Source organism: Juglans regia, chromosome 11 (genome assembly GCF_001411555.2).
Source record: "Juglans regia cultivar Chandler chromosome 11, Walnut 2.0, whole genome shotgun sequence".
NCBI lineage: Eukaryota > Viridiplantae > Streptophyta > Magnoliopsida > Fagales > Juglandaceae > Juglans > Juglans regia.
Window position 1 is genome coordinate 10,527,053 of NC_049911.1, and position 102,809 is coordinate 10,629,861.

General features: G+C 37.2%; 5 protein-coding genes, 1 long non-coding RNA gene and 1 pseudogene across 6 annotated transcripts; 6 read left to right on the top strand and 1 right to left on the bottom strand.

The window, feature by feature from the left end:
* The first annotated feature begins 3,061 nt into the window (after positions 1-3,061).
* On the top strand, positions 3,062-8,073 carry LOC109005497 (disease resistance protein RPV1-like). Its single transcript, XM_035695825.1, has 5 exons — positions 3,062-3,582; positions 5,017-6,112; positions 6,219-6,554; positions 6,649-7,368; positions 7,480-8,073. Exons 1-5 carry the CDS (start codon positions 3,062-3,064, stop codon positions 8,071-8,073), a joined length of 3,267 nt encoding a protein of 1,088 aa, XP_035551718.1.
* A 16,235-nt stretch (positions 8,074-24,308) lies between these two features.
* On the top strand, positions 24,309-25,139 carry LOC109005485. The gene is made up of 2 exons (XM_018984450.1): positions 24,309-24,473; positions 24,549-25,139. The coding sequence occupies exons 1-2, from the start codon at positions 24,309-24,311 to the stop codon at positions 25,137-25,139; spliced, it is 756 nt and encodes a 251-aa protein (XP_018839995.1).
* Positions 25,140-36,797: 11,658 nt separating this feature from the next.
* On the top strand, positions 36,798-38,852 carry LOC118349889 (disease resistance protein RPV1-like). The gene is made up of 4 exons (XM_035695826.1): positions 36,798-37,730; positions 38,256-38,378; positions 38,429-38,553; positions 38,678-38,852. The coding sequence occupies exons 1-4, from the start codon at positions 36,798-36,800 to the stop codon at positions 38,850-38,852; spliced, it is 1,356 nt and encodes a 451-aa protein (XP_035551719.1).
* A 10,906-nt stretch (positions 38,853-49,758) lies between these two features.
* LOC109005486 (ribonuclease H-like) lies at positions 49,759-50,334 on the top strand. Its single transcript, XM_018984451.2, has one exon. It carries the CDS (start codon positions 49,759-49,761, stop codon positions 50,332-50,334), a length of 576 nt encoding a protein of 191 aa, XP_018839996.2.
* Positions 50,335-52,496: 2,162 nt separating this feature from the next.
* Positions 52,497-75,050, bottom strand: LOC109005498 (ER membrane protein complex subunit 2). Its single transcript, XM_018984464.2, has 9 exons — positions 74,695-75,050; positions 71,096-71,160; positions 68,841-68,889; positions 62,394-62,488; positions 62,065-62,150; positions 61,703-61,762; positions 61,541-61,622; positions 53,298-53,411; positions 52,497-53,087 (listed from the first exon to the last, which is right to left on the bottom strand). Exons 1-9 carry the CDS (start codon positions 74,879-74,881, stop codon positions 52,917-52,919), a joined length of 909 nt encoding a protein of 302 aa, XP_018840009.1. The 5' UTR covers positions 74,882-75,050; the 3' UTR covers positions 52,497-52,916.
* Positions 75,051-89,233: 14,183 nt separating this feature from the next.
* LOC109005492 lies at positions 89,234-96,677 on the top strand. The gene is made up of 3 exons (XR_001998477.2): positions 89,234-90,021; positions 94,808-94,868; positions 96,414-96,677. It is a non-coding gene; the product is annotated as an uncharacterized LOC109005492 (long non-coding RNA).
* A 117-nt stretch (positions 96,678-96,794) lies between these two features.
* On the top strand, positions 96,795-97,350 carry LOC109005488 (annotated as a pseudogene).
* Positions 97,351-102,809: the final 5,459 nt, after the last annotated feature.

A 102,809-nucleotide genomic window follows, 5' to 3' on the forward strand; every position in this document is an offset into this window, starting at 1 on the left:
TCTTCTTCAGCTTTTTGCCTTTTTAACTATTGTCATGGGTTCGCATTTGCATCGTTCCTCATGAAACCCATTGTCACGATCATTCCTGCTTTTCATGGTGACGGCAGGATACGACATTTAATGTGGCCATCAATAACAGGCATCGAGCCTAATTTAATGAGGAGAGGGGACGAACGCTGACCGATTCCCCTTCTTGTGGTGGATGCTGTTTGGGTCCAATTTCTTTAGATTCCTCTGGTTTACTCTTTTCACAAATCGTGGGTAGGATAATATGGGCTTGGCCCAAAGCGTTAAGATCTCTCTTCCAAATTTCAATAGCAATACACAATATTTACAACAAATGGTCATTGTTAGGGGTGTAAAAATTAACTGGAAAATTGAAAAATAGGCTCGGATCGTCCCAAACCGGTGGAACTGGTCTAGTTTTGGACCTGTTCGGTCCAGGACCCGCTCCCTTAGTTCCAAAACTGGCCGGTACTGGTTCTATGCCTTTTAGGACCGGACCGGTTCACTATATTATATATTAATTTTTTTAATATTATATATAATTTTTATATTATATATAATTTTTTTTATATAATATATATAATAATATAAATTAGAATTATATATAAGATAATGTTATTATAATTTATAACATAAAATTTTAATCTTAAATATGAAAATTTATTTGATCATATGCTTTAAATATAAAATATATATATTAATAACATTTTATGGCCTAATAAATTCTCAATGTATTCTTTTTTTATAAATATATAATACATTAGTAATATTAATATACATTAGTAATACTAATATATATTAGTATATTAATTACATTTGGTTTTAATTAATTAGTATAATGTATATTAGTATACTAATTACATTTTATGCTCTAATACTAATTTATTAAAACCGAAAAATTGGATCGAACCGGTCCAGAATTGATAAAATCAAAAGTATCGGTTTAGGAGGGTAACCGATACGTAATCGATTTTTAAAAATGTAAAATTGATATATACCGATTCGATCCTAAATTTTATCTAAATTCAAACTGAACATAATTGAACTGATTACACCCCTTATGACTACAAATTATAGCATTTGATTTTTCGAGCCCAAGCGATTATTTTCTTATACATTTAGTTTAATTGCAACCTTTTAACAAGGTGATATGACCATGATTATCTTGATGTGCACGTGGCACCATCATCATAATTGAGTACCATCTACTTTAAAAACGGACGAAGTTGACCGTACACGTGGAAATGTGAGTAACAACTTTCCTATAATATCTACTTAATTAATTATGCAGTTTTAGCCGGCTCATGTAAACCTTTCTTTCTAAGCTTCTCGTTAGAAAGCTAGCTAGGGCTCACGTTTTAGAAAAACAAAATTTTATAAAGGAATGATATAGACAACTAATTTCTTTTATAATTATGTTTTAAAATTAAAATATTTATATAAAATAATATTAATTTTATAAAAATATCTTTTATTTAAAATATAATTGTACAATTTATTTCTAAAAAATTGTAGGTCTATAATTTTTTTAATTAAATGAAATAGTTAATATAGCTGCTATATTTGAAGGGTGTGTTAATGAATAATGATACGCTAAACTTGATTTCTTTGGAGTTTGGAGCGTGTAAGAGAGCTTTTCATGCCACATTCACAATACTCTAAAAATAGGAAACATAAATAATGGATGTTTGCGGTGAACAAAAGATAAGATAGGCCGGCTCTCTCATGGGTAGCATGTAGTCTTCATTTGCTGATCATCTTATAAATATTTATATGGTCGTGTACTTTGGATGTTAGACCGATGAATCAATAGAGAGACGTTATACGTGTGATGATTTGGAGAAAAGATGGAGAGTTTTTCTATTTATTTAAAAAAAAAAAGAGAGAGAAAAACTAAAATAAGGAGATTTATAAACATAATTGGGACATCTAGGGGAGCAAATAGAGGAGGCTTGGACAATCTAAGAAAAGGATGGAAGATGAGAGAATGGAGGTGAGGGCTTGGGATTAGTTAGTGGGGCCCGGGAGCTACTAGAAATTAGGTTTATCTTGGCTCAATGAAAGAATATTATTTATAATCGACAGTGGAAATAAACTTATAACAGCTACTAGAAATTAGGGAAAAAAATCACAAAATAATTTGTAGGTTCATATGAAATAAATAATTTTCTTGACATAATGATCAACTGGAAGACATGACTGGCACTTAAAGTAAAAACCCGTCCATTCACCAAGACCAAGGTTTATCGATTCTTAGAGTTTCTTTCAAATTTTCTTGGGTTTCTTTTTCTTCTAATTAATTCGTTGAAATTAATATCACCACGCAACATAAAGATCCCGTTCATATACATATATACATATACATATATATATATATATATATATCAAACTTCAAATTGGTTGACATGTTACCCTCTTACTGTATCAAAACTAATCACATAATATGCCTCGTTAAAATAGATGGTTTGCATTTTAAGAGAAACTAAAATGCCAAATCAACGTGCCATGTTAAAAAATCTAAAAAAATTCAATTAACATAAAATAAAATAAAGTAATTGAAATCAAGAAAATCAAGCTAAAGTTAAAAAGAAAGCCTAAAATTATAAAATGTTTTTGACTCAAAATTATTACATTGAAAGGAAAAAAAAAAAGCACAAAAATAAAATCTTTTAATGACGGGGTTTGCCAAACAATAGATCAACTGGAAGTTTGGACTTGTGATCATGCCGTGGAAGACGTGATTCGCAGTGGAAGACCCGCGGCCAAGTCCATTAATGTTCATCAATTGTCCAAGTCAACTGATCTCAAATTTTCTTCCGTCTTGTTTACGTCTTCTAGGCTGAAATTAACATCAATCCATGATCAAGCTGGCCTGATTCCCACTAATGGTGATGTTTGTTAAATTGTTTGATAGTTTGGAAAGCAAGGGAGCCTCTTTCCTATTTATATATATCTAGCTAGCCTGTTAGTGCTAACTCTTCTCATAATTCTCGAAGTGATCTCTAAATTTCTAGCAAACATTTCTTTAAACAAGTTTTCTTTTTTCAAGTGTCCAATGGTTCCCCCAAGCACTCAAAGAGCCTCATCATCAGTAGCACCGTCTTCTTCCACTTCTCCAAGACCTCGATGGATACATGATGTTTTCCTCAATTTCCATGGCAAAGACACCCGCAAGAGTTTTACAGACCATTTATACACTGCTTTAGAAACGAAAGGCATTATCGCCTTTAAAGATGACGAGAAACTTGAGCGAGGAAAGTATATTTCTCAAGAGCTCTTGAAAGCAATACGTGAATCCATGTACGCCATCCCCATTATCTCAAAAAACTATGCTTCCTCAAGATGGTGCTTGACTGAACTTGCCCAGATTGTCGAATGCATGAGAGAGACGGGTTTGACAGTTTTGCCTGTTTTCTACCATGTTGATCCCTCTGAGGTACGAAACCAAACTGGGGCTTTTGCAGAAGCTTTTGCTAGGCATGAAGAAGACCCTAATATTGATATGGAGAAGATGCAAACGTGGAGAGTTGCTTTGAAAGAAGTGGGCAACATATCCGGATGGCATTTTCATCTTAGGTAACATTTTTTCTTTTATTCTTATAGCGAGAGCATGCATGGATATGTTGGATTCTCAAATTTGTACCCCCATAAAATTAGATTCCAGCTGGATGTACCAATCAAATTTAATTGGATCCATAAAAATACACATGTTAGACTCATGTTGATCAGTTAGTGATCTAGCTCATGTGACCAAAATTATAAATTCTTGGTGTGAAATCTAATCCCTTTAATTAAATAAATTCAAGATTTGATCCATATGATCTATTACTTTTTTGTTAGAGAAGTGCTACTACCATGATTAGGTTTGGATACAAAAAATATTTCATCTCAATATAATCTTATGTCATCTAGATCATTACAAATTTATCAAATTTTCAAATAAAATATAATAAACAATTTAACTTTTTCAAATCTCAAAAGAATAATAATATTAAAAAATATTATTTAATATTTATTCAACTTTCAATTTTCATATTAACTCACTATCCAAACCTCCTGTAAGAGTTTTAACAAAAATAAATTTATTAACTGATATGGTTTTACGTGGTACGCTAGATTCAGATTGAATATTTGATGATCTATTTAATGTTTTTGAATCAACAGTTGTTGGGTTGCTTTTGGTTGTGGATGACCACGAATTTAGGGAAACGATGAGGGAGATCTGCCTGCCCATGCAACTGGTGCTTGCCCCCTAATATTAATCGTTTCATCTTCGACCATTGGCCATTTAGCTATTGCCATCACCCAATTTTCCCTCTTGGTTGGATTTTTTTAAAATATTTATATTTGTTTGACAATTAATTGTATCATCACTCATGGTTCCTCCTCTCTAGGGACTTGACTACTTCTTAATTTGCATCCATATCTATTCCTCTAAAAGTTAGCATTTCTATGGCTTCCCTTCATCCTTAGAGCTACAACTTCCTTCCTCTGGCCGCTTTACTATATGCATCAGTTACTTTTGACTACATATAATTACATTGCTCCCTAGGCCGATTCCCTTATACTTTACTATCAATTATATGAAACTACATCATGATGCCAAATCCAAAGTCCCTTTGGATTTGGCATCAACAGCAACTCCCAGATCATCAACGTACCAAGAGACCATGATTCCTTAACAAAGCCTACAATTCTCCTATGGATTCTAATTTAGAAACAATACCCAAACTCTCCTACTTCTCACCAAGAAACAATGGAAATGTAAGGGTCAAAAGTGAAACACTATATTTAGGGTGCTCTAATTTTATTGATAGCCCTTATTTATGGTAGAGTAATACCTTATTCAAAGGAAGCATGGAGGTTACAACCAAAATCCCAAAACCATGCTCCTTATAACGTGCTATATTGCACATTAATATTATATAGCAGATTAATATTGTCATACATTTGGCTCTTGAAACGCTATCACTATCTCATAATAATTAATTATCTTATCATTTTTTCCAGGTATGAATCTTCAATTGTCCAAGAAATCACTAAAAGGATACTTCAAGGATTTAGTCATAACTTTTCAACTCTTTTCAAGGACCTTGTTGGAATAGAATCCCGTGTGGAGGAAATGATGAACATACTTGGTATTGGATTGGAAGATGTTCGCTTTATAGGAATTCATGGTATGGCTGGAGTGGGTAAGACAACTTTGGCAGAAGTCATTTATGATAGAATATCTTACCAATTTGAAGCTAGCTGCTTTATTGCCTGTATTAGGGAAGAAACTAGAAATCGTGGTTTAGTTTCTTTACAAAAACAACTTCTTTCTAAGATCTTCATGGAAAGGGATTTGAATATATGGGACGATCGCCAGGGATTAAATATGATACGAAATAGACTATGTTATAAAAAAGTCTTTTTAGTCCTTGATGATGTGGACAAAGAAGAACATCTTACAACATTGGCAGGGAGCCATGATTGGTTTGGTCCTGGGAGTAGAATCATTTTAACGAGTAGAGATATCCATTTATTGAAAAGACATGGAGTGAATGATATCTATAAGGTTAATGAGTTGAATAATGATGAAGCATTGCAGCTCTTTAGTTTGGCAGCTTTCAAGAAACCCCATCCTGAAGAAAATTATGTGGATTTATGCAAAGGCTTTGTGAAATATGCTCAAGGGCTTCCTTTAGCTCTCAAAGTTTTCGGGTCCTCCTTGTTTGGTAGAGGAACAAATGCATGGAAAGGTGCTTGGGATCAACTGAAAGCAAATCCTAATAAAGGAATTTTAGATATACTTCAAGTAGGTTTTGATGGATTGGAGGATTTGCAAAAGAAACTGTTTTTAGATATTGCTTGTTTTTTCAATGGAGAGGTCTTAGATAACATTTTAATGGACATATTAGAAAGTTTTGGTTACTACCCATACCTCAATATTGATATTCTCGTGGAGAAATGTCTTATAACCATCTCATCTAAAAGGTTGAGGATGCATGATTTGCTACAAAAAATGGGTCAAGAAATCATTTATGATGAATCCCCCGAAGAGCCTGGCCGGCGTAGTAGATTGTGGCATTATAAGGATGTCCTTCATGTGTTGAAGAATAATACTGTAAGTGGATTAATCCAGATATAAATCATGTATATTATATTTTCATTCTAATTCTTTAGTTTGTTGCAAATATTTCTCACACAATTTTATTGTTCTTGGTTTTTAGGGAACTGACGTGATTGAAGGCATAGTGCTAAATTTACCTAATCAAAATGAGGAACAATTCAGTGCTAGAGCCTTCTCAAAGATGAAGAAATTGAGAATTCTTAAAATTCGCAACACAAGTTTTGTCAACATGAGTTTTTCTAATCTCTGTGATAAGTTATTGAATCAGCATTGGCACAACGACGACCCTTTAAGATTCATTCCAACACATGGGTTACGGGTGCTAGAATGGTTTGAATATCCTTCAAAATCCTTGTCAAATAGCTTTGAAGCAGACAAGCTTATTGAACTTAGATTTCCATGCAGTCACATCAAGCAACTGTGGAAGGGAATTAGTGTAAGGTGTTTTCTTCTTTTTCTTCTTTGTACTAATTGTATTAAGCTCGCTAATGCTCTTTTTTTTTTGTTCAATATTTATTGTTTTATAACAGAGTTTTGGGAGTTTGAAACGCTTTGATCTTAGCGGCTCTCAAAACTTGCTGGAGATACCAGACTTCACTGGAGTCCCAAGTCTTGAGACACTAGACCTTGAAGGTTGTACAAGTTTATCTAAGGTCCACAAATCTATTGGTGTTCTCAAACGGCTTAGACGATTGAATCTACATGCTTGCAAACGCCTTAAAAGCTTTCCTAATGAGATTAGCTTGGAGTCTCTTGAACATTTTTATCTTTCTGATTGTTCAAGATTTGAGAAGTTCCCAAACATTGTGGGAAACATGACTTCATTGCGGTTACTTTATTTGGATGGTACTGCCATAAAGGAACTACCCCCATCATTTAAGAGTTTATGCAACCTTTCCATATTGTCTTTGCATAACTGTAGAAAGCTCTCAATTTTTCCGAGTGTTATTTGTAGTTTGTCATCACTTAAAATTCTGGATGTATCTGATTGCGTAGCACTTGGTGGAATTCAAGACATGAATGGTGAGGGGTTTCTGGAACAATTGTATAAAGGTGGAACTGCTATCAAATTCACTAAGTTTTTCGCAGTGCCAGAGTTTGGCTCAAATGACGCTTTCTCTACGCAAGAAATGTTTGTGACCAATGATGACTCTATTGGGGCCTTGTATGTTGGTTTTGATGACAAAGTCTATTACATTAGAAGCTTGAATCATGAAGAATGTAATTTGCAGACAAAAGGCTATGACGTTGTGAGTCTCTTTGATTTCTTCATATGATGTTTTGCTTAAGTGGTTATTTAATATATATATATATATATGTATACTCCAATTAACATCTTTTTGTTTTTACTTCACATGCAGGAAAATAATTGTTTTAATCCCAAGGTAACGTATAGCTCTTACTTGGGAGCTGAAATTCCAGAGTGGTTCAACATGAGAAGTTTTGGTTCTCATGTAACACTTCAAATCCATCAAAACTTAGATAATAATAGTAAGTGGGAGGGATATGTTCATTTTACTATTTATGAAGTTGATGAGGTAGAGAATTCAGATCCAAGGATTTTCAAGGGCAGTCATCCTGATCAAGGCCAGTTTGTTGAGTTTGTTTATCATTTTGAGACTAGCGAAGGTCCTCTAAAAGAACCCTTAGTCCTTCGTGGCCCCAAAGATCACCCTTCTGCAGGTCCATTTGGGTTTGGGGTGTATATACCGGCCAAGTGGTTTTTGGAGCAGTCAAATAATTTGGATAGATGGTGCTACATTGGAGCATCAGTTAAAACAAGTAGCTCAAATGTGAAGGTGAAAGAGTGTGGTGTGCGCCTTCTATCACAACATCCTCATTTTGAATTACATAATACCGATATTCCTTATATTGGTTTAAAATTAGAAATTAGGAATCATCTTTGTTGTTGTTTGGAAATGTGTAGTCATAATGTTGTACCTATTCGTATCTAAGGCTTGGTAAGGAATTAAAATATGTGAGGTGGATCAGTCCTCCAATCCAAGTTGTTTAAATGGATGCAATTATGTATATATTGAGGCTTCTATCAATTATTAATGCTTATTGGACTAGACAATTGAGAATGCATTAATTATGAGATGGAACTCTTCATTCAGGCTGTACAAAAGAGATCAGCTAAGCAATTCTAGATCTAATTCAGGTAAAATTTCCCGTTAACATCGACCAATCTTAGCAGTGTTCCTTTACATTTTTTCCACAAATTTCTAATATAACAATATCGACCGCCCTCCTAAATATGTGTGTGTGTAAAAGAGTCTTTAATATATTTCTAATATTACTTACAGAAGCAAAGTTTTAAAATTTTATAAAAGTCTACCCTATATCATTTACAATTCATTAGGGTTTCATTTTTTAATTTTTTCAATGCCTCTGATCTCAATCTTTTATCTGTAAAAATGGTTTTTATGCTCTCCATTCACACATCACCACGTCGTGATTTCATTAATTACTTTACAATAAACTAAATCATCAAATCCTAAACTATGAGCCCTAAAGTTTTATAAATTCTAATTTTTTTAATAATTCTTTATGTCATTTCATACACCACGCACCATATCTCTTTTATTTTATTTTCTTACTTTTTCATAAAATTATGTGATGTATGAATGATGAACAGAACAACTTAATTAGTTTAGTAAAAATAAAATAAAATAAAATCTAAAATATATAAAATGTACTGTGTGAGATGATTTTTAGCATCCCTCTTAATTTTAATTTTAAGAGGCTTTGTAGTCACTATCTGAATTGCCACTTGGAGAGATCGTCCATTAATCTCACGGCCATTCAAGCGTATTAAAAGAAGAGCGGTGCTACTCTGCCACTTAGAGTAGCCTGCTGCAACTTACCACTAGGCCAAAATCACATTTTTAGTTTTTTCAATTTTTTTTTCATATTTTTTTGTCATTTTAAAATTTTTTTTAAAAATATACAAAAAAATATGAATACACTAATAGTTACTTTCTTAACTATTAAGTAAAAATAATTAAAAATAAAATGAAATACATGAGGTGTCAAAATAAGGTGGCAAATTGAGTGGGCAAAGTAGCATTTTTATTAAAAGAATGTGCCAACTTTTTACACCTTTAATATTTAGAAAGTTAGCAATCAGTTTATCGGTCCCATCTAGATCAGAGTAGACTGGCCAATCCTATTAAGATATTGTTATTTTATTTTAGGATAATGTTAGACGGCACCAAATGTGCTTCTCAAATATGCACACTAATGTAAACTAATTTTTTAAACAATTGTTTAAACACCCTTAATTGTTAAGAAAAAATACAAATTCACTAATAATCACTTTCGTAATCACATCTCAAGAGCATACTTAGATAGAAATAAAACTACATCTGGGAGTTGTGGGTGACTTGAATGCCTAAAAAATAGTGTTTGAGAACCAGATCTTCCATTAAAAACTATTGACTAAGAGTAGTAGTGAAGGCATTAAGATGTGAGAGGTTTGAACGATTGAGAAGAATATCATCTACATATAAGAGTAAAAAAATAGTGCCTAGATATGAGTGATATATGAAAAGTGAAGGGTTAGCAGAGCTATACTGGAAACCATAGGCAATAAGGAAAGTTCTAGATTTATCAAACCAGACTCGAGGGATTTGTTTTAAGCCATATAAGGCCTTGTTTAACTTGCAAACATAAGAAGAAAAAGTATGATGGATAAAACCTGGAGATTGGTAAATAAACACGTCCTCCTGGAGATCACCATTAAGGGTATAACCGGTTCGGTTTGGTCCACTTTTGGAAAAAATTTAGAACCGAACCGGTATGCACCGATCTTGTATTTTCACATTGATTCTGCACCAGTTACCCCCCTAAACTGGTACTTCTGGTTTTACCTGCTCCAGTCCGATTAGGTCTGATTTTCCAGTTTTAACATACTATATTATATATTATATAACATATATAATACTATATAATACTATAGTGATAATATATTGTAGTATATTATAATATATATTATAATTGTATTATAGACTATAGTGATATACTATAACATATTATAATTTATAGTGATATACTATTAGTATAACTATTTATACAATAGACTACAGTGATATAAAATTTTAAAATTTAATATTATATTAATTAGTAATTTATCATATAATACAAAAGTATTTTATATATAATTATATATAAAAATCATATACAATATAAAAAATTATAATATATATATATATATGAACAAGTCTGGTTTGGTCCGATCCGATTTTAGAAAAGGAAAAAGGGGAACCGGACCGATTTTGACCAGTTTTAAGAAAAATAAAACCGGTACCGAATTGAACCAAACTTGGTACCGGACCTAACCCACCAGTTTGGTCCGGTTTAGTCCGGTTCGGTTTACCGGTTTTCTTTTACACCCCTAATCACCATGGAGAAAGGCATTCTTGACATCGAGTTGGCGAATATCCCAAAGGCAAACAAGGGCAATGCTGACAATGATTTGGATGGTGCCGAGCTTGACTACAGGAGATAACGTCTATGTACAATTGACACCATCAATTTGATGGAAGCCCTTGACAATAAGACGAGCTTTCAACCAATCAAGAGTACCGTCGGCATTGATTTTGGTCTTGAAGACCCACTTGCAACCAATAACATCCATGTGAGGGGAACGAGGTACGAGTGTCCAAGTGTTGCTATCTTAGAGAGCTTGGATCTCATCTTGCAGTGCTTTGGTCCAGCCAACAAGGTTAAGGGCAGAGCGTATTGTCTTTGATTCCTTGGGAAGGTCAACAACAGTGTGATAGTGGGCGTACTTCAGGTTGGGTTTGCGGATCCCAGCCTAAGAGCGGGTTACCATGTTGTGTCAAGGAGGATCCAAAATGAGTTGATCAATGGGCTGGAAGGGGGCTTAGTAAAGGGGGGAAGGTCATCATGTTGGGCACTAGGAGGCTCGACTCGGGGGTGAAGCCGGAGGAGACAGCTCCACGGGAGTCAAAGATGGTATAGGGGTGGCGCCAATCACGGGTGAAGTGGAATCAACTGGTGGAAGAGGTACCTGCATAGAAGAGACACTAGAGACACTTGTTGGGTTAGAAAGTGTAGAGCTTGGTGAACGCCAGTCCATAAATGTTGATAAACTTTGGTCAGAAGCAGGAGGGAGGTGGAGATTCCTAGGCTATTTGTAAGGGAAGGTGGATTCATAAACATGTTAGGAGATGAAGGTTCGACGATAGGTGGGGTGGTGGCATTTACACTCTTGGTGTTTGTCACTATAGCCCATAAAAATACATTGGAGAGTTTTTGGGTCAAATTTGTTGTGCTTATTGTCCCAAGTATATGGGTAGCATTTAGACCCCAAAAACCGGAAGAGATGTATAGTCAGGATAATGACCATGAAGAAGGGAAAATGGTGAGTTAAGATCTAATGTAGTGGAAGGAAGACAATTTTTAAGAAGACATTAGTTGAAAAAATTTCGACCCAAAAACATTTTGGACCACCACTTTGAAAAAGTAAGTTCATACCTAATTCACAAATTGTTCGATGCCGTCGTTCCATTTTGAAAAAGTAAGGTCATACCTAATTCACAAATTTACTCGGATACAATAATACTTTTTAAATTAATACAGTATTACAAATAATATTTTTTTAAATATATGCGATTTCCTAAGCAATGATAGTTTTTAATATATTTTTGTCCGCATATATAACGATAATATTTTATTTGTATTGTGTAATGGTAACAATTTTTGTCCTTTATCCAATGTGTCATTCCTTTCAGCCTTCCGTCAATGGTAGCATTTGTTGTACTTTCTCCAACGGTAACATTTTGTTGGTCATTTCCCCAACGGTAACATTTTGTTGGTCCTTTCCCCAAAGGTAACATTTTTTGTCTTCTCTTTAGCGGTAAGTAAAGTAAGGCATGAATTTAATATTCATGTTAAATTGCATGAATTTAAGTAAGGCATAACTAAAGTAAGTGATATCCATTCGCATTCAGTGCCACAAAGGTCTTTTTCTCTTATAATTTTGAGAAAAGTTTAGGGTTTTCACCCCAAGCCATCAATTGCAATGCACAACACAGAGTAATGGAACATCACAAAACATTGGAACAACACAAAACAATGGAACAATACAAAGCAATGAAACTGCACAAAGTAATGAAATAATATGGTCGCAGTGGAACATCACAGGGCAACGAAAGAGCACAAAGTAATGAACCAGCAAGTTCGCAATGAAACAAGCAATGGAACAACATAGACCAATGAAACTGCACAGAACAATGAAACATCATGGTCGCAATGGAACAAAACAGACCAATGAAACAACACTGAGCAATGAAACAACATTGAGCAATTAAACATCACAACGCAATGAAACTACACAGAGCAATGACAATGTGCAGAGCAATGAAACAACACAGAGTAATGAAACAACATAGAGCAATGAAACATCACAAAGCAATGAAACACAATTGAGTAATGAAGCTGCACAGAGCAATGAAACAGAACAGATCAATAAAACTGCACAAAGCAATGAAACAACATGGTCGCAATCCAACAGCACATAGCAAGGAAACAACACAGAGCAATGAAACAACACATACCAATCCAACATCACATCGCAATTGAACAACACATATCAATCCAACAATAGGCGAAAATATCTAGGTTTTTTTTTTTTCCATAATTTGCAATATATAGCTCTGTGGAAAATAGCCCAAAATCTAAGCATAAAAAATGGAAATCTCAGCACATGGAGGAAAAAATTGCTCAGAAAAATCTAGGATTTTTTTTTTCCCTAAATTGCAATTCACAAAAGAGTGGAAAATAGCCCCAAATCTAAGCATAGAAAATTATTATCACAACAACGGAGGAAATACATTGCAACAAAAATCCAAGAAAAGTAAGGAGATATGAAAACCCGAAAGAAATCAAGAGTTTTTTTTGTCAAAACGTTGGATCTGAAAATCCAGCCATGGAGGAACCGTATTCTTAGTGAAATGGGATTGAGAAGTTCGGTGCAAACATCAATGATGGATCGTGAATGGATGAAATTCCAAAACCGCATGAAGTTGAATCGTCAGTGTGTGCGAATGAGAATGGGGGAACCCAACAAGGGAGGAAAGCAAGAGGGGATAGGGATACTTACAATGATGAACCGATAGAAAGGCTGCCACCGATGGTGGCTGCGGTGCGAAGGAGGGGCGAAAACAACGAAGGCACCCAACAGTCGAAGGGAAAGAGACACGAGAACAACGAACAACAGCAAACGAAAAGAGCAATTCAGGATGTGGGGATCCACTGTAACATCCGAATTCTACCACCCTATTTTAGGGATTAGGATGTAGGAGAGTTTGGGATGAAAATCCTAAACTTTCCTCCAAATTATAAGAGAAAATGACGTTTAGGGCACCGAATGCAAATGTTCTTAATAATAGAGTCTCCACTACGAATAAAGGTGTCACCAATGACTGTGATTTCGTGAAGACTACCATCACCAATTAGAAAATAATCATTCCCAATATTGAAAAGCATAACTGAATAAAGGTTTGTGTAAGTTTTTGTATGGAGGATGTTTTGTGTTAACTTTTGCTTGAATGTTTGAGTATGTTTTTTGTGCCCGTCAACTGTTTGATGGAATTATTGAGACTAAAAGGGCATTGTGTGTGCCCATCAACTGTGTTTTTGTTCCTTATGGTTCCTTTGCATTGCTGAATTGGTAGCCCCAAGAGGGTGTTGCACTTGGTGAAGTTCCTAACTCTCTTCATGAATTGAACGTTAGTGATGATATATTAAAGCTTTCTAGCTACATATCTGGCTCCTGCGATGGTTTTGAAATTTAGGTAGAAGATTTCTAGTTGATTATAGGATTGATTAATTGCAAGTTTTATCTTTTTATTTATTGTCCCTGCTTTTGATTATACATTGCCATCTTTTTCCAGGCCTTTCAATATGTCTGTATCCACGATTACAAACATAGGCATTAGATGACATGAATCAAGATGCTTAACAGGTTAAGCAGGCATTGCTTCTGCACTGCTACTCCTTGCCCATGGCTCTTTGTAGGCTTGGATTGTATCAATTGTAATAGTTTCTTCCTGGATTGGATAAACTATAGGCCACATGTAAATATGTGGATATTTTCTTTATTTTCTTGTATGGATCAAGTGTAATGGGTAATGGTACTCCCCCTTGAGGCTATGAAAAATTTGCTGTTTTTTGTCACTTTTCTAAATCTACTGGGCAATATACATTTTGACTCTATTTTTAAAGTCCCTTTCTAGCTTATCTAAGACATTCTTCCTAACATTTTGGATCAATATATTATACACACAAGATGATAATTGGAACAAAAATCTATATATCTTATATATAGATTTGTTTTCCAATCTATTATAACACAAGACAATACGTGAACAAAAATTGCACAAACTATGTAGATTTTTTTCCAAACTCATGCACGCACAGACAGTACTCCATGGTAAGCTTTACAACAAGTACTCCATGTTTCTAATTTGGAATCATAATTGACATTGAGCTATGATTGATTTCATATACAAATACACATGTTAAGCTTTACAACAAGTACTCCATGTTCCTGATTTGGAATCAAAATCTATACATCTCCATTGTTAAAGGTCTCCACAACCCAAAATACACAAAACTCGTACACAACGGGACTCAAAACCATCTACACACATACACTCGAACACAATCCACAACATTTAAATACGTGGATGGTATACACAACTTGCCACAAACAACATATACACAATCTAGACAGGTTTATCTCCACAAGTTGCAAATATTATGTCCACAAAAAATTTTGTACGAGTCTAATCACACGATGCTGACAAAAAAATCAGCTATCGCTTGTCTAGTCACATGATGCTGCCAAGAAACATGGGCAAGTCCAGTCAATAACATCGCACACAAATAGTTAACCATCATAGTAATAATTAATATTTTCATACTTTGTCTGAAATAAGCACTTATTTCCATGGACTTACATTGCATCGATATGGTCACACACCTGAAATAGCACAAATAATATTCAATACCACGTGCATAATAACTTTTGAAAATGAAGGTAGAAACAATTAAACAAATAAGCAAAACCTCACACCTCCTCATTGCCCGATGGCATCGGTTGTGTGATAGTGTTAATTTGAGATTCCAGAAGGTCGCACAATTGTGATTCCTCATCAAATATTTTTCTGCAAGTCTAAAATCACACAGAAAAAGAGATATATTAGAAAGGAATATAAACAATAAAAACCAAAACATGAAAGTTACATGTTTCTTCTTCCTTTTCGTTGCTCCTTTCTCCAAGGCTGGCACCTTTCTTTTTGTTGGGGGTCTACCTTTCCCTGAACAACGTGGGGGCTTAATAGTTTTTTACCCTTGTCCTCGACGACATTTGCTTTAACCTTGGTTGAACCAGATTTTGATTCAAGTGTTAAACTTTCAAATTGTTTCTCAAAGTCATCTAAAATGCCTAGGAATACATCGACATGGCAATCACTTGGAGATACACAAGTCGCTAATTTCAAACATCTCTTCACCACAACCTCATACCTCCGTGCTTCTGCATTGCTCCGCAAGTCATCATAACAACTTTTTAACAATGAATATCTCCTCTTCATGTCTTTCCTCCATCGATCCAATACATATTTTTCTAGCATCACCGTAATTTTCTTAATATTACATACTCTAAATGCATGCCTACAGAGAATGTCCCTCATCTCAAACAACTGACCTGTGCATTTAATGTTGCACTCCTCTTCATTATAGAAACGAAGTATTTAAATGTTTTGACATGGTTATCGATGGAAACTTGATCTAAAGCATCAAATGTGGATATACATCCCTGCATACCGGCATGGGTGCAATTACCCATAATCATCCCCAACAACTCTTTTTGGACCTCCTTAAACTTAGCACTTGTATACACTGTTTGAAATCAATTTTGGATGGGGATACACAAGGGTTGTTTGGTTAAGAGAATTGAAATCAGTTGTTGCCTCAACCTCCACCTTCTTTCTGAGAGCATAGTCAAATTGATAGACGAATTCCTTTAAAGTTGTACCAGAATGCACAAACCCATCGAAAAAAGCATTCATGCTTTCAGAACGTTGTGTCGTGCTCATACTAGCCCAAAATACAATCTTCAAATAAATCAGTACCCAGAAAGGTCTTTCCTCGTATAACCCTTGCATCCATGCATTGTTATGAAGATTGTACTTATGAAGTAGTTGCCCCCACTTGTCCTCAGATTGAATGCATGTCTATGGATCGTATAATGCACTCTGAATGTTAGACTTCAACCCTGAGTTGAATTGGGAGTAGGATCCCAATTTCTCTTGCAATTTTCGCTTGATATGCTAGAGATAATATCTATGATGAGCATCTGGAAATACAGTAATGTAATACCCGAGTCCTACTGCGTAGACCTTTACGTCATTTCTATTAATTCTTTTAAGGGAAATATTCTTTTATGCATTTTAAAATAAAGATATTTAATTATTTTATTTTAAGATAAGTATGTTTTATTTTAAAATGTGATTTATTAAAATAAATCAAGGGTATGATTTTAAGACTTTACAATATTTTCCTTAAGCTCTCTAATTTTACTTATTTAAGAAATGACCTAATTATTCTCTAACATTAGATTGGTAGGTGAAAATTATCTTTGAGGTGGATAGATCTCCACCATCCATTTGCTTCCTTGTGATGGAAGAAGGGAACAAAGACAAAAGTCATTGCCTCTCCTCCAGGTCTACGACTAAGGCAACAAAAAGGGGAAAAACAAAGTAAATCCCTTAAGTGTTTCCCCTTACCCATTGGTCTACACCCAAGAAAGAAAGAAACTTCATCTTTCTCTCCAAGAAAGCCATAGCCGACGCCACCTTTCTCTCTTCTTCTCCTCTTTTCTCATCTTCAAGAAAGCAAGCTCCTCTCATCTTCTTCAAGCTTTGTGACTCCATAGCAAGGGAAGAAGAAAAACATTTTTGTCTCATCCTCTCCAAGCTGTGCGAGAACACTCCCTCCATACCCATTTTCGGTTTTGACTCAAAGCTTGGAACCAAAGCTTGATTTCATCTTCCAAAGGGTGAAATCTAGAAGGTAATAGACTTTTGGTTTATTCCCTAGTATGATTTACATGTGGGTTTCGAGTTTCACCATTTTTCTTACCTATGATGTTTCGGTTTTGGGGTTTAACACAGTGCCATCATTTCAATCGTCATCTACACAACTATACCACTATTTGGGTCTCCACTTGTGTTTTGAAAGCGGCTTAGAGCTTTAAGGTAAAAATCCTAACTTGACCCATTTGATTTTAATGTGATTTTGGAAGCCAACAAAGTTGTTTTAGGTTGTGTTTTGCTGTGTTTAATTTCCTATGTTGCAAACAAATGTGGATGCTCTGTTTTTTAGCCCAAACCGAAAGTGTTGAAGTTGTTTTGCTATGTATTTTCCTATATTTTGAAAATGGTGTGTTGCTATTAAACTTGATTTAATCATAGGTGATGATTAGTATATTTTATTATTTTCAGTGTATATATGTTGGTACCATGTGTATTGTGTTGAGGTTCGGTTTAGAGGTTTTGCTTGTTCCTTATAATTTTTCTAACTTGCTTTTAAAATGTGTTAAGCGGGTTAAGCATAATCTTGGGTGTTTAATGGTTTTAAAGTTTATTAAATGGGTAACCTTGTTATATTTTATGCTATGTTTAATTTTAATGGGATATGCTAGTTAAACTATTTAATATTGCTTGTGTGATTAGATTATAGCATAGTTGGTTTAGGTATAGGAGATTAATTTTGCATGATATATTACGATATGTAAAGTTTTCCAAGTACCCCTAAGCCCATGTCATGCTACATCTTCATGTAAAAATAGCCAATGTATGTTGTCCCTCGTTTGGTTAAATTCTACCTAGCCCAAGAGTCCAAAATATTGATAAGCTAACCTTTTATAATGAGGGACCATAAGTTGATTTAAAGGGCATGTTTCCTAAGCTTGTTTAGCCTACTTGAGATGCCTAAATCTATTTTGAAACCCATTGTTGAGAATTTCCAAATTTTATCTCCAAATGTCCATAACCCAAAGTGAGATTGAAGCAAAGAGACATTGCATGAAGCCTATGAATTCTTAATTACTTTTCATGTAAGCTTTTAAAATAGCCTTTCCATAGACAACTAGCATATCTTAATATTTAATTTATTGTTCTTGTAAATGAGGTGAGGAGTAATCATCGAGTTAATGCTAAGCATAAAAGGGATGCTAGATTGTAATATCGTGGCTTTCTCTTTTAAAGCGAGGGCAAAAAATATTGTATGAGTATTAATACGCTTATGCTATTTATTGGAATAGGACCTATACTGATGTTGGAAATATCAAGGAGCATAGAGGTAAGTAGCTATGACCATGCTTCTTACACCAAATTCTCTTTTTGAAAGAATGTCTCTTTATTTCTCTCTTATTACAAATGTTCTTCTAAAGAAAAGAGTAAATAAATATAGTATGTACAAGCCTTTTGTTGATAGCCCTTTTTTATGTGTATGCATGTGAATGAATGACTATATGCAGTATGTATTGTATTATTTTTACAAAATGAGACGTGAGACTCATGTCTTATGCTTAAGCGATGCTTTAAATGATGTGAAGAAAGTGTTTTAAAATGCCCCTATGAATTGATGCTTTATGGATACCATGAAAGATGATGTTTAAGCTTATGCTTTTAAATGACGTTTTTTCCATGAATGAACTGTTAAATGAAAATGACTGAAAAGGAAATGACTGAATGAAAGAAAGAAAGGACTGAAAGGAAATGAATGTCTTAATGTATGAAAATACATAACGACCATGACTGATAAATGAATGATGGTACTAAAGGATTGGCCACATTGCAATGCTGGGTAAGTAGTACTGGCGGTGCACCCAGTGTTGCCTCCTGACTGAGGGATTCCCAACCCGCGGCCACGGGCAGAATCAGGTCCAAAGGAAGACCGCTAACCCTAAACACGGGACGTAATAGTGTGTACTGGCCAAAAGGAAAGTGAAACATAAAAGCATAGTTATTTCTCAAAGATGTTTATGCATGAAAGTATTGCATATTCCTTAAAATGTTTATGCATGAAAGCATTTTCAAATTCTCAAAATGTTTATTTATGCATGTTTTCAAAAGGAAAATAATAGATGATTAGTACATTAATGACATGGTGTACTACTTATTGAGTATTAGACTCACTTTGTGTTTATGTTTTAAATGTCCAAGTAATGAAGAAGAGACTGGGGAGCGAGGCATTACTGCAGAGGGAGAGGCAGATGCTTAGTGTCTTCCCTGTTGCTTCGACCTTGCATGGATGATGGGTTATGTTTATGGATGTTGTTTTTATGTTGGGATGGGTCCCTTGTTGGGATGTTTTGTCGGGTTTGACTTTAAAACAATGTATCTTTTGGTATGGTGTAACCATTATGGTGGGGTGATGGCAACCCCTTATACATTAACTTAGTTCCTTTTTGTATGTATGGTAGGGATGAAGTCTCTTCCTAACTAGAACAATTATGTTTTTATGAACGTATGATGGACTTTGAGAGTCTCTTATGGATGAATGTTTGAATAGAATGTCTATTAGGTAGTAGTTGATGTGGTGGAATGCTGACGTGTCTTGAAGGGCTTTGCTAGGGTTTTTTTTTTGTCTTTGTGTTTTTCGCTGCATGGATGCCGCCGGGGTTGCCGTTGGTGCCTCGGCTCATCCCTGTTCATATGCTGACTTGGTGCCTCGGCTCATCCCTGTACGTCTGTTGAAGGTTTTTGAAGGAGTGCCTTATGTCGAAGGAGGAGTTTGAGCGTTCTGCTCAACCTTTCAAGTATTCATTGGTATTGAAGTTTCTGCACAGGCGGCCATCACTGGATCATATTAGAGCCTTCTGTCGGCCGCGTTGGGGGTTGGCTGTTCAACCGGTGATTTCGGAGATGGCTAATCCCAGATCAGTCTTTGTAAGGTTGTCCAATGAAGAGGATTTTATTAAAGGTTTTTCACGTGAGGCTTCTAAAATTGATGGTGTTCCATATTGTGTGTTTCAATGGTCTCCTAACTATGTCGAGGATCAAGAACCATCCTTGGTTTCGGTATGGATTTTTTTACCTAGTCTTCCTCCGAATTATTATTATGAATCTTTCTTGTGGAATATTACATTACCACAGAGGCAGTGCTTTCGACGGGATAATTGTACTCGTTGTGCTACGAAAACTAATGGTGCCTGGGTTTGTATAAAGATGGATATTTCTAAGCCTCCTATGGAAGAGTTATGGATTGGTGTTCCTAACCAGTCTACAAGTTGGTTACAATCTGTGGTGTTTGAAATGCTTCTAGTGTTTTGTTCTCATTGTTGCATGCAAGGGCACAAATTGAAAACTTGTACTCGAGACAGAAGGAAAAATCAGGGCGGGGATGGCAAAGTGCGACTTAATAAAGAGACGATTACAACGACAAATGGTGAGGATGGACTTAAAGAGACGGGTCTGAATGCTTAGAAGCCGAGCCAAGAGTCTCTGAAGGAGATTGCCATCAGCCAGGAAGATGTTGATAAGAAAGATTTGAAGGACTCATTAGTGGAAGAACAACAATTGGTGGTCTGTTGCGGTGAGGGATCTGTAGTAGCGGTGCAAATGGAGATGTCTTCATCTGTCTTGGAGTTTGGTAATGAGAACCCTGGAGTTTCCTCGATGGTGGGGGTGTTGGTGTGAATACAGGATTGGAGGTTGGTAGTGCAGTTTCAATGAGGAGGATGATGGGCAGTTGCAATTTGAGGAGGGTAGGGATGTTGGTGAAGTGGAGGTGGTGCGGGTTTGTGATGTTAGGGAGACAGGGGAAAACGTGGAGGTGGAGGATATTAGACTGGAGACAACAGGTGAGATAGTGAGGGATGACGGGGTGGAGGATGGTTGTTTGTAGATTTTTTTGCGAGCTCAGTCGGACTCTGAAATGAATATGGGACTGGAAAATCTGGGCAAAGGGAAAGTATGTAGTTCGGACTCGGAACATATGAGTCCGAGTTCTATGAAACTAAAGGTGTGGAGATTGACAAGGGCGGTAAACAAGCCCCTTAAAATTAATTTGTGATGCAACACATAAATGTGTTTTGGAATCTGAGGGGTGTTAATATGTCCCAAAAGAGATTAAGGGTTTTAGTTAGGAAGCCCCTTTTTTAGTGCCGTTTCGTATGAGTGTTTTGCAGGTTAGATTAAACATGGTCAGTAGTGCATCTAATGAAGAGGTGGGTGGAAAGATCTGGGTTATGTGGGCGTCAGGGATTCAGGTCTTTGTGTTAGATATTTCAAAGCAACATATTACGGTTCTCATGTTTGAAGGTGATAAAAGTGTGTGTATTTATCTGGTTTATCGAAGTGTTTGCCCATTGAGAGGAGGGAGCTGTGACATTCTCATGTAGTGACTGCAGCTGATGCTGTGCCTTGGATTATTGTTGGTGATTTCAATGTTATTCAATATGATTCTGAGAGGAGGGGAGGACATCCTAGACCGGTTGCTGCTACGGAGGAGTTTAATGAGTTTATTGAGTTCGTAGGGCTAACGGAGCTGAGGTATGAAGGTAATCAATTCTCTTGGTGTAATGGTCAGGAGGGTTTGGCTCGTCGATGGTCTCAACTGGATCAGTCTTTTGTGAATGCCAATTTTCTGGATGTATTTCTGAATGCATACATGCAGTATCTTTCTCGTAGTACTTCGGATCATGCCTCGACTCTGATTCGATTGGATGTGGTTAGTAGTTCTTATGGGTTTTCGGCGTTCAAGTTTCAACTAATGTGGGTGACGCAAGAGTCTTTCTTGGGCTGTATTGCTGAGGCATGGGAGGATGAGATTGAGGATCATGGCATGGTGCAGCTAGCCAGGAAACTAAAACGTTTGAATTCTATAGTCCGGGTTTGGAATTGTGAAGTGTTCGATAATATCAAGAATCAAATTGTTTATCTGGAGGAGAGGTTGCCAGGTTAGAGGTCAAGTTGCAGGAGGAGTTTAATGATGAGGATGAACAAGATTATCTTGTTACCAAGGTCGAAATAGATGTGTGGTCTCATCAAGAAGACGTACGACTTTGACAACAAGTGAAGCAGAGTTGGTTCTCTAACGGGGAAGCTTCGGCTCAGTTTTTCCAGACACTGAGTACTCAACATAAAAAGGTGGTGCATGAAATGAAACTTCTAGATGGCAGTTGGCTTGAGAGGCCAGAAGAAGTGCATGAGGGGGCGGTGGAATATTTTAAGTTTCTGGAGTATAATCAAGTGGAGGAAGAGCCGAATTTATTTGAGATAATTCAACCGATTATTTTAAAGGAGGATAATAATATTTTGGGTCAGCTTCCTTCAATCCAGAATGTAAAAGATGCAATGTTCGACATTCCAGTGGATAGTAGCCTGGGTCCCGATGGATTTGGTTCTAGTTTCTATCAAGCTTGTTGGCATATTGTCAGTAAGGATCTTGTCGAGGCGGTGCAAGAAATTTTTTTCTGGTGCTGCTCTTCCAAGGAACTTCTCGGCCTCATTCTTGGTGTTCAGGTGGTTGGGCCTACAGGTTTGGATAAATTTCAACCTATCAGTTTGTGCTCAGTGTTTTATAAAATTTGCCCTAAAATTTTGGTTAGTCGTCTTTCACCTCTTCTTCCAAGTCTGGTGTCGATGGAACAATGGGCTTTTATTCCTGGCAGGATTATCTTTGATAATATCAATCTTACTCTAGAGCTTGTCAGAGTCTGGACAAACCAGCTCGGGGAGGGAACATTATACTTAAGCTGGATATGGAGAAAGCATATGATAGTGTGGCTTGGAGTTTTTGCTGCACATCCTTGCTTCCTTTGGGTTTTCCACGAGGTTCTATGGATTGATCAATAGATGTATTTCTCAAAATTGGTTTTCAGCTGTGATGAATGGTGTTCCTAAAGGGTATTTTCCAAGGGGTTGGGGGTTGAGACAAGGTGACCCATTGTCACCGTATCTATTCATTATTATGGAAGAAGTTCTGTCTCATTTGATAAAACAACAATTCCTGAAGAAGAAGATTGGTGCGTTCTCTCTTCCTCGACAAGCCCCAGTTATTTCTCATTTATTATGTGGATGACATTGTTATCTTTGCAAATGGGAGTACCTCTTCCGTTCTAGAGATTTCAAAGACTCTTAACACTTAAGAACGGTGGTTAGGACAAAAGGCAAGCCCCTCTAAGTCCTTTATTACTTTTTCAAAACATATTGTGTCTACTAGAAGACGAAGGTTATTGAGGCTATTGGTTTGTGGAATGCCATTTGCCATTTAATATTTAGGTGTGCCCATTTTATCTGGTCAATTGAAAGCTGTGCATCTTGAGGATATAGTCGGTAGAATAAAAGATAGAATATAGGGATGGAAAAACAAAATCTTGTCATTTGGATCGTGGGTGTTGCTTCTGCACCAGGTTCTTATGAGTCATCGCTTTCACTTGCTTTCTACAGTTCATGTGCCCCTATCGGTGTTGAATAAAATCAGCAGAAGTCTGAGTAATTTTTTTTGGGTTGTGAAGGATGGCAAACCAAGAAAACATTGGAAGTCTTGGGAACAATTGTGTCTTCTGATGGCTGAAGGGGGTATGGGCTTCCGTAATTCGCAGGATGTGCAAAAATCTTTATTTATGAAATTTGCATGGAAGTTATTAACAGAGGACTTGCTTTAGGCTCGTTTTTTCAAAGCTAAGTATATCAAGGATTGGCATATTTCCTTGTTGTCTTAGGGGAAGGGAACGAGATTCTGGAAGAAAGTACACTCGTGCATACCAAAGGTTCTTAGCATATCTAAGTGGAAACTACGACAAGGAAATGTCTCGTTTTGGTGGGATAGGTGGTTGGAGGATGGCCCCATTGGTGCGCGACATGAGAATGTGGAGTGTCCAGATATGAAAGTGAAAGAATGCTGGGTTGAAAATGAGTGGGATGTGGACAAGCCGATTTGGTTAATTGGGGAGGAGAAAGCAAATGAGGTGTTAAGAGTTGTACGTAAGCGTATAGATGGGGAAGATGTTTTAGTATGGACTGAAAATATGATTGGGCAGTTCACGACCAAGAGTGCATGGAGTTGTATTCGAGTTTGAGCTCCGGCAGTGAGGTGGGCTGACTGGATGTGGCATTCTTGTCTTCCAAAAAATATGTCAATAACCATGTGGAAGGACTTCACGAATTCTCTGAGTGTTGATGTAAAGCTACATTCAGTTGGAATTCCGATTGTCTGTAAATGTGATTGTTGCTCAATGGGTGGGTATGAGGACTTGAATCATGTTCTTGCGATTGGTAACTTTGCAAAAGAATTGTTGAACCGATATGTGGTTTGAGATATGTGGGGCTTGGTTGGTTATCGGTCTCATCCTGGGGGCAAATAATCGATATGTGGCTTTTGAAAGGTACCAAAAGTTCGCATATGGGGGCAGTTGTTGGGGCTCTTACCTGTTGTCATCACGTGGCTTCCTTGGCTGAGGAGATACCGTGCTCGAGTAGAAGGAATAAGTGAGTCTATCAATCACGTTTGGATGCAATTGAAGTACTGGAGTGCTGGAATTGGAGATAAACTAAAATCTACCAAGCAACAGTCGGTGAGGGATATAAAAATTTTAAAGGATCTTCAAGTGCACGTAAGGGGCCCGAAGCAGAGGAGTCCTTGTCTGGTTCACTGGTCTCAACTGATTGCAAGAAGAATGAAGTTGAACGTAGATGGCGGTTCGAGAGGGAATCCGGGTCCAGCAGGAGTAGAGGGTGTCTTGAGGGATTTAGATGGTAATGTGAAGATGGCGTTTTCTGTTAGTTTGGGAAACGGTACTAATAACTTTGCAAAACTATTGGGGCTTTTACATGGTATTCAGATTGATCAAGAGCAGGGCTTTGTTGATCTGGATGTCGAGCTTGATTTTTGGGTGGTTGTTCACTGGATAAAAGAAAAGAGATGTAACACATGGTATTTTGAGGATTTTTGGGAGGAGGTAATGGAGGTCTTATAGGGACTTAATGTTCATATTTATCATATATTCTGAGAAGGGAATAAATCTATAGATTTTCTAGCAAGGATGGGGGCGGAAGGAATGAATGGGGAGTGGTGGTTGGCTCAGGAGTTGCCTCTTCTTCTCAAAGGAATTTTACGGCTTGATAAAATTGGTTTTCCATCTATTTGGCTAGTCTAGCCATTAGTGTGGGTGGAGGTTTTGTGCAGGGTCTTTTGGTTGTTATTGCTAGGTTTTGTCTGGTTTTTCTATTGTTGCTGTTTTTTTATTTGGTTTTGTTGATCTGTATTTCCATTGTGTTTTTTCAAGGTTTTCCTCCGCCATATATGAGGGTTAGTACACGTGGGAGGGGATCACTCTTGGACATATGATTTCCTCTCTTTATTAGAAAAAAAAAAGAGAAAAAAAAGAAGGTCTATCAGTGTTCCCTTTATTAAATTAGAAATTTAGAGTACACGTGTGTCATATTCATGTTGATCGCATATTACTAGAAAAAAAAAAGGACAGGTATGTACGTAGTGATTCTACCCTTCCTAGGGCGGGGTTGTTACAAGTGTCTACAACATTCTTCATTGCCCGATCTTGGTCAGTTATGATGACTTTGGGTGACCGACCATTCATGGACTTTAGCCATGCTCGAAACAACCATTCAAATGTACTTGTGTCCTCGCTGAAAATCAAGCCAACCCCTAATAGGATTGATTGCTCGTGATGGTTTACACCAATAAAGGAAGCAAAAGGCATACCATACCTATTTGTTATGTACGTCATGTCAAATGTGATAACATCCCCGAAATACTCATATGACTCTCGACTTCTTGCGTCAACCCAAAAATGTTTCGTAATCTTCCCTTATCATCTGCATCCATGACAGAAATGAAACCATCATTCATCTCCCTCGTTCTCTCAAAGTATTCACCAAGTGCTTGGCCACCCCCTTTACCTAACTATAAGACTGTAAGTGTCTGGCCTTATCAATAAAATTGTGATAATCTTTCCCTTGAAAGTCAAGATTCTCAAACTCCTCCCCTCCCCCCCGTGTCTTGAACCTGCGCCCGGAAATTCTTGCTCATTCGAATACCTACCTTGTCATTCAAATCAATCACCATTTGGCTGTATTCATCCAAACACTTGTGAGATCTAAAAAATCTAGACTTCTTCTGGCTGATTATACTATGATTGTGAGCATTCTCAATAGTTGTCAAACACATACCCCATTCGCAAGTTTAGCGTTTACCTTAGCATTACAGCTTGTTTTAGTTGTGGATCCTAGCCTGGAGACATTACTATGGCTAGGCACGTACTTGCCAGCATGCGCATACCAAATTGTCACATATGTCGCACTCATCTACGTCTCTGTTCGTCCTAAACGTCATCACACCAAAACCTTCTTGCTTGGTATATCATTTGTAATATGCCATAAGCTCTTTCTTCTTGGCAAACTCCATACCACATCTCGGTACTTCAACTCGTTCATCATCATCCAAGACTTTCTTACTCCCCTTAGACTTCGTCTCTTTAATTACCTTGGATGAAGGTTCTGAAAATGAAAAAGTATGATTTTTATATAATACAAACATGTTAATGTTAACGCATACTAATCAAAATGTCATACCGTTAGTCATTTCAAAGTCAACACTATGGCATAGTTGATGACTCACTTGCGCGTTGGGGGGATCTTTTCAGTTGAATGCTGCAAGTAGGCACGGTGTTAGAAACACTGAAATGGAGTATTTTTAAAAATAAAATATATTAACCTGGCCAATTTCTTGAAATCTTCTCAATTCCTCCGGATTACTCGAGGAAGGGTATGGCATACTCGATCGAACAAGTGGCATCGAGGGATGTTGGCATTAGGCACATTGTTAGAAAGCCACAAAAATTTTAAAAAATAAATAAAAAGGACATGTACCTGGCTACTCTCTTGAAATCTTCTCAACTCCTCTGGATTACTCAACGGAGGGTATGGCATAGTCGGTCCAACAGTTGGCATATATGGATGTTGCAAGTTTTAACAGTGTTAGAATGCCTCAAATGCACATATGAAAATTTTCTAAAATAAAAATAAAAAGGACATGTACCGGGCTAGTCTTTGATGATTAAAAAGAAAATTATAGAAACAAAAAGAAGCCCTAGTTTTCACAATGACTTGCTGGGAATCCCGAAATAGACATGAAAGATCTTAGCTTTACCCATTGAGCACCATTACAAACGTAGAGGAAGCCATTGAAAGAGAGCTTAAAGCAAAGACATTATCTTTGAGGGCATAGTTTTAATAAAAGAACAAATATTTGAAGCAAAAGCTATTGAAAAGAGATTTACCTTGAAAGAGAGAAAGTTGGGCAACACAATCTAAGGCCGATCTTGGTCAATCTGTAAAAAATGAAAGCTCTAAATAGGTCGGCGGCGGCTAAGAGAGATTACGGAGGAGTATGCCGGTGTGGTGGAGCACACACGAAGGGTGCTGGTGCGAGTTGGAAAGGGGAGGGGGGGCTAGAGAAGATTTCGAATGGCGGGGGATGCAGAAGATTTCGAATGGAGGGGGCGCTGGAGAGCCTTTTACATTCTCAACAAAACGCACGTTTTAGTAATTAGAAGGAAAAAAAAAAAGGAAATTCCAACTAAAGTGTGCTGTGTAGGCAGACATATAGAAGTACTCAATTTCAAACTGGTCTCTTTCCTTCTTTTTTTTCTAATAAAGTAAATTCATTGGTACTAATATATATATATATATATATACACACACACGTACTTGGTTGTCACATGTTGCGTAAAAACCAACGAAATGATTACAATTAGAATTCACACAATTATACCTAATCAGCATGCCATTGTGAAGTAAAAAAGTAAAATTAATATAAAAAGCCAAAACTTAAGAAACTTATATTAAAATTTAAAAACATTATAAGAATTTATTTACATAAATCGTAATAGGTTTATCGTGGCTTAGTGAAAGAATATATTTATAATGGAAAGTGGAAATAAACTTATAATACTTCTAGAAAGTAGGGGAAAAAAACCACAAAATAATTTGTAGGTTCATATGAAATAAATAGTTTTCTTAACATAATGATCTTTTTTTTTTTAGAAGAGCCGGTAGCCACCCACATAGTAGCCCCGTCTCAAGTTTAATAATGAGCCCTCACGTATGGCAGAGGAAAATTGTGGTTACAAAACAACCACCTGAAAGATAACATAGGTGGTGAATAAAAAAAAAACCAAGCTCAAAAAACTAATTCATAGATCAAAATAGAAATTACATCCGTAAATATGGAAGTCTCCAATAATCCGTCCGTAATAAGCCTCCAAGAATCCCCCGCCCAATGTCAGAAGTTATAAAATACTTACATCGATTATAAGCACCTTCTTTAGCAAGATAATCCGCAACCATATTAGCTTCTCTATAAATATGATGAATGGAACAATTTAATTCAGAAAACAACCTCTTTATATCATCCCAATAATCCCACAAATACCATAAGTTACAATTGTTGTCCTCAACCCACCTCACAATAACTTCAGAATCTAACTCCATCTCTATGTCTCGAATACTCAATTGTTGAGCCAATTGTAACCCATCCATTAAAGCTCTTCCTTCAGCCACATTGTTGGAAACCGGCCCATAGTGATTTGCAAAACCCGCAATTAAACAACCTCCATGATCTCTAATCACTCCTCCTCCACCCCCAAAACCAGGATTTTCGAGCGAGCTACCATCGACATTAAGTTTATACTTACCTCTACACGGTTTCTTCCAAGCCACAGCTCTCATATTTTTATTAACATCCTCAGCAATGGGGCAATTTAAATCTTGTAAAATTTTAAGATCATTTTGCCACCATCTATCAAACTTCCTGTGCACAGAAAAAATATCAATTAACATCAGCTTAATCCATCGCACCACCCATCTCTAATCAGTTTTTTTTTTCCTTCCATTCTATCATCACAACGCGCTCTCCATAATGTCCAAGTGATAGTGATAGGCAAAATACCACGGCAACACCCTACTTGAGAAGAAGAAGAGGCCCGAAGCCACCAGGCATTCATGACTACATGCCATCTTTGGACTTGAGGCAAACGAACCCCACAATAGCTGCAAAAAAATTCCACACCGTAACAACCAAATCACCACTACAAAGAATATGATCAATAGATTATTGATGTCGTAAAACAAAACAATGACACTTAGAGACTAGAGATATTTCGAGCTTAATAAGGATATCATCAACTGGTAACACCTGTTTTTGAGCACACCAACAAAGAAAAGACATTTTCTTGGGGATGGATTTATGCCAAAGCCATTTTCTCCACAAATAAATCGGTCCTTGAGCTCTAATGAGATGCCAAGCAGATTTAGTAGTGAAATTTCCATCCAAACTAGGCTGCCAAATACGCACATCAGTAGCCCTAGCAATCTGAATCGATGAAGCAATAATTTTTTCAACCATTTCTTTCGACACCAACGTACGCAATTTGACGACATCCCACCTTGTATTAGTTAGGATTTCATTCACCAATAAATTTTCATCTCCACTAAGCTCTTCCGAATTCACATGGCTACATCCCCTAGCCAATTGTCAAACCAAAAATTACATTCACCACTTCTAATCAAGATTCTTGAATTATTGATCACAGTTGGCATCACTGACATAATACCCTTCCAAAACCTTGAACCTATAGAATTAGAAAGGAGCAATGGATGCTTCTCATCCACATAATTAGCCAGAAAAAATTTTGCCCAACACGATTTACCATCTAGTAACTTCCAAACAAATTGCATGAATAATGACATTTGTGGATCGACAAGATTCCGAATGCCCAATCCCCCTTCCTCAACCGGTAAGCAAATATTTTTCCAAGACACCCATTTCCTTTTCTTTTTATCCTCATTCGAGCTCCTAAGGAAATTAGAGAAAATACTCTTGAGAGCTTTGAACACACCCTTTGGTAAATTCATAACAGATAAAACATGAATTGGCATGCTAGATAAAATATGTTTGAGAAGTGTAATTTTACCTCCAAAAGATAAAATATGGCTCTTCCAACCAGCCAGTTTCTTCTGAATCTTCAACAACAAAGGGTCAAATAATTTGATAGTAAGCCGCCCCACATGCAATGGAACACCAAGATAATTACACGGCCATTTACCCTCCATAAACCCTGTTACCCTCAATACCTCTAATTTTCGAGCAAGCAAAAATTTCGAAGAGAAAAAAAAATAGAGGATTTATCCTGACTAACCAATTGCCTCGACATAGATTCATAAGCATGTAAGGTCTTCATAATCTGCACTAAAGATCTTTTACCTCCATTTGCAAAAATCAAAACATCATCAGCATAAAGCAAATGAGAAATCAAAGTACCTCCATTAGCATAGAAAGGCTTGACTCTCTCCTTTTGAAGATCATCATTAATCATCCGAGATAGAAGCTCTTGTGATAAAATGAAAAGATATGGCAAAAAAGGGTCACCTTGTCTAATGCCACGAGAGGGTTTAAAAAAACCCTTCATCGAGACATTAAGCATAATGGAACACATTGGGGAAGAAATACAATTAAAGATAAAACTCCTCCAATGATCCGAGATGCCCAAACGCTTCATCACTTCCATCAAAAACCTCCAATTCACCCTATCATACACCTTTGCCATATCAATTTTAATCATGGTGTTACCGCCTCTCACTTTCTTGCTCATACTATGAATCACTTTCTTGCTCTCACTTTAGAAATGCCGACTATTCCTCAGAAATTAGTTTATTCAAGATAGGCTCCAACTGATTCACCCAAACCTTTGAAAGGATTTTATAAATAATAGAACATAAACTGATTGGCCTGAAGTGCGAGAAATTCCTCGGATCTTCCATTTTCGGAATCAAGACAATATTGGTAGCCCCAAAAAACATAGTTAACGGCTTTCCCTCAAAAAATTCAATAGCCAACTTCAATAAATCTTCTTTGATAATATCCCAAGCATGGTGAAAGAAACTTGCAGAAAAACCATCAAGCCCCAGACTACTATCTTGCGGAATCGACCATAAGGCCTCCTTAATTTCAAGCAAATGAGGGACTCTACAAAGCAACCGATTATCAGCATCAGAAATAATAGGGGTTAAAAGATTCAAACCAATTTCTGCAAAGGACACAGCCGATGTCGAAAGCTGCTTCTAGAAGAAGACCACAACCCCCTCAAGAACCGCTTCACTTGATCTAGAATGGTACCATCTTCAAGAGTCATTTTTCCACTGCTCTAAATTTCTTTTTACAACTCAGGAAGCATGAAAGAAAGTTGTGTTCTCATCCCCTTCACTCATCCATTTAATTCTCGATTTTTGACACCTCATTATCTCCTCTCTATGCAAAACTGAATATGCTTTTGCTTACATCTCAAAAGCTCTGCCTCCACATCCAAAGAATATTTTTGCTGAACCGATGTCTCAAGATCCAGGAGCTCCTCTTCAATTTCTTTAAGATCCACTTCCACTCTTCCGAAGACCCCTATTCCACTTCTTCAATACTTGTTTCAATAGCTTTAGTTTACAACTGAATATCACCATAGCACATCACTGAATTTCCTAGTTCCTGCATTCCCACACCACATCCAGAAAATCAACATGATGGCACCACATTCTTTGAAAGTGAAAAATCTTCGGACCAACACGCCTTTCCTGCAACAATGATTTAACCATTGGGCAATGGTCAGGCGACGTCCGAGGGAGATACTCTATATGGCCATATGGAAAATTCACTAAGAACTCTGTATTCACTAGCACTCTATCAAGTCTAGCCCAATTCTTCCACCCCATAATCTTCCATTACACCAGGAAAACCAATTACCAGAATAGGAAATATCAACCAAACCACAAGCTTGAATACAATTATTAAAATCTGCACACCCTCTGGATGAGTGACCAATGCCACCAATTTTCTCTCTTGCAGACCGAATAATATCAAAGTCCCCTCCAAGGAATCACGACAAACCACCAGCATCCATATTCATCAGATAATTCCAAAGAAGACGCCTCTGTTCTTGAAAGCAACTGGCATAGATAAAAAGAGCAAACACCCGAGAACTACGATGAGAAAACCACCCAGATACAGCTTGATCCATCACTGAATGCAACTGAAAATCAATGCCATTGGCCCAGAACAACCAAACCTTACCACCCACTTCCATATTATTACAATAATTAGTAAGATGTAACCATCGAGCCCAACGAGCACACTTATTTACTGAAAGAAATGGTTCTAACACTGCAACAACCAAAGGGCAATATTTATTAAGAACACGCCACAATCTTGCCTTCGACGAACAAATCCCTCTAATGTTCCAGACCAAAATATTCATCAATTAATAACATTTAGTGTAGCGTGTTGTCCGTTCAAGAACAACAATTGCCTTTTTCATTTTTCCTCCTCGAAATTTCTTTTTCAGGACTTCAATCTCACTATCCATTACCCACAATAACCTTCCTGTTATCACTTCGACATAATTCACATTTAAGATTTTCATCAATCAGTTTTAATGAACTTCTAGGTGACCCACAATCTCCTAACAGCTCATCAACAATGGCATTATCATCCATCATCTCTGTTTCCTCAAACCAAGACAAATCGGGAACCAGTGCTACTCCACCAGCCCGAACGTCTTCATCATATTTTTCCTTCTTACTATCCGTAATCAACTGACCCAATGGAACATCCATAGGATTATCATGTAGAATAAAATGATTCTTTGAAAGTGACACACCATTCGGATCAACATACAAAGCCTCCATCTGATGTTCATATTCGGCATTATTTTGTTTTCGAATAAGTTCCAAAATAGCCTTCCTTCTTGCGTTCGATTTTTCTTTCTCTGCCTCTACGGTAGACTGAACATTCTTTTCTGCTTTTTTCTCACCCACCATTTCCAAACCTTTTTCTCAGCCCCCGTTCTTTCTTGTTCTGCTACCACCTTTTGTTTCCCCTTCCTGGTATTCTTATCCTTAGCTTTACTCTGGTTTTCCACATGGCCCTATTTTCGACACCAAATGCAATATGCCAGAACATGCTCAAAAATAACTTCCTGATAGTGACTGCTCTGGATCCCAGGCGGGCCAATCCAGAAATGGGATTTGAGTGCCACCGAAACATCCATCTCCACACATATTCTCGTCGTCTCCGGCTAAATCCATCCCCAAAACTTTTTAGTAGAGAATACTGAAAATAGTTCGATGGAAGCCCCAGTAATGTGATCCATACAGGAACCATAGGAGATTCTTCATCTTCATTAAATCCTGGGGTCCAATGGAAAATTTTATAAGGGACTCCATCAACATCCGAATTTCCTCTGGCCATAACAGACACAAAATCATCCTCATTTATTAGTCTAACCAGAATATTACGTGGATTCCGTAATTGCCCACCACTGGCATGGACTGTAAACCCCATCTATGTTTGATAAATCCTCTAATAAGATCAAGAGATGGCCGACGATGTTGAAACTTTAGAACAATCACAAAGCGAAATGGTTCTGCCAATTTTGAGATTTCTGCCTAAGAAAACATAAAGAACATCTCCCCCTCAACAAATCTAGGTTCATCAACCGGGATATTCAATGCTGGTAAAGGTTGTGGTCTATCACCCACTATATCAGCATAGCCTCCACGTAAAATACCTCCACCCACAATCTTCACAGGTTCTCGAGTGCCTCCATATCCCTTCCCAGCCACAACAAACGGTTGAACCACTGCCTGAGATGATGACTCCACTAGATTCACCATGCAGGAACCGTAGGCCAACACAAAACCAACGGAAACCCTAATTCTCACGTAGAGAGAAAAAAAAGGGTAAAAAAGTAATGATCAATTAACATAATTCTTAACATAATGATCAACTGGAAGAGATCTAAAAAAGTAAAATTAAAATAAAAAAACCAATTAACATAAAATAAAAAAACGTAATTGAAATCAAGAAAATCAAGCTAAAGTTGAAAAGAAAGCCTAATATTATACAAATGTTTTTAACTCAAAATACATTAAAAGAAAAAAAAAGCACAAAAATAACTTGTAAGCTATTTACCAAACAACTTTCTTAACATAAACACTGTTGGATATTTACCAAATATAAAGTTTATGCCTATTGCCCAATACATTTTGTAGAAACCTAAATTTAAGATGAATAATAAAATCTTCTAATGACGAGGTTGCCCAACAATAGATCAATTGGAGGTTTGGACTTGTGATCATGTCGTGGAAGACGTGATAATTGGTAGTGGAAACCCACCGCCAAGACCATTAATGTTCATCAATTTTCCAAAGTCAACTGATCTCAAATTTTCTTCCATCTTGTTTACGTCTTCTAGGCTGAAATTAACATCAACCCATGATCAAGCTGGCCTGATTCCCACTAATGGTGATGTTTGTTAAATTGTTTGATATTTGGAAAGCAAGGGAGCCTCTTTCCTATATATATCTCTAGCTAGCCTTTTAGTGCTAGCTCTTCTCATAATTCTCCAAGTGATCTACAAATTAGTAGCAAACATTTCTTTAAACAAGTTTTTTTTTTTTTTTCAAGTGTCCAATGGTTCCCCTAAGCACTCAAAGAGCCTTATCATCAATACTACCGCCTTCTTCCACTTCTCCAAGACCTCGATCGATACATGATGTTTTCCTCAATTTCCATGGCGAAGACACCTGCAAGAGTTTTACAGACCATTTATACACTGCATTAGAAAACAAAGGCATGATTGCCTTTAAAGATGACGAGAAACTTGAGCGAGGAAAGTATATTTCTCAAGAGCTCTTGAAAGCAATACATGAATCCATGTACGCCATCCTCATTATCTCAAAAAACTATGCTTCCTCAAGATGGTGCTTGACTGAACTTGTCCAGATTGTCCAATGCATGAGAGAGACAGGTTTGACAGTTTTGGCCTGTTTTCTACCATGTTGATCCCTTTGAGGTACGAAACCAAACTGGGGCTTTCGCTAGGCATGAAGAAGACCCTAATATTGATATGGAGAAGATGCAAACGTGGAGTGTTGCTTTGAAAGACACGTGCTAGACTCGTGTTGATTAGTTAGGTAACATTTTCATCTTAGGTAACATTTTTTCTTTTATTCTTATAGCCAGAGCATTCATGGTTATGTTGGAGATTCTCAAATTTGTACCCCCATAAATTTGGATACCAGCCGGTTGTACCAATCAAATTTAATTGAACTCATATAAATACACATGTTAGACTCGTGTTGATCAGTTAGAGATCTAGCTCATGTGACAAAAATTATAAATTCTTGATGTGAAATCTAATCCCTTTAATTAAATAAATTTAACATTTGATCCTTATGAGCTACTACTTTTTTGTTAGAGAAGTGCTACTGCCACGATTAGGTTTGGATAAAAAAAATATTTCATCTCAATCTCATCTAGATCATTACAAATTTCTCAAACTTTCATACAAAATATATTAATCAATTTAACTTTTTTAAATCTCAGAAGAATAATAATATTAAAAAATAATATTCTAACAATATTTTATTCAACTTTCAACTTTCATCTCAACCCATCTCATCTCAACTCACTATCCAAACCTCCGATAAGAAATTTCATAAAAATAAATTTATTAACTAATATGGCTTTACGTGGTATGCAAGATTCAGATTGAATATTTGATGATCTATTTAATGTTTCTGAGTCAAGATCTATTTCGTTGCTTTTGGTTGTGGATGACCACAAATTTAGGGAAACAATGAAGGAGATCTGCCTGCCCATACAACTGGTGCTTGCCCCTAATATTAATCATTCCATCTTCAAGCATTGGCCATTTAGCTATTGCCATCACCCAATTTTCCCCCTTGGTTGGATTTTTTTAAATTATGTATATTTGTCTGACTATTAATTGTATCATCACTCATGGTTCCTCTTCTATAGGGACTTGACTACCTTCTTAAATTGCATCCATATCTATTCCTCTAAAAGGAAGCATTTCTATGGCCTCCCTTCATCATCAGAGCTACAACTTCCTTCCTCTGGCCGCTTTACTATATGCATTAGTTAGTTTTGACAACATATCATTACATTGCTCCCTAAGTCGATTCCCTTGTACTTTACTACCAATTATATGAAACTACAAGGCATCACCTTTGGATTTGGCATCAACAGCAACTCCGAGATCATCAACGTACCAAGAAACCCTGATTCCTAATCAAAACCTACAATTCTCCTATGGATTCTAATTTAGAAACAACACCCAAACTCTCCTGATTCTCACTAAAAAAACAATGGAAATGTGAGGGTCAAAAGTTAAACAATATGAGAACAGTACTCTAATTTTATTGATAACCCATATTTATGGTAGAGTAATACCTTATACAAAGGGAGCATGGAGGATACAACCAAAATCCCAAAACCATGCTCCTTAGAATGTGCTACATTGCACATTAATACATTATCATACATTTGGCTCTTGAAAGGCTATCACTATCTCATAATAATTAATTCTCTTATCAATTTTGGTATGAATCAACAATTGTTCAAGAAAACATTAAAAGGATACTTCAAGGATTGAGTCGTAACTTTTCAACTCTTTCCAAGGACCTTGTTGGAATAGAATCCCGAGTGGAGGAAATGATGAACATACTTGGTATTGGATTGGATGATGTTCGCTTTATAGGAATTCATGGTATGGTTTAGAGTGGGTAGGAAAACTTTGGTAGAAGTCATTTATGATAGAATATCTTACCAATTTGAAGCTAGCACCTTTATTGCCTGTATTAGAGAAGAAACTAGAAATCGTGGTTTAGTTTCTTTACAAAAACAACTTCTTTCTAAAATCTTCATGGAAAGGGAAATAAATATATGGGACGATCGTGAGGGAATGAATATGGTACAGAATAGACTGTGTTATAAAAATGTATTTTTAGTCCTTGTTGATGTGGACAGAGAAGAACATTTAACAGCATTAGCTGGGAGCCATTATTGGTTTGGCCCGGGGAGTAGAATCATTTTAAAGGGCAGAGATAACCATTTATTGAAAAGACATGGAGTGAATTATATCTATAAGGTTAATGAGTTGAATAATGATGAAGCATTGCAGCTCTTTAGTTTGGCAAATTTCAAGAAGCCCTATCCTGAAGAAAATTATGTGGATTTATCCAAAGGCTTTGTGAAATATGCTCAAGACCTTCATTTAGCTCTCAAAGTTTTAGGGTCCTCCTTGGTTGGTAGAGGAACAAATGCATGGAAAGGTGCTTGGGATCAACTGAAAGCAAATCCTAATAAAGGAATTTTAGATATACTTCAAGCAGGTTTTGATGGATTGGAGGATTTGCAAAAGAAACTATTTTTAGATATTGCTTGTTTTTTCAATGGAGAGGTCTTAGATAACATTTTAATGGATATATTAAAAGGTTTTGGTTACTACCCCTACCTCAATATTGATATTCTCATGGAGAAATGTCTTATAACCATCTCATCTAAAAGGTTGAGGATGCATGATTTTCTACAAAAAATGGGTCAAGAAAAATTTTTTGATGAATCCCAAGAAGAGCCTGTCCGGTGTAGTAGATTGTGGCATTATAAGGATGTCCTTCACGTGTTGAAAAATAATACTGTAAGTGGAATAATCCAGATATAAATGTATAGTGTATTTTCATTCTAATTCTTAAGTTTTTTGCAAATATTTCACACACAATTTTTTTGTTCTTGCTTTTTTGAGATGTGACATGATTGAAGGCATATTGCTAAACTTACCTAATCAAAATGAGGTACGATTCAATGTTAGAGCCTTCTCAAAGATGAAGAAATTGAGAATTCTTAAAATTCGCAACACAAGTTTTGTCAACATGTGTTTTTCTAATCTCTATGATAAGTTATTGAATCTGCATTGGTACAATGACCCTTTAAGATTCATTCCAACACATGGGTTACGGGTGCTAGAATGGTCTGAATATCCTTCAAAATCCTTGTCTAACAGCTTTCAAGTAGACAATCTTATTGAACTTACATTTCCTTACAGTCACATCAAGGAACTATGGAAGGGAATTAGTGTAAGGTGTTTTCTTCTTGTCCTTCTTTCTACTAATGGTACTAACCTCCATAATGCTTTTTTTTTTCAATATTTATTGTTTTATAACAGAGTTTTGGGAGTTTGAAACGCTTTGATCTTAGTGACTCTCAAAACTTGTTGGAGACACCAAACTTCACCGGAGTCCCAAGTCTTGAGACACTAGACCTTGATGGTTGTACAAATTTATCTAAGGTCCACAAATCTATTGGTGTTCTCAAACGGCTTAACGATTGAATCTACAGTCTTACAAACGCCTTAAAAGCTTTCCAAATGAGATTAACTCGAAGTCTCTTGAACATTTTTATCTTTCTGATTGTTCAAGATTTGAGAAGTTCCCAGACATTGTGGAAAACATGACTACATTGCGGTTACTTTATTTGGATCGTACTACCATAAAGGAACTACTCCCATCATTTAAGAGTTTATGCGGCCTTTCCATATTGTCTTTATAACTGCAATAAGCTCTCAATTTTTTCGAGCGTTATTTGTAGTTTGTCATCTCTTAAAATTCTGGATGTATCTGATTGCCTAGCACTTGGTGGAATTCAAGACATGAATGGTGAGGGGTATCTGGAACAATTGTATAATGGTGGAACTGCTATCAAATTTACTAAGTTTTTCACAATGCCAGAGTTTGGCTCAAATGATGCTTGCTCTACGCAATAAATGTTTATGACCAATGATGACTCTATTGGGGCCTTCTATGTTGGTTTTGATAACAGAGTCTACTACATTAGAACCTTGAATCAAGTAGAAAGTAATTTGCAGACAAAAGGCTATGATGTTGTGAGTCTCTTTGATCTTTTCATAAGATGTTTTGTGGGAGTGGTTATTTAATATGCTCCAATTAACATCTTTCTGTTTTTTGTTCTTACTTCACAAGTAGGAAAATAATTATTTTATTCCCAAGGTATTGTGTGGATCTTCCTTGGGAGCTGAAGTTAGAGAGCTGATCAACATGAGAAGTTTTGTTTCTCATGTAACACTTCAAATCCATCCAAACTTAGATAATAATTGTAAGTGGGAGGGATATGCTCACTTTACTATTTATGAAGTTGATGAGGTAGAGAATTCAGATCCAAGGAATTTCAAGGGTAGTCATCTTGATCAAGGCCAGTTTGTTGAGTTTGTTTATAAAAATCTATCATATACGATTTACAATTCATTAGGGTTTCTTTTTCTTTTTCAACCCCTTCAAATCTCAATCTATAATCTCTAAAAATGGTTTTTATGCTCTCCAATCACTCATCACCACGTCGTGATTTCATTAATTACTTTACAATAAACTAAATCAATAAATCCTAAAATATGAGCCCTAAACTTCTATAAATCTTAATTTTAGAATAATTCTTCTTATAATTTCAGACACCACACACCATATCTCTTTTCTTTTCTTTTCTTTTTTTCATAAAAAATATGTGATGTATGGATGCTGAGTAGAAAAACTTAATTAGTTTAGTAAAAATAAAATAAAATCTAAAATATGTAAGATGTAATATGTATGGTGTGGGATGATTTTTAGCATCCCTCATAATTTTAATTTTAAGAGGCTTTGTAGTCACTATTCAGACCGCCACTTGGAGGGAACATCAAAATCTCAAGGCCATTTAGGCATATTGAAAGAACAGTTCTTCTATATGCAACTGGGGTGGGGATCCGTTGGGGAATCGGCTAACGTGGCATTGCGAAAAATAAGAAGACAAAGAAAGGAGAAAAAGAGTCCGAGACAGTGTCGTCATGCGTTGTGGGTATTGGAACCTGGTCTATCGTCGTTGTCATGTGGTAAGACCGAATCTACGGTGGTGGTCATTGTCGTGGGTAGCCAAATCTGCGTTTGTCGTCGTCTTCGTGGGTAGGACCAAATCTACATCTGTGTTTGTCGCCGTAGGTTGAAGCCCAGTTCACCTGAGATTTTGTGCTTTTACGGGTTAGTAGCTTTTTTCCCAAATTATCCATTGGGAAAAGTTTCGTCTTCTTCTATACTCACTAATCGTTTTGATTCATGCTTTGAACTCATATTCTAGTTGGGGTTTTGATTTATTTTCCTGTATATTTTGGGGTCTAGGCATATACCCATTTAATGGAGGACTTAATTCTTGTTAGGAGCTTGAGGAAAAAAATGTTGGGGGAAAAAAAAACAGATCTATGTCTGTGGTTTTACAAGTTGTGTGTTAGTGGCATGGCAAATGTGCTAGTTAGATATGTTGGGATATTCTTCCCCATTTGTATATCTAATGGATTAGTGTCACCTATATATAACATGATCAAATTCTAGTTCAATAAACTTCAATATCACGTGTTATTGGTAGAAGTATGGATTTGTTACAATGCTTGCAGATTTAATTGATTTGTCTAACATGACTTAGATGATGTTGCGCTAGGTAGATGCTATAGATCATCGTTTTGAGGTTCAATTGATTATATTTCTAACTTGGATTTTAATGTCATAGATTTTAATGTGAGTTATACAACATGTATTAAATATTTAATATTATTGAAGAGATTTATATTGACAATAATTACTATTATAAAATCAATGCATGTGTCTCCCTCTCAGTATGGGAAAAGGGTAAGAACACCCATCTTCGCTAATACCATCTAGCACAAATCCCCTAACCGTGGTATGTTATATTTTTTAAAAATTTGTTGAAATGTGTTGAGTTGATATTTATTTTCAAAATACATGAATAATTTGTCCTATAACATGTTAGGACATACCATCAACTAGTTCAAACTTCACAAATTACATGCACGGTTACTATGGACCACTTCCTGCATTGTCACCAGCTTTTCTGCCATATCTAGATGCCAAAGAATATCAACATTCAGGTGGTGATGCATTTGTGTTCTTGTATTTTTTTATAATTCTTCTTTTTTCGGAAGTTTAATGTAATAGATTTTTTGTTCTTTTTGCAAAATGCACGATGTACCTCCTCTAGAGTTGAAGAAAGCAAAGGGATAGACCAAATTCACAACAAATTGAGGATGGAAATAACGGGACACCTTAGTTAGTGCAAATGTATGGTGGTGATATGATTGAGGAGCCAAATTCGGGGATGGAGTTTAATCCTTTTGAAGCATTAATGAGTTATTATAAGGAATTTGCTAAGAAATGCGGGTTTGGGGTGATGACAAAAAAGAATGAGAGGGGAGAGGATGAGATTGCTAGATATGTCACCCTTTGTTGTGCCCGTGGTGGGAAGGCCCGGGCAAACCATGTCCGATAGAAAAGACGGATAGTAAGGCAAATATTAATGCCTTAAAAGTTGAGGGAAAGTTCTGTTTGACAACAGTTCATAATATCCATAACCACGGCCTTAGTCCAAAGAAATCTCACTTCTTTCGATGTAATAAAGAAGTAAATGACTAAGTAAAAAAGAGTCCTAGATACAAACGACTTGGCTGGCATCTAAATGAATAAGAGCTCCAGATCTCTTGTCATTGGTGTGGGTGGATTCGAGAACCTCTCTTTTTTTAAAAGGATTGTCGTAATTATATCGACAAGGCAATATATCTACAACTTGGGAAAGTGGGTGCTGGAGTGCTTCAAGAGTATTTTTGTAGGATGCAGTACAAAAATAACAGGTTTTTCGCATTGATGGATTTAGATGGTGATGGGAGGTTAAAGAATGTGTTCTGGGTAGACCCTAGTAGTAGGGCAGCCTATCAATATTTCGATTAAGTGGTCACATTCAATCGGCACCACATATCTGACGAATAGATATGGAATGCCGTTTGTATCATTTGTTGGTGTAAGCCACCATGGGCAATCAATTCTGTTGGGAGCAAGATTGATTTACAGTGAGGATATGGAGACCTTTGTGTGGTTATTCAAGACCTTGTTGCAGTGTATGGATGGTATAGCTCCAAAAGCTATTATCAAGATCAAGAAGAGCAATAAAAGATGCAATTGCTGTTGTCTTTCTAGAAAGCCGACATAGATTTGCCTACGGCATATATTGAAGAAAGTCCCCAAGAAGTCTAGCTCCCATGGTTTCTACAAAAGTGGGCTGGAAAGTCAATTGATGAAATGTCTATATGACACCCAAAGTGTTGAAGATTTTGAGAAATGTTAGGATCAGTTAATCACAACGTACAACTTGCATGGGAATGTTTGGTTGCAAAGTTTATACATTGAGCATGAGCATTGGGTATTGGCATTCTTAAAAGAGTTCTTTTGGGCTAGAATGAGTGCAACCCAGTGGAGCGAGAGCATGGATGCTTTTTTTGACTGTTATGTTCATGCGAGGACAAATTTGAATGAGTTTGTCGATCAGTTTGACAGCACATTGAGAAAGAAAATCGAGAATGAAACTAGCGCAGACTTCCACTTATTTAGCGTCATAATTTCATGCATATCTAGATCTCCAATTGAAAATAGATTTCAAGAGTTGTACACGAATGCTAAATTTAGAGAAGTCCAAAAGCATCTCATGGTATGCTCAATATGGATCTAGCTCTACTTAGAAGGGATGGTGTAATGAAAACCTATCTAGTAGAAGATGAAGTTTGTATTGAAGAGTTCACTAAGCTAGTTACTCATTCTATGGACTTTAATGAGGAAGACTATGTTGCAAGGTGTTCATATGGGTTATTTCAAATGAGGGAAATACTGTGTAGGCCTATTTTGGCCATATTCAAATGTAACAGAATCAAATATTTGCCATATAGGTACATTTTAGATCAATGGAGGAAGGATATCAAAAGGAGATATACGTTAATTCAGTAGATATGACGTAGAGGATCAGCGGGTAGATGCTAACAGATATTCAAGTATATTGAATATCTGTTATTAGATGATTACTCATGTAGCGGGTTCGAAAGAGCATATTGAGAATGTAACTAATAAGTTATATGCAATGATTGACTTATATTGTGACAACCAAGAACCTCCATCAATGACTTTAATGGGTTCCAATGTTTGTTGTACGACAAATGACATAACTACAGTTGGTCGTTCAAAGCAAGGACTTAGCCCACTTGTTGTGAGAGAGAAATGTAAGCCCCCCATCTTTGAAGAGAACATCCAGGATGGAGAAAGACATGCAAAAAGTTAAACGAAAATGAAGAAAGCACCAATAAAGGGGAAACGTAAGCAAGTGCACAATTTTAATATTACATGTTTATTTATATTTTATTAATGCAAATATGACAAATATTAGGTGTACAAATGATGTAGTTACCTCTGTGTTGTACTTTGGACACCCTGAGAATGGTCATAAGGGATTTCTTGCAGTATTTGAGTATCTTAGTATGGCTTCAACCTCACAGAAGCAGAATGATTGACCCAAAGTATGTTTAGTAAAGGATGAAGAAGACATTGATGATGATGACATTCTAACATGAACCAAAATCACAATCAGGTCACAAATTGGGGAGAGAGAGAGAGGGGGGGGGGGGAATAATTGAAAACATCCATTTCATTTTCCATGATGGGCCCTAGCAAGGCTAGCAATGACTCGATCGAGTTGAATAGAATCTATAATAATATATCACAATCACGTAACTAAATCTAAGAGGAAGTGAGGTTGTTGTATTGTTTTTGAAGAAGAATAGGACATGAGGATGAACAACAAGAATATCAAAAAAGCAAAAGATAAGGGCTTCCCTTCAAAGGCCAGTGCCCCCGCACACCCTAAAACGTAGACGTTCTAGCTCCACAAACGTAGACTTTCTAGCTTCACAACCTAAACAAACCCGATGAGAATAAAAATGCCTTCTAAATTCCTAATTAATCATCATCTGAGTTGAGAATGCACAGCAAAATCTCCCTTCTTCTGTCTCCCAATTAAGGCAGAAATATTGTGAGTTACGTTAAACTAATGTCCAATGGGTTACTAGGAAGTAAAACAATCTTTAAAGTTTACCTATAAAACCAGAGTTAAATGCATTACAAACTTATTAACAACCATGTAAAGTCATAGATACCAAACCTTTTTTTGGGACTCACACCTGAAGTAGTGTAAAATCATTCAATTCAACTGGTGAGATCTGATTGACTTTGCGATTCAAGGGATGGGGTCGCATCTTCTAAACCTCCTCTTGAGTATAGATAAAGATCTCACGGACCATGCTATAGAACTCTCTGCATTATATGGAAGCGTGATTGGAATTAAAACATGATGATGTGAACATATAAGAAATTAAGTAGAGAAACACGGACTGTGCGTAATGGGTAGTGCTACTAAAATGTGCCAAACTTTCGCTTCTTTTTATTTTAAACAAACAGGCAAAGTTGTTCAAACTATACGACCCAACACAGAAAAAAATAAAGCATATATAGAATCAAGTATGTATGTCTTCCATAGGAACTACAAGCATCCATAAAAAAATATATATAAAAAAAAAAAAGTATATATAGAATGTATGTTGGAAAGTAAAAGCAAAACACAGAAAAATGAGAAAATTAACCTGATTTTTCAAAGGGCATAATTTGAAACTCGGGCCGATTAATGATTACACCAAATTTTTTAGGGTTCGGGTTAGGGTTAGGGTGAGGATTAGGGTTAGGGTTTCAGAATGGAAGGTTAGGAGATGAAAACATGAAGGGACATGTAGATCTAAAGTGGATTTCGCTTCATGGTAAGGTGGGGCTTTGAAGGAATGGGAATATTTCAGCTTCGGAGGGAAAGTGGGGGAAGACTTTAGATCGGTGCTTGGGGAAGACGAAGGGGAAATGGTATTTGGCTTCTCTGTGCTTTGGGAAGACAAAGAAGCTATGTGGTTTGAAAGTTGGAAATGGGAAGACTGTGAGACAAAGACGAAAGAACCTCTGATCTGGAAGACGAAGGAACCTCTGTGCTTGGGGAAGACAAAAGGGGCTACCTCTGTGCATGGGGAAGACGAGGAACAAATGTGCTTGTTCGATTTTGAGATGAAGACGCTGAGAAAAAGTAAGGAAATGAGAAGGAATGGTTTTGAGATACGAAGAAATGAAATTGTGTCGTTTCCATTTAATGCCACGTGGGATGTGGTTACGCCGCAGTTCCCCCCCTAGCGGTTGCCTCCAACATTTTTGTTAAAAAAAGACTGTGCCAAATTTTTCCACCCATAATATTTAGAAAGTTAGCAATCAGTTTATCGGTCCCATCTAGATCAGAGTTGACTGGCCAATCCTATTAAGATATTGTTAATTTATTTTAGGACAATGTTAGGTTGCACCAAATGTGCATCTCAAATATGTACAATAATGGAAATGATTTTTTTCCAGTATTTTTTAGACATCCTTAATCATTAAAAAAAATACAAATTCATTAATAATCACTTCCTTAATCACATCTCAAGAACATACTTAGATTGAGATAAGACTACACCATGAGACTTGCAAGTGACTTGAATGCCTAAAAAATAGTCTATAAGACCTAGATCTTTCATAGCAAACTATTGACTAAGAGTAGTAGTGAAGGCATTAAGATGTGAGGGGTTTGAACTGCAGCGAGAACAATATCATCCAAATATAAGAGTAAAAGAAAATAGTGCCTAGAGATGAGTGATATATGAAAAGTGAAGGGTCAGCAGAGCTACATTGGAAACCATAGGCAATAAGGAAAGTACTAAATTTATCAAACCAAATGCGAGGGACCTGTTTTAGCCATATAAGGCCTTGTTTAGCTAGCAAACATAAGAAGAAAAAGTAGGATAGATAAAACCTAGAGGTTGGTCAATAAACACGTCATCCTGGAGATTACCATGGAGGAATGCATTCTTGACATTGAGTTGGTGATTATCCCAATGGCGAACAAGGGCAATATTGAGAACGATTCGGATGGTGTCGAGCTTGATTACAGGAGAGAACGCCTCTGTATAATTGACACCATCAATTTCATGGAAGCCCTTGACAACAAGGTGAGCTTTCAACTGATCGAGAGTATGATCGACATTGATTTTGGTCTTGAAGATCCACTTGCAACAAATAACATCCATGTGAGGGGAACGAGGCATGTGTGTCCAAGTGTTGTTGTCTTGGAGAGCTTGGATCTTATCTTGCAGTGCTGGTTAAGGGCGGAGCATATTGTCTTTGGTTCCTTGGGAAGGTCAACATGTGATAGTGGGCGTACTTCGGGTTGGGTTTGTAGAACCCAGCCTGAGAGCGGGTTACCATGTTGTGGCAAAGAAGATCTTAAATGAGTGGATCAATGGGCGTGGAGAGGGGTCGGCAAAGGGGAAGGTCATCATGTTGGGCACTAGGAAGCTCGACTCGGGGTGAAGTCGGAGTAGACAACTCCAAAGGAGTCAAAGATGGTATAGGGTGGCGCCAATCACGGGTGACATGGAGTCAGCTGGTGGAAGAGGTACTTGTAAAAAAGAGACACTAAAGACACTCGTTGGGTTAGAAAGTGTAGAGGTTGGTGAACGCTAATCCATAAATGTTGATAAACTTTGGTCAGAAGCAGGAGGGAGGTGGAGATTCCCAGGCTGTTTGTAAGGGAAGGTGGATTCATAAAAAATACGTCCAAAGATGAAGGTCTGACAAGAGGTGGGGTGGTAGCATTTATACTCTTAGTGTTTGTCACTATAGCCCATAAAAATACATGGGAGAGTTTTGGGGTCAAATTTGTTGTGCTTATTATCCCAAGTATATAGGTAGCATTTAGACTCCAAAGACCCGAAGAGATGTATAGTCGAGATAATGACCATGAAGAAGGGAAATTGTTGAGTTAAGATCTAATTTAGTAAAAGGAAACGATTTATTAAGAAAACAACAGTTGAAAAAAGTTCGACCCAAAAACGTATTGGAACACTACTTTGAAAAAGTAAGGTCATACCTAATTCACAAATTGTTTGATATGTCATTCCACCAAGCCATTTTGTTCGGGGGTATGAGGGCATGAGTATTGATGGAGAATACATTGTTGTTGAAGGTGAAGATTGAGTTGGGCGTTGGTGAACTCACCAGCACCGTCGGTTCGAAAGATTTTGATATTTTTGTTGACATTCAACAAATTTTTAAATAAACTAAAGACATTAGAAAATCAAATTTTTTTCGTAAATGAATAAACCACTTATATTTAGAAAAAACATCTACAAGACATGCATAATATTGAGATTTTCCAACAGATAAAACTAGGACTGGTCCCCATAAATCACAATAAATTTTATCAAATACATTTAAACCAATAGTAGAAGAGGGTAAAAATGGAAGTTTGCTCATTTTGCCTAACTGTAAACTCTCACAAAGAGAGTTGTTTTTATTTTTGCTGAGAACATAAATAAAGCCTTGAGAACGAAGAACAAAGTGTAGATGCTTGAGGATGTCTCAACTATTGATGTCACACTTCTTTAAAAACAGTTCGAAATCAAGTGGAGATGTGTGCTTCAAGTGGTGGGGATAGTACATATAAGTTACCCTTCCATCGTCCATTCAACAATGTGCAATTAGTTACCCTTTTTTTAATAGAGAAATCAATACCGTAAAATTCAAAATTGTAAGAATAATCAGTTGTTAATTTGCTAATTGATAAAAAAATTTGTCAAATCAAGAACAAGTAAAATATCTTTTAATTAATTCATAGTCTCCACCACCAATAATGGTGTCAACAATATATGTGATTTCGTGAAGACTACCATCACCAATTAGAAAAGCATCATTACCAAACCAAGATATCGACGAAGATCGGAGAACATTCCTGAATTTTTTGTCATGCAGGCAAAAGTAGCAGTGTCTGCCGTTCATTCTGCATCATGAGTGTCATTTTCAAGCGTCATAGAAGTTAATGCTCGTGAAATATCATCGGATTGGAGATATGGTCGAACCGGTGCCAACATTCGTTTGTTTTCAGAGATGTGATGAAATGAGATAGAAGTTTGAAAGTTAAATAAAATATTGTTAGAATATATTTTTTAATATTATTTTTTATTTTGAGAATTGAAAAAGTTGAATTTTTATTTTATATATAAATTTAAGAAAATTATAATAACTAAATAAGATAAAATTAGATAAGTTGAAATGAATTGAAAAATTTTAAAAAAACAAACGAGCAACAAACAAACGAGGTCGTCGAATGTACATTTTTTTCACCAAATTTGACAGGTCTCCGAGCAGTGTCACGAACTGTGCTGTTGGAGACAACAGAATTGTGGGTCTAGAGGAGACATTAGGACAAGACGTGTGATTGGCTTGGGAGAAGCCACGTCCTCTAGAGGTGCTCTAGAGGAGAACGAGCGTTGTTTGCCCTTGTTCCCGTGTCCTGTTTTGTTCCCATAGAAAGCGTACGCCTGTGTGTTGAAGGATTCATGAAGTTGAGTACGCATCTCATATACTTAGCACAAGCTCAGCGTAGGAGTGCATCGGCGGCTTGAGCATGGAGGTGGTGAAGGGTTCGTATTTCGGACCCAAGCTGTTGAGGAGGGAAAAAACCTTCATCTTGTCACTCACGAGACGTCCGATTGCTGCTAAGTGGTCGCACACAGTCTTGAAGCTTTGGAGGTGATCTTGCAGCGACGTCGTGGCTTCCTTCCTCATGTATGTCAATTGTTGAGTAAGCTGGAACTCCCTTTCTTGGGATTCTTGGGCATAGGCTTCTTGAAGGCATGCCAGACTTGATATGAAGTCTCAAGCCCGACCACCAAGCCAAGCAACTCCTCTGAGAGGGTACCTATAATCCATCCACGGAGTAGTCAGTCAGATTTCCTCCGTCTCAGGTTTGTAGAACTCAGTTCTTTGTGACTGGTTGTTCTGGGGTGAGCAGAGTGGTAGGAATAAAAGGAACTGGAGATCATGGAAGAAGCTATGTGTGCCGGTGAAGGAAGGGGGAATTGGGGTGAGAAACTTGTGCGAGGTGCAATGTTCTTTATTTTTGAAGTGTGGCTAGCAACTGTTGACATAGGACTCGTTATGGGCAACTTTTTTCAGGGCCAAGTATGCTAAGAAGGGACATATTTCTTTGAGTATTGGGGAAAATTCTGGTTCGTAGTTTTGGAAGCGGATTGTCGAGGGGTTGCTGGAGATATTGCAGAATTCGTATTGGAAGGTTAGAGAAGGTCGTGTGTTATTATGGTTCGACAACTTCTTGGGACATGGATCGCTCTGTGATGAGATGCAAATCGCTGAAGATCCATTGGTCACCATCTGGGAGTTCATTGTTAATGATGCTTGGGATGTGGATAGGCTTGGGTAACGAAAGCTAGTGTGGTGATGGATAAAGTGAGGAATTTGAGGGAAGCTAAAGATATATTGGTTTGGACGTCGGAAAAAAATGGGGTGTTCTCGATCGAAGAAATCGGCATGGGACTTCGTTAGAATTAAAATGTCGAGCTTTGTTTGGGCAAAGTGGATTTGGAGTAAGTGGTTGCCTAAAAAGATGTCCATATGCAAGTGGAAAGCAACGTTTAATTTCTTAAGTGTGGATGATCAAGTGCGTAAGTTGGGGATCTCATTAGCATCGCGGTGTAATTGTTGTTTGGTTGGGAGTGTGGAGGATTTGGAACATGTTCTTGGTAAAGGGGAGTTTGCTGTGGCTATTTGGAGAAAAGCATCGACTGAGGAGGGTATTCCTTTCCTAATGCAGAATACTTGGCGTGAGCGTGTGCAGTTGTGGTTTAACAGGGCCAATAGGCAGTCTTAGATGCGAGAATGGCTAGTGAAATTTCCACTGCCAATCGTGTGTCGGAGGGGGACCTTCAGGTGCTTCAGAATTTAGGCATTTCGGTTGTGAATCAGAGGCCTATGAAGGTTCAGGTTGTTCGTTGGTTGAGGCCTCCTTCGGGCAGATTGAAATTGAACCTGGATGGTAGTTGTCGTGGAAACCCGAGCATAGGTGGAGGTGGGGGGATTCTTTGGAATCATGAAGGGAGCTTAGTTTTTGCTTTTTCTAGTTTTTTTTATTCTTGCACTAATAATAAAGCTGAGCTTAGAGCAGTTGTAGAGAGAATAGAAATTTGTTGCCAGAGGGGGCATTTTTTCATTGATTTAGAATGTGACTCTTTGGTTGTGGTTTCTTGGTTGGTGGGTAGATATTGTACAGTATGGTACCTCTGGGATTTTAGGGACCAGTTGATGAGTCCCTTGGAGGGTTTTGAGATTACCATTATGCATTTAAGTAAAGAAGGGAATAAAGTGGCCGATGAGTTGGCCAGATGTGGTGCATTGGGGGAAGAGTTTCTTGTTTCGGAGGTTGCTCAGCTTACACGTTCTTTGCAAGGTTTATAAAGGTCAGATAAAATGGGAGTTTCTTATGTGAGGCGTAGGCAATAAAAAATTTTATTGGGTGGATTTTGTTTTGAGGGATAGTTAGGGAGGGATAATAAAGTTTACAGAGATTTCGCACTTCTTTATTTAAAAATTAAAAAAAAAAAAAAAAACCGATTATTATAAGCTAGTTTGAAAAACACTCATGTGTCCCTTCGAAAAATCTAGCTTTTTTTTTTTTTTTTGTAAAACTAAAAAATTTTATCATCAATGATCTTTCTAACTCATTGTCCAAAAAAATCTTCTAAAAGTAAAAACAAAATGTTATTCTCTAAACCTATCAACCAAAGTATGATTTTTCTCTATTGTTTCTTATTCCCTTTGGCCTCTTTCATATTCTTCTCCACGATCATAATTTCAAATGAAAAGATTGATTTTTTTTTTATAATGAAAATAACAATTTGTAATTCATAATCTATTACAACATGATGTATTTTAAGCATTTTCAAGTTGATGAAGATGTTGATCTTTTTTTCACATTTTCAATTATAATTTATGTGTTTCTTTTAATATTATTATATATGAGTGATATACCTCTTATATAAAAATTAATATCTGATTGTAAGGGATCTTCTTATAATGGAAAGCAATTGGTTGAAATAAATACCGGGAGTAGTTGTTCATCATCCTTGTAACCTGGTATTCATTTGCTTGAAAGTTGAATCTCTCAAAAAGCAACAAAAAATCTTTCCGATTGAACTAATGGAGTCTAGCCAATCTCTTTGAAACATAGTTAGAATCATATAAATAAAGTGATCTTGACTCTAAACACTGAAAAACGAATTGGTTTCATGTAGCAATAAAACTCAGAATTCAGATATTAATGCTCATTAAGAATATTCTAGATATGTTGATGGTGAGCAAGAGTTTGTTGATGGTAGTCCTTAAAAAAATGCATCGTCATCTCGTTTGTTCGTTGTAATGTTTATTGGAAAAATATGAATAATAAAATATATGTGCATTCGCTTTATAAACTAGAGAATAAGTAAAATAACAAGAATAATTTAGAAAATGAGAATCTAGTGTTGCACGCTGTGATGAACGCTTCCTTAAAGTAGATTCTGCCTCCTCCAAATTTTAATATGCACTAGGCTTCTTGATAATCTTCTCCCAACATCTTCTCCCAAGATACAACAAAGTTAGTTCCCATTAATATCATTTTCGATGCATACAAAAGAAGATCCTCGAATCCAAACTATTTCACTACTATTCATAAATCATCTTACTACTATTTATAAAATTTTCATCTCATTTCATTTTCCAAACATCCCCTTAGTCTCACTGTTGGGATCTTTGCAATTATTTTATAAGCTCATAGGCTTATTTATGTGTAGTATGGTTTACTTCTCTAAGCAAGAAGTCAAAAAATGAAAGAAGGCTATGATCATCCTTGTCACATCCACTTTGACTGTGTCCAAATGGAATTTAAGAAGAGTATGGGGTTCAAACCATTAGCCTCGTTTGGATGTTGAGCTGAGTTAAGATAAGTTGCATTCTTTATGAATAGTAATGAATTAAGATAGTGGAGTGAGATTTGCAGGGCCTACCTCTGATGAGTTTAGATGTTAATGTGAGTTTAGATGTATTTATGAGAAGTTGAAAAATATTGTAAGTCCCACGTGTAAATATGTGTTTGGTTGAAAAATATTTTGAGTCCTAAGTATAAAGAGATCTTGAGTTGAGTGATGTTTAGTGATTTAAGAGCTGAGTGTTTGGATGTTAGACTCAATTTAAAATTAGATTGAACTAGTTGATTTCAGTATCTTCCAACATCCAAACGGGCCGATCTCTATCTTATAGTTTAAAAAAAAAAAAAAAAAGTATTCAACCTTGCTGAAATCACTTTCTAGAGATCCTCTTTCATGTGAATGAATTATGCCTCCCAATACAAACTTGTAAAGCTGTGCCTTCTAATGGAGAGACTTGAGGACTTATGATTGCCAGCTCACATGAACTTGAACAACCCTCATAAATTATAGAAATACAAACTTGTAAAGCAGTGCCTTCTAAAGGTGAGACTTGGGACTTGTGATTGCCAGCTCACATGAACTTGAACAACCCTCACAAATTATAGAATATGGACTACTATATAAGGAAGGAGAGGAAGATATTCAAATGCCCAATTGCAAAAGAAGAAATAAGAATCATATACCTAAATATCATGACATATGAGATTCTCACACAAAATCTTCACATGGAGCTTTAAAACTTTGCTGCCAACTCATTCCCCTCGCATCAACGAACAGGGAACAATAAAATCCACATAAATGCAGGACCGCGAAGAAATTAGAAAGAAAGTGAGATCTCAACTTATTGAGAAAGATAAAAGTTATCCAGTTATTCCTAGCACACAAAAGGGCATCATCAGTGTATTTAAAGCTTGGGAGGGGGAAACAAAAACAAATATCCCAGCTCACATCTCATGGAATGGAGACTGAAATATTAGCAAATCCTAAGTAAGTTGAGCAGCTAATTGCTGACACATTATTTCAGTTTTGGAGGGATTGGGCAAGAGTAAGGACAATCTTCAATACTTGGGGGAGTTACGCTGAAACTTTCAAGCTTTTAAGGGCAGTCGTAAGCAGAGAAAGCTTGTCTGGTGCTATCTGCTTGTATTCTCTCTCCAAGGCTGTTGCTGCCAGAGATTGTAGCTCTGGGCTCTCCTTGTCGTCCTTGTTCCGTCCTTTAGAAAGCTGTCCAATGGCAGAAGAACACTGCATAATGGGAGGAAAAGATTATCCAGTCAAAAATTTGTTACTGCAAAACAAGGACAAAAAGAAGAAACAGCAACATAGACAACTAGAACTAAAGATCAACAATCCACCAAGAAATTACCTCAGATAGAAACTAGATGAAAATTTTCAGGTGTGCACGCACACAAGGATATGAATGTATGAGGATAAAAAGAGACAAAGAAAGCTCACCAAGCAGATTCCAAAAAGCGCTCTGGTATTTTTGCCTCCTGTCAAGTCTATGGTGGATGCATAATATTTCTTTGCAGTCTGAAGGTTCTCCAGTCCACCAAGTGTATAAAGCACCTGTTTTTTCATATAAGAAAAGAGAGGGGTTTGTTCAATGGTCAATATTTTTTTTTTTTTGACAGGTGATCATAGAAATTTTATTAATAGAAAAGCTTAAGTACACAGGTAGTATACATGAGAAAGAATCTAGTTAGGGTTTAGAATCGAAAGAAGGTGGTCAAGAACATTGAGACCGTTACAAACAATGGTTCCCGCCCATAAAAGCAATGGCTTAAAAAAGAAAATTTTTAGTTTCTCCATTATTCTCTCACAATCTTCAAAGCTTCTTGTGTTTCTTTCCCTCCAAATACACCAACACAGATAGGCACCATACACCAAATGGCCGCCACCTATGAGTTACCTTGAATGCCTCGCCAACTTGCAAGAAAGTCCACCAATCTAAGGGGCGTGACCTATGACAAACCTACTCGTGAAAAAATCATCCCACATTCCCCTAGCCACCTCGCAATGTAGAAGCATATGATCTACTGATTCCCCCTACTTCTTACACATACAACACCAATCCAACACAATTACCCGGCGTTTCCTCAGATTATCTGTAGTCAGGATCTTGTTCAATTAAGCTGTCCAAACAAAGAAAGCCGCTTTTGAATGAGCTTTCGTCTGCCATATACTCTTCCGTGGGAACATGGTCAATCTAGGATTCGTTAAAGCTTTGGTAAAAGGATCTAACAGAGAAGTTTCCTTTCTCAGAATGACTCCAATGCATCTTATCCTCGGTGCCCCCTGGCATACTTACTGAATACAATGTCGTAAAGAACTCTAAGATAATCTCCACCTCTCAATCTTGGGCTGCCCTACTGAACTCAATATTCCATTGAGGGGTTCCATTTGAAAGGACCAAAAGATTAGCAATCGCACATCCTTTTCTCTTGCAAGCTCGAAAATAGCAAGAAAGGTATCTTGAAGGCTATGATCACCACACCAATGGTCATACCAAAATCTTACGCGAGAACCATCACCCACCACAATATGTTCATTTCCGCAAAAGGTCTCCCAATGTTATATATTTCCATAACCCCACTCCATATATGCCTCGTACCTCATTCGAATACCAACCTCTCCAAGCCTCTCCAAATTTGGAGTCTATAACCAACTTCCATAGAGCATCCCTTTCGGTTTGGTACCTCTACAACCATTTACCCAATAAAGCTTGATTAAATTTCGTCAAGTGTCGAAACCCCAGACCTCCCCCAGAAATAGGGGTACAAACCATTGACCAATTAACCAGATGAAACTTGAACTCATCCCCCAATCCACTTCAAAGGAAATCTCTTTGTAACTTCTCAATGTAATTAGCTACCTTCGTAGGAAGCAGGAACAAAGAAAAAAAATAAGTGGGCAAATTCAAAAGAGTGCTTTTGATCAAAGTCAATCTGCCACCCTTCGACAAATATAACCTTTTCCAAGAAGCCAATATGTGCTACACCTTTTCGACCACGCCATTCCATATCCTTTCAAATTTAAATGAGGCACCCAATGGTAAACCAATATACTTTAAAGGCAGTGAAGATACCATGCATCTCAAGAGTGTAGCTAAAGACTCCACTTCATGGACCACCCCCACTGGCACTAACTCAGACTTCAAAAGGTTAATTCTCAAACCTGAAATAGCTTCAAAGCAAAGGAGTAGCGCCCTTAAAGCTTGAATGTGTCCAAGATGTGCACCGCAAAAAATAAGAGTGTCATCGGCAAATAACAGAGGGTAGATATTAAGATTGCCATTCCCCACAGGAAAACCATAAAGAAACCCCCCTTCCACCAGGCCCTCGATCATCTTACTTAACGCTTCCATGATGAATTAAAAAAGTAGAGGGGAAAGAGGATCTCCCTGTCTCAAGCCACGAGAGGAGTTGAAAAGACCCATCGGTGATCCATTCACTAAGATTGAGAATCTTACTGAAGAGATGCAACATTCTACCCATTTTTTCCATTTACCCCCAAAGCCACATCTACCAAGAAGATAAGAGTAAGAACCGCCAGTTGACGTGATCATAAGTTTTCTCCATGTCTAGTTTACAAATCAGCCTGGGTTCTCTAGATTTTAAACGACCATCCAAAACTTCATTTGCAATGAGGATATAATCAAAGATTTGTCTACCTTTTACAAATGCATTTTGCGGCCTCGAAATTAGCTTTTCCATCAACGAGCTCAATCTATTCGCAAGCACTTTGGAGAGAATCTTATACACCCAATTCACAAGACTAATGGGGCGAAAATCTCTAATATCCGTAGACCCCACTTTTTGGGAATAAGTGCTAAAAAGGTAGAATTAAGGCACTTTTCAAATCTAGCACTAGTATGAAACTCATGAAAGACTTGCATAAGGTCTTCCTTGATCACCTCCCAACAAGCTTGAAAGAATCCAATAGTAAAATCGTCCGGACCCGAAGCCTTATCACTAACCATACCTCTAATTACTTTGCAGACTTCCTCTTCTGTAAACGGCCTCTCTAGCCATCCTGCACTATGCTGATCTATTGCTGAAAAAGTTAGACCGTCCACTTTTGGTCGCCAATTGTACTCTTCAAATAACAGATGTAGATAAAATTGCTCAATATGGTTTTTGATTATTGTTTGATCCGAAGAAACTGCCCCATCTACCATCAATGTATCAATAGCGTTGTTCCTCCTTTGAGAATTAGTCATCCTATGGAAGAATTTTGTACACCTATCCCCCTCCTTAAGCCATGGTGTCCTTGATTTCTGTTTTCATGAAATTTCCTCCATCAGAGTAACTCTTTAAAGTTCTGTGACGACTTGACTCTTGCAGAAATTTTCATGTTCGGAGAGTATTCTAGCTCCTCCAAACCCTGTAGCTCCTCAAAAAGAGAGCACCTTTGTTGAAATATATTACCAAAAACTTGTTCATTTCATTGCTTCAGATCCTATTTCAACGCTTTCAACTTTTTTGCCATTATGAAACTTGGAGAGCCTTGAAAGTTGTAAGCATTCCACCATAGTCTAACCCTGTCTACAAAACCATCCGTTTTAAGCCATATATTCTCAAATTTGAAATACCTTCTGCCCCCTTGGAAGCCTCCGCAGTCTAGTATAATAGGGAAGTGATCAGAACAAATATGGGATAATCGTCTTTGAGCAACATCCGGGTAGTATGACTACCATTCGGAAGTTAACAAAAATCTGTCGATCCTCGACCAAGATGGGAATTCTCGGTTGTTAGACCAAGTGAATGTGCCTCCTGATAGTGGAATATCCATAAGCTCCTATTCTGAGATGAAATCAAAAAAATCTCTCATAGCAGGAGTGATGTGGGATACACCCGACCATTCGCTTGGATATCGGGTTATGTTAAAGTCACCCCCAATACAGCTTGGTAACTCCCACCAATTAAGAAGTCCTGCTAATTCTTCCCACAATCTCCTTCTCTCCGAATCAGCATTTGGGCCATAGACTCCAGCAAATGCCCATTTAAAGTTGTCTTCTAGATTCACAAAGAAGCAACCTACGATAAATTCACCCACACAATCCTCCACCACCCTTTTATCGAACATAATTAAAACTCCCCCAGATGCACCTTTTGAAGGCAGGTAAGACCACCCGACATGTTGCCCTCTCCATAAGCTGCGAACTAGTCGGCTTGTAATAGTTTCCAACTTGGTCTCCTGCAAACAAATAATATCTCCCTTCCATTGCCGAAGTAAATTTCTCACTTGGAGCCACTTATTAAATTCATGCAACCCCCTAACATTCCACGATATTATTTTTGGTTTCATGGAACAACCATTTTACCCCTCCCATTGCCACTAGGGGTGATTAACGGTCCGATCGGACCGAACGGACCGACCGGACTGATCGTTTCGGTCCGGACCGGACCGGACCGAGACTTAGACCGGTCCGGTCCGGTCCATATTTTAGAGGACCGAAATCATTCGGTCCGGTCCACGGTCCACAGTTTTTTCGGACCGGACCGGACCGGACCGGACCGAATGAAAAATTAAAAAATATATATATTTTTTATATATATTTTATATATAATAATTGTACAATTAACAATATAAATTTTTAAATATATTATTAATACTTGTTAATATTCTATAAATTAACAATATTTTATATATATCTTCATTTAACCTATCACTATTAACAATATAAAATTTTAAATATACTATTAACACTTGTTAATATTCTATGAATTAATAAATATATAATATCAATTAGTTAATTATATAGTAATTATATAAATTAATAATATAATTTTCATCTAATTTATTATCATTGACCATATAAAATATTTTTTTATTGAGTTTGTTACATAATCCACATTAATAAGTCACTTAATTTAATTTAGTATTTTAAATAAATTTTTTTATTAATTATTAAAAAAAAAAAAAAAGGACGGACCGACTGGACCGGTCCGGTCCCTTTGGGTGTTCGGTCCGGTCCGGTCCGGAAAAATAATGGACCGAAAATTTTCAGTCCATCGCCGGACCGGCCCGTTTGCAGCCCTAATTGCCACGCTTCCCGACTGGAGCACATCTATCCACCATCATCTTTCATTGCCCACCCAAGTTTCTTGAGTTCTCGTTCTTTCTCTTAGCTAAGTTAAGGGATTGCTCGGATTTATGAGCATGCTCGGCCTCAACGGCTGTAAGAAACGCCATAAATTCAGCTTCAAAACCCTCGCAAGAAATCCCTACAACACCTTTAATATCCAATGCTGTCTGGATAACCCAATCAGACATCTTCGGATGAAATGAGTTAAAGAGGGACAGGTTCTTCCTCCCTATTCCTATTAGCCTCATATATAACCAGTGTACCATCCAAACCATCCTCCCCCCTTCTTTGCAATGATTCTGTAATTCCGAGAGGAACAGAAAACTGTACCTAGGCTAAAGAATTTTTTTCCGGCATCAGAACAGTAGACGGCACACAGTGGAGTTGTAGCCTAGCCACTTGCTCCGACACTTGCGAATAGTTCTGTTCCTCTGTAGACAACCACGCAGTAGACAATGTCGTACTATTTGCTGCAGCAATTGCAACCATGATGATGGGTGGTGGCCCAGACACCACCGGCGACAAAGTCTGTGACACCCTGACAAGTGGTGGCCCAGCCACTTGCTCCGATGTGGCTTGTACAGAGTTATTCTCGTTGTGCTTTGATCCCGTTGTTCTCATTGTGCTTTGATCCCGTTGTTCTCGTCGTACTAATTGCTGCAGTATTCGCCGCCGTGATGACGGGTCGTCGGGTGGTGGCCCAGACACTGCCGGCAACAAGGTCTGTGACACCCCGACAAGGGGTGGCCCATCCACAAGCTCCATAGTGGCTTGTACAAAGTTATTAAAAACTACACACTCATATTCACTATTTAATGTTTTCAACATTATCTTGAACCTTCTGCCAAGATGGCGAAATATTTAATTCATAAGCCTAAGCAAGTAGTTAAATAAAGAAGCCAACTGTTAGAAACAATAAGAGAGAAAGTAAAGCAAAATTGGAATCAGTCACACACGACACACAAGATTTACGTAGTTCGGCAATGTGCCTACATCCACAAAGCTGCAGAAGTCTTTATTTAAGATGATAGTCGAATACACAATGCGGCTATACGGCACCCATACAGAAATAATACAATATATATATATATATAACATATATATAGTGTAAACCCTAATTAGCGGGTCGGTTCGGGTCATCCAACCAAACCGCCACAAAAAAAGAACCAAGCTCCGCACAAAAAACCCAACATCAATTAGTACATAATCCACAACCAAGTACATATCCAGTAGTGTGAAACTTATTTCTTTCACATCCCCTTCAAGGATTGGCCTGAGCTCAAGTAACCGAACAAAATTGAAAATAGACACATAACCAAGCAATCCATGCAAACAGAGCTAAAGAATAACCCTACCGGACTCTAATATCATCTAAAAGACTCAAACCGAAGGCTTAAGCAAGTAAGAGGAGTGTCCACCTAGTATATAAACCCACAAGAAGGACCACACCCAACCAATGTGGAACTCATCTCTTTCATAAAAGAAACTATGGGATCAAGACACTACCATTTTGTATGAGCATCTTGAATAATAGATGGAAAAGCAGAAGTTAGAGAACTAATAAAGCTGACATATGATAGAAGGTCCCCAAAATTGAGTCCTAATAGACATTTTTCAAGCATACCCTTATTCCAAAGCCCAACGCTACAGAAAGGGGCAGAGAGGGGGAGAGCCTGAGGCTATGGGAGGGGAGGAAAGCAAGAAGTTTCATGATAGCTTCAGGCCTTTATTCAATGACGCATGATGAGAACTAAGAACTAGAGAAAGTACGATAGAAAGCAAGAAGTGTCCTGATAGCTTCAAGCCTTTATTCAAGAAGTATATAGAATCCCAAGTTTTTCCCGTAGCTGGATCCTTTGAATAGAAAATCTTCTGAACAGTTGTTCTATTAAAAGGCTGAGAACAACCTCCAATGCTATGTTGCCACGTAGCTCACCCATTAGACTAAGAATGGGACGCACCGCACCGAAACCCACATCCATCACCCCCTCAAAACCCAATCCCTCCCTCGCCCCTCAAGCATCGAAACCCACATCCCTGGAGGACGACGAAACCCAGCCCTCCCTCACCCTCGTCACCCTCTCATCAAATCCCTCGCCCCTCAAGCTACAAAACCCACATCCCTCACCCTTGTTTCTTGGGTGCTCTTTGACGGAGAGTACATCGGCAAAAAGTGTTGGCCGTTTCAGACGATCCAGTGGCATTGACCGGACAACCTCTGTTAGAGAGAGGATCGAGGTGCAAATTAGAACTAACGTCGTTTTCTGCCTCAGTATTTACCTGAAGAAGGAGATACCCACATGGGCACAAAGCTGAGAGTAATTAGTCCGAGAAGTTGCCAGTAGAAGGTGGCCTTGTCTAATCATGGTCTTTCCCAGAAACTGCCCGAACGGTTTGAAGCCTACTATGCCTATTCTCAAAGTTCTTGAAGCCACATCAGATGAGTGCTCCGATGAAACAGACATAGTGGACTGTGAGAGAGAGAGAGAGAGAGAGAGAGAGATGTAGGTTTTTCTTTTTCTTTCTGTTTTTCCCCCACTTGGAACAGAGATGTGGGTTTATGTACTTTAAAGGTCTTTGGGTCCCTCCACCAACACCTTCAACTCCAGCCATTCTAGGAGCTATGCACCAAAACAAAGTATCAATAGCTATATTTTTTGGTGCAACAACTTTCATAATTCAACAACAATTATGAATATATGTGGATATATAGTTTAGTGCATCATCTTCTGTTCTTTGAGTTTGGAAGGCGAACTCTGCCTTCAATTATAGTGAATATATGGTCTGGGTAGTGTGCATGTAATGGAGAGGAAATAGATTTTTGGGCAACATGTAGTCATCTTCATGAATTTATTTCCTACAACGCTGAGGTGTCAATTGGCTATTGGGTGCTGCTTTAAACTCCAGAAGGAACAGTACCGCTCCAAAGTGGAACTCTTCTTTGAAACCACAAGAATCCTTAGTTAGAATGGGATTCCAACTCAGCACATTTTTTCTTCTTTTCCCCTAGTCTACCCAAGAACTAATTTTGTATCAGAGAACATCAAATTTCTTTAATTTGTGTCTTAGGGGAGGTTCGGATAGTGAGTTGAGATGAGATGAAAGTTGAATAAAATATTGTTAGAATATTATTTTTGTTTTGGAATTTAAAAAAATTGAATTATTTATTATATTTTGTATGGGAGTCTGGAAAAATTATAATGACTAGATGAGTATGAGCTGAGATGAGTTGAGAGGCTCTCTCAATCCAAACAACCTCTTAGAAACTCAAGAAGACAATGTTTGAATGTTAGTCAGCCCAGTCCAACATACATTGTCCAACCCAAGATCTAAAGGTATTAGACAATTTCAACAGGGAAGGCACCATTCCATACGGAGAATGGAAATTATCATGGCCCCAGTTAAATTTGTTTCCTGTCTAACGGATAGATTTGAAACATAAGGCGTTCAAAGTTTAAATTCTATGAAGCTATATGCCCTACCTCAGGCTTTGTACTTTCCAGAAGGAGCGCATAATTGTTTATATATCCCATGAAATGGAGGGGCAAAACTGGAATACAACATTAAAACAAGCAAATGCTAACGACTGGTAAAAGAATCAACTTACATCAGCATATGCTAAGTGGTACTGGGGAACCATGGGTTGAGATAATATTAGCTCCTCATAGCAAAATGCTGCTTGCTTGTACCTACGATATAAACCAAAGAGATTATGAAACACCAAGAGAGGACAATTTGATAGCCACTAATTTCTTTACAGAAGCCTCACATTTGTAAGGAAACATATATTTCAGCCAGCTCTCTCCAGGCATCATGATCAGCCATAAATCTGTTAAATGCAAGAAAGATAACCTTAGCAAGATGTTAGAATGAGAACTTTTCTTTCTGAGAACTGCTAGATCCACGAAGAGATTTCTCAAAAAGTGCACTCACAAACTGATGTGGCTTGATGTGATACATCAAATCTACTTCAGAATAAAAAGAACTTTACATTGACATACCACATGAAGCCACTCCAATTTGTAGATTTACTTTTATGAGATCTCTATCTGAATGAAACATTTCTCTTTCTTTTAATGGTGGTGTGTGTGCGTTGGAGCAAGACAAAGAGGCTTTTCGGATCCATCTCACATTTCAAGATATTTATTGAGAAATTCGATGGCCCCAGACATATTCCCTTGGGCCTTTGCCATAGCTACCCTCCTCTTATGTATTGCCTGCATGTGAAAAGAGCAAAGCAACTTTACACTAGAATAATTTTTTCTAAAAAGAAATTTTACACTCCGACACTTAAAATCATATTATTTATTATCTAAGGAGAGATCACGAAACCTTCTTGGAGAGGAAAGATAAAATTATAATACAGTCCATTCTTATTTTTTATTTTCAGAAATAACAATATGACCTATTCTTACAAAAAAAGATGTTTCGCTTAATGAATGATCAGTTATATAAATTACTTGATCTAATGGATTGTCTTCTAAAAGGCTTGAGTAAGCTTTTTCTGCCTCTTCCCAGGACCCATTTGCTTCAAGCAACAACGCCTCCAGCCTGCCTGCGAGTTGTGACAAGATATATACCAAGCTGTCAAATACATTTATCACAAAAAAAAAATCATCAAATATCAACAGCTAGTGAAAATACAATCTTCTCTGATTTATCCAATACTTTTGAAACCACCATGGGGTCAAACTAATTCTAAAACCGACTCTTTCCACTTCTAAATATCTTGCAATTTCAAATATAGAAACTTCGAAACCCTTCATGTAACACCTCAAAACGCATTCAATGGTGAAGTATGATAAAGATGAATAAGTGCAATAAAGGTGCATTGATTATCAAGTCCCGCATAGGTTCTTTATTAGATGGATCTGAGCTTTATAATGATTACAAAGAGTCCCAATAGTAACCTTTGTTACTCCTTTTGTAATATAAGCTCAAGTGTGGTTTGGACTTTTCTTGGGTCATTACAATTGGAGTTCCTTGGAATTATTATAAATATCAATTCCAACTGGTAAGGAACCAACGTAGGACTTACACCCAATGCACCTTTATTGCACTTATTCAGTTCTATCACAGTCCACCTGCTCAATGTGGGATTTAGCAAGCGTTACATGAAGTGTAGATGAAGATTCTAAATTTGAAATTGAGGAAATCTCAAGCTAGATATAATAAGCTTATCTCCAAAATAATTAGTCAATATGACAGTTATAGCTCCTTCGAATTACTATAAAGCCTTATTCCACTTAAATAAGGAACTAATATGCACATTCATCATACTAATTTGCCTTTACAATTTCTAACCCACTCAATTTGAGATTTGGCATGGCACTACAATATCCTCATCAGCGTCCAAGCTGAAGACAGTGCCAAGCACTACAAATTACTAGGTCAGCTCTGATATCATTTGTAACGGCAACAAGAAAGCTTAAGTCGCATTTAAAAGCATACTCTAAAAGGACTAGTCAAGGTTGTAATTAGAGCTCCATGGAAGCAATGTAAATGAAAGCTTCACCTAATAAGGAACCAGCATAGGACTTTTTTTACAAAGTATAACAAATTTTAATAAAAGCACTAGGGACGCAACCCAAGTACATTAGGGTATAAATAGGAGAACACCTAGTTAAGGAAAGGAAGACGAGTAAAATTTCAGAAAATCTACATATGAGGAAAAAGCGGATATTTTTCTGATGGCATGGAACCTACCATGGCAGGACCCTACAAACCCAACCCTAGGGAGTAAACTCCAAATAAAAAACCACGGGTATTGTTGTGAGCATTTGTCCACACACACAGATTTTAGAGGGTTTAAATTCTGGCAACATTCTCTCTCAGTTTTCAAAATTGTGGGCATTGAGTTCCTTCCAAATACTCCACATTAAAGACAAAGGAACAGTCCTCAATTAGTATATGCACAAGTTGCCTCCCAGTTACGTCCCCAAGCTGACAATAACTCCACCAGCCATTGGGGGGCCATCACCCACTAAATACCAACTCCCAAGAAGGTGAAAGATTGAAAACCACAAGGTCCCAGCCACTTCAAAATGAAGCAGCTAATGATTAATAGTTTCACTCAATTCCAAGAAGGTGGAAAATTGAAAACCACAAGGTAACAGCCACTTCAAAATGAAGCAACAAATGATTAATAGTTTCTACACACTTGCACATACAACACCAATCTATCACCATTATGCACCTCCTCAGATTATTCATCGTTAAGATCTTCCCCAAAGCCATCATCAAAACAAAAAAAGGTCACATTTGAGGGAGACTTAATTCCACCATATATTCAATGCACTTTTATTAGTGGGATTTAACGCAATGTTACACTTCATAAAACTGAGTTCTGACTCAAATGACATTTCCTTTGCTCATAAAACTGAGTTGGGGAGAAAGTTGTGGTAAGATCCACTGGGTGAGTGGGTAACTTAATATTTTTTCAAAAGTAAAAATAATTTTATGATGTTTATGCCTTTTCTTGGGGTGATTTGGCAGAACCACCGCAAGGGGTGGAGGAGTGAATGGAGAGAGTGTGAGAGGCAAGCTATAATAAATTCAAGAAAGCTTTATCCTGGGATTAGGTAAAGTCGCTGATTCAAAACACACAACAGATTGTTTGACATCATAATGTAAACACAGGGAAGTTAAAATAAAAGCTTGTCCATATCCGTTCAAATTCGATTTGAACTCAGCTTCAAATACACACTCTGAGCAAGCCCATTCAAAGGCTTGTTTGAACACATCTTTGGCGTGCCCTGACGCTCTTCCTTTTGGCACAGAACTATTTGGATGGCTTTCACTGGAACTTTCTGCCGAAACAAATGTAAAACTTTATAGATGGTTTCTACTTGAAGCCCTATTTACATGCTGCTTCAAATCACATCAATTAAAGAAATTTTCACTTCACTTTTTATTTCATATCTTTTATGGTTTCTTAGAGATTTCCTAGATATGTGCATCAATCGGTATCATAGCCAAGTTTTTTTTTAATAAGTAAAAATATTATATATATATATATCAATAGGAGGAACCAAGTACACTGGATGTATATAAGAAAATCCCTAACCTATACTAGAGAGCTCCTATTGCCCCAAAAACCCACGAAAAAACTACCCAACATACATCAAGCCCGAGAAAGAATAACTCAACCCTCTCCAACCCCAACCCCTTATTGCCCATAGCCCAACATAAATCACACCTCCCAAAATACCCTCTATGCGAAAGACTTCTCAACATACATCAACCTCTATGCCCTCGACTTGAGCTACCTGGTAGGACTCCATGTTTTGTGGCCCATGGCCAAGCCACTAGCCATGTGGAGACAAGGCTAGACAGCCCCAAAACAGTCTCATGGGCATATCAGCCACATGCCAACAGCCATGCTAGCCATGTCAGCCATGCCCATGGCCCATGCTATGGGCCAGCCTAGCCCACCCATGAGCTCATGCATGCCATGGGTCAACTTGGCCCATACCAACTATGTTATTATTTTATTATTTATTTTTATTTAATTATTTATTTTCCAAGGGACCTATTGAAGGTTTCCAAATTGTAATCCTTATAAATAGGACCCTTAGGCTTTGCATTTACATCTTTTGGCAAATTCCCTAGTGAGTAGACTATTTTGTTCTTGAGATCACCATTCGGTGCTTAGGCACTTAGGCTCTTTGGGGTGCAATACGTGAATCCCCTAAGAGAGGATCACACCTTGCAATTCGTGAATAGGTGTAATTCAATCTATTTTGTTCTTGCAACTTGGTGCAATTCGTGAATCCAAGTTGTTGTTCTCTTTGTTATTTTCAAATTCATCAATAATGAGGTTTATTTCATTTATGTGCAATTCATGAATCATAGTTGAATTGGCTATCTTTTGTTCACTTTGTTCTTGATTATTTATCACTTGTTCATCGTGTTCTTCATTTGTTCTTAGTATACATCCATTTTATTGCTCATTTCATCCATTCCATACCACATACTTGACCACCATAGTGTTTGTCATTCTTTCCATAAGTGTGTCAACTTACCATAAATTGTTCCCTCCATACACATTGCCCTAGCCGAAATACACATAGCCTCCACTCCCACATACATCATTCGGCCAACCCTAGTGTTGCCCTACTTTCCATATTAGTTTACATTTCCATAATTGCCCTTCATCTATCATATTCATAAAACCCTAGGCATACCATCCACTTACCATATTCGGCCATCCTAAAGCCATCCATCATAAACCCTAGCCGCCCATCTCAAAACTCTATAAGGAAACTCATTCCTTCTAGGAGTCTTGACTTCTTCCAATTCAAATTCAAATTTAAATCCCAATTCAAATTCAAATCCCAAATCCAATCCCTTAATTTAAGGAATTGCAAATCCTCTTCAATTCCTTAAGGCCTCGTTTGTTTTAGGAAAACATCTCATCTCATCTAATCATTACAACTTTTTCAATTTTCAATTTTCAATACAAAATAAAATAAACAATTTAACTTTTTTAAATCCCAAAACAAAAATAATATTAAAAAATATATTCTAATAATATTTTATTTAACTTTTTAACTTTAATCTCATCTCATCTCATCTCATCTCCGAAAACAAACGAGGCCTAAATCACTCTTCCTACAATCACTCTAAGTCAACTATTGACTTGTCATCTTAATTCAAATTCAAATTTTCCTCTCCACTCAAAGATTCCTTTCATCTTACAAACTTCTCATATCCACCCCTAATCCAACCAAATCTAGTCAATCTTCCTAAGACCAAGTCAATCCAAATCCGCCCACTTTAGCCACCAAACCCTAGCCTCACTCTTCCATATCATTCCTAAACTCTAGCATCATCCTAAACTCAAACTCTAAGCCAACTCTTGCAAATCTCGAAATCCATGCTAGCCACCTCACAAAACCCTAGCTACACTACACCATACCTACCCTAATCACCATCCAAGTGGCCCAAATATCAAGGGCAACCCTTAAGCCATTCTCAATGCATCAAACACCCATAATCTTAAGCCAATCTTCCAAGACCACGCCTACCCTAATCCCACCATAGTCCACGGCAACCCTAGTTGCTTCCAATCCGTAACCCTAGCCTCATCTCACCCATTCAACCCTAGCCTCCATCATCTTGGCACCTCACTCAAGAACAAGTCTAGTCGCCCACATTAATTTGCCTTAGCCTAAACACTTAGCCTACCCAAGTGCATCATCTTCATCATTACATCACCCAAACACCATTCCTTTGTTGAAGGCCAAGCAAGTTGGCAAGATCACTCGGTCATCATCTTCACCAAGGCAACCTTGTGGACCTTAGTGTTAGGGACAAGACCGGGGTCCCTAACACTACCACCCTTAGCATCATAGTTGATTGCACTAAAAAGACGCTTCAACTCCCTGCTTTTTCTTGAAGATTGATTTGGTATCACGCGAGTGGTTTGCCTCAATCGCAGTGATTAGAGCTTTAAACTAGTCTTCATATCCTCCATGTGAGATTCCCACAATATGCTGAATCTCATTAACCTTTTGCAAAACCCAATCCGAAGATGATTCATCTATATTGTTTAATGGAGGAAGAGATACCAAGGGGACAATGCCTTCTCCCGATGTAGCGCCCAACGTAGATCCAAACAGTACCAACGATAAAACCTTGTTCAGATCATGTGCCTCCTCAACAACACCAATGGTACTCTCCATTGGAGATTATGTGTTGGCAGCAAGTCCCTTCACCTCTGGCGACTTTGTGTATGCAACTTCGATGGACCCTTTACACATCGGCGTTACACCATGATCATGGGACGGAACCAAAGCCAAGGGACACATTGTTGTTATTTGTGTCTTCCCACCGTGCTCCAAGCCTTCCACAGACTCTGTCATAGCCAAGTTTCTCAACACATCATCCATATTTCACTAATTTAAGACATTCATTTATCATATGATTCTCTCTTCAGGTTTTCTAATTAACTTATTACTACGAAGAATGCTTCTAACCATGATATCCTCCCCAACACCCCCAACAAAAAAAAATCCAACCAATGGTGAAGAGTACAAGCCATATTTCATCTCCCATCAACAATTAGGGGTGGGCAAAAACTCCGGCGACTCCGACTGCGGCTAACACCAGCTCCGGTTCCGATTCCAACAGAGTCAGAGTAATCGGAATTCGGAGTCGGAGTTATTTTAAAAAATATTGTCTGAGTTGGAGCCGATGAACTCCAACTGATATATCTGCTTTTGTTCGCTATATTTCCTCCACTGCCTTAATGTTTACCATTCTCCTAATAAAGAAATAAAAGTGCTTGTTTTCCTATGAATGTTTCTCTTTTTTTTTTCACTTTTTTCAGTCTTGTAGTTTGACTTTCAAATACTTTCCTTTATTTGCTTCATTTATTGTTTCTAATCTTTGTATTCTCGTTCAACTAAAATAATTTTAGTTATAAAAAATAAAAATACTCTTGACACCTTCCATTTTAGTTATAAACAATATTCCGATGCTTTGCCTCTCAAACTCCGACTTCAACAACTCCGATCAGAGTTGGAGTCTACTCCTGATTAGAGTCAGAGGCCAACTTCGACTCCGACAAGTCGGAGTTCAGAATTGGGTTTTCCGACTCTGTCAAAGTCGGAGCCCAACCCTAGCAACAATACAATTTATAAAGACAAAATATACCTGCAAGCTTGCCTATCCATGCCCTTATTGACATTTGACTGAAAATTAGGAGCCCATCACTTTTAGAAAGGCAATAAACTCATCACATAAGAAGTTTTCCTTTTGCATATGAGATATTGATACATAGGTACTTAGGATAATTAACAATATAGGTACTTAGGATAATTAACAATATACATCGCAACCTTTTCTGATAAAAGTTCAGGCACACACACAGATAAGGTTTGCAATAGGTTATTCCAACTTACCAACTCTTTTGCTCTCTGGAAATTTTTTGTGTAGAACCTTTATGCAGTCCTGCAAATATTCATATGCAAAATACAATTAACTCTATTTTATAGTAAGATGTGTTCTATTGAAATGAAAAAAGGTTGCTACGCTAATACATAGAAAGTATACAAGAGATCCACCTAATTAGCAAAAGGAAAGAGCAACAGAAATTCTAGAAAAGAAGAAATAGAAAAAGCAACACTATTTTGGACCACTATCCAATCATGAAGCGTATTAAGAAAGAATAAATTGAGCCCCAACATGACTTTTCACGATCCTCGAAACTATGCTCATTTTGTTCTCTCCAAAAACACCACAATAGACAAGACAGAATCATCCTCCATAATAGTGCACATTCATTAAAATATCAAACTGCCCTTTCCAAAATGCTAGGAGATCCACCACTCAAGAAGGCATAGTGCAATCTATCCCAAAAAGGCCAAAGATCATGTTCCGTAAAATGCTAGCAACCTCACAATGCAATAGAAGGTATCCACTTTTTCCCCACTCTTCTTACACACTAATGATCACTACAACCTCGATTGATCACGTTATTCGAGGTAAGAATCTTCCTCAAAGCTGCTGTCCAAATGAAGAAATTCACTCTAAGGTCTATATCTCCAAATTTCTTCCAAGGGAAGAAATTCAACTTTGAGACAAGTCAATAAAGCAATCCAAATACCAAATGCACATTATTGAACGAGTTGATACATGGTTCAAGTAATGATTAAAGAATGTATCAATGTATAAATGCAAGTACAAATAGACTAGAAGAAAAATCTATCAATGCAAAAGGCTCTTGTTCCAAGCAAAGTGGACTAGCACACAGATTTGTGAGCAAAGTGTAGTTCACAGATTTTTCAAATTGAAAGATTATAGACAAGTAATAATAAAACGTCATTCTTTGATAGTTACCATATTATGATAAATTAGAAAGACACGATGAAGTTAGCTTCGAACAATAAACGTGTCTATATTCATGCCCTATTAACATATGCTTCCCTACACCAACAATGATTGACAAGAAAAAGTACCTTCAAATTGCATAAATTGTGTATACAAAGACGAGAAAGTCATATGGGTGGTGCACATGTAGGAAAGAGAGATAAAAATGCAGTGCACCTCATAAAAACTTAAATAAAATTATTTGACATCTTACCAAAGAATTGGCACATTCTTACAACTCCTTCCCCCGCCTCCCTAAAATAAAAACTCCAAAAACCCAAAAGACATGCCAAGAAATTATGTGTATGGCTGAGAAGTTTTTTTTTTTTTGATAAGTGTGTATGGCTGAGAAGTTATTGTCTTGAGACAATATGCTTTGTCGGTCAATATGATGCAAGAATTATGCCAAATGAAAAAAGGGAGGGGCTAGCTTAACTAAATGAAGAGGTCGCACACAAAATAGATTTAATATCAAAGTTTTGAATACCGTTTTGGTTAAGACATTGGAACGAAATATTTCGGTATCGGTACCGTTTCGAGATAGTCTATATATAGATAAATTAATTATATATGTATAAATTATATTTCAAAATAACATCAATGCAAGTCTTAAAAAGTTAAAATACATATTTATAAAACTCAATAATACTTGTAAGTTCTCAATCCAATTATTAAAAAAAATAATATTCATCCTCATCACGAAAATGAGAGTAGGGATTTGATTTTCAATCCTCGAGAAAATGGAATTAAACAAAGTTAAGAAAATAGTATTTAGATGTGAGAATTAGAGTAAAAATTATGAAAATACATTAAAAATACAAAAGGATAAAATTTTGGCCGGTACACTGAAAACCGGCCGGTACAACGAAAACCAGCCGATATTGACCGAAACACACCAAAATGGCCGGTATTTGACCTGGTACGAAACCCCTATCTCACCCATATCGGATACTATCCGGTACGGTACATACCGGCCGGTACGGGTACGGTATTCAATTGTTTAATATGCCTCTGAGCTTATTGGAACTATAACAAACATGGACCACAGAGCTTCTGTAAGAAATCTGGCTGGGTTTCACAAAAATAACAGTGACAGTCAAATCAGTGATGCAAGCGTAAAACAGCATCACTTTGCATTCTCTGCAAGCAACAACTCTATATAAAAATGGTATTTTAATATATTTCATAGTCTACCTGTTCAATATGATCTGAGAAATTTACTGTGGTATCTATAAAGGGAAACTTAAACACAATCTGTACAAGTAAAATTATATAAGAAGCATTGTACCTTTGCAACATTAAGACATTGGCAATCCATAGCTGCAATTGCTACTTGCTCATAAAGAGTCCATTCTTCATCCAAAAATACATACTGGTCAGTCAGAAGTTCAGTTCAGCAAAAGAAGGGTCGTAGTAGATTAAATGGGTCTAACAATTATACATAGCCACAAGAGTCAAAGGTATGGGGAGCAATTAAAAAATCTACCACTATAAAACATTTTTAGAAAAGAAAGATGCGTTGGATTGCAAATTAAAATTGCCCGTCATGGGCTATGATATTTAGTAACAATTTTCGAAGTCTATTTGCCAGATTAAATAAGATATCTGGGTGGTGGTGCCAAAATAACTAGATTGCCACAGAAGCCCTAAGGCCTTGTATGTTTTATAATTTCAACCTTGTATATGCTTATATAAATCAAAACATCATTTCGGATTCAGATGAATTACTAACACAAAAATTACATTCTTAAAGAGAAATTGGTGCACAAATCCAATGGAGAGAGCCTCAGACCCAAGAGTTAACTTTACATTTTATTTGATACAGTGCAAAATGAGAGCTTGGCATACCACTTCAAAGGAAAAATGCCCAGGACCCCAATATTTCACATCAGAGTTTTAGTAGAGATGATACAGAGGGATCAGAATAAGACTTTAGAAAAACAAAACAGGATTTAATTAGAGCCCAAGTTCAAAAGAGGAACTCCCTTATCACAGATCTAATGATTCATGGATCATAAGGACACTATCATTAGTAGATTGCTTAGTGTGTACACGATTGATTCAAAGAACTAGATTACACTATCAAACATTTAGTTCTGCATTAGTATACATCTATCCCTTATGCCTTTTAGCATGGTCAAGAGATCTAAGACCATGCTTGACAATGAGAGCCTAATATTATAACCAAATGCAAATTACACTTTGTAACATCCAGACCCAAATTTTACAGGCTTTATAAATTTGAACCACAGGCCCAATTTTGTTAAGGCTGGAAGGAAGATTATTTTATTGGACCTATTAGCCCGTACGTATTATTTGAAGATCTAGTATTGAGGAGATAGGATTGGATATGAAATTATGGACCTAGATTCAAAATGGAGTAGGTTTGGCCCATTAAGCCCATATTGGATGGAGAAGCCCAAGTATTTTCTAGCCAAGACCCATTTGATTCTTGGCTGTTAAATTCGAGATAATTGGAAACCAGCCCCATTTATGACTCCTAAGTGGCTCCAAAGAATAGCAACATATTTACCCTAGAACTCCTAGCCATTAGGATTCTTAGAACCTAGTTTCAAAATAAACTGGGTTAAATTCGTACAGCCCTATTATTAGATTTTTCAGGTCTCACTACAAGGACTGTATGGCCTAAAAAATAGAAAAATAGAGGTTGCTGTGAGTTTGGAAAGTTTTTTATGGCAATCCCATGTGACGTTCTTCAAGAAAATCAATCCCTAACCCTAGATAACTGCTGCAATTTCAGGAGATTGAGAAAAAGAACCAGCCTCACCCTATCAAGTCCAACCATTTTCCAGCAACTACAAGTAGGTGGTTATTGGCATGTTTGTTATCAATAGAAGCAAAAAGGTAAGTAGCAGGATCATACCCTTACATGTATGGTAAAAAATGTTTTTTTAAGTATTATGTATGTATGGCCCTTTATTGAAAACCCCTTTTTACATATCAAGTTATGATGAAAGTGATTTTTGAATGTCATGTTATTATGTGTTTTACATACATCATGATATGTTTTCATTTATGATTACAATGAGCTATGCTATTATGTGATTTGCATGCATCATGGTAAGAAAGATAAACGACAAGTTATGAAAGAAGCTTTAAGAATGATCATAAGAGATGCATGGTACCAATGCAGTTATGGGTGGATGTGCAAGCCACAGACTTAAGCGTGATCCACCATAATATGTTATAATAAGTTAAACAGTTCCCCTTGTGGCCACAAGTAGTAGAACCAGTGCACAACCTTGCACAAAGGGGTCAAGGTGTGCTGGCCACTAAAGGAAGGAAAAGATAAGTTTAACGAGTTATGCATAATACATGTTACATGTTTTTGTTAGTAGAAGTATTGAGTATGCACACTTTCAAGAAAACCCTACGTTTATTATGTTTACTGTATGATGTACTATTTATTGAGTATTCAGCTCATTTTGATTGTTTGTATGTTGTTTTATGTTTATAAAATGTCCAAGTAAAGAAGATAGTGTTGATGAGTTGACAGCCAAGCATAGATCATGTGTCAAGGGATTTTCAGACTTAGGCCTCGTTTGTTTTCCACAACTCATCCTAACTCATCTCATCTAATCATTACAATTTTTTCAAATTTTCACATAAAATAAAATAAACAATTCAACTTTTTCAAATCCCAAAACGAAAATAATATTACAAAATATATTCTAACAATATTTTATTCAACTTTTTAACTTTAATCTCAACTCATCCCATCTCACCTTCGAAAACAAATGAGGCTTTAGTTAATAAGTGTTTTTTTCACAAATATATCAGTTCTGAATTTTCTTGCTATGAGATTATATTTTCATGTCATGTTTTTTTTTTTTTTGGGAATTTTCTTTTCGATAAACTAGGTATTTTTATCAAGTTGGGTCTCTTTCGCGGGCACAGTTACGAAAGTTTCGTAACACTCTTAACCTACGGGAAGGGGGTGTTACACGCTTGCATAGGCTTATGAAAATATTAGTTAAAATTTTCCTCCCATAGTTGTAAAGAGGGGATCGTACTCCTGGATCCTTGATGAACATTCAAAATGAGAGGTGACAGCAAGTTTTACATTTCTTACGACAGATGACTTGTAGCCTCGCAGATGATGCATTAGCATGTATTTTAATATGCAGTAACACAGTCAATACATTAGAATGGGTTTTGATCCAAATTCATACAGTCTTGGGCACCGCAGTCCCATGTTTCTTCTTCTTTATAGCCCTTAAGACACTTCGTGCACGAAGTGATGAAAATATTTCCATATTTTTGGCAATGAATACGGAGAATTTTAATTATAGACACTACCAGATATCTAAAATTGGCTAACTGTAATTCTCTCTCTTCACTGATGTGCCCTGAACAGGTTTACACTGAGTAAGTTTTTTCCTACCGTGAGCTATTTAAAAAAGAATGGCAGCTTTTAGACAATTTCCACGACTTCAGTCAATGGTGACTCATTGATAATTAAGCTTAAATCATCTCTTTGAAGTCCTATTTTGACACAATTGGAACTCACAAGGTACTCCTATTAAAGGAAAAAGGTTCTTTTTTACTATCTAAAATAGGAGGGTGCTATCATTATTATGCACATCCAAGTTCACCAAAATGTTCCACCCAACACAATACCTCGCAATTGTAATCAGTTGAAAAAAAAAATCAAGGAACCCATAACAAAAACCTCGCATCAATGTCATTTGAAAATACTGCAGAATAAACATAACCCAAATGGATAAACACAAACCTAAGAAGAATACAGAATCCAAAAAATTTCACAATCCAACCCAATTCCGATCTATTCCCAATTCAAATCATTCTTAGCACTAAAACCACAGAACCCATTTCGATTCACCAGAAAACAAGCTTAGAACTCACCTTCCGGGCCGAGGCTGGATCGCTTTTTGGGATCCCTGAGGATCGACAACCCATGCTTCAAAACCATCTCGGAACGCCGGACCTTGAGCTTCCTGACCAGGCAGAGGAACTCCCAAGCTCCTCCTCCTCCATTGTCCACCTGGTTCTCCAGATTGCTCAACTGAGTCTCCTCCGTCTTGCTCACCATCTTCACCACTCCACACTCCACAGGGTCAACCGCAGAGAAAACCAATGGCTTTAACAACTTTTTTCACTCTTCAGCGTATGTGTATTTCAACTCTTTTCCTTCCGTTTTTAACTTTTAGAGACGATTTTAATTCTTTAGCTTTAGGTGTGTAATTTAGAAAAAATACATTCAGAAAAAAGGCGTGCCATTTAGGTGTTTAATACGAATTTATTATATTCATAAAATATTCAAATTACCTAATTCTTTTTTATATTAAAACGGCAAGCTTTTGCAAGGTTTGGATAGTAAATTCCGATAAGACGAATTGATATAGTTTTTAAATAATAATAAGATATTTGAGTTGAGATAAAATAAATTAAAAATAGTTTAAGTTAAAATGCTTTATTGATTTTTGAGGAAAAAAAAAAGTTGAATAAAAATATTATAAAATTATAATATTATTTTTTAATATTATTTTTGTTTTAAAATTTAAAAAAATTGAATTATTTTTTATGTTTTATTTAAAAGTTTGGAAAAGTTTTAATAATTTAATAATGATTAGATGAAAATTTTAAATATTTAAAATTAAAAAATATTTATGTTTGTATTGTTTAAATATTAAGATGAGATAAAATAAAATAAAATAAAATAAAATAGAAGCATATCTCTATCCAAATCAGGCCTAATAGTCTATTTAATGGGTCAATAAAGACGTTTGCATATAAATTTATTCAAAGAAAAACCTATTTACAAACTCGATAATTGACACACTAAATAAAATAAAATAGTGATATTTTTACTTTTTTATTAATTGTAATGAGTTTTGCAACAGGTAGTGCATTGACATAGGAAACTTAAAAAAAAAAAACATCAAACAAATAATATGGTACAAAATGGCGTGGATATGAGGTGCAGTTTGGATAATGAAAAGAAATAAGATAATTTTAGATAAAAATTAAAAGGTGATTAAAATATTATTAGAATATTATTTTTTAATATTATTATTGTTTTGAGATTTAAAAAATTTGAATTGTTTATTATATTTTGTGTGAGAATTTAAGAAAATTATAATGATAAGATGAAATAAAATGAAACACTTTCACTATCTGAGATCTAATACTCTCTCACAAAACCAATGGAAAGAGGGAGAAAAAAAAAAAGTGCCTCCTACATATCATCCATGATATTGATATGATATTTTCTACCAATTATTAATTAAATATTATTTTTAAAAATAATAAATTCAAAATTTGACAGATAATGTTAAATCAAAAGGATGTGATTGTAATATTCAAACAGCATTTTTTACACAAATTTAACTTTTAATTTGGATACACGAGATATAAAGAACAACTTGAAATCTCTTTAATTTTACATACAAATTAAATGTAAAGTGTAGAAAATACTCAGATAACAGAAACCCTAGTAGAGCAATAATACAAAAAAGAAAAGAGGTTTTGGAGAAAGAATCGTGTGAAAATGAATTAATCATTAAAGTCCATGTACAGTAACCTATTTATACAAGCTGAACTAAAGGGAAGAAAAATGCTATACGGCAAGTGTGCTATATTACAGAAGTAAAAAAATAAATGAAATTACAATTCTATCCTTATACATAAAAGGACAATTATGTCCAAATACCCCTTTCAAGATGGAGAGTATATAGAATGTATTCTCATCTTGAAAAAATGATGAAATTGGTGATAACCAAGAGGTTTGGTTAAAACATCAGCAAGTTGATGACTAGAAGACAAATGGAAGGTCTTTATAACACCAGCTTGTATTTCTTCCCGAATGAAATGATAGTCCAGCTCAATAAGCTTCGTTCTTTCATGGAAAACTAGATTAGAAGCAATATGTAAGGCAGTCTGACTAACACAAAAAAGTTTAGTAGTATGAGAATGTGAAACGCCAAAATCAAATAATAAGGTCAGAAACCAAATGATAGCACAACTAGTAGAGGCCATTGATCGATACTCAGCCTCGGCAGAAGATCTAGAAACAGTTGTCTATTTCTTGATCTTCCATGAAACCAAAGAATTCTCAAGAAAAACACAATAACCACTTGTAGATCTCCTACGGTCAGGACAAGAAGCCCAATCAGAATCAGCAAAGGGTTTAAGAGACAATGTATTGTCAGCTAGAAAGAAAAGTCCATGGCCAGGAGTGCCTTTGACATATTGTAAATTCTGTAGGCAGCTTGTAAATGAGGCTGTCTAGGCTAAGCCCTATATTTGCTAAGTCTATTGACAGAATAGCATAAATATAGCCGAGTTATTGTGAGGTAAAGAAGGCGCCCTACAAGCCTTCTATAAACTGTAGGGTCAGGCAACAAATCTCTCACATCCTTACTCAACTTAATATTTTGCTCAACAGGAAAAGTAACAGGTTTAGAAGCAAGGAGACCAGCATCTTGAAGAATTTTCAATGAATATTTTCTCTAACACAATGAAATACCAGCAAGAGATCTTGCCACTTCCAAACCAAGAAAATATTTGAGTTTGCCAAGGTCCTTAAACTTAAACTTCTCATTAAGCAAGGACTTTAAAGACACAACAACTTGCATATCATTACTAGCTATGAGAATATCATCAACATAGATAAGAAGAGCAATAAAAGATGAACACTCAGTCTTGGTAAAAAGAGAATAATTAGCTTTAGATTGTTGAAAACCCAAGCAAAGGATAGAAGTGGAAAACTTGGAGAACCACTGAAGTGAGGCCTGTTTCAAACCATAGAGTGATTTGTTCAACTTGCAAACTTAGGACGCCCCTTTAATGTGAAAACCAGGACGTAAAACCATATATACTTCTTCAAATAAATCCCCATGCAGAAATGCATTATTAACATCAAGCTGTGTAAGATGCCAGCCTTTCACAGCAGCAATGGCCAAAAGAGATCTAACAGTTGCCATTTTAGCAACAGGAGAAAATGTTTCAGAATAACCCAAGCCTTTAGTTTGGGTATAACCTTGGCAACCAACCTTGCCTTATAATGTGGGATGATCTCAGCTATAATAATTTGGAATCACACTCTTGTGTTTTTGTTGGTGATTTTAATATTATTTGTAATGACTCAGAAATGAGGCGAAGTAGGCCTAGTCCTAGTATGGCTATGGAGGATTTTAATAATTGGATTCATCAAGGGGGTCTGATGGAAATGGCTACGAAAGGGAGTGTTTTTACTTGGTGTAATGGGCAGTCGGGTCTTGCCCGCTCCTGGGCACATCTTGATCGTGCTCTCATGGACAGCTCCTATCTTGCTTTGTTCCCAAATGCTATTTGTTCTTATTTGCCGCGTTCTACTTCAGATCATGCTATCATGTTTATTGAGTTCAAGAAAGATCATTTCTTGTATGGCCCAGCTCTGTTTCGATTTCAACAGATGTGGGTGGATCACCATAGTTTCTTGGACTGTGTTCGGACAACTTGGGCTACTCGGGTGGGGGGTTCAGCTATTCAGATTTTGTCTAGTAAATTAAAGCAGACTAAGCTGATGTTAAGGGAGTGGAATAAAAGGGTCTTTGGTCATACCTTGGCTCATATTGATGCTCTTGAAAAAAAGGTTGAGGAGATTGAGTAACAGCTTCAATTAAATTGGAGGAAATTTGGAGAGGGAGTTACATATGGTTGTCTCGGACCTGGCAAGTTGGAGGCGACGGGAAGAGTTGAGATTGGCACAAATGGCAAAGTTAAAATGGAAGGTGGATGGCGATCGGAATTCAAAATTTTTTTCATGCTTGCCTAGCCAATAGGAGGAGAAAGAGAGTGTTGGAAATGCATTCCAATTGGGTGTTCTATGAGATGCCGGAAAGCGTTCACCAAGGGGCAGTGGAATATTTTTCTTCTTTCCTTCAAGGGGAATCACCGGCTGAGCAGCCTAGACTTGAACAGTTCATTGATCCTGTCATTTTAGAGGAGGAGAATGTCTCACTTCTTTGTGCGCCTACAATAGAGGAAGTTTTTTGAGGATGTGTCTTCCATTCCATCTCAGAGTGCTCTAGGTCCTGACTGGTTTGGTTCGGGTTTCTAAAAAAGTTGTTGGGAAGTGGTTAAAGTTGATGTGTGGAATGCAGTTTTGGATTTCTTTACATCCAAGCACCTTCCCAAGTTTTTCACCGCCTCATATTTGGTTCTAATACCAAAGGCGGATTGGCCTACAAGTTTTGATAAATTTCACCCCATTAGCCTTTATTCTGTTTTTTTATAAAAATTGCTCCAAGATTATTGTGAATCGATTAACAGGTCTCTTACCTCGCCTGATATCTTCAGAGCAAGGAGCCTTTATTCCTAGGAGAAGTATCTTTGAGAACATTGGTCTCACCTAGGAAATGGTTCAATCCATTAATAAAAGAATTGACAGGGGAAATATTATGTTGAAAGTGGATATGGCAAAAGCTTATGATCGTGTGGATTGGGCTTTTCTGATTACAGTCTTGCGAAGGTTTGGTTTTTCTTCTCAATTCAGTGACTTGGTGCATTCTTGTATTTCAAGCCCTTGGTATTCGGTTGGCACAGTCAAGGGATTCTTCCCGCGAGGCCGTGGTCTTCATCAAATGGATCCTTTGTTACCATATCTGTTTATCATTCAGCAAGAGGTCCTATCCAAGATGATTCATGGCAGCGTGAGAGAGAATAGATTTGGCCATTTTTCTATCAGGCCCAAGGTATGCCTATTGTTTCTCATTTGATGTATGTTGATGATGTAATGGTTTTTTCTAATGGAAGTCAGAGATCGGTTCGAGTACTCTAACACATTCTGAGTCAATATGAGAGGTGGTCGAGATAGACTATCAATATTTAAAAATCAACGTTATATTGTTCAGACAAAATTCCCCCTATGCACAAGCAGAGTTTATTACGTCATACTGGGTTCATGGAGGGGACTTTTCCTTTTAAATATCTAGGAGTACCGATTATTCTGGGGCGCCTTAAGCAGTCTCATCTAGACGGCATGGTGAATAAAGTGAGGCAAAAAATCAGTGGTTGGAAGATGAGATTATTATCTTCTAGTGGGAAACTAGTTCTGTTAAAGCATGTTATATCTAGCATGGTGATTCACCTCTTTACTGTTTTACATGTCCCTCAAGCTACTATCACCAAGATTCATAAGTTGATGCTCTTTTGTTTGGGGAGAATCCGATGGGCTAGATAGAATGAAACGGGTGGCTTGGAAACATATTTGCAACCCTGTGGAAGAAGGTGGTCTTGGGTTACGACATCTTCAAGATACTCAGAGAGCCTTACATATGCATTTTTGCTTGGAATCTATTACAAGGTAATTCTCTATGGGCTAACTTTTTCAAAGCAAAATATGTGGGTTCGAAGCCTTGGTTTTTAATAGAGGCCACTAAAGGGTCTAGATTTTGGAGAATGGTTACTAATTGTATCCCGTTGTTGTTGAATAATTGTAAGTGGAAGATTAGAGAATGAGAGATTTTTTTCTGGTTTGACAAATGTAGGGATAATGGTCCCCTTATTAATGAGATGCCATTAGTGGGTTCACCCTTGCTAAAAGTTAAAGAGTGTGTAGGCTGTCGGATAGTTGGGATGTGGATCTTTTAGAGAACTTAGTTGGGTAGGAGAAGGTGGATGAGATTTTAGTCTCTTTATCTGGGCCTAATTCCGGAAATGATGTTCTTGTTTGGACTCCTATGGAGACAGGTATGTTCTTTACTAAATCTACTTGGCATTGTATTCGTATCAGAGGTTCTACTCTTGGTTGGCATGATTGGATTTGGCACAAAAGTCTTCATTTAAAAATGTCTATACATTTTTGGAGGGCTTAGTACATGGCCTTGAGTGTGGATGAGAGATTGCACCGTATTGGTATTTCCCTTGTTTCCCAATGTGATTGTTGTAATGTAGGCCATCTTGAAGATATTAATCATGTGCTCTTTGAGGGTGATCTTCCTCAAAAAGTATGGTCATTTTTTGGCACTCTATTTGGTATTCCTCTTGGCAGATTTTGGAAATAGAATTCTGGGACTTGGTTTAGGCATGCTAGCTCTTCTTCTCAGGTGGGTTTTATAGTTGGCATCATTCCCATCATTGTTACTTAGCGCCTATGGAGGAGAAGATGCCTTGCTCGTATGGAAGGTATTTTGGAAACTCATGAAGCTGTTGTTCATTCTATTTGTGTGTGGCTAGGTTCCCTTTGTCATGCAGCAAAGAATCCCATAAAATTGTCTCGCCGAGATGGCATGATTCTAGAGGTCTTGCAGATTAAGCCGGTTGTGCCTAAAGCTCCTTGTTGCAAAGTGGTTAAGTAGTTGAAACTGCCATCGGGATGGTACAAATTGAATACAAATGATAGTAGTTTGGGAAACCTGGGCACTTGTGGCATTGGTGGGGTTATTTGAAATGACTTAGGTCGACTTGTCCAAACTTATGCTTCTCATATTGGTTTCGGTTCTAACAACAAAGCGGAACTTCTTGCGCTCCTTCAAGGTTTGAGAATTTGTAAATCATTACATATTTCTAATGTGATTGTAGAAATGGATTCGATGGTGGTTATTTGTTGGTGGAATGGAGGGCGATGTGGTGTGTGGTACTTAGAATATTTTTGGGAGGAACTTGTTGGATTGTCTCGCACTATTCATTCCCATGTTCAACATGTGTTTCGTGAAGGTAATATGGTGGCGGATTAGTTAGCCAAGGAAGGGGCCTCAGCACTGAGTTGGTTTTTTCTAATAATTGCGATATGCCTCAGATTCTTAGAGGATTGCTCAGTTTGGATTTCTTAGCCCTCCCATCTTTAAGATGCTAGTTTGTCTGGTTTTTGTGGTTTTGTTTTGTTTTTCATTCCATAGGATTGTAATAAAATGTTTTCTTGGTTGCAGTCTTGTTGGGTTTTCCGATGGGCCTTGTTTGTTATCGCGGTATTTCTCCGCCATAAGTGAGGGCTTGATTAATAAATTCTGGAGGGTGTCACTATTGGACATGTGACTTCCTGCTCTTAAAAAAAAAAAAGTAGTTTTGGTTCCCTATTACAATTCTTAGCAAATACTCTGAAAACAAAGGAATGAGTCGATCTAGAATAAAAAAGTATGTTGGCATTTACGAAAAATGAATTGAGTATACCAGGATTTAACACTTGAATTTTTTAAACTTCTATTATAAATAAGCTCATTCATGTTATATCAACAGTGGAAAGGTGTATGTATTTATGATAATATTATTATTTACTTTTCTTTTAATCATTACTTAGGAAGATGCATCAAAACTATATGCATGTGTGTATATTAGCAAAAGGAAAAGGCTAAATGTATTTTAAAAAAAACTTACTTTTCTATAAGTCAATTATTGATATGCTTAAAATCATCAAATTTGAAATTCAAAAGAAAACTAAAAAGTGAGTCTTGTAAGTAAAATTATAAATACATGTAGCATTACTTTTAACAAAAACATAAAGAACAATTAAAGAAATATTTCCAAGCAAACGTGCGAGGATGGTTAATTAACTATCCACTCTTCTAATAAGGTCATACATGCAATAATGTCTAGTTGATTTCAGTATTCCTCGCATTTTTTAGGATAGGGAAATTCTTACTCTTTACGAAATTCTAATAAGATTCTAATTGTATCATTGATTGGTCATTTTAAAAGAGTATAGGTTTAGATGTGATTTGTGCCTTAATTGAATCGTTATAATCACATACAACTCAGATATCAATGGGTCATTAATATAACAACTAAAACGCTCTTAAGATTTGGTTTTCATGTAGAGCATATGTGTTTTGATGTCCCAATTGTCCATTAATGGATATTGTAGATTGAATGGATACTTAATCTAGAACTAGAACGAATATATACGATGAAAACTAATTTGTCTCTATAATAATGGAAAAAACGCATTCCAAGGAAATTCATAAGCAACAATCTCAAGAAGAAATCAAGAAAATGGTAGGTAATAAGATTATCTTCTCTCAAATTCATGACAAATCCTCCTAAAAGTCAGTAAACTACTATACCCATATTAGAACAATAATACTTTAAAAAAAAAAAAAAGAAGAAGAAGAAGAAGAAGAGAGAATTCCCAGAATCATTGACGGATCCACACATCATCAAGCTTTGGTACTTGGTTTTATGTAACATATTGAATTAAAAAGTCTTTGGTTGGACCCCAAATGACAGATTGTTTACATTTCTGTCTTTATTTGTTTATTGGACGACCCCTTTGCCTTGTCAAAGTTGTAATTGATGCAATATTAGAACAACCTGCAAATCCCCATTACCAAACACTTTTGAAATGTACTGAGAAAAAAGGGTTAATATACTGCATATATGGATGACAAAGTGTTCTATATTAGCAACTATTGGTACAATCTATATATTTTAATCAGAAGTTCTGAACACAAAGTAGAACATCATTCAAAGAGGACACATGCAACATGCAAGGAGGCTAAAGAATTAAGAATAATAATTAGAACAATGAGATTTAATTTTATTCTATCTCGAGGTGAATTGAAAGGACATTATATCATTTGGCTAGTCTTCCTGCATTCGAATAGCAAAACCAATGGCTCAACCTTTCTTTTCTACTGAATATACTGAATTTAACCAATTCAGATTTGCATTTATTTATCTCTTCCCCGATGGCTGCAGAGAAAACAGAAACCTGTATGTAAGCCAATTCTATGAACTGAAGTTTTGAATCTCGTTCCAAAGATGATCATTTCGATCTTAAAGCTGAAATGGAATAGTTTAATATCGATATGTACTGGTGCATTGTTTCAAAACTGCCTATTTATGTAATATATATGTGTGTGTGTACACGCATATAAAAGAATTGGGAATGCATATATAGAATAAATATATGTGAGATCCATAAAAGGTAAAGGTAAAGATATTGGCGTTAGAAGGTAAATATTCATAAACTTGAGTTGAGATACATAAAAACAAAAATCAAAGAAAAATAAAATAAAAGAGCTTTGTGTGACAACGCCCCAAATTCCACTTGGGATTTGACAAAGCTTGAAGCATTGAGACATGCAATACAAGGTTACATACATCCATTCATGACAGTTAAGGATGCAATGCATCTAGCATCTAACAGTATACAATATTCGTAACGGATAATATTTTTGAGCAATACTTAGGAGACGCTTGGGGAATAAGGAAGATATGAGAATTTTGTAAATAGTAGTAAGATAGTTCGAGTTAGGTATTTTTTGAGTTTTGGGAAATGAGAGAGAAAAAGTTGAATAAAAAATATAATAAAATTAAAATATTGTTAGAATATAATTTTTGTTTTGAAATTTGAAAAAGTTGAATTATTTTTTTATTTTTTGTTTTAAGTTTGAAAAAGTTGTAATGATTAGTTTGAAAATATTTGTATTTAAGTGATATTTGAGAAGTAAATGATATTGAGATGAGATAAGATGAGATGAAAATTATTTCCAAACATCCCTTCATGTACCAAAATGCTAATCTCAAAATATGAATATTTTTCCATTAATATTCACATAAACCAAATTAACATAATTCATTCAGAAAACTTAGTTAAACTATACATATAACAAAAGTAGGATCCCAAAACGACAACCCTTCAAAAACCATCAAAACATTGTCTTTTCCTTGTAACATAATTATGCCAACATCTAGTGTATTGCTAGGATCTCCTAAACTTCGATAATACACCTCAAGAAAATCTCAATGAACTCACTTATGAAATCAAAGTGGCTCTCAAAAGTAAGAATGCCATCCAACACAGCCGACCAATGATGCACATAGGTTCCTTCTAAAATTTCTTGAATATCTTTTAGGACAAACTAAATAGTCTCGATATAAAAGTCTGTTGTGAGGACCCTACCTAACATGAAAGGGGACAAACCATTCGGGGAGTTGAAGGAAATGAAAAGATGAGAAACACTTCAATGGTCTAAGAAATCAGTAGCAGGAGACACCGACTATAGCTAGTCCAACATCTGGGCGAGCAAGCATGTTGTGGGAATTCGGCTGACATGTCCCAGAGCGAGATAGAAATGTGGAACTCGGCTATGGTAAACGAGCTAGAAAATTCATCTCTTGTGAGGATGAGAACGAGGAGTTGAAGGACTGATGAGCTCGGGCGAGATATGGCTACCCACCCAAAGAGGAGCTACGTTCAAAGACCAACATAACTAGACATTGGAACTTTCTAAGATATCATAGAAGAGTTCGGAGAAGTGTCAGAAACGTGTGCAGAAGCCCACACTCCATCTAAGAGGTCACATCTAGAGTGGCTTTGCAATGAAAGGTGAAGGCACGATAAGATGTGTTGTCAGGACCCAGAGTATGGTCTAACGCTATGTGAAGGATTGTTCAAGGAAGGATAGAGGAGTTGGCAGACCATAGGGTGTGCAGACCATACCCTGGTCACCTGTCTCTGTCATCCCATAGCATGACATGACACGGATGAAAGACTTTTATCGAAGCATAGTTGGAGTCAGAGATACGTCAGAAAAGACATCTGGTATTCCAACTCTATTTAAAGGACCTGGTGGGACAAGATCTCACTTTTGAGACCTTATTCACTAAAGAGCTCGAGAAGGCGATTGCTGTAGAAAGCAAGGAGTGGAGAGACGACGAGAGGATTTTGAACATATGAAGGTAGGTTAGCTTGTAAGACAGTACTGGGTAATGTGGGGTAAATGTTGTGTGTGAGAGGCATTGCATTACTTCTATAATCTTCTCCCTCTTTCTACAAGCATTAATAAATATTTCAAGCACTATGTTTCCAGCTATATTTGCTCATTGATTTTCGATGCTTTCAATGTTTACGATGCTTTTAACTGGTTTCTGCAACTAATGATGAGACCCTGCGTGGGAACCCTAGATACAAGTGTGTGTGTGAGTGAAAGTGGACTCAGGGTGAGTCTATATTCGTGGTACAGGACGAAGAATTCCTCGAGACCATTCCACGAAGCGTTACCATAAACATCAAACTAGAAGGAAAACTCCTGGTGGAGAGTGGATATTATACTTTGCCTCACCTGATAGTTGGGATGTGAGATCCCCTGACGTATCACGTGCCGGTGTCTTTTTTGTTGGTTACAGTTGGGTAGAGCAGCATCATCGGGGCAACAAGTTTTAGTGTGTGCCTATGAGCAAGTGTGTGCCTATGAGTAAGAGTGCATGCCCATGAGCAACAGAGGGCCTATGTGGCAGATGAGTGCCTATGAGCAAAGAACAATACTCGATTGAGATATGCCGAATCCTAGCTTTTATAGGTCTTCTATTATATAGAGATGAGTGACTCCTTACCATAATAGTATTCTTGAGATTTTATCTATTTACATAAAGAAAGGCTACCTCTCAGAAGGGTGATTCTTAGCAATGCTTATATTTATATATATATATATATATTTATATTCACTAAGAGGGTGATTCATCGCCAGGTTTTGAGGACGCACGTAGATTCAAGAGAGGGGGTGACACCTCCCCATGCGTATATGTGTTCTTCTAGTATTTACATGAAATGTTCTCATAGAATCTTCGATAGTATTATCTTTTGTAGCGGTTTTGTAATAGATGTCTAACCTACCTATGGTTCTATTCTTAGGACCATAGACTTTCATGGAGGTTCGGACCCTAGCATGATGCCTAAGGAAGAGGAGTCAATCCCAACTAAGTCACGACTAAGGAGACTAGGACCCGTCTTAGCACTAGTACCCGCCGTAGCCACCCTGTGCTTTTCGTAGGATGTACATTACTAAGCTAAGTGCTCATTTGTAATTTAGTCGGCTGCCTATGACGACGGGCCCCGTTTGGATTGTGAAGTGATCTCAACTCAACTCATATAATCTCATCTCATCATTACAACTTTCTTAAATTTTCTCACAAAATATAATAAATAATTCAAAATTTTCAAATTCTAAAGTAATAATAATAAAAAATAATATTCTAACAATATTTTATTCAACTTTTAACTTTCATCTCAACTCTCAATCCAAACGAGACCTAATTCTATGTATCTTGGATGATGTAATGTTTTGAGGTTATGAAGAGCGAGAACCCCCTTTCATATGAAGTTTATTTTTCTAGTTCATACTTGTTTATATTGTAATTACAACGTGTTTTGTTATATTCCACTACATTGTCATAAATTGAATTTCATACACGTGTACTTCCCTCAAGATTACTACATGCCTAACAATTCCTCTGAGTGTTGACTGATCAGCCAACATCTTTTGCCCCACAAAACCTCACCTAGCCTTTCATGAGGGACAGGGAGCCATCTTGGTATCAGAGTCACATTTTTATGCGTGATTCCAGACAACTTTTAGAAGTATAGGACTGTACCTGAAAATAGGAGTGATATAGTATGATAGGTTGAACATTCTAGCATTAAGCCAAATCTATGCTTAGGATGGTGAGGTGGGATAGTACTTAATAGACTTGGGCTATGTGGCAGGATTTAACGATGGCGTCAAATGGTCATGAAAGAGGATCTTCTGACGAAGGAAGGGACGAGAAACTAGCTAGAGTGCTAAATCAAATGTCGGATATGTTGGAACAACAATATGAGATGTGTTCCTATCATATGCAAGTCCAATCAATAGGAACGCCCAGAGAAGAAGGAAGGGGATGTATGTACGAGCAATTTTTGACTCATAGAGAGGACGTTTGAGGTATGTCGATGCACATAAGATTAGAAGGTGCTCTATGTAAGCTACCTATTTCAGGGAGAAGCAGCTCTATGGTGAGATACCCAGAGGCAACTCTATACTATGGAACTAGGAGCCACGGGAAGGATTTCATGGGAAAAGTTTAAGAAAGAATTTGATGACCCATATTTTTGGAGATTATAAGGAAGCAGAGGTCCAAGGATGGTAACCTTTCTGGTAATGGGAATGGAGACTAGGATCTTTAAGGGAAGTAAATTATGCTTCCTGCCTGAAGTTATCACCTCACTGCAGGTTAAGAAAGAATTGGTGAAATGAGTTGAGATTTATCTAGTACACCTAACCTTGAGGAAAGGAGTGGATAAGGAAGTGGAGGACACCCTATTGGATTGCCACCTGCCAAGGAAATAGAGTTTGCAATTGACTTAGAACTAGTGTTTGTTCTAGTCCATCAGAATTGAAGGAACTGAAGAACGAACAACATGAGTTTTTGGTTAAGGGGTTCATTAGACCTTGTACCTTGCCTTAGGGAGTGAGGTATTATTTGGGAAGAAGAAAGATGGAACCCTTGTATATCGATTATTGGGAGTTAAAAAAGATGAAAATCAAGAATAGGTACCCAGTACCTAGGATTGATGATCTATTCGATCAACTGCAAGGAGCTTCAATCTTTTCCAAGATAGATCTCAGATTGGGTTACCATCAATTGAGGATTAAGGAAGGCGGCGTGCCTCTCTAGTTCACCACTGGTATAGGTAAGGAGACTCAATGAAACCAAATGTGTTCAACAGAATGTGCCATACAAAATATTTTTGTGAAGTCTCCTAACCTAGTTTATATTGTTTTTGGACTAGGTACGTTCACTATGAGTTCACTGTAATGCCTTTTGGGTTGACAAACACCCCAACTTCTTTTATGAATCTTATGAATATGGTGTTCTAGCCATTCCTGGATTTGTTTGGGATAGTGTTCACAGATAATATCCTGATATATTTCTGAAATGCTGAGGAGCATAGGGTGATCTTGAGAATAGTATTGAGGACCCATCAGGATCATCAATTGTATGCCAAGTTCTGTAAGTGTGAGTTATGGTTGGAGGAAGTAAGATTTTTAGGTCAAGTGATAACTAGGGAAGCAATCATGGTTGTGACGAACCACTCATTTTCTCTCGATTGGTCACGAGTCTCACCTTTGCATTTAAACCTCGAAGTTGTATTTTAAATTTAGCAGATGATTTTTAAATGGAACCCAGTATTTTAAAGTCTTTGAAATATTTTAAATGCCCAAAATTATTTTAAATGGGATATTTTAAGTTAGTGTTATTGGACTAAACCTAGTTTTCAAGTAAGCCTTTTTATATTGTGAAGACCCGAAAATGATTTAGTTTTAGAAAATCGTTTTATTTAAATGGTTTTAGTTCTTTAAGAGTATTATGTAATATTCATTATTTCATTTTATGTTAAAAACTCTATTTACTTAGATGGTTTTATTTCTCTTAAAAACATTTAGTGAATTTTATTATTTTATTTTATGATGAAAGATTATATTTTTAGAATTTAAAGTTGATTTTTAAATTAGTTTTATTGTATTTCTATTTTAATTCCTATTATTTAGTTAGTTTCTTTCAGTATTTAAATCTTCACCGTTAGATCAAATATGAGGACCTTTAGATGAAGGGTTGGGATTTAATCCCCAAAACCCTAACTTTTTCCCCATTTCCCTTTCTCCATCTCTTTCCTCCCCTCCCTCCAAGCCAACGCCTTCTCCCCGGATTCCCTTTCTCCCTCTCGGCTTCCCAGCCCCCACAACCCAGCCGCACCACCATTGTCGGCACCCCCACATCGTCACTGGCGACCTTCCCCACCTTCTCTCTCTCTCTCTCACAATCAGGCTTGAAGCCCATAGCCCTCTCTCTCTCCTCCCTCAATTTCTCTCAACTGCGCCATCGCAAGAAGCCCACGATCTCACTGTCAAGCCTCATCGACCACCCCTCCCTCACGGCTCCACCGTCACACCAAAGCTATTTCTCTCCCTCCCGATCTTTCCTTTCTCTCTTGGATTCCTTTAGATCCGCCGCCACCTGCGGCTGCCACCACCACCACACCATGCCGCAATGCCACCAACCCCTTCCCTTCTCAAATCCACGCCTTTCTCTCCCATCTCCCTCAAGAATCTGACGCGTTTTGGTGTGTTGCTGCCGTGCGCCGCCTCCAGCCACGACTGTTGCCACACGGGGTCAGCCCCGTGACTCAGCCCGAGTAACACCGTGCCCAGCTAGGCGAGGCCTTGCCTTCCTCTCTTTTCCCCTTCGGCCTCAAGCACCCATGCACATCCCCACCACCGTACATGACCAAGCCAGCCACCCAGCACCACCCCTCTCCACCTCCTGCCGCCACCACGAAGCCCCACCAAATCCTAACTACCCAAACAGCCCTGTCTTAGGGTCACGGTAGCGACCATCGGGCCCCAACCGGCCTCTCCTAGCACATGTGTAGCCGCCATCGCAGGACCATGTTGGGCAGCAAGCGATGCAACAGATCAGCCTTGACACATGGTATAATCTCTCTCCCTTTCTCTCGATAGTTATTTTATTGAGAAGCTGGATTTTTTTGTGGACTGTGCTGTTATATTTGAAGTGTGTTATGCATTGTGAAGTGTGAAGTGTGAAGTTGTGTAGTGTGAAGTGATGGGGCTGTGATGCAGTGTGGTTTGTGATGTGAAGTATTGGGAACTGTGAACAACGTCACTATGTAGTTCTGATGTGGTGGTGTAGTTGAAGTGTTGGGCAATATTGTGTAGTGTTGTGGCTGTAAGTAGTATGAAGTGACGAGATGTTGTGCCGTGTGATGTAGTCGGTGATTTGGCAATATGTTGTGAAGTGACGGGACTAGGTGTGTAGTTGTGATGTGATGGTGTTGTGTATAGTGATGTGATCACTACGCAGCTTGCGTAATGGTTGGATGCCTTGTGAGGTGATGGAATCATTGTACAATTTGGGGTTGCGAATTGTGTACAGTGATTGGATGCGGTGTAATCATGACGTGGTCGTATGTCATGTAGGTCGAGTGAAGTATCGAAATAAGTTATGTAGTTTCGAGGTGCTGTGTACCATGAGGTGTTAGTTGAGTTTGAGTTGAAGGTTATAATCAGAGTATGAAGCTTGTTTACACAAGCGGGCGTATAATGGATTATATGTTGATCTTAAGTGATAAAATGGATAGAGTACACATGTAATTGGTTGGACACATGTGTTGGGCAGATTTACCATATGTAATAGATAATCTATCCTAAACATGGTACACGATGTTTAAGCCTCAATGTTGGCTTAAAGTTGTGTATTATGCATAGTTAAGAATACGGTGAAGTGTTGATTAGGTCATACATGAATGAAGGAAGAGATGTGTGTATTGACTAGGGTTGAGATGCATGACTTGGTTGGTTCAAGTTATGCATTAGGATGGGTGGTTTGGTAGGAGGAGCATGATGAAAGTGATTGTGTGTCTTAACTTTAAGGTGAATCAAGGAGGTTCACTTTGAAGGATAAAAACGTGAAGTATGAGGCTCTGTGTTTGAAAGGTGACCTCAAGTGGGTCACAAGTTATGACCCTAAGATTGAGGAAAAGTGATAAAGGAAAGCATAGAAGATAGACTTGGGTAATAAAGTGTGTCTAAGTGAAGGAAGTCCTAGTGAAGAGAAGTTTGTGTATTTTGTAAGTTTAAGTTATACACTTAAGGAAAGGAATAATGTGAGGTTATGTATGTATGTATGTAGGTTGCCATCTGACACGTACATGAATGGACTGTATGAAATGTAAATAGTATGGAGTCCAGATAAGTATTATGTTCATACTTTTATAGAGTTTTCTAAATTATATGATATAAAAATGAAACGTTTCTCTTTATTATGTTTTATGAAATGAAATGATGTTTATGAAAGTATGCTATGTATGAATGTTTAAAGGTATATATGCAAGTAAAGGCTTTCTTTGGCAGCCCCTATTTATGCACCCAAAAGTAATAGTTGTATGCATGTAAATGGATGTTATATGTAGTATCTATTGTCTTTATTTTTCCATGAAATGAACTGTTGAGGTTTATGCTTGATGCTTTTAAGTGATATTTAAATGATGCGATGAAGTGTGTTTAAATGACGCTTATAAAGTGTGTTTTAAATGAGGCTATGAAATGGATTTTTAAATGATGATATGAAATGATGTTTAAATAATGCTATGAAATGATGTTTACTAATAATGTTTATCCTTATGCTTTTAAACGATGTTTATGAAATGAAATGTACTGTTGACTGAAAAGAATGAAAATGAAAGGACTCAAATGAATGAATGTTTTAATGTATGAAATATTTAACGGCCATGACTGAATGAAAGATGGTACTAAAGGACTTGGAAGATTGCAATGCCGGGTAAGTAGTACTGGTAGTGCACCCAGTGCTACCCCTAACTGAAAGGGATTCCCAACCTATGGCCAAGGGAGGATCCGGGTCCAAAATACCACTAATCCCAACACACAGGACGTAACAGTGTGTACCGACTAGAGGAAAAGTGAAAAGAGTTAAGTTGAATGTTGTGCAATCATTTAGCTATTTATGAATGATGTATAAGGTTTGGGAAATGTTTTAAGAAATGAAAACCTTTTAAAGAAAAACTGCAATGTTTTTAAATGAAATGAATGTTTTACGTATAGTATGTAGATGAATGATGAATGCATTAATGAAAACCTATGTTAGTATAGTTTTACAGTATGAAGTAGTACTTACTGAGTATTCGACTCGCGTTTATTTTTATGTATGTTCCTCCCTCTCTCAGGGAAAAAATGAGGAATAAGCGTCAGGACAGACGTGGCCCAAGGGAAGAGTGACAGAAGCCTAGGCAAGTTTTATGTAACGAATGAAAGACTATTTTTTTTAAAAATGACTTTTTATTTAACTTAATGATTTCCGCTACAAAACTCTCTCTTAAATTTATAGAGTAGATTTTAGTTTTAAACTTATAATCTTTTATATCCTGAGTAGGAAAGGGAAAAAGTTTTAAAAGGGTCAGTAATTCCCATATCTTTTTTTAAAAATTATTTTCTAAAGTCCCACCACAAGGACGGGCGTTACAATGGCGGATCCTAGTAAGGTGGAGGCTATGATGGATTGGAAATGACCTATCACAGTACAAGAGATTAGGACTTTCTTAGGGTTAGCCGGCTACTATTGTAGATTCATGGAGGGATTTTCTAAGTTATCAAGCCCTCTCACGATGTCGACTAGGAAGGGCATTAAATTCATCTGGATTGCTCGATGTGTGCAGAACTTTGAGGAACTAAAGAAGCAAATAATAACGGCCCCTATCTTGGCATTACCAGAATCGAATAAGCCATTCATAGTATTCAGTGACGCATCGAAGTATGGTCTAAGACGCGTTCTGATGCAGGAAGGCAAGGTGTTTGCCTATGCATCTAGGCAATTGAAGGATCATGAAGAGAATTACTACCCCCATGACATGTAATTAGTAGCAGTAGTGTTTGCCCTAAAGATATGGCGACACTACCTATATGGCAAAGAGTGCGAGGTATACTGGGATCACAAGAACTTGAAGCACTTGTTTATACAAAGGAATCTCAGCATGAGAGAACGGAGATGGTTGGAGACCACTAGTGATTACTAGTGCGAGATTAAGTACAACCCATGTAATACCCCGTATTTTTTTTTACTGTATTGTTCTTTTTTAGTGAAGGATTATTTTAATTAATTTAAATATTGTTTGTCTTGTTTTCAAATTTATCGAATTTTCTCGTTGGATTTATTTTATAATTTTTAAGTTGTGGAATTTATTTTGATGTGCTTTCTTGATATTAATCATTGTTTGTATTTAAATTTGCTTTTTGCTTTAATGAATAATTTTATTGTTGGACTTTAATTATTATTGTTTTATTTATTTATTTTTTTCTTACGCACAACACTACCCACGTCTTTTTCTTTACAAACTTTAGGTTTTTTTTATCAATTATATAGATACACATTTTTCATCTTAGACTTGGAAAACTACCCTGTGCCTTCGCTGCCACCAGCCTCCAGAGTTCACCATCGTGCAACCCCTCCTAGTTCGACGCCAACCTCCACGCAAGTAAAACCGACGCCCTTACCCTCCACCGTTAACGTCCTTTATCAAGGCTCAATGCCTCAATGTGCGCCATCATCTCCATCTCGGCCTCAGTCGCAGCAACTCGTGCAGAGCTGCACTCCTCCCTGCCGTCAACAACTACACTGACCTTCACCCCGCACCGTGCACTTCTGCAGTGCACCACCCACTGTTAGCACAGGTCAAACTCGACCACGAGCACTAAGATCACGGCAAGAGACCCTTCCACCGAGAGCCACTCCATGAAAGCCAATCACGCGTAGGTCCACCGCATGGAGCCACCCTGCCCAAACCTCACAACCACCACCAAAGCTCTTCCACGCCGCAATCCACACGGCAAGCCCACTGCACGACGGAAGACGCTGTTTCACTACAACCGAACGACCCCTGTTTTTAATACCCGAAACAGAGCATTTGACATACCGCAACTCCTCCACGCCGGTTGCCTCAGCCTCAAGCATCATCACTGCCCAGCCATCGAGCTCACCACTGTCGACCTCTGCCTATCATGCGCCACCTCAGGCTCACGGTGAGGTTCCTCTCTCTCTCTCTCTCTCTCTCTCTCTCTCTCTAACCAGTGTGGTACCGACGCCCCCACCTCCGTAAGCAACCGCCCAGCTCGCTACCTTCGTGCCCTCTGTCGCGTATGTAACTGCTGTGTTATTCAAAGAAGTTAGTTTTTACGTTAGTGCATTTCATGCTTCTAAGCTAATTTTATTTAATTACTCTTTTACCCATTGAACTGCAACTTATGCCAAGTTTTTAAAATTTGTATCATGTGTTAATAATTTTTTTTTTATTATGATTACAGAAAATCATTTAAGTATTTTAACATGTTATTAAGTAAATATTTATTTTAAGAGTAAATAATATTGGTGTAATGTTGTTTTTACACTTTAGATATGATTTAGTCTATTCAAAAATAGTTATAGTTTATTTTAAAATATTTTGGGATAATTATATTATCTAGTTTTAAACTTTATAGTTTGTTTTCAACAATACATAGGTCAACTTTTAAATGTTTTAGTCAAGGTTATTAAATCAATATTGATGATTTTAGAAAGCAATGTTTTATAATTCGAGGTTATGAGATTTTAGGTTTTGAGAAATTAAATAGGTTATTTTAGGAGTTTAGGCTTATATATTGTAATACGTGATTAATTGAAAATTTACGAGAATTACGTGGTTATTTTACAGGTGACGCTTAATTATTGTTCGACATCTTTGAGGAAAATTCTGAAAAAGCTAAGAAGTCCAGGTAAGCGGGGTTCCTATGCTAGACTTTGCATTAAAATAAAATGAACTGAGGTCTTTTTTGGGAAAATGTGCATCTTTTGTTATGAAAAGAAATCTGAAAACAACCTCAGATTTTTGTTCTGCAATACTTATGAGATTCTGTTTAAGAAGAAAGTATTTTCTGTCATGACTGGTGTAGATATGAGCTTATTTTTGGCATTCTGTTATTGAACTGAAACAAATGAGTAAATATGAAAATTTGATAAATTTCGCATGTGATGTGAAGATGTTCTGAATATTCGGTACTCTGTTTTAATATGATGTGGCATCTGAAAAACCTTTAGCATGACTTTCCGATTCTGTTCTGATTCTGATATGGTGATTCTGATTCTGTTTTACTTTGATATGTGGCCTTGTCACGGGATATAATAGTGACCTCTGGCCCTGTCATGGGATATAATAGTGACCTCTGCCCCTATCACGGGATACAATAATGACCTCTAGCCCTGTCATGGGATACAATAGTGACCTCTGGCCCACCACAGGATATAATAGTGGTTTTCTGTTCTGAGTGCAATCGCTTTGGTAACATGGTGATTTATGTTCTGCTTGGCTTTCCGCAGGATGCACAACACTACCACGGGGGTTAAACATGGTCTCTATTATGATATGATGCTCTGATATGATATGATAAAACGAAGATGTTCAGTCATGTTGTGCCAAAGGAGTCTTTGAATATGAAAAGTTGGTTTCTGAATATGAAATATTTGAAAAGTCACTCTGATTTTTTTGATAATATGTATTTTTTTTTAGATTTGCATATTGATACTGAAATGTTTTGTTTCTGCATTCTGAACTCTGTGAAAATACTCATGTTTACACACTAGTATATGTCATCTACTTACTGAGTTGTTGATAACTCACCCCTTATCTCCAATTATTTTTTTAGATGATTTTGAATAGACCAGCTAAGGATCAGGATTATGGAGCATCGGTTAAGTATAGTGGATTACTCATAGAAGATTTCTGAGAAGTGGCAGATTTTATTAAGAGACTTTGTAGTATTCTGATGACGTAATATTTTTGAGTCTATAAATATATGGATGAATTGTGAGTTTTAGGTTATAGGAAGTAACTCTTCGATCCCTATGGGACCGGGGCGTTACAACCCAGGTAAGGCTAACTTAGTCACCAATGTCCTAAGTCGTAAGTCAAAGATCAAGGACAAGCAAGAGACTTCAGAGGTGGAGTCCTTCAGAGGTGGAGTCCTTGATGAGGAGACTAGGACTCGTCTTAGCACCAGTACCCGCCCTAGCCACCTTATGCTTTTCATAGGGTGTACATTACTGAGCCGAGTGCTCATTTGTAATCTAGTCTGCCGCCTATGGCAACTAACTCTATGTATCTTGGGTAATGTAATGTTTTGAGGTTATGAAGGCCTAGAAGCCCCTCTCGTATGAAGTTTAGTTTTCTGGTACATACTTGTTTACTTTGTAACTACAATGTGTTCCATTATATTCTGCTTTGTTTTCACAAACCTAATTTCATACACGTGTACTTTCCTCAGGATTACTATACGTCTAATAATTCTCCTGGATGTTGACCGATCGGCCAGTATCATTGGCACCACGGAACCTTGCCTAGTCTTTTATGAAAGATGGGGCGCCACATTGGAAACTGAGACACATATCATCACCATAGACCCAACAGTTACAAACTGTATTCATGAAAACTTAACACAAATCCTTTGCTCTAATCTCCTCTGTAACGTCTCTTTTTCCATGTTCTCTTGTATTTTCCTTTTACATATTTGTACATACACTATATATAATGGAAGGCTCTCATGAATGTTCTCATGTTATGTGAGACATTTACACAAAGAGTTGGAATCAAATTGTCTTTACATTTGAGACTTGTACCTGACATTACTCAAGCAACAATACTACTAATGGGGGCTAGATACTGCATTGTTTTTCAGTTCCTCATTTTACTTGGGTTGTCTTCAAACCAGGGCAAGAAAGAACATAAACCATGCAAGCACTTAACCTTATACTTCCATAACGACATTTACAATGGCAAAAATGTTGGTAATGCCATATCTGCCATTGTTGTAGCTCCTGAAGGAGCAAACATAACCGTCTTAGCAAGCCAATTTAATTTCGGGAACATCGTCATTTTTTACGACCCCATTACGTACCCTTGACAACAATCTCCACTCAGAGCCTGTTGGCAGGGCTCAGGGCCTTTACTTGTACGGCACAAAGAACACTTTCATAGCTTGGCTAGGCTTCACGTTTGTTCTTAATAGCACAAACCACCTACGAACTATAAACTTCATTGGAGCTAACCCAATCTGGGTGAAGGCTAGGGACATTTCTGTAGTGGGTGGGACAAGAGATTTCTTCATGCATCGTGGTATTGTGACTATAATGACTGATGCATATGAAGGCCGACAAGTATATTTCAGGTTCTGGGTCGACATTAAGTTCTATGAATTCTGGTGAACTGAGATTGATCATGTCATAGAGATGATTTTCGTTATGGTTAAGGTTTCAATATTAATATTGTTTTGCATTAGAAAGCATTTTTGCTTTTGTGTGCTGTGAGTTGTTTGTCCATGGGTTGCTTTTTCATGACCTCCAACTCTTGCAAGAGTACTAGGATTTGCACATATTTAGATATAATGTATTTTAATCAAGATTGAACCTTAGCTTTACAAATCTCAAGATCTAGAAAATATCACACCCATATCTCTATCTTGAATCTAGATGGAAAGATCAGTATTCCCTACATATACAGAACTGAACATTCTTGATGGCTTGGTCCTTTCAAATGGGCAACAAAAAATCGAGTATATCTAGTATCTTATGTCCTCTCAAAAGCTTTAAACAAAGTTATTGGAAAGGAAAAAAATGCATGATAATTTGTGATTGCTTGTCGTTCTACTTTTTTTTTTTAGCCTTTAAAACATTGAATGATTGTTGGGGAATGATAATGCGAGAATAGTAAAGAGAAATAGAGAAAAACAATCACATATCACAATATTTATGTGATTCGGAAATTTGCCTACGTCCACGGAGTTGTAGGAAATTTGATTCAGATGAATGTTGAAGTACACTGTGAAAATTATAAGATCTTCACTCACTCAAGCTCTCCCACTCTCTCTATCGCCTCACTCTCTCTCACTGCTTCAAAAACGCCGTTCATAACAACTAAGTTCCATTTTCAACATTTTGCTTTTTATATGCCTCAGTCGGAGCATTGAAAAAACTCTAAGATGGTGAAAATTTTCGTATGTTCGCTCGAGCGGTGTGTCGATTGCGCTTCAAGCAAACTCTCTATCTGATGTTCGCTCGAGTGCCTAGTTGAGCACCTGTCAAGCGAATTCTTTGTCTAGACTTCGCTTGAGCGACATGTCACGTGAGTCTCAAGCGAACTTTCTATCTGGTGCTTTATGAGTAAAAAACAATAGTGCTAAACATTCTTCCAAGCCCAAGTCTGCACTCCATGGCACAAACCTCATTGAAAACCCATCAAGAAAATGTAATAAATCTTTGTCGAGTCAGGTCATCAAATCAGACCGCTACAAGAATAAAGTAGTCTCCACACCCAACAATCATTGATCCAATTTTTTTTATTGTGCTTCAAGTCGAGGCACTTTTGAGGTTAGGTACTCCATGGCACAAACCTCATTGAAAACCCATCAAGAAAATGTAATAAATCTTTGTCGAGTCAGGTCATCAAATCAAACCGCTACAAGAATAAAGCAGTCTCCACACCCAACAATCATTGATCCAATTTTTTTTTATTGTGCTTCAAGTCGAGGCACTTTTGAGGTTAGGTTTAGTTTGTTTTCGGATGAAAGTGGGGTCTTCCTGTTGGTCAAGTGAGCGTAAGGAAAGAATGGAAAGTAGTTAATTATCACTACAAGGGGAATCACCTTTCCCGGCGATCCACTTTTGCTGGGAAAACCAATAAAATCGCCGCCTATAACTTTTCCCAATGATTTATAAATCGCTGGACATTCGCCGGTATTAAAGCCCCACTTTTGATCTATTCCAATGGAAGCAAAAAATCGCCGGGAGATCTATTTTCTTTACCGGCGAAAAAAATTCGTTGCAATAGTACCTTTTATTGCCGCAATTGCAAGATACGATTCAATTGTTAATCGTTGAGAAAAATTAATTCCAGCAATTTAATATTGTCGCTAAAAGAGGAAAAATCGTCAGAAATATTCTTTCCCAGCGATTTTTTGCAACCGTCGCAATTGATTAAATGGTTTTGAAATAACACTTGCGGCGATAAAAATGCGCTGCTATAGATCAATACCAGCAATTTAAAAATCGCTGCAATTCATTAAACGGTTTTGAAATAACAATTACGACAATAAAAATGCGCTGATATAGATCAATACCAGCGATTTAAAAATCGCTGCAATTGAGTTATTGGTTTTGTGAACTCAATTGCAGCGAATATAATATCGCTAGTAATTATAGTCGTCGCGAAAAATAAAATAAATCGCCACTAATACTGCAATCTATTCCAACGGCTTAATACAATCACTGGAAATACTTGTCTCAATGCAAATTATCTTGCAACAAGCAGTACGAATATTTGCTCAATTTTCATAAATATTTATCAAAATCTTATAGCCTGTATTAGACCAAGAAGCCTGTCTTTATAATTACGATACAAGACAAGGAGACAATAGCTTCGGTGCTACTAAACAGAAAATAGCCTGAATTGGGCCAAGAAGCCTTGTCTTTATAATTATGGCACAGGGAAGGGAGACAACAACTTCGGTGCTACTAAAGAGAACACACCAAATACAACAATAAACCCAAACTGGCATTTTCAACTTTTCCTTCCCAACTCAAGCTCACCAGTTACAAAATAAACAGAAAAAAGGTGGTGAACTATACTAATCAATACAATCGGTAGAAAAAATAATAGTGCCGCTCATTGCGCAATAGCCGCTGGTTCTGGTAACCATTGCCACACTTTCACTTGACCGGCTCCATCACCAGTAAAAAACAAGCCAACAGGACCCATCTGAATTGCACGAACCTCTTGTTTAGCAAAAAGTTTATCCCTCTCCGAAAATCTAACCAGCACAGACCAAAAGAAAACAAATAGATAAAAGTGGGTTCTTGAAAATAGGAATAGACTCCCAAAAGAAATTCAAATTAAAAACTAAAAGAAGCAAACCAAGAAAATACTAACGACGGAAAATCATAGAGGTGGATAGAGTTATCGTTGGAAGAGCATAGCAAGATGGGCTTGGCTTCTGAATCATGCATCCCATAGAGGGTAAGTAGGCCCTGCAAGAGCCAAAGTAACAATAATAGTTTAAAGTAGTTTGGATTTAACTACCCCAACCTTCGAAAAAAGGCAAAATAGAATTTTTTTTCATAAAAAAAACAAAAGCAGAAAAAGACATACCAAATGCAATCACTGTAGTTTCCAATCAATCCTCTAGAAGTACTCCACCAGAAGGATGAGATGTACAGACAACATATGATACCAAAACCAACTTACTCTTATAGTACAGTCCATTGAACCAAAATAGAGCCTATTTGCTCCAACTACTAATGAAACAACTCCAAGGGTATGACCATTAAGTGATGCAGCTGGTTCAAAACAGTTGGTAGCTGCAAACTAATGAGTTATGATATAATGTCAACACTTATTTTTCAACGTCTCTGGAGTATGAGAGAGGGAAGGAAAAAAACTCAACTCAAGAAAGCAAGAAGACGAGGTTTATTACTTCACCAAATGATATTGACAATTGGCAGACAATGAATTTAGTATTTATTTTTCTTCTTTTTAGATCAGTAGTAAATCTAGTATTTCTTCTTTAGAAACAACTCCCCTTTAGTCTTTTGAATTTAGACAAGTTCGATTGCTACAGTTAAGCATTCCTTTAGCATTTATTACATTCCAGAGAAGTGATCCACGACACATGGAAGACCATTACTTTCATAGACCATCTCTAATATTTTAAAAATATTACACACTTAACCACACTGTTTCACATTTTAATACTTTCATAGACCATCTCTAATACTTTCACATTTTAATTATATAATGTTATAAAAACACATATATACACTAGTGGTAACTTTTTTAAACATTTAATGTGAAAACAGTGGTAGATTGTTATTTGTTAGAGAACCTAAGCAACAAACCAAAGGAAGAAACACATCTAATGTGAAACACATCATTTAACTGTCTCATTGTTTCCAGTAAGACCCTCCAAGCCCCAAGAAAGAACCTGTAATGAAAACTTTGGAATAAATTAATAAATGTCAATCAGACAAACTTTACAGCCTGCAATAAGATAGAACAAACAGTTACCTTAAAGCTTTATATTGAAAACACCTAGAATAATAATAACATGGAAACTAGTTACATCTTAGGCACATGCTGAACATTGACAACACTAGTGAGGGTTCAATAATAACAATAAAAAACGTTTAACAGCAGTTCAATAAGATTGCATATTTGTGCAATTTGATTCCTTTAGAAACTGTGGAATGGTTCTCCTTTGGAATTCTCCAATAATCCAAACATTAAGCATTTAGGAAATCATTAAGAAAAGGGGCTACAATAATCCACACAGAACAAATAACACAAATCTCATATTTCACAATCTTTATACTTCACCTCCAACTCCATTACAATCCCAACCACACATCACATCTTCTAAGTCTACGATAATCAACGCAGTGAATATATACAAATATGTCCAATTATGCAAATATAATGCCATTCAATCACATAAACATAATTTTCTTTGAGATAAGGAGACGGGTTTATACCATAAATTGAAGGCTGAGTTTGGCAATGCTAGGGCAGTGCTAGATGCGGAGGAGAGGCTCCCAGTGGTCTGAGGTGGGCTGAGCAATGGTGGGCAGTGGGCCCTGTGTGGAGGAACTTGTGGTGGTGCCGTAAGGGTTGCTGCTATGAGGGTTCGGCTTAGGGCTGTGAAAACAGAGGGGTTGAGGGAGGTGTTGGGTTGGGATCTAGAGTGGGGCCTATTTTTGTGGATGGTGAAGGGTGGTGGTTGGTCGTGGATGACGGTTGGCGGCCGTGAGATGAGCGGAACAGAGAGATGAGGGAGAGACCAAGGGGTATCACGGCTGTTGGTGGACGTTTGGTGATTGCTGATTGCGAATAGAGCAAGGGAGTGAGGGAGGGCCTCGTGCTGCTGGGCTAGGCGTGGTGGAGAAGGAGGCTCCGAAGGAGTAGTGGCGATGGGTGTCGAGGTGTGAGTGGTGGCGAAAGGTGCTCCTAGCGGCGGCGATGTAGAGCAATCCAAGAGAGAGAGAGAGAGGCGAGGCCAGATTTGGGGAAAAGGAAAGAGATCGGTGTGGGGGTTGGGGGAGAAGGAGGGGGTGGCCGTCGAAATGACGTGGTGGTGGCGACAGGCTGTGCGTGGGGGCTGGGGGTTGGGCGAGTAGAGGGATTGGGGAGACGGGGGTGGGGGCGCGGGGAGAGGAAGGGGGGATGGGTTGTGTGGAGGGAAAAAAAAATGACCACGGGATTTTAATTTTAACATGATAATGTGCGGCGATATTAACTTGCCGCAAAACGAATCGAATTTGAAATTGTTGAGACAACTCATTCTTGGCGATTAAAAATTCGCCGCAAATAGTATCCTGGTGAATTTTCTAATATACTTTTCTCCACACTTTATATTCACCGCTAATAAGATTCACTCGCCGTAAAATATCTATTGTGGTGATTTTTCTATTTGTTGCAACTAAAATTCCACTATAGTAGTCTGCGACGACAAAACAATCGCCGCAAATAAATAAACAATAATTTCAACATAAATTTTCGTCATATATTCCGTTGAATTTCAGCGGCGATCCAAAAATCACCGTAAATAAGAATCTACTGAGGCGATTTCTTTTGCAGCAATTTTAAAATCGCTGAAAAATACTTGATTTCTTGTAGT

What these genes read in the sequence shown, in the direction of transcription:
- LOC109005497 (XM_035695825.1), top strand. Translation starts at nt 3,062, where the DNA reads ATGGTTCCCCCAAGCACTCAAAGAGCCTCATCATCAGTAGCACCGTCT. An exon ending in ATGTGTTGAAGAATAATACT is followed by an intron (nt 6,113 to 6,218) that starts GTAAGTGGATTA and finishes CTTGGTTTTTAG; the next exon opens with GGAACTGACGTGATTGAAGG. An exon ending in AACTGTGGAAGGGAATTAGT is followed by an intron (nt 6,555 to 6,648) that starts GTAAGGTGTTTT and finishes GTTTTATAACAG; the next exon opens with AGTTTTGGGAGTTTGAAACG.
- LOC109005485 (XM_018984450.1), top strand. Translation starts at nt 24,309, where the DNA reads ATGTGGAAGGACTTCACGAATTCTCTGAGTGTTGATGTAAAGCTACAT. An exon ending in AATTGTTGAACCGATATGTG is followed by an intron (nt 24,474 to 24,548) that starts GTTTGAGATATG and finishes GGCTTTTGAAAG; the next exon opens with GTACCAAAAGTTCGCATATG.
- LOC118349889 (XM_035695826.1), top strand. Translation starts at nt 36,798, where the DNA reads ATGGTATGGTTTAGAGTGGGTAGGAAAACTTTGGTAGAAGTCATTTAT. An exon ending in GTTGTACAAATTTATCTAAG is followed by an intron (nt 38,379 to 38,428) that starts GTCCACAAATCT and finishes TTGAATCTACAG; the next exon opens with TCTTACAAACGCCTTAAAAG. An exon ending in GAAAACATGACTACATTGCG is followed by an intron (nt 38,554 to 38,677) that starts GTTACTTTATTT and finishes CGTTATTTGTAG; the next exon opens with TTTGTCATCTCTTAAAATTC.
- LOC109005486 (XM_018984451.2), top strand. Translation starts at nt 49,759, where the DNA reads ATGGCTAGTGAAATTTCCACTGCCAATCGTGTGTCGGAGGGGGACCTT.
- LOC109005498 (XM_018984464.2), bottom strand. Translation starts at nt 74,881, where the DNA reads ATGGTGAGCAAGACGGAGGAGACTCAGTTGAGCAATCTGGAGAACCAG. An exon ending in AAGACAATCCATTAGATCAA is followed by an intron (nt 62,151 to 62,393) that starts GTAATTTATATA and finishes TTTCACATGCAG; the next exon opens with GCAATACATAAGAGGAGGGT. An exon ending in CTCAATAAATATCTTGAAAT is followed by an intron (nt 61,763 to 62,064) that starts GTGAGATGGATC and finishes TGCATTTAACAG; the next exon opens with ATTTATGGCTGATCATGATG.